Genomic DNA, 122,500 nt, shown 5'->3' with positions numbered 1-122,500 from the left:
AAAGGCTTCTAGAGCTATTTTTAACTCAAGTATTTGGACCCGTCAATTTAATTTGCCTTTGGCCTCTTAGTAATGCTTTATGCAACAACTTAATTCCATTCAGCTTGAAACGATAGTTAACTATCCTAAATTATTCTGCAGGACGTACAAAACAAGCCTGTATTCATCTTCTTCAAGAACTAAGCCTCGCTCTGGAGCATCTACTAAACAGGAAATTATCCCAACAATCCCTAATACATTGCAAGTACTTACTAATGAGGTTAAATCAACCAGTAATTTGATCTCCTTACATCACTTATTTAGAAAAGAAGCTAGTTGTTTACTAAACCCTAACATTTATTACACTACAATGATGCACAACACTCGGAGTGTTCCTCTCACTTGCAAGAGGCCGGGGTTCAATCCCAAGTTAATAGACAGTGTGATTAAGGAAAGTTCTCTTAAATCACAATGTGCCTATGCTGACTTTACTGTAAAATACATTTCTTTTTTGTGAAACGAGTTTGGTGAATCCCAGCAATTTTAAAGGCCATAGCAATCACACAATCTCGTCCCCAAAACTTCCTGAATACCACAATGTAGAAATTTCTTGAACGACTGCTTTCAAAGGCAAAAGATTTATAATATATATATATATAGTATATATACATACATACATACACACAGGAAAAATAATAGGCAGAAATTCGTACCGAGCGCTTTCGTCCTTTAATGAGACATTGTCGAGCACATTTGTCCCATTAAAGGATGAAAGCACTCGGTACAAATTTCTTCATATTATATATATATATATATATATATATATATATATATATATATATACACTAATAAATAATATATATATTTTAAATTATATAATTTATAATATATAATTATATATATATATATATATATATAGATAATATATTATACTATAAATCAAATACCTATTAAGTGACTGGCGGCATTCAACCGTAGGCCAGCATTGTTTGAACCATAATATAATTGTTATTTTTCACTGTAGTAAGAGCATATTTGAAATCCTTGTGAAAAGTTCTATTAGAATAATGCTTTCTTTTTTTCTACGAAATCATAAAGAAGTTAGCGTGGCTGGATATCCGGCCGGATATCCGTATCAAAATGATACCCGGTTAAAACCGTTCCCTATGAAATCTACATACATGGTCCGACTTTGGTTCGATTAAGTATAGTAGTTTTCCCGTCTATAACGACCACATATATACATACATACATACATAGTCCGACTGTTAGCTTTATTTATAAGTTTTATATATATATATATATATATATATATATATATATATATATCGACTACAATGTCCTTTAATATCTAATTCGCTCTACCTCGGAATTAATATATTTTTCATATATGCTTAACCGAAGGGGAATTTTTTTCCTCGATAATAGATTTGCCTGGACCAGGGCGCGAACCTATGGATCCTTCAAACCAGGAACGTCAGTGAAGCTTTTCCTACACCACCGCGAGAGGAAAAGCTTCACTGAGTTTCCTGGGTTTGAAAGGATCCATAGGTTCGCGCCCTGTCCAGGCAAATCTATTATCGAGAAAAAAAAAAAAAAAAAAAAAAAAAAAAAAAAAAAAAAAAAAATTCCCCCTTCGTTAAGCATATATGATATATATATATATATATATATATATATATATATATATATATATTATGAAATATAAAAACACCGTATCGTGCTTCTCAATAATCAATAGAACAAGAGTATTACTGTGGATCCTTCTACTGATTTATATATATATATATATATATATATATATATATATATATATATATATATATATATATATATATATGTATGTATAACTGAATCACGAAAGTTTGGAACGTGATAAATCCATAAATAAAGGTATAATTCACGAAGGAAAGATGAAGAACGGAGTTTCTGCAAGATCTTTCGACTCAACATCCTTTACTTAGCAGACAAGTGGCTTAAACCTTTATATACGAATATATATATATATATATATATATATATATATAATAATATATATATACATATATATTTATATATATATATATATATATGTATATATATATATATTACGCACACATGCCTAGTACATATAGTATATTACTATTTAGAAAGTACGATCTTATTATTATAGGAACAATGACAGCAGATTTTAGTTTAGAGATAGAATTGTGATTTTAATATTGAGCTCCGTGCTTCTATGTCAAAATACACAAGGGATAGAGAGAGAAGGCAGACGTTTGTCACGTTATTGAAAAGAAAGGCTACAGCCCGAAGCACTTTTTATCATGAGCAGCATCAGCAAAGTTTCATGGTACTAAGTTGATTACTCATTTCCCAATATACTTCTAAGAGTGAAAGCTCGACTTATGAAATTTTCAGAGAATAAAAATGTTTCAGGAAAGTTTTTGAAGAAAAAAAAATAGTGTGGTTATTAGCCTAAGCGTATTTTCATCTGTCTTTTTCTCACCTGCTCCTATAGAAAGTAAATGTTTATTTCATCACTCGATCCAGAACGAAGTTCAAGGGAAAACCTTATATGAAATAAATCAGAATGAAAGGATAATCAGTACAATGATTTGTAGTGCTTTATTTAGGTTCCCTGACAAATACCCAGCTTTGTTCCAATCTATGGAACTTGAGGTAGTTCAAGAAAGTTATGCTTGGCTACTTCCATACTGTTCTCATATCAAAACCCCACTAAAAATATTTTGTACTGTCATAAAACATCGTAATTCGATGTTTTACTTCTTACAGCATCTTGTGAAATGTGTAATTAGCTTTGCATCAAGAAAATAGCAATAACCCTATCATGGATGAACTTTCCTGGTGCTGCTCTCGATATATATATGTATCCATGCATAGCATAATACGCACATTATCACACACACACACACATCCTTGACCAGCACAAGCAAAAATGGGCTTATGCTGACCCCTGGTGTAATCCAACACTAACTTCAAAATTTTCTGTTTCCCCAACTGCTGTCATTACTTTTGTGCTCATTCTTTGATATATCATCTTGAGCAGCCTAACCAACTTTTCTGGGACTTTCATCTTCCTCAAACACCAAATCATCACTTCTCTTGGGATTCTATTGTATGCTTTCTCTAGGTCTATAAATGCACAACAGAGCTCCTGGTTTCACTTTAGCCTCTTTTCCTGTAGTTGTCTTACTATGAAGATGGCATCTAGCATCCACTGTACCTCTTCCTCTCATGAAACCATACTGCTATATATATATATATATATATATATATATATATATATATATATATATATATATATATAATATATATATATATATATGACTGGTAAAAATGTTCTGTAACAACAGAATTCCATCTAATAAAAGGAGCCCATAAAAACACCAAAATATAGAGAGAAAAGTACTATATTTCAGAGACTGCTGTCTCTCTCTTCAGGTAGATGAATGAGAAAAGTTTACAGAAAAGGTGGTATTTATACCAAGAGGTCCATCCACAGGCAAGCCAATTTAGGTCACCCCCCGCTGATAATCTTCCTTTAATCTTCTTAAGTGTTGGTTGAATGAAAACCTTGTCAATCGTATCTGAAATCCATGTTCCTTTTGAGATGTTCATTACCTGCCTCTCTTTTATTAAGGCCGATTCCATCATTTGACTCTTGTACCGGCAGTTGCTGCTATAAATTAAACGTGACAAATTCCAGTTTATTCTATGGTTATGTTCAACCATATAAATGAACATAACCATAGAATAAACTGGAATTTGTCACGTGTAATTTATAGAAGCAACTGCCGGTACAAGAGTCAAATGATGGAATCGGCCTTAAAAAAAGAGAGGCAGGTAATGAACATCTCAAAAGGAGCATGGATTTCAGATACAATCGACAAGGTTTTCATTCAACCAACGCTTAAGAAGATTAAAGGAAGATTATCAGCGGGGGTGACCTAAATTGGCTTGCCTGTGGATGGACCTCTTGGTATAAATACCACCTTTTCTGTAAACTTTTCTCAATCATCTACCTGAAGAGAGAGACAGCAGTCTCTGAAATACAGTACTTTTCTCTCTATATTTTGGTGTTTTTATGAGCTTCTTCATTTATATATATATATATAGATATATATTATATATATATATATATATATATATACATATATATATATACATATGTGTGTGTGTGTGTGTGTGTGCATCACTTCAGTCAGGTCTGGTAAAACCCCACTGACCCTAAGTTGGCCTAAGCACTGAAAAATGCACCCGATTGCTCTCATACCTAGAGAAGGGCATGGCCTTAGCTTAAACATAATTACAAAAGACTTGTTACTTGTTGACAACTTGCGATCTCCCTCCTTCAATTGGGAAAGCTTCATGTACACACACACACGCATATAATATATTATTATACAACATATATATTATATATTATACATATATATATATATATATATATATATATATATATATATATAATATGATAAAAGTATGTATGTATGTGTGCGTATGTGCCAGTATAACTCTGAAACGCATTCAGCAATTTCAACAAAGCTAGGTATAAATATGACTTGGTATCTAGAAATCAGTACTGTGGGTGTAAGACATCACTAGCACCAAATTGTGCCAAAAGGGGTGGGGTTGGGAAGGGCTTCCCTGAAATGGGGCTGGTTCTGCCCATAGACATAGTAACTTATATATATATATATATATATATATATATATATATATATATATATATCTATATATATATATATATATATATATATATTATATATATATATATATATATATATACATACTTTACTTTATCTTCCGCATAAGGCTGAACCAATCTTAAATGTATGTATATATATAATATATATATATATATATATATATATATATATATATATATATATATATATATATATATTCATTACAGATCTACATACGCGCCCGAACCCACTAAGAGCCCTAATATATGCAAAAGTACGATACATGAATATACGAACACCAATACATGTATATACGCACACAATATACTTAAAAGAATAAACAAATGATCATTGGTGTCAAGAGTGTCCCCATCTACCATACAGATCCGGTCCCTCGATGACGAAACGACGAAAGCACGCGAGGACGAGCATGCAAGAGCGGCTGGATATCGTCTGCCTTTGGCTGAACGGGACGCCGGTTCGAAAGATCACGGAGATGACGGGAGCGAGCGCCGGGACGGTATACAGATGGATACACCGCTGGATAGAAAGTGGAAGCATCCATAAAAGGTCCAGCAAGCTCTGCTTACATTCCCTCCACCTGGGAATTCTCCAGTACTCGGACTACCGTAGCCAGTGTCCCGTGCCGATCCACCAGTACCAACTGCACAACCCTGAATTAGGGCAATACAACCTGAATTCTTTACACTCTTACGGGGAGCTCCCCGGTTATGTTTCGTCCGTATGTCCTAATACCGTGTACAAAATGCAGTAGTCCAAATTAAATCGATTATGAAGCTAAGCCAAACCAGATTAATCCAAGAATCTTAATGAATAACTTTTCAAAAACAAAAATTTAACCTTATATCAAAGAGAGATCTTATAATTTAATGCAACTAGATTTATACTGACCGCTAAAAGATAAGCGAATCATCGTAGAATCTCAATATGGAGAATAAGAACTTGAATAACCTTAATGTGGTAGAGTTCACATCACACAACTATATAAATAAATATGAATATAAAAATTGAACAAGGCAACGTAAAGTGCCGACGTTAAAGTCGTGTCCAACACAGGTCACTCGAATTATTCCGCCCTCTGAATGTCCTTCGGCTCGAGTCCGCTTAAATAGCAGAAGAGCTTAAATAAAATACCAAGACTAAAAATGATGTTTCGTTCATGTTTCCTTTTGATTAATAAAATTGGCTGAAAGAGTTGATACAACACACTGGTATCACTTATTCCATGGTTATCGACGTCAAAAACACATTAAAGTTTGTATTGTTTTGACCCCTGAGTAGATTGAAGGTGATAACTCTATTAAGTTCTTTTGAAAAATTTTAGCGTGAAACTTCCGTAGTTTCAAGTTTTCATTACATGAAATAACGGCTGATGTCTATCAATTCAATCTTTCTCAAAATTTAGCATGAACCCCCTTTTTTCCCTTCTTTGAACTACTAAAAACAAAATTTGTCAGAAATGTCTTGTTTTTCTATTAATAATAATAATAATCTACAGCAAATCGTCAGGTTTTGTGGAAGACGTAAGTCGTTGTATTCACTGACCTTATTTTCAGTTAAGCATCATCCGTTATATTCAGAGGTAACGATGAATCTTGTTTGTAATGTTTGGAAGCATTATTTGCTGCACAAGTTCAACAGAATAAAATACCTTCATGTGGTAACTAGGAATAGAGAAAGATAAATGATGTGACGAAATACAAGTGACAACAACCGATGAAGACATTACTCAATAATCAGTTACAGGAAGATATAAACTGACTGCGAACATCGTTCTACCTCGGGTACCTAAGGAAATTATCATCAGCCATGGGGTTGACTGGCTGGTATGACAAACTGGCGTTGTATTGCAGTCCCATATTATAAACTCACATGCTAAAATGGAGAGCGCATCATAGCACAAGTGATTTTCCTCATCCTTTAACATCAAATCTGAAAATGGACATTTAGGAGCCATTGCTGACGATAAATGCCTTGGTATCTTCAATATCAATTATATCCATTTTTTTTCTTCTGTTCATCTATATCGCATGAGGAATTCATTCAGACTGTTATGAGGCACTTTATTATTATTACGCTTCGCGGATATTTAGCGACCATAGTCGTTTTACTTGCCTTTGACGATGTCATAAGAATAAAAACAGTTGCCATTACGTGCAGGCAATATATTCCTATTATAGGCAACGCATAATACGGATATCACAATAGAACTAAATAAGTGCTACCTTATAGTAGTGAAATCCTTGAATGACTACTGTGTGCTACACTGGGATGTTACAAAGGGCTATTGGAGTGATTCTAGATCTGTTTATAAATAACTGGAAGAAATTGTTTTCGTAAGAATAGGGGCTCCGTGTTTTCTTTTGTGGCACCCTTACAGTGGCGCCTTTGGGGAGTTTAGACAACAAACTAACATTAAAGAAAGCACTTAGAAAATCATAACCAAACTCTCTAATACTTTCAAAAATAATATCTGTATGGAACGCACGATGCACCACTGCGGTTTTCTTCTCCTTTATTATTATTATTATTATTATTACTAGCAAACATATGTATCCAGAAATTATGTATGACAAATTCGTAAAGTAACTAAGTCTACGGAAATAAACAGCCCCGCTTCACGGCAGAACCAGCTCCGTTTCAGGGAATCCCTTCTCATCGCCACCCTCTTCGGAAGGGTGGGAGGTAGGATGAAACCCCATTATAAACCATCTTAGGGGTCCCCACTATAACCTTGCCAAGTTTCATGCCCATCAGACCAGCCGTTTGGCCTTAATTTAATGACAGAATGACGGACAGACATAACACCCATTATAGTAAGATTATTATACTATGCATGAATCAACTTCACTCTTCTGGTAATGACAAAATAAGGTTTATAAACGTTTGAAACAAATCGGCGCATTTTATATTTTTCTGCAAAATAGTTTGCCTTTTATATAATTAATTGCTTTTCGTCATTAAATACTTGAAGTTAATCGAAGACTATTTAAGTTGTCAGTTTAGATCTCCGTTAGTCAGTTAATTCATCATTATAAATAAGTTACGTCAATGTAACGATGTTTCCAGAAGAATAATAAAATAACCCAAGTTCTAAAGGTATATTTACTATGCTAGGTAGGTCTAGTTAAAAGAACAGTTTTGGTCTAGTCACAAAAATATGAAAACGTCAGTCACAGATGCCCTACACAGGTCACGGTATAAGATGTTTGAGTTTCAGGAACGCGACGAAAAATAACTAAACAACTAAACGGGTGTTCAAATGGCACTACAATGGAGTGAGTGCCACAGCGAAATGGTGATATGCAAAGGAAAACTGGAAGAGAGTGTGACAGTATATTTATCGAGAGGCATCGATTTATAATGAATGGTTAGTAACGAAAAATACTATGGAGCAAATGAAGCGCAGGGTTCCATAGACTCGTTATTTTGTCCGGCATCTTCTGCGTTAGGAAAAACATAAGTATTTATATTGCAGTTACTGACAGATCCAAATATGACGCAAAACGGCCCATAACCAAACGGCTTACGACCAGTTCCGTAGGTTTTCAGGACAGACGGGCAAAAGAAAAAAGATTTAATCCATCTCTCAATTGCATCATGATTGGACGTTCATAAGAAATACTACCTTGCATAACATCCAAGATGGCCGTGTAATGGATAACACAATTCAGTAGTAAATATAAATTAATAGGAGAGGTCATCCTGACAAATAATGAGTTCATGAACCTTATGCTTCATTTACTCCATAGTAACGCTTATATCTCTTTCCTTATTGACCCATTCATTACAAATAGATGCGTCTGGATAGATTTTCTGTTTCCAGGTCAAGGATATTATACGAAATGTTGACTGTTTATTTATGATGAGGTAATCGAAGACACCTCAGTAACTCTTGATAATCTGATTTTATAACTGCAAAGGCCACTGACACTGTGCCTACAAGTACCCAAAACAAATAATCAGTGCACTGCTGCTAAAACCAAGCCATAAATGGAGTGTCTTCAGCCGTGTCAGGCATCCTACTGAAAACTCATTCTGCTGATGACGTCAACAAAGAATATGGAAGGTGGCTAAGTCTTGTTGTGATTACTTATTTTGCTTGTTTATTTGTTAGCAGGATTATGCAAAAAGTTATGCGTGGATAAAAAAAAAAAAAAAAAAAATAAAAAACACTGACCAAAAGGTGAGTCTCTTGCCAGAGCTGTGAGGGATTCTATGAGGGTCGACCTAAACCTACATTAAATCCAAATACATCCTAGTAAAAGCTACCCTTGGCTTTGGTATGCCGTCTCAAGCGCCTTTGTTGAAATCTTTATTTGTTAACAGGGATGTCCTAAATTGGTAGGAAAGGAGAAACTGTCCCAGGCAATGTTCGAGTTATTTTATATTTCATCGAGTATACTTAGAGCTGATAAAACAAAAGCAACAGCATCACTGTAAAAGCACTGCATAAATCGGCGATTTAATTTCTGCTTTACTGTTCTACTAACAAACTTTAGGCCTGGAAAACTGGCTTAACCTAAAGGTAATATGCATTAGCCATGGTGATGCCATTGCATACTTGCTGCATGCGGTATGCACACCTCAGAGCAACTTTCTTAATGTTGTACCTGAATCTCTCAGGTTGTTAATCATTACGAATGATTTGCAAAATCCTTGAAAACACTAAAAGGAATCATGTCAAAGGGCCCCACATATTTCTAAAGTCACAAAATTCATTCTGACCTCAAAATTCAATGATATCAAATTGTGGATGCTATGAAAACAAGGAGAACTATCTTACCTAAAATACCCAGTTTCTCTTTCCACATTAATACAAAGCCATTATTACCGATACTTCGTGGATATAATGCTTTTTATAATGTCATTATTCTTGTACATTTCCCCTTCGTTATTCTTTCATATGGCCATATATAAAGCAGTGTTACCCTCAAGAGTCCCGTAGTTACTCAAAGAAGAAAAGGAGAGGTAGCAAAAAGAAAATCTGGATCAGTCCGTCTATTGGAAGGAACAATAGCTAGCGAATTTGTACGATCCCTGACGTGGCAAAACTACAACATGATCAGAGGCTGCTGTTACTAATTGTTAAGATGATCTTAAAAACTAGAAGCTTCATGTCCTCCTACAAACTCATTTCAGAATGACTTTAGGCAAAGGTAAGAAGGTATAATATCCTCCAAATCGCCGGGAGACGAATTCCTAGACCGAATAAACCGAACAAACTGGCATGAAGAAATTGTGAGTGTTCAATGTACGCATCAGAAACGGAGTCTCACGTTATGGTCTTTCGCATTCACATGTTTCCTAATTATTAAATACTCATCAAAATATGACACTGTAACAGGAAGAAACGACAACACCATTATAACAGAAAAAAAAAACATATTTTCCACGTCACAGTTTACATAATATCCGGACATGCAAACTAAACCTTCACTACCCGAGTTTCTACCTCTTCCCTTTTTTTAAAAATAATAATTTATTTAAAAACATATGTAAACAGTATTTTATGTCTATTGCAATTTCATCACACTGTAACGCACATAAACCCTCGCAGACTGACGCGTTACAACTTTCTTCCAATTACAGTTTTTCAAAACTTTTGACAGACTACATCTTGTTATCAAATTCACTCTACTAAATCCAAATATGGTTAAAAAAAAATATGGTTCCACCAAAAGATATCACTCACAAATTAACAACCTTTTTCAGCCAAAGGTACGGGGGCTGGAAAACCATCATCTTATAAGAAGGAGAGTGTAGTAAAGTTAACCAAGCAAGTTTAGAATATTAGTACTTTAACTATATTTGAGATCTAAAGAAACATAAGAAATGGAGCAATAAATCTCCACCCACCCACCCTAGTTATCAGACCATCATCATTAATCCTTCGTAACCTCACTGAATATTGAAAGGCTGCGCATTTAATACTACTTCTTGTTTTACGGGAGCTGCCGTAGGGGCACAATTAACTGTGAGTTGAATATAAAAAAACAATTTATTCCTTCTTCACCTGTCAAGAATTTCAGAATACAGTTAAATACAGTAAAACAACTAGCTCTTTCGACAAGACCTCTGAATGAAATACCCAAAGATTGCCTTGCTTGAAATAAATTAGTAGACCCATTTATTTAGCCTACGAAGTGACCTCATAAGGTTCTGAAGGTATATCATCACCAAACTTTCTGTAGTTGATCGTATGTTTTCAATGAAATCAGGCTTTTAAACTGGGACCGGCCCTGTTTCCTATCCTTATTTTCAGTTATGATTCTGCTAGTGTAACAATGACTGCGGCAACAAGCACTGCAAGGACCTCAGTGATGCCCCACATCCTGATGACCTTGGTGATGACGATGATGATGACGCAGGTCGTGAAGACTCTCCATCAGCATAATCCACTTTCAAGTAAGCTACGAGCGCCATCAGTTTGTAACATTCAGTGATATTGCTCCTAATATGCTACTTAGTTTAAATTAATTAAGCCACCCCGTGCAACAATTTTGAGTGTATAATTTGCAGGTCTAACATGTTTACTTAGATTTATCCATGCTAAAAGCCGTGTTATTTAATGCAAAAATCTAAGACTTCACATTATTTAAAGATCTACGACTTCATATTTGTTCTTGGATAGACTACTTGTCGTTAACTCCCATCAAAAATATTATATTTTTGTTACATTTTGTTATTTTCAAACGATTCAAATATTATTCGCTACGCTGTAACTGACATCTGAGCGAACTTCTGAATCTTGCAATAAGTAGAAGAAAACATGGAGCTACTGCATATATGTCACAGAGAAATAAAACAACAGACATGGATAGACACGTTCATATAAAGCTGAATGCATTAATTGTACTTCAACTGCGCATTTTATAATTTCTTTACTGCCATTAAACACAAAATATCACCAAACAAACCTTATGTTTGAATTACCAGAACAACTTCTGTTTATAGATAAACAACGAAAATGTAACCTCAGAATATAAAAGAAGATTACTGACTAAAATAACCTTTAACATTTGCGAGAGAGGTGATAAACGCCGAGAGCCTGATTTCAGGTGTGCCTGACCTTCTCTGGAAAAGCCAGAGAGTGACGTCATCAGTGATCCGAGAGTCCTGGATGCCCGGATGTACCTTCCTCTTCATCACAGATGGAACGACGTCCTCGGCATCTCTTCACAAGGTGGAGTCAAGGACAGCCTTGAGAATGAGTGTGAAAAAATTGTTTATGGAAGTCAAGGGGTCAGCCAAGTTCACGATTATAGTGGTGTTCTCGCCAGCACACACACACTTATATATATAGATACTATATATATATATATATATATAGTATATATATATATATATATATATATATATATATATGTGTGTGTGTTGTGAAAAAATTGTTTATGGAAGTCGAGGGGTCAGCAAAAGTTCACGATTATATGGTGTTCTCGCCAGCACACACACTAATTATATATATTATATATATATATATATATATATGATATATATATATATATAATATATATATATATATATATATATATATCAAATATATTTGTATAGATTTGGTGTGTGTGTGTGTGAGAGAGAGTGTGTGTTACATCTTCCTCTCAGACGAGTTGGATTGCGAAAAAGCGACTGTTCCGGTATTCAGCAAGTATTTTGGTATGATGTTCCTAAGTCTTATTTTGCCCTTCTCCATCTTGTTTAACGCCCCCCACCGCCACAACGCACCCCCACCGCCCAGCATCCCTAATACGCACTACCAAGGATGTATCTAGAGCTCACTTCAACATATGAGAGACCAAATTTAACGGAACAAACGTAAATTGCTCAACAATGGCCGGGAATCTGCTGACAGTGGCCTTGTGGGTGAGAGGACGAGCACCTTGTGCGGGCGAGTAAGTGTGTTCTGCTTGTGTGTCAGAAGATGGAAAGAGAGAAAGAGGCAATCAACTTTTTGTACTTGATGCGATACGCACGAACAGAAACATTCCAGTATTTGCTTATCGATATGAAAATGCATCTTTAATTTCTTAAAAAAAAAAAATAAATAAATAAATAAAACTCAAATTACTTTTCAGGATGACTGCAACCATAGTTTCTCTAAAAAGGCCAATCATTAAAAGAAATTCACACTTTCTGCTTGCACATTTGTGAAAATAACTCTTTTACAGCTTCTTCAGAGCATCCGGCCGGAGACAAACGTTGGAATCTTTGAATTTACGAACCAAGGCCCGGATAATACAACTCTAACCCTCATGACATCACAGATACGTAAGGTAATAGCAAACAATATGATTTCCCATGAAGTCCTCCAGTCGTTTATTCATGATGTGGGACGATAAACAGAAGAGAGCGGGGATTCGGGTCTATAAGTAGAATCTAGGTACCCTAGTTCTAGATAGGAATAGAATATAGAGTTTAAGCCAAAGGCCAAGCACTGGGACCTTTAAGGTCATTCAGCACTGGAAAGGAAATTGAGAGTAGATAGGTTTGAAAGGTGTAACAAGAGGGAAACCTCACAGTTGCACTATACAAGAATCGTTAGGAGAGTACGGATAGCAAGATGGAAGAAATATGAACGGAGATAGAGTAAAAGGATTGAAAGGGGTCGCAGCTAGGGACCGAAGGGGCGCTGCAAAGAACCTCTAGTAATGCCTACAGTGCATCGCATGAGGTGCACTGACGGCACTACCCCCCTAGTAGTTCCAGATAGCGATGAGAGGGTGAGGGTTAGGGCGAGGGGTATGAGACAAAGATGAGGTCAGGTTACCCAAGAAGCCCTGGACACGTCCATAAAGACCTTAAACCACCAGCTGAAAAACTACAGTAAATGACAGGTCTCAGACGAAACCATAAACATGGGATTAACGTCACGGGAAAGATTGAAATCGCTGAATTATATTGGGAGACGGCAAGTTTAATTACTCAGGTCCATCTTTCTTACATTAAGAAGACTATACTGATACACATTCGTTATGATTATTTAGGTCAAAACAACTATGCTGGATAAACTTTATATAATGGTAATATATATATATATATATATATATATATATATATATATATATATATATATATATATATATATATATATATATATATAAACTCCGCTGGATAACGTTTTCAAAATGAAATAGCGCAGGCATCATTTTCCATGTATAGTAAATACGAGATGCCATCCTCGGAAACATTCCATTTCATCCATTCTATCAACTCACTGCCATATTGTCCACTGTCATCTAAGCCCCTCGAGGTATTTTCCCCTCTTGAACACTTTCATTTACTTTCACTGTTAATCTCAAACTTGCATTTAACTCTGTCTTTCTTGCATCAGTAAGGTCTGCTTCTCTCCTGCTTCTCAAATATTTATAACTCCGAAAGCAGACTCATTTCTTTCAATTGTTTCGCTGTTGATACATTTTCAAACTATTGGTGTGGGTGAATGTTAATTTCCAGATCGAAAAGTCATCGTGGTGTGTCATGCTGATCGTAGTTAGCGACGGCTTTAAGTACCTCAGTGATGTCCTTGACATTGCCATCAGTACAGAACTTCTAGTTTGGCCGACGAGGCTTCTGGTCGTCACCAGTTTACCAACTGAACGCCTTCGTCCCCTCCAGCAGCGGCTCTCTCCCATCAACGCTTTGGTCATCACTGCTGATGGGGATTCGTCACAGGCTAAAAGGTTGCGCGTCTTTTTCGAAAACACTGCTGACAATACAACTGAAATTGTCATTATTTACTCGACTTCTGCCAGAATCACATATAACTACTTTAATAATATGTAACTGCTATCTCTAATATCGAATTATACCCGAGATTTTTTTTTATTATTACTGAGTTTACATCTTTCTAATTAGAAATAAATACCCTGTCTTAATCTATTTATCTTTAAATATTACTAGTAGAGGTAACCGCATTTTAGTCATTTTTCAAACATGAAAATCTGACGTCAAAAGTATCAGCCAAAAGTAACTTTTACTCGTAGGTGTTTTTATATTTGATGCTCAATTACCTTCCCCCCAAAAATGTTCAGCAATAAGCATAAGTTTACAAATAACGAGTTAAACTAGTGAGTACATCTATTTAAGTATAAGCTATCATTTGATTACCAAATAATATCCCAGCAATTCCTAAAAGACAAGGCAAAAATTAATTCTTGGCACCAATTATCATTAGGAGAATGTTTACACTCACAAATCATTGCCATCCATACAGATCGTTCTGTGACAGTCATGAACTTCACCTGTAAACGTTCTGTCAATTACAGAGGCAACGTGTACATGTACGTGCCTTACAGCCACCGAAGTGTCCTCGTAGCATCATGGTCTCCAATATTTGGGCTTACTTATAACGAAAACCATCGACTGTTTTCAAACAAATTCCAAAGGTATTATGAATCCGACGGTTCTTATTGTTCCATAAGTCAAGTCAGTGTTGTTGTCAAAATATAATTTTATTCTTTTCAGGCTAATTCTTTTGGTTTTATTGAAGCTTCTTCGTGAATTTCAACAATTACTGGCACTAAGAAATGTGAATGTTGAATTTCTACGCAAGATTTTACTGTAACTGAACGCGAGGAATGGCTTATCTTGAGCAAAACTTCGACGTGTAATTCACAGTATTACTACGATGCTGAATTAACGAAAACCATTTAACCATAAAAGATAGTTTGACACTTCAGGCAATTTTCGGGGACCTTATTTGCACACATCGTCTTCACTATGGAATAAACACGTTAAATGTCAAATGATATTTACTGCTTGATTTTATATGTATTTATCCTAATTCTATGCATTTTAAAAAATTTCAGGTGTTCTAGTTTTCTTAGTTCTTGCTCGTTTAGGTAAAAATGTTGAAAAAAAATTAGAGAGTTAAAATATTGAGCAAAATTGTTTCAACGTCATCAACATAGAGATCTCTTGTCCATTTCATCATTGCAGCGGTGCAAGATTAATATTTTCACATCACTAAGGCAGCACAACGATTTTTCACTTCTGTCCATCACCATTCAGTAGCTTGAATTCTTAGGATTCAAAAACCTGTTCCCTTCTCTTCATTTTCTTCATCACATCACTAGAATTTAACATTAGCAGCCAACTGCTTAACAATGCACTAGGCTTGGTCGGGGAAACTATGAAATAAGGTATCCCAAGAATAACAAAAATAACCTGGAGACAGTCAAGATATTGAAATTATGTACTGAAAAACTGTTGTCATTCGAGTAAACTACAAACCATAGCTGTATCAAATGAGGGCAGACCGGAGGGCCTCCAAGAATAAAGTGGACGATGATAGGAAGTGTGAAAAACATTCTCCAATCATCTTTCCTTGGGTGGAAGCATAACACTTCTTGGCTAACTAAACACCAGCACTGGTTATTGTAGGTTTTTGGTTATTGTTCTAAACGTCTCTCATAATATCGAGGTAAAAATAACTCATAAACCACCAGCAAAATGTGTTTCACAGCATACACATACTTGCATGTATATACGTATTTGTGTATATTAGTTTATGCTTTGCAAAACAGCAAAGCAATGCAAAATACCGTTAATCCTTTCAACACCTCTTATCAAACGCAATCCAATCATTTGCAGGTTAGCCGACGGTGCGAATATGACGGTGGTAGGAAACAACTTCCCTCTGCATGTGATCATTTCACCAAAAGAGACGGAGAACGGGAAAGTGGAATTCTCGTTCCAGGGTCCTTTGATTAAAGTACTCGAAATGCTCTCCGCTCAAATGAACTTCACGTGAGTTGGCAAAGGGGAAGGAAAACATTGTCATTCTCCAACTGGACAACAGATGGCGATGAATTACATTTCGTGAAAGTTATTTATTCTTAGATCATAATGATGCGGCTCCTTTATATCTAGCAAAAGTCTTTATTTTCGACATATACCTAATGTAACCCTAATTCTTTGCAAAATTTCGTTACTGTAACCTGATTATGCTAATATGCCAATGTCTTGAGTAAATTCATGCCATGTAACCGGGGCATTTTTCATCTGCACAGGTACGATCTGACCCAACCCTTAGATGGAGGCTGGGGTGTCGTTTTCCCCAATGGATCTTGGAATGGCATGATAGGAATGATGATCAGAAAGGTGAGGTAACTCGGAAAAGAAAAACTGTGGTTCAGGGAAGTGTGGAAAAATAAGGCAAATGTAAATGATGAACAACAAATGACATTTCAGTCCATTCGTCATATTTTCTTTTCACACATCACTATCCAACACAATTCATGTCCCTCAGTACAACAAACCCTCCACACCTTTCATTTTGCCTCAACACACGATACAATCACAAGTAATATTACGAAGATACCAAATGACATACAAAACCATGCTTAGTAAGAATGATCCTCTTACTTTCCAACGACCTCGGTTTCCATAACGTGAAAAATCAATGAAAATAGAGATCGTACACAAAATTTATATAAGTATGTATGTATATATATATATATATATATATATATATATATATATATATATATTATATATATATCGAGCCATAAATGTCCTTTAATATCCAATTCGCTCTATCTCGGAATTAATAAATTTTCATATATGTTAACCGAAGGGGATTTTTTTAGCTGATAATTTCGTCTTCTCATGGGTTCGAACCAGTGCCCAGCGGGCAGAGGAGAAATCAAGCATTCAGTGGCCGAGTCAATATCTTCACTGAAATCCTGATTTCTCCTCTGTCCGCTGGGCGCTGGTTCGAACCCATGAGAGGAGGAAATTATCAACAACTAAAAAAATCCCCTTCGGTTAACATATATGAAAATATATTAATTCCGAGGTAGAGCGAATTGGATATTAAAGGACATTTGTAGCTCGATGTATGTATATGAATGACGGTGATGTGATAAAAATTCAATATATATATATATATATATATATATATATATATATATATATATATAAAATGCAGATTATAACCTCTTTAAAGGAAGTGGATTTCGCTCTGGGACCCTTTGGGGTGACCTACATCAGGTCAAAAGTCATCGACTACACGGACCCCCTGATCATGGACTACGGCAGGATCCTCGGCCGGAGAGGAGACACGGAGATCGACCCCTGGGGATTCTTGATGCCCTTGACGCCCTCTGTGTGGGCGGCGTTTTTGGCCTCGCTCGGCCTAGTACTCCTGCTCGCAGTGCTGGCATCCAGAATCGATTGGAACTCGAGAGAACTTTCACCCAAAATACCTGTCGCAACCTACTTACGAGTAATGTTTCAACAAGGTACTTTACTCTCTTTATGATTGTTCAGAATGACTAAAACGTTATTCCATTTTTATTCACCCAGCGTTTATTAAGTCAACAAATCTGAACCATGCGATCTGAGCACGAGGGAACGATAAGAATAAAGGGACATTTTTAGAATCATGAATCGCAAACCCGAAAGATTGCCAGAGGCTGTCCTTCCGAGCACAAGTGCACTTGTATTTGAAAGACTCAGACAAAGTAAGAGTCTAAACTTAGCGTTGCTATTATTATTATAAATAATTATTTCAGCGGATGAAACCTATTCACATGGAACAAGCACACAGGGGCCAATGACTTGTAATTCAAGCTTCCAAAGAATGTGGTTTCAACCTCCCACTGTCATTCACGACACTAACCACTATACCAAGGGACCAGCTAAAACATAACGTAGTTGCAAAATCATATACAGTAACCTTCAATCAGACCATAAAAACCACTAAATTGATTTCGCATGTGAAATATTATACCAGAATTCACGAATGAAGTCATCCAACGAAGACTTAGTAAAGGCTCAAGGAAAATTCTGATGTTTTCTGTTGACTTTACTTTACTACGTTTTCGTTGATTAAAATCTTGGCAATTAATGTGTCCCTTGAAAATGTTCTATGCCGCAGTGATGAAGTTTAAAATGTCAGATTAACGGGAAAGCTAATATAAATCATGACAGGCCATGCGGTGAGCCCATGATTTTAGATATATTCATTTCCATATTAATGTCATGAAGTCTCCTTCTCTCACCTTATTCATCCGCATTTTTCTAGGACATGAAAATTAAAATTCAAAATGTTCACAATAAATAACCAAGAAGGAACCAATTCGACCTAAGGCATACATTCTCCCAAATTCGAACTGGCACTTTTAAACTAAAAGACTGAGAAATGAGATAAATATTCTATCTCAACCCATCGACATTGTGCGCTTCGCATTTCAGATACCATAGTCCCCTACGACAGCGGCTGGGAGAAAATGATGCTCGGAGGATGGGTTCTCGCTATTCTGGTCGTCATCGAATGTTACAACTCCAACTTGACTTCTCTTCTGGCAGTGCGCTACATCGCAGAACCCTATCAGTCCATGAGAATTCTGCTGGATGATCCCAAGGCCAAGATGGTGTGGGTGGCCAACACTGCTTACGCCCAGCATCTGGCGGTAAGGGAATACAAGGGTGGAACTGGTGCGTTAACGGAGGATGTCATCTTTTTAAAAAATGATTCCCTTTCAAATTCATTTTTACGGTATACTCTATCTAATCATATATATATATATATATATATATATATATATATATATATATATATATATATATATATATACACACACACATATATAATCCCTTGTGTTAGGTTTCATTAAGCATCTCGTATCTAAACCATCCAGTCCTATTGAAGCCTAACACATTCGAATAAAAGTACAGTACTTCAGTATTGTTTAGGTTAACAGGAGCACAATGGATTTTAACGAGCAAGCCCAATGTGTTTTCTCCGTGGGATCAAAATCGGAATTCCAACTGGCGAGGTGAGGTTGTTATGCAATTCGTGTGTGTGCATATACTATATATATATATATATATATATATATATATATATATATATATATATATATATATATATATATATATATATATATATATATATAGTTTTATTGCACAATTTTTCACGGATACACCATTCATTGAATAGAATGGCTTTTTCACTGCTAACCAGCTTTTTTGAAATTGCTTCAAATTTTTAAATTATTTTCTTCACTTCATCGTTCAGGTTACTACTGGACACAAAATGGGATTCTTCCATTTACTCCAGTATTTTTACACGCGGCAGCTGTTTCGTCAACCTATACATATTGACCTTATCAAGCGTTCTGATACAAATATGAACCTGCATGCGTTTTGTGACGTCATGAGGACGGAAAGGTAGTACAGTTGCCAAAGACTAGTTTTAAGTATTTACAAAGGACTATAGTAAAAAATAAAATAAGACATAAATATGTTAACAACAGAAATTATATCATAAGTTGAAATTAAGTTACGTATTATATACACATTATACATAAATATACATTAATTACACATGTTTAATTTACTGAATTACACATATGTTTAATTTACTGAATGTCATTTACTTAATTTCAACTTATGATATAATTTCTGTTGATAACATATTTATTTACTTGTCTTATTTTATTTTTCACTATAGTCCTTAGTAAATACTTAAAACTAGGTCTTTGGCAACTGTCCTCATGACGTCACAAAACGCATGCAGGTTCATATTTGTATCAGTACGCTTGATAACGTCAATATGTATAGGTTGACGAAACAGCTGTCGCATGTAAAAATACTGGAGTAAATGGAAGAACCCCATTTTGTGTTCATTAGTAACCTGAACAACGAAGTGAAGAAAATAATTAGAATGTATGAAGCAATTTCAAAAAAGCTGGTTAACAGTTAAAAAGCCATTCTATTCAATGTATATATATATATTACCCAGGTTACCTGGGTAATCTTAAAAGGTAGCAATGAATCGGAGCAGCAGGTACTGGAATAACATCCATTTTCTCTCTCTCCAACACCAACACCGCCCCCCCCCTCTCTCTCTCTCTCTCTCTCTCTCTCTCTCTCTCTCTCTCTCCATCCCTCCCTCTCTCTGTCTCTCTCTCTCTCGAAAACACTTCCCCCCACCCGCCCTCTCCTTTACCTAAGGCAATTAAATCAGACTCGTGAACTACAAAAATACATTCATTTAAGAGCAAGGCACAAACTAAATAACTCCGGTTCTTTACAAAATGATTAAATGAAAGATTGAACTCAGATAACCCACTCCATATTTCTCTACAGTAACCAACATTATTTTACTTATAAAACTGGGCATAGTCATAGTACAGTCTAGTACACCACGAAACATTAGTTAAGTTCCCATATCAATTAACCCTCTTACGCCGAAGCCCTAAAAATCAAAACCTCTCCCGTATGCCGGGGCCGGTTTGGAGTGAGCGCGGAAGCGGAATAAATATTTTTTTCAAAAAATCACAGCGCGCTTAGTTTTGAAGATTAAGAGTTCATTTTTGGCTCATTTTTTTTGTCATTGCCTGAAGTTTAGTATGCAACCATCAGAAATGAAAAATAATATCATTATCATATGTAAATAATGTGATATATGGTAGAAAAAAAAAATTCATACATAATTGTATTCAAATCACACTGTGCAAAAAACAGTCAAAGCTAACGAGTTACTTTTTTTTCGTTGTATTGTACACTAAATTGCAATCATTTTGATATATAATACATTGTAAAACAATAAAAGCAACACCGGAAAAATATTATCACAATATGATGTACGAATTCGTAACGCACGGACATAAAAAAATTTTATTTTCAAAAATTCACCGTAAATCTGAATATTGTTCTAGAGACTTCAAATTTGTTTCAAAATGAAGACAAATTATTGAATATTACGATACTGTAAGATTTTTAGATTAGAATTGCAGATTTCGACCATTTCGGACGAGTTAAATTTGACCGAATGTCGAAACTTTTATATATATATTTTTTTATATGCACATATTTCGGAGATGGGAAAGCTACAACCTTCAATTATTTTTTTATTGTATTCTTCATGAATTTGCGCACATTTTGATATATGAAACTCTATAAAACGGCTAATATGAAAAGAAGCAAATATTAGGATAATGCGATGTACGCATTTCGGAGACTTGCGGCCGCGAATCGGTGCGCAGAGGGAAGTTAAATATATTTTTCAAAAATTTACCATAAATCACAATATTGTTCTAGAGACTTCAAATTTGTTTCAAAATAAAGATAAATGACTGAATATTACTAGGCCGTAAGATTTTTAGCTTACAATTGCGTTTTTCAACTATTTCGGTAGAGTCAAATTTGACTGAATGTGGTTTTTTTTCTATTTATCGTGATTTATATGCAAATATTTCGAAAAAAGAGGAAAGCTACAACCATCAATCATTTTTAGTTATATTCTACATGAAATTTCGCACATTTTCATATATAAAACTTTATGTAACAGCTAATTGTAAATGGTGCAAACATTTCGACAATCGCACAAAAAAAATTCTGATTTTTTCGGAAGAGTTACCGAGCGGACGTAAGGAAAATGTTTTTTTTTTCATAAATTCACCATAAATCGAAATATTGTGCTAGAGACTTCCAAGTCGTTGCAAAATGAAGGTAAATGATTGAATATTACTAGAATATAAGAGTTTTAGCTTACAATTGCGTTTCTCGACCATTTCGGTAGAGTCAAAGTTGACCGAAAGTTGAAATTTTTGCACTTAACGTTATTTATATGAAAATATTTCGAAACTGATAAAAGCTACAACCATGGGTTGTTTTTAGTTCTATTGTGCATGAAATTGCGCACATTTCCATATATAAAACTTTATGTAACGACAAATTTAAAATGGTGCAAACATTAGGACAATCGCACGAAAAAATTTATCGGAAGAGTTACCGCGCGAACGTAAGGAAAAAGTTTTTTCATAAATTTACCTTAAATCGAAATATTGTGCTAGAGACGTCCAATTTGTTGCAAAATGAAGGAAAATAATTGAATATTACTATAATATAAGAGTTTTAGCTTACAATTGCGTTTCTCGACCATTTCGATAGAGTCAAAGTTGACCGAAGGTTGAAATTTTTGCACTTATCGTTATTTATATGAAAATATTTCAAAACTGATAAAAGCTACAATCATGAGTATTTTTTTGTTGTATTTTACATGGAATTGCGCACATTTTCATATATAATACTTCATGTAAAGGATATTTTAAAATGGTGCAAAAATTATGTCAAAGTGACAAAATAATTTTTGAGATGTGTCACTAATACTTTTTAGTGCGATAAGAAAGAAATTCGCGCTTGCGTGCCTGCGTAGCGATTGTAAACAAAACAACGCCTTGATCCGAGAACTCCCAGCATCCCCCAAGGCGCGTGATTCAAAAGTTTTTGGCTGGTAGGCCTATAAGTATTTTTCTGCAAATTTTTAAAAAAACTTTTTTGAGTTGACATATGATATGTCCATTCGGCATACGGGAGACAATTTGACTCGACGTTTAATACATCCATTCGGCATAAGAGGGTTAAGTCACCATATTCAGTTCCCCTTTGTCTCAGAACACCTGTTAGAAGACAGGAGAACACATTGATAAACAAGATTATAAATTAAAATCAAAAGATCATATGAAATAGAACATCTTTGAAATGAATATTCAAAATACAATCAAGCCACACCTTTGGCTAAATAATAAGTATGCTTACCCATTCAACACAATTTATACACACATTTCACCAAAAATACTGTTGCACAGGCCATCTTGGCTCTGCTGAGTCTGTAGCGATCTCCCACCTTGGGTAACTTACACTTTCATTTTGTAGGGAAGAAGCTCGCATGCACGCACAAACTCACACACATTGTTCACGCCCAAGAAACCACCTCTAACCAGTTTCAGAAGGCACCTCTGCATCCGCCCGTGCATAGCGACAGGACGTGGCACTGATCTGCTTAGATAGCAACTTCGACATCACGTCAGTGTTTCCAAAGCTTGTCACTTCGGGCACTGTTTCCAAGGGAAGCTAAACTCATGATTCCCACATTCTAGAAATGTCACAGCACATCACCTTACAACGGTGTCTTAACTACTCCTTATTATATTCTCAAATAGTCTTATGTTTTATATATATATATATATATATATATATATATATATATATATTATCTGTTATAGTAAGATTGTGTTTGTTTGTTTGTTTGCATGGTGTTTTTACGTTGCATGGAACCAGTGGTTATTCAGCAATAAGACCAACGGCTTTACGTGACTTCGAGAGTGAACTTCTATCACCATAGTAAGATTGTAAGATTGTGAAACCAGGGATTTCACGAAATCCCTTAAGTCTCCAACTGGCGAGGTGAGGTTGTTATCCAATTGGTGTCTGTGTGCAATATATATATATATATATATATATATATATATATATATATATATATATATATATATATACACACACATATATATATATATATGTGTATATATATATATATATATATGTATATATATGTATATATATATATATATATATATATATATATATATATATATATATATATATATATATATATATATATTATAGCAAGATTGTGAAACCAGGGATTTCACAAAATCACTTAAGTCTACAACTGGCGAGGTGAGGTTGTTATCCAATTGGTGTTTGCATGCATTATACACACACACACACACACACACACACACACACACACACACACACATATATATATATATATATATATATATATATATATATATATATATATATATATATTGCTAAGAGCATCTATTTTGGACCCTTTTTTTTATTTTTTCTTCTTAACAAATTGCGAAAGCTGAAAGAATATTTTAAAGGAATAAAATACGGGAACGGGAAATGTCAAATCTAGTAAAAGCGGCCCCATCTTGTTTTGACCGTTTGGACCGCTGTAAGAGATTGTATTTTGAGTGAAACCCTTCTCCCTTGCCAATATGATATTAATGACACCCCACATCATCATGGTTGCCTGTCATCCCCTTGTCAAATATCAATGCTGGCTATATGCCAAATCCCTAGAAGGGTCACTTGCATTTAATAGAATAGAAGCCCCATTTTTTTTATTAAACTTCTTTGTACTTTGGTCGACAGTCTAATTTTACAAGAGGCCATTAGCGGCTAGTCACCCTCCAACTCATGAAAATTCACACATCTCGATGACCTGTCCCTTCTTGCCTTCTCCTTGACCTCTTTCCCTCGCTATTGTTATAGAAAACCTTTCCGCCTCTGTGACTCCGCTCACACATACTTGCATGACCGATGGTAGTTCTAAACTTCTTGACCCAAGATAGCCACCATTGTACCCAATTTTTGCATTTTCCACGCCTCTCTGCCAGTCCCATGACCTCTTCCACGTAATTAACAAGGATTGGCGGTGGAGATGAAAGCACCCGAGGAGAATCATGCCAGCCTTTCAACTGGTATCAAATTGGCCTGACCAGGCCCAACAAACTGCATTTTGCCCTAGTCAGTTCCAACGGTAGTATGCCATGCACAGTACCATACTGTGTAGAAGCAGTGTCACGCCCTATGACTCTGTTCATCACTATCTCCAACTTTCGTCTTACGCTGACCTGGCTAGCCTCTATCTGAACCTGCTATACCTGCAGCCCAGACTCAGCCCTGATGTCAGCTTTGAACGCTCTGCTGTGAGCCTACCTTAGAATTTCCTAAATGGCGCTGCTTGAAGAGACGCATCTCTCAGTCCTTTGGTGAAGCCTGCAAGCGACCCACACACATCCCTCTACCCATGGCCTGGCCTTGACTATGAACATCCCATTCCCTGTTTCAACTGTTTTCTCCTATTCCCATTCCTTAACATTCCCGTCTCCTTCAGTGACCTGTGTGAGCATAAAATAATTGTGAAATTGTTGTGAAACATGTGATATTCGTTAATCTACCAGCCCGCTAGACGCATTGCAACACTGTAATGCTGAATTTGATTTGATTTGATTTATATAGATTTTTGGCATTATACCAAGGACTCTTCAAGTAACTCAAATACTTTTGCATTTTTACTTATTTCAACTTGTCATTAGAGTTGTGTATCAGCTTTGACTGCTTTGCAGAACCGTGTAGCCTACCCCATTGTGTGCCTTCTCCAGTAATTCAACAGTGCCACTCAATGTACTCTGACAGTGCCAATCTTGGGTTGAAGCCTAGGATACCAGTGAGAGTGAATGCTCGCTTACAGTGCTCCACTGCATAGTGTTACTCAATGTTGTTAGTCTTAAGTTCTAGATCCTTAATCTGAGTGCTGTTGCTTACAATTTGGTGGCACATTTGTTGTTGCTATTGTACATGTTAGAGTCTGTTTTACAAGTGCCATGGGGCCGATTAGTGCTGCTGTATCATATCTTCAAATAAACCTTATAGAAATAATAATTAATTTATGGACAAAGTTATGTATACATTCAATCCTTGAAGTAAACTAGTGTTTTCTATAAAAGGTTTTTTATATTTTCTTTTCATAGCCCTGCGTATTTTACAAAGTCACGATTAACGTGTTAAGAATTAGAATACATAATTCTCAGATTACGTAAAACTCATATGAATTTGTGGTAAGGAAATTAGGGTAACGTTGTAGCGTATGAGAACTTGAGCCCAACTGTTATTGGCCAACAACATCAAGTAGAGGCCTCATTCATTCTCGTCTTTGCCCGTATAACTTCCTAGTTGTAAAGAGATGTGACCTTGACTGTTCACTTTAAATACCCAGAGTAAAGGTATTTGTCTTCCTGCTTGACTCTAGCTTGCAACTGACAATTAGCGAGGACACTCCTATTTGTTATGCTTTAGGAAATTCAATAAAACTACTTAAATTAGCAAAGCTAGCCTTACTTTTGAGAAAACAGTTTTATTTTATTTTAGTTTGTGTTTATATCCAGTAACCATATACAAACATTTGTTTTACCATAGCCTCTAGCACAAACCCATTTACCTGTCAGCCAAGACCTATTGATTCCCATTTTGGAATCCAATTCCTTAGCAACACCTTACAGAATCGTGAGAGATTTTCTCTGCCTTTTGAGTGTTTGGATAACACTGCTCGTTCCCATGCTGGAACAATCTGTATTTACACTCCATGTCGTACTACCTGTGTTACCTTATTATGCACTTTACAGTGCCACCTGAGAGGCTTAATGCTTATTGCCTGGTGAGAGTGCCAGTGCCTACACACAAGGGTCACTGCCGCTGACACTTCAAGCTCGTCGCTTGTCTTCTGTTGAGAACGCCAGTACCTACTATGCACTTTACAATGCATACACACAAGTGTCACTGCCGGTCTTGTCGCTTGTTTTCTGGTGAGAGTGCTAGTACCTACCATGAACTTCACAGTGCCTACACGTGAATGCCACTGCCGCTGACACACCTCAAGCTCTGTTGCTTGTTTTTTGGTGAGTTTGCCAGTATATACCATGCACTTCACAGTGCCTACATGTTAGTGTCACTACCGCTGACAACCTCAAGCCCTGTTGCTTGTTTTCTGGTGAGAGTGCCAGTTACACACCTATGTTGTCCCTGCACTATTTGAGTGTGTCACCTGTCCACACGCTTTGTGAAGTGCCACCTGGCGCTTGAGTGTCTGAGGACACTGTACGTTCTGCAGGAACCCTGAACATTGGATGGTATGTCACCTGCTCACACACTACTGAGAGTGCCTAGGTCTAGCAAGACCCCTAATCCACAAATGTCACCACTGCAGACACACCTACATACTCATCCGAGCCAACCGCGAAGTGAGACTGATCATCTGACTTTCACCTGTGACTTGCTGAGTGCCAGTGAGTGCCGCACATAGTCTCTGTACTCTAGGAATACCGCACTTTAGTGCCCCCCTCCATGTCTGTAATACAGCCCGTTCAGATGCTTCAGACCACAAGGATCACCATCGCTGACCACCCCACCTACAAGTGCCACCTTCATTGACACTCCACCCTAAGTGTCCCACCTTTGCTGATACTCCAACCTACGAGTGCCACCTTCGATGACACACCCGTGGTCTGCACTCCACTGAGTGCTACTTCAGCTCACCTATAAGGATCACCATCATGGACCCTCCAACCTCCAAGTGCCGCCATTGCTGACACTCCAACTTACTTCTGAGTGCCACCTTTATTTATGTATGTATGCATAAATATTGCTAAGAGCATCTATTTTGGACCCTCTTTTTATTTTTGCTTCTCCTTAACAAACTGCAAAAACTGAAAGAATATGTGACCCCATTTTGTTTTGACTGTTTGTACCAGTGAGAGATTGTATTTTAAATCAAGCCTCTTCTCCCTTGCAAATAGGATTTTAATGACACTCCACATCTGCATGGTAGCTTGCCATCCCCTTGTCAGATGTCCGTACTGGCTATATGCCAAATCCCTAGAATGGTCACTCTCGTTTAACAGAATAGAAGCCCCTTTTTTATTAAACTCCTTTGTACTTTGGTCCACAATCTAATTTTACAAGGGGCCATTAGTGGCTAGTCACCCTCCAACTCGTGAAAGTTCATGTCTCAATGACCTGTCCCTTCTTGTCTTCTACCTTATTGAAAACCCTTACGTCTGTGCGACTCTGACCAGACATACCTGCATGACCGATGGTTGTCCTAAACCTCTTGACCCATGATAGCCTCCATTGTATCCCATTTTCCGAAATTCTCCACTGGTGTCCAACGACCTCTTTCACTTAATTAACAATGATTGGCAGTGGAGATGAAAGCACCCAAGGAAAATCACGCCAGCCTGAACCAGATGTGACTGGCTCTCCTTTCAACTGGTATCTATATGGCCTGACCTGGATTACTACCCTGCACTTTGCCCTAGCCAGTTTACGCTGTAGTATGCACTGCAGAATGCCCTAACCTGACATGGTACCATACTGTCTGGAAACGACGTGAAGCCTTATGAGTTGGCCCACAGCTATCTCCAACTTTCGTCTTGATGCTAACCCGGCTAGCTTCTATCTGAACCTACTATACCTGCTTCCCAGACTCTGCCTCGATGTCTACCTTGAATGCTTCAGCATGAGCCCACCTTAGAAATTTCTATACGAAGCTGCTTGAAGAGAAGCATCTCTGTGTGTACTTTGATTAAGCCTCCAAGCTACCCAAATCCTTCTGCCTATGCCCTGGCTACAAATGTCCCATCCACAGACTAAGATAACTGAAATTGGAAATTGTTCTGTTGGCCCTTCACCTTCTATTCATAGCACTCATTCCCTGTTTCAACTGTTTTCTCCTACTCCCATTCCTTAACATTCCCGTCTCCATCAGAGACCTGTGTGAGCATAAAATAATTGGGAAATTGTTGTGAAACAAGTGATATTTGTTAACGCTACCAACCCGCTAAACGCATTGCAATAACATAATATAGAATTCGAGTATTCAAATAATTTTGCATTTTTACTTGTTTTATCTTGTCATTAAACTTGTGAATCAGCTTTGACTGCTCTGCAGATCTGTGTAGCCTGCCCCGCTGTGAGCCTTCTCCAGTAATTCAACAGTGCCACTCAACGTACTCTGCCAGTGACAATCTTGGGTTGATCCTCACTTTAAGTGCTCTTACTTGCAATTTGGTGGCACACCTGTTGTTGCTACAGTACATAGTAGAGTTAGTTTTACGAGTGCCAAGGAGCTGACTAGCGCTCCTGTATCATATCTGATAATCCTTATAGAGACAATAATATCATTTGTGGACAAAGTTACATTTACAGTCAATCCTTGAAGTAATCTAGTGTTTTCTATAAAAGGTTCTTTTGCATTTTCTGTTCATATAATTGCGCCCCCCCTTTAAGTCAGTTTCAGGGTGTTCGCACAAGGTGTAGATTTTGAGTAGAGACAAAATTTTGATTTCTCAGATTTTCTTTAAAACCTGACATGCAGACTATGACAATATATATGTTACAGTAAGATTGTGAAACCAAGGATTTCACGAAATCACAGTGAAACAGCAATTCATCTACACAGTTTTGCCATGTTTAGTACCAGCCCCTCAGGGATTAAATGTCTCTATGTGAATTGGTAATCCCTGGTTTCACAGTCTTACTGTAACTATATATACTAGTATATATATATATATATATATATATATATATATATATATATAATATATATATATATATATATGTGTGTGTGTGTGTGTGTGTGTGTGTGTGTGTGCGAATATATTATATACATACACTATATATAAGTATATCGTCATTTCCTCTCACAGAAGAAGATATCAAGACCACGTTCTTGCCCAAACTAACAACGAAGTCCCAATAGATATATTACAAGTCACCCGCCGACATATCACCTGTTCATTCCTTCCTCGTATGCACTTATTCTCAAACACCTCTTTTGCCCCATCCTAGCCATTTTCCTTATTTTCTTCTTTTCACCTGTCCTTTATGCTCTCCACGTTACCACACCACCTAAAAACACTGATCGGTCTTTTCATTTTTATTCACTTCATCACTTCAATCTCATTGATGTATACCTCTCTCTCTCCCTTCCTGTATATATATATATATATATATATATATATATATATATATATATATATATATATATATATATATATATAAATGTATGTGTGATGTTAATAGTCACCTTAGAAACGCATGTCAATAGTATGCCTAGATGAAATGAATAAAGAAGTGATATTCTGGTACCGGCCAAGATTAGAACTCCGGGTATTAGAACGAGGTAACGTTAACTGCTTGGCCAAGTAACTGGTAAAAAAGGACCAGTAGGTTCCATATATATATATATATATATATATATATATATATATATATATATATATATATATATAACTGATCCACGAAAATATGTAACGTGAGGAATGCATAAATGAGGGCGAATACCACGAAGGAAAGGTAAGACAATGGAGTGGTTGCCAGGCCTTTCGACTCATGGCTCTTTACTAGCTCGTGAAGGACCATATGTCGAAAGGGCTAGTATCTACTCCATTGTTTCATTTTTCCTTCGTTTTATCTTTATATATACTGGATGTTTTGTAAAATTCTATTTTTTAGCAATGAATAGAACTTCTAATTGATATTCGATTTTCTTTCACAGGATGTGGATTCGGGCATATTCTACGAGGCAAAACAGACTGCGAAGGTAGGGAGAATAAAGTACATAAAGGCTCCCGAATACATAACCGCTGTGGACGACCTGGTATCAAGAGGAGATTACGTTCTCATTAATCCTTTGATTATCATGAAGATATTCCTGACAGAAAGTTACATGGAAAAAGGTTGGTGGACATTCCCAGTCTCTGAAATATAGTCCCATAATTCTGCTTGCTCGGAATACATAAGGGTGATTTCTCTTGCTTCTGAAATAATTTTTTTTATTCTTCGTAACTAGAATCCGTCAAGTTCGGGATCATCCGCCTGGGAGGGAAAAGCTAACGTAGAAATCAACGACGATACAACAACAAAAAAAACAGGAAAAAATAACAGTTGGGCTTAAGGTTTACATAACTATTCATGCCTTACATTTATCACAGATTAAGAAAATCTTCACGCAAAATGCATTACTCCTACTGAGCAAACTAACGATTTCAACTTGAGGAAATTCAAAATAGAAATGTAACTGTCCGACTTGGGAAGTTTATTGTTTCTCAAAACCATTATTATGATTTTATTTTTTATTTCAAGGTATATAATTCCGGTCTCATAGCGCTGATGTTGTAATTTATCTTTTCAATTTTTCTGATATCAAACACACACACTCTCTTTTTCTCGCCCGGCCACCCAAAGTGGACTTTTGCATAAGGTTTACACCAACATATTCAGCACTGGAACTGAGTGAATGTGGGGCAGAGGATAAAAAATCTATGATATCTGTCTAGTTTAATGAGAATGAGCTAAATTCCTTACACTTGGTGAGGTAAACCGAGAGCGCGCGTGTTCCGGAATGGAAAAGACAATGCCTTGTTGATAGAGAGAGAAAACTACGATTGAGTGTGGCACCAGCAGAAGCGGTAGTAGTGAATGTACGTGGTACAAAAATTGAAAAGATTGAGAGTGAAGACAGTGCTTGTTAGAGTCTGAACCTATACACTGTTGACATGCATGGATTCCTAAAGTGCATTTGGAACAGATATTAAAGAGATAATGGTAAAGGAAAGAGTTTATTAGGTTATATATCAATACAGAGTCGATGGAAAAGAATAAGGGGTGAAGATGTAGCTAAATGTGTGAATTAAGTCAAGTGGATTTCAAAAAAAGGAAGTGAGAGTAGCATGTAAGAAGAAAAGGGGAGAAATATTTGCTAGGGTCAGAGAAACAGAGTTAGGAGGAGTACACGATGTCCTCGTGAAATTCCATACGGACAGCAGGGAGTTCTGTAGATAAAGGAGGTTAAGGAGAAGGATTAAAATCAGGTAGTGGTGTGCTGTTGAAATAAGAGGTTGAGTGAAGGAAGAAAACATCATTTGAAGAACAGAAGACATCTTGGACTTGTGCACAGGAAGATTGACAAGGCAGTCAAGAGAGAGAGAGAAGCAGTGCAAGCAATATGAATACGTGACAGAAGGTGAGTAAGAACTTAAGGGAGAATGAGAAGTTGCCATTTAGGGAGGCAAAAGGATATCAGAACGAAAAATGCGAATGGAGAAACTCTGTGCATGAAGAAAATGTATTCCTAGGTCCGTGGCGTATTCTGATTTGTTGGAAATAGAAGATACAAGAAAGACAGAGACGAATCATGTGGCATTGGGGGTGGTTTGTGTAAGCTTGAGAATGCTCGTGGAAGTTCTACTGAGGAGATCAGGAGAAGATTAAGAGGTCGCTTGATGAACAGACACATGAAGTTGTGCGATTGCAGGTGAGATATCATTTCTCCTGGTCCGGTTCGAGAATCGGGTATTGAACACTCATTTTTGGGCAGAATGACTTAACACTACACCATCTGGTTAGCACAGTAAATAATTTGTACGATAAATATTTATTTTGTTTTCCCGGACTGACACTTGACGACCTAGGAACGAATACATACAGGTGCGCCGGTTACTCTACGAAAGTATACCGCAATACATTGCTTCCAGATTAAAATTTTACGAAAACAGTACTAAAATAATCAGTTTTATCATCTGATTTTTGGAAGGGCATAACAATTTTTCTGTTTCGAAAATGATCTAATAGCATTGCCATGCGCAGAACTTAATGAAAAACAAAAAAGAATCTAGATCTTTTTGATAAAAATCATAACCGTAACAGAAAATAAGCCTCACGATCTAAAGTAAACCTAATCTAGTGAAATCGCAAATAACTAGAAACACCACTACCCACTGGAATGAAGATGTGTACAAATGTAGTGTATAAATTCACAAGCCCAGAGATGCGTAAAACTCGCAACAAAAGCTACATAAATTGCACACGTACCACCACTAAATCTGAACACAAGGTCTTCCACGATGAACGTGTAAATAAAAGAAATCAACTCATTACAGGAAACTGCAAGTTCTACGTGTCTAAGGAAACCTTTTTGCCTCAGACCTTCTGCATGGTGGTTCCTAAGAACAGTCCTCTTCGCTACCCAATCAATGAAGGGTGAGTAGAGGGCGAGATGTATCCAGAAAGTGCTATTATAATATATATATTATATTTATATATATATATATATATATTATATATAATATATATAAATATATATCTAATATATATATAGTTATATATATATATATATATATATTCACACATATCATACATACATGCATGCATATTATATAATTAATATATATAATATATATATATATATATATATATATATATATATATAGTATATATATATATATATATATAGAAGTAAATGGAGAAGGCGCATCAGGCAACCGACGCCTTAAAGTAAGGATAACGGTGGGAAAGAAAATTTATATGTATACAAACATATATATATATATATATATATATATATATATATATATATATAATATATGAGTGAGTAAAATAAAACAAACAGTACTCCATCACATATGGACATAAACGTACGTGCAAGGTACCATTATACTGAGATTTCAGGCTGTAACAGAAAAAGCCTACGGTTGCACGGGCACATTTCCAACCTCCTTCGCTTTCCTTCCCCAGGATAAGGGCGGTGGTGGAGGGAGGACTCTACGATTACTGGCTGGACAACGTCATTCCCAACGCCAAGTCGTGTAAGAACCCGCCGACGAAGATGACTGTCCAGGCGGTTCTCTCCTTCAGGAATCTGTGGGTCAGTCGAAACGGTATTCGTCGTCATTTGGTCACAATACTTTGCATATTCTTTCGTTGTTAAAACTTTCGATAAAATAATTTTACAATATCTTAAAATAGAACGGTTCAGACATTCGAGACTTTGTAAGTGAAAATATGACATCCTTCTTGAGTATTTATGTTTGTGTGTGTGTGTGTGTGTATATATATATATATATATATATATATATATATATATATATATATATATATATATATATATATATATATATATATATATATATATATATATATATATATATATAAAACACCACCACAAAACCACATAACACCGATTTCATTTTACCTCGGGAATAAATAACGTATATATATATATATATATATATATATATATATATATATATATATATATATATATATAGATATAGATATAGATATGTAGATATATATATATATATATATATATATATATATATATATATATAAAACACCACCACAAAACCCCATAACACCGATTTCATTTTACCTCGGGAATAAATAACGCCCAAAAAGGGATTGAAGTGTGATAGGTGCAACTGCTTTAGCAAATGCCTAGGAAAGATGCACTTATTTGCGATTTTTATGGGCGTAAGTCATTTCCAGGGTAAAGTGAAATAAATGCTAGGGTAATACTGTGCTTTAATATTTATGAATGAAAAACTCACAGCTGTATTATTTGACATACAATATAAATATCATATATATATATATATATATATATATATATATATATATATATATATATATATATATATATATATATATATATATATATATATAAGTATGAAGACAGGAGCAATTGCTGAAGAATAAACATATTGGAGTATAGAGACACTATCTGTCTTTTATCCATTTATTTAGAGCCGACGATTCGTATCAGCTTGATACATTTTCCAGGTTGAAATTGCGATTATACATCAATTGCGTGTAAGTAGTAAAAGATATACACATTATTACCAACACCTAAATTAAAAAACTATTTAATAAATTAAGAATGAAAACAGAATGAAAACATAAACAGAACAACAGTGAAAGGGCTAAGAGCCAGGACAGAGAGAAAAAAACATTAAATAAATAAATTAATAAACGAACAAGACACCTACCCACAGCGGAAGCGTAAGGAGAACTGACACGAAATATTGTTATGGAGGGGAGTGTAAACAAAGAAACAGGTAATTAGGCAATAAACAGTTGGCGGGAAGATGATTGGTGGTTAAGAGTAGGTACAGTTAGCTTAATCATGATTGATTCAAGGGCAGTTAGTTCGTCTACATGTCGGGTTCCAATACTAAAATGACTGGTATCTCTGTGTGTTTTGCGACTTTTACTGTGATTTCTTATGTTGGATTGCTCTGGATTTGATAGTCGACAGCTCATTCTGTAGCTAATTCCTTAATGAGAGGAAATCCAGACTTTTAGCAGCCTCCTGGTGTAACCGATGTACTAGGTGCCGAGATCACATCTGGGACAATGTATATATCTTTTACTACTTATACGCAATTGGTATTTAATCGCAATTTCAGCCCGGAAAATGTATCAAGCTGATACGAAACTTCGGCGGAAAATAAATGGATAAAAGACAGAACGTGTCTCCATACTCCAATATATAGTATATATATATATATATATATATATATATATATATATATATATATATATATATATATATATATATATATATATATATATATATATATACACACACAAACACACACACACACACACATATATATATATATATATATATATATATATATTATATATATATATACATACACGCATATGATTACCCTTAATTAAAATATTTCCAGGGAGTATTTGCTGTTCTTGTCACCGGGTACACCATCAGCTTCATAACGTTATGTGTGGAAATCATAGTGTCGAAAGCAAAGCAATTTGGAAATTTCCAGTGAAGACGAAGACATCCGAAGAGAGAGAGAGAGAGAGAGAGAGAGAGAGAGAGAGAGAGAGAGAGAGAGAGAGAGAGAGAGAGAGAGAGAGAGAGAGAGAGAGAATATTCGGCTATCAGATTTTTTTGTCTCGCTGTCACTGTTGCGGGGAAAATTATGACATAAATACGTATTATTTGTCATTTTTTGGAATGCTTATTAGTAAGAAAACCATTCACTATGGACCAAAGTGTTGAAAAATGTTTCCAGCCATCTGTAAGCGCAAAATTAAAATGCAAAAAACACTTGAGTTTTTCTCCGTATTCCTTTGATGTCATACTTTGTCAGCAAAAAAAAAAGAAAAAAAACAACAACAACTGTGCCTCAACTGCTACTTTTTCACAAGATTCTTCGCGGGGTTCGTTTAGTCAATAAAACTCGGTACATTAACTTCTCCTGTATGTCATGACTTGACCTGACAAAAGAATGTGATGACTTTGCTGAAATAAATAAATAGAATTTGATTGCTAACAAAGCTCTAGTTGCTTTAACTTCAGTTTTTTTGGAAATATAAATTGAATATGGCCTTTGATGGTGGTACTACTGCAACTACTTTACTACTAAAACTACTACACAACTATAATAATAATAATAATAATAATAATAATAATAATAATAATTAAAAATTCCTCATAGTAGCACGAGTCTTCAAATGGAGAAACAAATCCACAGTTATGTAAATGTACATATATTTAAGTTTAAAACAGAAAAGATAGCTTTCGGGAATCTGTACGGTTCCCGAAAGCTATCTTTTCTGTTTTAAACTTAAATATATGTACATTTACATAACTGTGGATTTGTTTCTCCAATAATAATAATAATAATAATAATAATAATAATAATGTTTAGAACAATTACAAACAAAAGCATTTCCATTCTACAGAAGCAAATTCTTGTATTCCGGGCTATACCATCGCACCGATTTCCGAGGTTTTACAATCATAAAATAAAAATGTTAAAATCCAGAACTAAATATAAAATACATTTTGGGAAGCACCGGGAGCAAGATGACTCATCATTAATATTAAACAAACCAATAAACTGCCTTGTCCGACAAAAAATCAGTTCTAAGAATCACGTTCATGGCATTGCAGAGTATCAATCACACGAGTACATTTTCCGGGTAAGAATGTCTCGCTAATCATTCACCCATCTAGGCACACCACAACGAAGCACTGAAAATGGACAAATAAACAATCCCAAAGATGACATCATTCTCTCTGTGACCGATGAGTTTTAAGGGCACCGTTTTCTAAGCGTTTACTGGACTGTGTTGCTTTCGGAAGCAGGAAAACAAAGGCTGGCTCCTCCCCTTCCAAATGAGTCACTCGCTCTCGGGTGATAATAAAGATTTGTCATTCTTCATGATGCGGACACATCCGTCTCCAGGGTATCTGCAAGAGGTCCGGGACATTTCTCTCGCTTCACTCCACTTCTCACAGACTGCGGTTTCTAAGTAAGGAAATTTCTTCCTCTTTGTGAACCAAAGATACAGTTGGCCATGGCACTGACCTCTTACTTCAGTATAATTCAAACTTATGTGATTTAGGCTAGGGTTTGTAAGCTGAATGAATTTTTGGTGAAAAGACAGACGGACAGACAGACACATACGGGAGAACACATGATCTACATTCAAATTCGCAGAGGAAAGTAATCAGTACGAATTTACTGGCATATATAAAAATCTCTTCTCAAAGGATGAATGTCATCTGAAATATATTTTAGCTTCAATCAGTTGGAATCACATTAGCGATCTCTGTCATCATAGTCATGGAAGTGAGATCAAGTGTAGACTGAAAATAAGCTTTGATGATAAACGGAAAGATTCTAAGCAGAACAACAATGATTATCATCAATTATTATTTTATCTCGTTCGATAAAACTATGTTGAAAATACAAAATAAGAAAAGTAAAATAAATAAATTATAAACCTGGAACTTTACTTTAATAATCATATTACCATACAAAACACCCATGCAAATCGGTTAACATTTCCCCTTCAAAACGTAGCTGCAAACAATCCTTCTTCAAAACCTAAAAACAAACTAACTTCCAAAAATTCTTAGCAAACACTATTTTTTTAAAACCTAGCAGCTGAATCATATCCCATATGAAAAGCTGGGAGCGCACATCGTTGCTTTAAAAGTTGGCAAATATCACTTCTCTAAAGATCAGCAGCAAACATCACGTTTCCTTTAAAACACTTTGGCGAGCATAATTTCTCATCTGAAATTTACTATCAACATTTCCTTGCCAATAAAACGTGGCAACTAACAAAACTTCTTTGAAACTTGGCAGAAAACTTCACTTTCGTAAAACCTTTTGGTAAATACAATTGCTCCTCTGACACTTAGGAGCGAATATCCCTTCATGAAACTTAGTTGCAAACAGCACTTTAAAAAACTTGGTAACGTCCTCACTTCCCTAAAACTGCTCAATATACATCACTTCCCTCTACTTCTTAGAAGCAACATCGTCTCCTTAAAACACAACTACAACTATTCCTTCAAAACGTGTAAGGAAAAATCAACGCTTACCTGAAATATAGAAGCAACTGTTGTAGACAACACAAACTCTGAAACTCAACTTGAACCTTTATTCCGTTTGACAGTAGTAGTAGTAGTAGTAGCAGTAGTAGGTTCATTCCTGATAGGAATTATTGCAGACTCTTAAATACATCATCAAATAATAATCCATAATATTCACTAAGTGACATAATATACCTCAATATATCTTGCAAAGTTAATCAAATACACCTTTATAAACTGACAATAATTTCATTACCACAATAAACCTCCTTAATTATATCACGTTTTTATCATATTTATAGATTAAACAAATGCCAAATGTCAAATAAACCAATTTACGTCTTTTAACATCTCCATGAATGATAAGACATATAGAGCAAATATATATAAAAGTGCGTCACAAAACTTAAATCTGTGTGCCCCAATTATATATCTTTTAAATCACGAAATATATGAAGCAACTGTACTCGTTGAACACCTTGCTTGAACTGCTAAAAAAAACTTCAGAACCTTAGGAAGTGAGGTAAAACCACGTGATGTGTGTACACCTCTCAATTCTTAAACTACCGCTTGAAAACTAACGACATGGTTTTACCAACTAGATGGGTTTGTGTTTCTGCATTAACAGCAACCATCTCTTTACTGAAAATTTATCAGATAACTTTATTTCTCATCAATTTTAGTCTACATTTTGACGCAGGCTCATTTGTCTAAAACTTAGCAGCAATCATTACGTTTCCTCTAAAGTCTATATAAGCTCCCCTATAAATCTTAATAGCAAACATCATTCCTTATATACTAAACCTGAGCAAAAAAAAGAAAAAAAAAATCACTTCTCTTCTACACCTTATTAGCTTCCTACATCATCTCTCCATTACAACCTATCGGCAAACGTGACTTCTTTCAAAATTATCAGCAACGTTCACTTTGGCATCAAAACTTTGTGGCAAGCATCGTTTCTCTTCTATGACTCTGCACTAAATAATCCACTAAGCATCATGTTTTTTGGATAAACTTTTACTCGTCACTTGCCAATTAAATTCTTTCCTTTTATAATACTCATGTAAAAATAACTGCAAACATATTGTTCGGCTTCACTTAGCTTGAGTGTACTTAAAAAAATAAAAATATCATTTTTCGAAATAATCATTTCGTAAAAATGTAAAAATATAATTTCATCTAATTGCACCTTGAAACGCTCATGTCTACAAGAAGCTCTAATGTAATCATTTCTATGATATTTCCGAACTGTTCATATAGCCATGTGGTTTCCACATAATCCGGACAAAGCCTTGTAAAAAATGGGCCAAATGAAACCAACTGAATCACTTCAAGAGACAGGCGAAGAATAAACCTCAGAACCAGTTTTTATAAAAAGATATAACTAACAAACAGCAACGAATTCTCATTGAATTCGTCGTTCTCATTGAATTCGTCGTTCATATATACATAAGTGTCCTCATCATAAACAAATTTGTTTCTGCATAAATCAACTGTTACCTATTTTAGGCATGTCAAAATATAAAATCTGGCAAGAGTAGCATAAAATAACCAGTTTGAAAATGAATAACGATTATTGCACGTGAAAATGAATAAATGTAGTATAACACTATTAGAAAACAACATTGCATTTCTATAATTGACCACTAAACAGCAGGCCATCTACACCACTGATTGCAATTTAAAGTTCACCTAAATTATATATATCGGAATTTGTTTATGAACGCAGTTTCACAAATTCGACTGATTTCAGCACCGTATCACCTTGGGGGGCAGACCCAAAGATGCTGGAGCGACCTAAACAAACGCGCACCAGCAGACTGCAGAGAATCGAAATCGTTTCTCTCTGGCTGGGAGGAGTAACAGTTCGAAAAACGGCCCAGTTGACTGGAACCTGTACTGGAACCGTCAACAGATGGATTCGCCGCTGGATCGAGGAACGGCAGATCCAGGAGAAAATGAATCGTCTGATTTGGTTACACGCCCAACATGAAAACTTCCAGGCGTGATTCATTATATCCGAGAAGCTTGGCAACACTACCAGTATCACCAACACCTCTTCTGACAATGACAGAAGTTATTGGTCTTCGCAATTACAGGATAAGGAGTGATTTATTGAACAAATAGCCAGTGAACTGTCCACATCCGATACAATTAATCGGTCATCCTCTCTCTCAATACCCGGAACACTAAACAATGATGGATTTACCATAAATTTGAATTTGAGAAAGATCGTTATCACTAACCCAAAAATGGAGTCAAAACAGATTCCTTAAAACAATTCAAGATTTGACGTATTGTGTACTGTCTAATGATTCAGTGTACGAGACTAATGAAAAATAAAAAAAATGTCTAAATTCTTAGTTTGAAAACAAATTCCTTTGATTATACAGATAGGTCATTGACTGGTTATCTTCCTTTACTCATTTTTATTGATAACAAGAAGCAAACATTTACATGTTATTACCTAAGAAAGTAAACTTCACCAGACTACAATGGCCATAAGATGAAAATATGAGAACAGTAAAAAACACGAAAAATAGCGAATTAAAAATCTAGAGTACAAGCAAGCTACAGAAAATAAGCGTTGAAAAACGATGGTCATCTTCAGATCTTTCACCATGATCTTGAAAATGACTGTTCAGAACGAGATTTCTCGTTGGGAACAAGACAGCATCAATTCCTCGGAGAAAAGTAAATGGATAAAAGTTCTCTTTCTGAGAGGGAGAACTACCTGGAAATCTCATTCAGTCAAAAAAAATCATGAATCACCAGACCTGGAGAAAACAATTTTTATTATCAAAGGGATCTGAGATAAGGCTCTGTATCAAAAGTAACTACATGACCTGGGCAATAAAAATAAGGAATGAAATAGAATACAATATAGAACTTAGGGCAAAGGCCTAGCGCTGGGACCTATGAGGTCATCCAGCGCTGAAACAGAATTGACAGTGAAAAAGGTTTGAAAGGTTTAACAGGAGGGAAACCTCGCAGTTGCACTATGAATCAATTGTTAGGAGGGGGTGGAAAGTGAGAAGGAAAAAAGAATATCAACGGAGGTACAGTAAAATGATTGAAAGGGGCTCTAGCTATGGGCCGAAGGGATGCTGCAAAGGACCTTAAGTAATGCTTACAGTGCACCGTATGAGGGGCATTGACAGGACTACCCACCCACAGTGTAGGAATGAAATTAAAATAATTTCTCATTGATTTTCTGGCTCCTTAGACTATGTCATATTACACTCTTTGAGTAATATTTGTAAAAATGAACAGAAACAAACTGCATTATACTTAAAACTATAACGAACGACAATTCTCTCATCAAATACCAACTCATGCGTATAAATGCCAAGAACGACAGAAGCGATCGTTTTTGCTTTCTGAAAAAGCTCAAGCATGACGTTTTGAAATCGAGGAAAGATGATGAAGATGCTCTTTCCATTAAGTGGGTGTCATATGATCAGGTTCATGCGTATTACAACGCATTTTCCAGAATATTGCAAAATGTGGAGCAGAAGTAGAAAAAAAAATTGCGGTCTATGAATTTTAAGCTTGAATTTAAAGAGATCGATGAGAGGCCTTTCAGAAAACTGACATTCAGAGGAATTCTCAAGACACTGGAAGTCCCTGACATATTCGTTTAATTACAGGAAAGGTGCGCCCACACTATTAAAACATTTCATAAACATACGTCAGCAATATCGCATATTTGTTTCAGAGGTTGAAAGTAAGTCAACGACCCTAAGTGTGGAAGGAACGTTTGGTAAATGTTGGACAATCTTATGAATCATTGCCAATAAGTAGCTGACTTGTATTCAACCTCTTTATGATGTGTATGGGATGAGAGGCCGACGTGTGTTTATATACGTTTTACTGCAAAGGGGATGTTCCCTCAAGTGCAGCGAGTCGAACTGACTACCAATATCGGTAAGCTGGGATCTTTCTTGAAAACACCGAGAAAATGAGCAAAGATGAATGACAGGGAAAATGTTTTTGCTACACGGTATGGAGAGGTACTCTTGACAGACGCGCGAAGTGAAGTTAGGCAACCGAAAGATCAAAGCTGTCTGACGTCAAAGCAACTAAAAGTTTCTGTTATACATAGAATGTTGGCAAATGCAATCTCGTACTGATCAACAAAACGCCTTTAAACGATGATCTTAAAAACCGACTAGGTAAGGAGGGAACAGTGTGGTATTCAGGAATGACGTTTGTACGACAAATACATCTTAGATTCTATGTGGTTTGACTTCAATGATCACTGACGAACGGACTGACTGATGGTATCAAGGCCGAAAGCTGCGCAATTTTACAAAGAGGAACATTCAACTCCGACGTAAAAAACTAATAAATGCAATAGAGAGAAAAGATAAGTATGATGATATGTGATAGTTTTTATTATAATTAAAAAGGTACGGAAAAACAGATATTTGGATATATAAGTTACAGTAATCTGTTCTGTTTAATGACTTCATTGGAAAACACAAGGAAACGAATCACAAGTATAGCATTACTTTTTTCAGTAAACGCCACTTTTAGAATTTATCCAAGATCTCATTATTATGTCATGGTAATGCATGCTCACTATTCATGTCTGTTCTTGCTTCTGCACCCACAGATATGCTTGTGTCAGATGAGATATTTATCGATTTTTCTTCTTTATTTGAATTTTCAACACATGACTGTTCATTGGTTTCATGCCAGGATCGCCAATCACACACCACTTCTCAGGGATACTGACAAGCGACGCTGTTTCAGAAACAGGAAGCAGCGAGCTTTCTGAGAGTAGGGCACCTCCCTCAGATTCTGTACCAGCGCCCAAGCTCACACATCCTAAACGGCTTGAGGTAGCAATCAAAATTAGACGGCGTGAAGCACAAATCTTAAATTTCTGATAAAATCCTTGATATATTTGCCAAGTGACCTTCATATTTCTTTAACAGAAAACGTGACAGAGGAAACTGCACCTGAACAGAAGGGAGAAGAATGCCGACGGTATCTGCGACCTCGTGGAAACTTTTTCTAATCGCCTCTTGTGCACTTAGTTTCAAAATTGACACACCAGGTAAGGAACTTTGCGTGGTTCCGCACCAACTGCCATTGTTGTGTACATTAACACAGATGCTTCTTCACGAGAGAAAATAAGTAGATCAACAAGCCCAGTTCTGTCGTGTGGTTAGGAAGCCTTCGTGAAGACAGATTACTCAAGGTCTCCGTAACGCCTGCATGTATTGCACGTACTTATGTATTATACAGCATACAAACTAAGTATATACAGAGTACAAACTTCAAGTGCTCGTAAATCTAGATGTTGAGTCAGCACGATACTCGTCATACGGTAAACCTTATTACACTATTGAACCTATAACTCCAATTGTGGTAACCTTTGTTTATACCGGGCCTGACAGCCAGCAGAAAAATAAAGAAAGAGAGATTTCATGTAAAGATGAGCGATGTGTAAGATATGATATTTTCAAATGTTACAGTTACAGAAATCTTGAACTGTTACAGGAAAAAGCGACAGTAGTCACGAGATCGAGGATGTGACTTCAGTGGTCCTTAAAGAATCTTGGCTTCCGGGAACTACCCTTGTCTACGTTACTGACGGCACGGTGCCCTCCGCCTCTCTCTCCAAAGTAAGGGAAACTCCCATAAACTCTCCCTGTGCCAGTTTGCTTCCAATTATGTGAAGCTGACATTATTCTGAAGAACATAATAAGACCAAACTGCCTGAACATTTTGTTGCTTCAGCAAACATATAAGTAGATATACACATGCATATAAAGTACAATACACATACATACATACACACATATACATATACACATATGTGATAAATGCTTACTCTTTCATCCTTCAGTTCATATGAACGTGGTAACATCTCTTTATCATTAATGATCTCCTAAGGTATACTTAGACAATGTTCTCCCTATACTTTAACGAGAGTCAAAATTACTCAGCATTAAAAATACAATTGGGAAAAGGAATTCTGACTTTGTAATTCACCTTAACATGACCAGCTAAGCATTCTCTTTTACAAAAACTCAATTTTTCAAAAGTCCAGTCTTCGTTATGAACTCGAAGCACATTATTTACAGATCACGGACAATGTAGGGCTAGATTTCGCCGTCGGAATTTTTGAAATACTGCCGAGTAATGACGGTGGCTGGAGCAGTGTTGAGTCGTCGAATTTCCGGGATCGCATCCAGCAGGTAACCTTCCTTTCTCAATTTCTCTCTCTGTAGTATGCAGGGATATCTAGCCTCTTCAAAGAGAATCTACAGAGATACTCTCACCTTTTCGTCAGCTGGTCGTGATGGCTCTCAGCCCTTAAAAATGTCCTTAAAGAAAGGCTGGTAAAGTTTCACGTAGTCGGTGTATAAATTTTGTATCCCAGAATATCATCACTCGTTCGAATGTTCTATGCTTTGAATAAACTTCCTATACAAAGTTCATTCATTTCACGAGTCAAAAATTTAGCTTTTACCCCATCCAATGAATTTAGAGCTGATGAACTTGTTGCGCTTTGAGAAAGCTAACTCTTACTTGTTTTAGAACTATTCAGTTATAAACACTCGTCCTTTGTTTTTGTTTTCAAAACCTTGAATTTGCGATTTTACTCCAGATTCAAAAGACATCAAGATACACGACGACGGTCCTGTTCAGCGACAGCTTCATCTTCTTGAAGGAAATCATAATAAAAGCGGCCGATGACGACCTTCTCGTGTGGCCAGCTCGACTTCTGGTCATCACTAGGTCGCCCCAGATGCGTCTCCATTCGTTGAGGAAGCCACTTTCAGCCCTCAATGCCATGGTCATTATACATGACAAAATCAGAAAAACAAAAAGGTCATTACTCTACTCAGACACTATTACAGCACTCCTTAATATAATGACAATTTCAGTCATTAAAATTACTGACTGAAGATTACCATATTCATTTAATAAGTCTCTCTATATAATATATATATATATATATATATATATATATATATATATATATATATATATATAAAATTATTTCTATAGTAGAAATAAGTTTTTCCCTCCTGAAATACCTAAATGTACAAAAAATAAAAAATTCTCCTAATTACGAAAATTCCTAGTTTTTTTGCTAGGCTATGCTTCACAACTATAAGCTGGATGTTAATAATTCAACTTTGGTTTGTTTTCTTTTCTAGGAGTGATGTCTTTATATACTTGCCATACAGTCATCGAATGATTCAAGTTGCTTCTTGGACTCCTGACACTGGGATCTCCTACGTTCGACAAATACCGATTCTTTCCTGATAAATTCCGCAGGTGAGGAAGAGTGACTAATTTATTGTGAAGAGTCAGTTGCGTCACATAAGTAAACAGCAAAGCATCTCAGTAGAACACGATAAAAGAAGTTGAAAATGCCATTATGTTTTAAAGATAATTTAATTATATACTTAACGACAAAGCCGAAAATATATTATATGGTAATACTGACATGAACAGCTGTAGTCGAGTACTGATATCCTTGGAGGGAGAATTTACAGTGAATACTTGTCCATTTAGAAGAGAACATTTTCGTTTGCACAATTTTGGTTACAAAGACACAAAAGTGCAATGCTGAAATTCCTATTTGTAGTGGAAAGATAGCCGGTTGTTATTTGATATAGAAGAGGCCCTAGCTGCGTTTTTAGCTGGCCAAATATTGAATCTGTTGGGTGGGCAGAGTCCATCCTACAACATATAAGGTGGATGGAAGTGGTGATCGTCTTTTACATAAGCAGGCTTGAGACAATCAATCAAAACTGATCTCTGCAGCTGTTTGTGTGGAAGCAGTATACTCTGGTGTTACATTCCTGGACAATGCAGGAATCTGGATGCATAAAAGGAGTTCTGTGGGTGTTACCCTCCACACATATGTATAAGCTTTTTAGGTTGTCTCTTTGACACCAGGCTACAGTGGTAGTGCTTCTCAAAGGACTGTCAGAGGTTGTCACGTTGGTTTTTGTCAGCAGGGCAATGGAGAGTGGGAAAGAACTTGATAAGGGCAAAGGTACCCATATACCATCTCAACAGCTGGGACAAGGAGTCCTTCCCCGGGCGAAGTTAGTACATATGAGAGAACCTAAGGTAGTTTAGTCTTTCAGCCAAGTCCTCTAAGGCGCGGTTGGCGTGCTTGGCCACCTTGATGGTATTGGGTCGTGTGAGGTTGTGCGTTCACATGTTCCCAGGGTCATCCAAGATTTTTTGATGGAGAGAGAGAGAGAGAGAGAGAGAGAGAGAGAGAGAGAGAGAGAGAGAGAGAGAGAGAGAGAGAGAGCCACCTTGATCTTGACATTTTACATTAACATCTTCCTTGCTGATAGATTCTGTCAAGTTTGTTTTGATGACTGACCTTTCGTAAGCATCTGGGCACTCTCCTCTTGCAGTTAGGCACCTCCCATTACTTAAGGGTTCTGTCTGAACGGAGTATTGGTCCAGTTGTCTTATATTTGTACTACTGTATCAAGGATGGAATCTTCTTCCGGGGTTCTTCAGTACAGGGATACAGTAAGTTAAGGCGTTACAGAGCCTATAATAACCTCAAACCAATCTCCAATAGCTCAGGAGTTATTTGGTTTTGATCTATATGGCATTATAACTGGAAATGAATAACATGACCTTTCTGTTCTCTTTGAGGGCTCTTTCTATACTAATATACAATTCCGAATATGGTGTAACCACCATATCCTTAATCATGAAAGTTGTGGTTCCCTAATGTTCACCAGTGAACATCATAATTGAAAGGTTCAAATTATCTCTTCATCTAGATTACTTCCTTGCAGCTGCAATCAATGGTGGATTCTAAAAACTTGTCTGTATCTATTTATGCCGTGAGTTTTTCAACAGACTGACAGATGGCACTAACTTGCAAGTTACTGGGCTGGATTTCCCGCCACACGTCAAGGTCCGGAACGTGGCTTCTGGTGAACGAGGGGAGTTTAGTTACAGTGGGCCAGTGATAGTGCTTTTGGACATGCTTGCAGGTGATATGAACTTTACGTAAGTTACAGTGATTCTGTAATCCTTCTCTTTTGAATGAACTAGTCTAATATGAACAATACACAAATAGCAATGGCCACAGTGAATTCACTAAGCCTATCACTGACAGTGTCAGAATATGATATTTTACTAATATTGTTTGGAGAAATAAAAATACTTAAAATCCACCTATAGTTTATTCAGTGATGCCTTGTGATATCAAATTCATCTCAAAGTATTGCAGACACAAGTTCTGACATCTCAGAATATTAGAAGAGTTTAGGGAACCCTCATGGGATGGATGATTCCAGTAGAAGCAAAGGACAACTTCATAAAGAGGGCAAAGTATAGGCTTTAAAAATATGCTCACCTTCCATTTAAGAACAGAGAAAATATCTAAAATCATACACTTCCATTGAAAATATTTAGGCTTCAAGCCATCACAAATAACTGCAACAATTAATGAAACAATGTTAGGTATTTTCATACAGAATAATTTAAAAAAGAATGAAAATCAAAGGAAAAACTTTAATTTCCAAATAAGTACTCGACTCAAGTACATTTAGGATATGCTAATTGGCCAGATACTCCAGAGATGTAGCTCATGACAGGAAATGTCCATGGCTACAAGAAAACATTCTAGCAGTAGATATCAAAGTAAGATACCAAAGTAACACAATGCCAGAATAGAAGTCTCTAATCCTGACAGAAATTAAGAAAAACGTAACATAAACTGCACCACTGCCCATGTATGATTGCATTCTCAAGAACAGTGAAAATAAATCGTGCTCTTAACGCAGGTACAGCATAGTTCAACCACCAGATATGTCGACGGGCATCCGCTTCCCAAATGGCACTTGGAATGGCATGGTGGCAATGTTACAAAGGAAGGTAAGTATACTGCTCATCATAACACTCAGTTTCTTTACAAGGAAACAGCCAAAAGATGTCAATTCAACAACTACTTCAAATACACATATCTGTCCTATACCGATAAATGGAAAGCAATAATTACACGTACAAAGTTGGAATACCACTAGGTTCTTCTACCTTGTAAATGATAATATGAAATAGGATTATGCCTAGCTCTGCACTTTTTTTGTGGTAAACTGTAACATCTTAGAAATATTTCCACATTAACAATGAAAACAACGATCTAACCAGAGTGAAATGTCTAAATTTTTCCGTAAATAACCAGGACTTACTTGGTCTGTTCTGCTGGCCTAAACATGGAAGCATGAAAATCACTGTGAAGATTTTTTGGATCACCCCTTGTTTTGAGAAATGGCTCAAAGTAGTGTGTATGTGTCGACATAGTGTTGAAAATTTTATATATATATATATATATATATATATATATACGTATATATATATATATATATATATGTATGTATACATATATATATATATATATATATATATATATATATGTATATAATATTATACATATATATTATTATACAATATATATATATATATATTATAATATAGATATATAGATATGTATATATATATATACAGATATATTATCTATATATATATATACTATAAATATATAATATATATAATTATATATTTACCTACATACATACCAACACGCTTACTCAATGTTGAATCGTGGATGAACTCTCTTTACTAAAAGCTTCCATAAACCCAGTCACTTGATGCGTCCATACAGAAGACTCCCCAGCAGTGTGTTGAATCAGGACACCGCACCATTCACCTCCATCTGAAACACACTTTCTAGATGTTGAGGCCCTTTGTTTACAAATTCCCTTGAATACACCTATCTATCCCTTCCTATGTCTTCCTCTTCTTCCTCCCAGCACTTCTGTATACTCACTCCACCATTTACCGCACTCGAATGCTATTTACAGCCTTTTACTTTGCTTTCTAACTTCTTAGATATCTATTTCATAACAGACATTTGATCTGTATACACACACACGTACACTATATATATATATATATATATATATATATATATATATATATATATATATATATATATATGGCTTATCAAACTTTCTGTCATCTGCCTTACCTTCTCAATCAAATCTCCAAGTCTTCACACCAAATACTTTGGAACCTTTCCTTTATACAGAATTAGGCTACCTTGAACATTTTATTTAACCAGTTAACATTTTCACCACTGTACCCTAGGATCATAAGTGCAAATCCATCAACTCATTGTGTCTTTCAATCTTCAGTCTTGTAACCATCAATCGTACATCCTCAACAGTACCTTTCATAAGCATTCTCAAACTTAGTTTTACCCTCTCCACTAAGTGTCAATTGGGCTCGAATCTCTTTAACATCCACTTCCAACAAACTCCCAAAATACTCAACACCACAGGACTGCATTTTCTTGACACAGCACTTATTCTGAGATTCTTCATAATACAACTTATTCTTCCTTAAGTCCTTGCTTACTTTCTCACCAATTTTTAAATTACTGCCCTTCACTTTCTTTCTCGAATTCTTTTTGTTCAATGTCAATCCATATTTCCTTCTGCATGCAGCCTTCCCTTCAATATAAATATACAACAGATTACACACTAAACTGGCTAATTACTTAAGTTGAATTTAGAAACCAACCATTCCATATTCTACGGATCCAAAACTAGTGGTTAAACAGTGGCCCGTGACCTAGGGCAACCATAAGTCTCAACATCCAATGCAAAAGTTCACATAAGATCAGAATGAAGAATTTTAAAATCCAAACCTCTACTCTGGAATGATACACAAAGCAAGGAGATATGATTAGCTTAATATTTTTTTTAATGTTTATGGTATAATTTCTATGACTTCATATTTTTGAATGGCATGAAGAATAATTTGTGTACTGAAAATCTTTGTCTATTAGGAATTTGTAATTTTGTTTTCAGTTTCAACTCATTTTTTTCTTTCATACGGGCACTCTTAATATGTGACGCTTGTCTTATGCTCTGTTATATATATAATAATAATATTCCGCAATTAGGAGGTGGACTTTGGTCTGGGTCTCTTCGGATTCACTTATCTTCGGGCTCAAATCATCGACTTCACCAATCCTCTTGTAGTAGATTACGGCGCCATTCTCGGCCGGAGAGGGGGCACCTCAGTTGACCCATGGGGCTTTGCCTTGCCTTTCACCTTTTCAGTCTGGGTTGGTTTCTTCGCAACATTCATATTCATTCTTACCCTCGTTTCGATTATATCAAGCCTTCGTTGGGAATCCGGCTCACCTTCTCCCAAGATCTCTCCTGCAATGTATATTCGCAATTTATTGCAGCAAGGTAATTGGTTGTCATTGCCCTGTGACAGTGTTTACAATGCTTACAAGAAGCCTTTCTTCTTGACTGAACATCATAAAATAATACAATTTTCCGACAAACCAATTCATTTTTTCTTAAAATGAAAAAAATAATTTCTGATCACATTCCAACTCCATAAAGGACAAAAGGAAATACTACGTAAAAGTACTTCAGTTTACAATTTTAAAAGTCCCATAGTAAAACTCCCCATCAAAATTTTCCCTCCTTAATCATTTTGTTTGTTTCTGCAGACGTCAATGTGACACCAAACTGCAACTGGGAGAAACTGATGGTCGGGGTCTGGTTGCTGTTTCTTTTAGTGTTCATCGAGTGTTACAGTACCAACTTGGTGTCTCTGCTGGCGGTCCGTTATATCTCCGAGCCTTTCCAGTCGCTGCGGGACATGCTCCATGACCACACAGTCACCTCAATATGGATCGCCAATTCAGCTTACATGCAGCATTTGTCGGTAAGTGGAAATGATTTTCAAGTCAACTTTATTACTAGCGATCAACACTACCATCCCTAGCATTGGCAATAATAACGGCAGCAATAGCAGGAGAGTAAAGTATTAGTCTCGATTTTTCATGATTAAAAAAAAAAATTATGTTAAAAGTATTTCGACAGAAATGGCGGGGGTTTGGGCGGGCAGGACGTGCATGTAATTCAGTTCTACGGGTAAAGGAACCAAGAGAAGTAGGTTTATTACGGGCTGTTGAAAAGCAAGAGCCCGTGCCAGCACAAGGCTGGCTTAATCTTATTACTAGAAGTAGGTATTGCAAAGATTACTTTTGGTAGGTAGTAACTAGATATTTACCCATCAAATGCAATCGCTCTTTATCCTAATTTCGGCTGTATTTCACGAATTCCTCAAGATATACGAATATTCCTGATATAAACGATCCCTGACCATGGGACGGTAAGCATTTTTCTGAGTGTCGCCCGGCCAATAAATTCTTAATAAAATAAACTATCGTACATGCTGTACATTCATATTCACCATTGAACATATTTATCATCCCCTTTCACTAACCTCACTCATTCACTGCAGCCATAGCCTTTTGGTTCTCAATTAGTCCCTTGTTCAGCTGCACCAGATTTCTGCAAAAACTCTTTGCACTTGAAAGATCTTTGTCGTAATTGTCTCGCAGCTTCAAATGATTTTACTATAGTATGAACACTGAAAACTATATTACAAATTACATATTTTATTTTATATACGTTAAGATTGCCATATGCACAAACCCACACATATATATGTGTATATAAACCCACAAATTTAATTCAATATCCAGTTTACTATATACACATTGGGAGTAACTTGAACCCAAGGGGAATGTCAACAATGTTTGCTTCATTACCACCGGGATTCGAACTATTAGCTATTTGGGAAACAATGAAAGTATAGTGATTACGACCATGGTTCAATGACCATGGGCCTTTCGGTTGAAATTATTGCCAGGATATAATGAATTGTATATTAAACAGTGTAATGTGTTTGAATATAAAAATATATGTATGTATTTTCAGCCTAAATTTCTAAACAATTTCTAGACAACTTGATCCGATAGGCAGGGAACATTATGCTTTGTTAGTTTTAGCCTCATAGAAAAATGCAGTCAACCGAATCGGATCACCAATAGGGCAGTAAATAGTACATTGCTGTTGTGCGAGAGAATAAGTAGCAGTATTTTTAAGTGGTTCAGAGTGAGGCCTATCCAAAAAGTAAAACAAAATGTTTTACTCTTTCTTCAAAAGAGCATAATGGACAGTGTCAGCCAATCTGCAGGGTAAATTAATTTTTTGGAATTTTTGGGGCCCTAGCCGTTTCATTCTTATCCGCATATAGTTGGGGCAATTGCCTTTTTAAGCGCAGTGCACCTCTTTTCTGAAACAGCATTATTTCCTTCATCTCCAAAGTTGAATTTTTCCTTGCTAGGTTTTTCTATTCACCTCTTATTCTTTTGATAGTTATATCAATTGGGCCATGTCATCATCTGAAGAGTTCACATGGAGTTGTGCTTGTAACAGCATTTGAGCAATTGCCAGGCCTCATGGGCTGGTCCTCCACCATCGAATACGTTGAAATTGCTCAACAATACACTACCAACATTCAGGATATGTCCTTGTCAATATAATTTGCTGAGTTTCAGCTTGAATAAGTTAATAATTTGATTTGGAAGAAGTGTTTTAAGTATAACTCACTTTACCATTCGGTGAAACCCTAAGAGCCAAAAGCACTCTTCTGCACCAATAGCAAGAGGCCATCAAAGTGCAGAAGGTATGCCCAAGTGCTCTTGCTTAACAGCTAGAAGTAAACTGTTTTTTTTAGGCTAGAATATGAACTTTACTGAAAAGATCATGTGGAATTTCATTTGGTTCAAAGAAGTAAACATTTTTTTTAAGCTAGAATAAGAACATTACTGAAAATTTTATGCGAAATTTCATTTGGTCCAACCCATTTTAAAAACAAGTCTTTCCTTTTCCTAAATTAGCCAAAAATGATTCCAGAGAATCATTGCAAGTTTTCAATGCTTCACACATGCTAGGTCTGTGCTAGTCTAGCAAAGTATATAATTATAGCAGGCACTGTGTGGCAAACCTATTTTCTATTAATACATTAAAGACTGTATTTAAAATGTTTCAGATGATTAGTACAGAGTTATCAGCACTGTGAAGTGGTAGAATACATATAGATCTTTAAGAGTTCCTGAAGAATGGTTTGAAGAATTATGCCATTTACTCATGTCTGCACTACAGCAGCTCTGGAACACTGTGACTTTTTCGTGTTCTGTAGGGGTTAGGAGATTTCTCTGTTGGTATAAGCACCAGATTTGTGATTGCTATCATGAAATGTCAGGCACAGAATTGAAAATTGAAATATGTGTATAACAGGGTAGTATGTGTTTTGTAAGTGATTTGTTCCTTGATGGCCACCACTACTGTCAGCAATTTAGTGAAAAGACAAACCCAGGACAATAAAAGAACTTTAGTTTGACAACTACATAAACCCCTATCATATATATTTGCCAAATTCATTACTGTTTGAGGTTTCTCAGTTTTTGAGTTAGAATTGAATTTTGCTGTAAAGTCATTCCTTTTCTGTTCTGTTCACGATAGAGTTTATTTTATCCTAAACTCCCCTCTCCTCTGTGAAACTAGAAAAAATGTTTGAGTTCCCCCCTGGTTTCTGTTTGTGGAATTTTATCTTTATGCTCTCAGAAAAAATGACTGAGCCCTGCTTATCAGTGTTGATTTTCCTGTTTTCAGTGTAGCAACACATATTTCGATCAGAATTTTGGAACCTACCCTACTTAGGTTTCTGTTTTTGTCAACTTCCATTCACTACCTTTTTGAAGGAGTTGCCAATCTGATCCCTTTACTCTTTTCATTTTGGTAAAAAAAAAAAAAAAAAAAAAAAAAAAAAAAAAAACTTTCCTTGCATTGAGGAGTAAGTTTTTATGATCTTACCATTACTCCAGAATTCCTGCAGGCGAGGTAAGCTGAAATCTGAGACCTATCAGTAATGCATATGTTTGGCGATGGTAGCCACTAATTGAGACTTTTGGTTTTGATGGCAACACTCATTCATTCACTGTCGGTGGCTTTAATAACATAATTCTATCAGGACTTAGCTGTCTGCTTCTGAAAACCCTGATAAGTATCGGTATATACAAATATCCAATTACCTACAATTCGTGCAACAGACCCTAAAAGCAAGCTCCACCGGCGCCTCTAGAGTTCATCAGGCGCCAATGTGAGTGATTACAGGAAAGTACGTCCTGTTTATAGATAACCACAACAAATGCTAGGAAGGCAAGACTTTAGAAGTTGGTATCTCTGTTATGATCACTGCATTTCAACAGAAAAGGAACCTATTTTGGCACTAAGGCCCATTGGCTCACCCAAGAATGCCCTACCTAAACCAAGAAACACTCCAAGCTGAGTTTGCCTGGTAAAATGTTGAAGCAATTGGACATAATTCACCTAATCTACGTGAACTGTGAGCACCCCTTTTAGAAGCCATTTGTTGAATAATATCACAATCTGCAACTCCAATGGGAACCAAACTCTTGTTACCCAAGTGAAATGATTTTAGATGGCTCAAATGCAACAATCATTTACATAGTCCTGAACCATGGCATGCTGTGCGATATAACCAAAATTAAAAGAAAACAATGTTTCATACTTTGTGGTCTCATTCTTTATGTTAAATATCATTGCTGGACAGCGAGGAAAATTATATTTGTCTCAATCGGATCGCAAACCATTTATGCCCCAACGAGACTCCCTTCTTTGTCTAAAGAGAATGATGCCCTTTCACTGTGAAAGCGTGGCATGCATGGGCAATATTACTATGGAAGATAAAGGAACTGGATGGGTGTATGTATGCCTCTCTAAGTGCACATCATCATGGGCTTTCCAAAAAGCCCAGTCAAGGCAACCTGTTTCTCCAAGAAATGTTGACAGGAATCTTGTGTAGAAAATCATACCTACTTGAGCTCCTGAAGACAGGTTTTATGAAATTTTAATTGGTCTCATAAAAAAAGGCTTTCCAAGAACCATCTACAAGTAGGTCATCACTACTTTGGGCTTCAAACACTTGTAAATGAAAGTGAAAAGAATAAAGAAACCCCTGGTTTTATGTCGACAGCAATTATTTGGAGAACACAAACTTCGAAAACAAACCGGAATTTGGGCATTCTGGTCACTTTCTTCTTTCCTCAAAAACACATACTAGGCCATTGAAGTCGTCTCATCAGAACGCCCTGTAAAGGAATACAATCTAGTTTTTTTGGATACAGAAAACTCCTGACACTATCAGTATTTCCTCAATTACCGACACACTCAACCAGACTTGGGTGGTGTGACTGACTCTTTGGACATCTGCACAGTTATGGCTCATTCCATAGGTCCCTCAGCATTACTTCTATGGAATGCACAGTAACCACAAGTGACATCTCACTCAAAGTAATGGAGCAATAATGAGCCCTTTACCAAATGGAACCCAGACAGTTGCTGAGGTAACCCATTTTACTAAAGAGCCGTAATGGTCACGTGATTTTAACATCAAAACTGACTCCAGATTTCCGATTTTTTACTGCAGTACATGGGATCCCCTTTCCTCCACTGATGCACTAACTTGCCTTTTTCCTTTTCTATTTATTTCTTCATTGTTTTTCCCATATTGTTTGTAACAAAGTCTAAGGGATTTGCAACCCACGTTTCATTTGTTGATACGTACACACGAGTAATAATCATTAAGTGTGGTTAAGCTGTTTAAAAGCTATAATTTTACTTGATCACAGCAGCCTTTGGAAAGGATTTGATTTCTGTATCACGTTTATGCTTTTTGTATTAAGATTTTGATCTGAAATGGTATATTGTATAAATCTACTTGTGATAAAGGTATTTTGCACTGAAGGAAAACCATAAGATCATGTTCTCAAGAATAGGATACAGATAAAAAAACTATATGATTTCAATTACAAGAAGTGTCTAATACGAGAATGGAAGGTACGATAATCTAAATTTAAGTAAGCACAGTAGTGTCTCAAATAAGGTGATAATTCAGCAGTAACATTCTGAGCCCCTGTATAAATTGACCTTTCAGTAAAAGGTCCCCACCCTTAAAGAATGGCTCAATTAATAACTTTGCAGATCTACAAACACCTCAAGTAATAAATATATTATTTAAAAAAACCTAAAGAAATAAATACATTAGTTTTAGACATTTTTTATCAAGAACTAATGCACTACTCATGAAAAAAACTACCACATCATCTATTATATGTGAGTCGCGCAGCAACAAGAAAAGTAAACTGTATAAGGAAGTGACTCAAGTGAAAACGATGTATATTTCACATGAGATCATCATTTTATTTTTACTGTAGTTTTAATGAAATTTAAGGGCTAGGGCTCTTCACCTCACTTCCTCAGTTTGTAAATCTGAGTTACTGCCAGCGCATTTGATAATACTAAAAATAAGCAGATGCTAAATTTCTGTCTCAAAAAATATTGACTTAATACTGAAGTTGTCTCAGTCATGCCTAGAGGTGGAAGATTAAGGCTACGAGGAAAATAAAGTTACGAACCACACTGATCTACGGTAACTGATGTCTGTAAAGTTGTGCTGCCATGTTATTTGGCTTTAAATCTATATTTACGAACATTTTTTTCTCTGTACGAAATAAAGTATAATGGTAATAAGCTTCACGTTCAGACTTGATATTGTCCCGCCCAAGGTCAGCCTCCATCACCACCGGCCCTTATTTAAGTAGGGGATGAAGGTACTCTGGTCTCAGGCTCGAGATTGTACGAAACATCCTTTCGGTTAGGAATTAACATTTCGACCTTATCATATTCATACTGTTTTCGAAGTTATGGTTACGACAGTGTTCATTATAAATTTCAACATTTCTCCTTAGGCTGTGGAATCTGGCATATTCCGCGAAATAGCAGACATAAGAGACGAGGCGCATGAAACTCGTACACCCTTTGATCTATGTATCAACTGTGAATGACTTAGTGTCTAAGGGTACCTACATCATGATCAACCCCACCATATTGATGAAGATGTTCCTGACCGAAGATTATATGGACAAAGGTGAGTTACTGGCATTCACGGTTACCTTAGATTTGTTATAAAACGCTAAGAGATTTTGAAGGACATTAGGATAGTTAGAACTTTCTGAATGGTATGAGCACAGTGTGAATAGTTCTATGACATTACCTTCCCCACTGTCACTCATTCTATAATTTAATGTCTTCAGGGAGCTGCAAATTCTACCTTTCAAAGGAGAGATTTTTGCCGCTGACTTTCTGCATGGCAGTTCCGAAGCACAGCCCCCTTCGTGGGCCAATCAATGAAGGGTAAGCACACTTCTGTTACATTACGAAAACTGCAGGAAATTTCAAGTCCTGGTCTAAAAGAATCTCGGAATTGTGCATGCAACATGGGTAAGATTGTGAAAAATTAATAGATTGAAAACTAATTCACCCAAAAGTTTATATATATATATATTTATATATATATATATATATATATATATATATATATATATATATATATATGTGTGTGTGTGTGTGTGTGTATGTGCGTGTGTGTGCGCGTGTGAGCGTGTGTGTGTAAGTATACATAAATACAGACACATTTATATATATATTATATATATATATATATATATATATGTATATATATATATATATATATATATATATATATATATATATTTATATACATATATATATATATATTTTTTATCAGAAATTTATTTTATTTTTTTAAAATCAAATTTATATGTATCTCTTAAAATAAAAATATATTATTAAACAAGACTTTAAATAAAGTTAAAAGATCACACTAAGTATTCGGCGTCGGTGACCCTGGTAGTTGTGACGCCAGAAAACCCACAATCAATCAATCAATATATATATATATATATATATATATATATATATATATATATATATATATATATAAGCCTACCTGCACGAATAAAACAAGACTTGTAAATGAGACTCCGACCTCAGTCACAAATAAGATCCCCAAGGGATTCCTCCTTTTCTTGTCAAGTGTAAATATATTTTCATCCGTCTGTGTGTTCGTTTGCCCTGTCACCAAGTGACAAATAATGTCAGTTTCTACCAGTGTGTATCCGTCGTCTAAACGATGTCTTAAAAAATCAGGACGCAACCAGTCACGATGAATACTTTTGTTTCATTTATGCAATTTAATATTAAACAACAAACACACATATATGTATATATACACACGTTACCGGCAATGTGTGAAAAGCAGGTATTATATAAAATGCCAAGACAATATATGCAATACCTGAAGTTTTCAGGCAAGGCATGAAATATCTGTGCTGTTACATAACTTTTTCTAGGCATTATAAAGAATGACAAGTACTATTCTGGCAGTGTAAAATGGGAAATGTTTTTCAAATAAAATGTCTGAAAATGAAACAGTTTAAAATTAACATGTTCCATAAAGAAATAGGAAAGTACAATAATGTGTTTCAAAATAAACAGAAGAAAAAAACGAAATGAAGTACAGGATTTTCTTACTGGGAGAACAAGAGAATCATAACTGTCGTGACTTACTTGTTGCAACAAGCGATGGTTGAATGGCATTCTCAGATCAGAGAGATATTTCATGGCCAGGAGCATCTTCAACTCTGAGTAAGCTCTTTGGACAAACAGAATTGTGACTTTGCATAGAGTAGCCTTAAAATTCCTTGTATTGTTCAAAGTCAGTAAAAGCCATCTTGTGTCACATTTATAACAACTACCATCACAAGTCACCGTATCCCTTGTCGTCGCCGTCTGGGATTGGAACTACTCGCACAGTCTCCCCCAAAACATGCAAGTTCATTTTAATCTTAATTCTTATTTTCTTATTTATTTTTTTTACCTGTACTTCAAGATTCGATTTCAATTGTCTCCTACCTTCGACCGCATTCTCAATTAATGTTGAAGCAAATGTTGCACAAAATGTTAACCCCATAACCTTCCACTTCCCACTAACGAGAGTACCACTATATTGTATACTACGCCGGTTTGCCTTTTGGCATTGTATAGAATGCCTAGGAAATGTATGAAGTATCAAGTATTTCATGCTTTGATGAACGATTTTCGGCATTGTACAAATATATATATATATATATATATACATATATATATATATATATATATATATATATATATATATAGATATATATATATATATATATATATATATATATGTATATAAATGTAGAGAGAGAGAGAGAGAGAGAGAGAGAGAGAGAGAGAGAGAGAGAGAGAGAGAGAGAGAAATGTATTGTCATTCTTTCCCTCTGTGTTGAGAACACTGATTTACTGGATTTCAGAATAAGAGCCGTGGTTGAAGGAGGAATTTACAACTACTTACTGGACAACGCTTTCACAAACGCTAAATCCTGTAAAAATCCCCCGACTAAAATTACCGTACAGGAGCCGCTGGCACTGGCGACCATATGGGTGAGTTGCCTAAAATGTAATCCTACTTCGTTCCCTAAGGAATTACTTTAATTTTGACCGAGGAAATTTAATAACCTTATGGATTATGCTTGAATTTCTTGAATGAGTAAACTTACGAATAAAAAACAAAAGTATGTATATTGTGAGCATAGTAAGATACGATCCTTTAAAAGATTGGTAGTCATTACAATTTCTATAAGAAGCTTCAATATCCAGCCAACAGATAGCGAGGAGTTTTTCTCTTCTTTTCTAAAGTGATAATAATCGTTACTTCCACGGACGTGAGGGAACCTTGCAACCAGGCTCGACCGTTTCTGAAGGCACGGGATCCTTGAAATGATTAAATAAAGAATTTTGATCTCTAAATGTTTAGTAATCAGAGCCAGTTTTTCCTTCTGATTCTATTTTCACCTCTACACCCTCAATAAGTTTTTGAAAAACCCACTCTCTTCTATCGCCCAACTTCACTCACAGCTATGCTCAGAGAAATATGAGGTTGTCAAAAACGAGTTTGATAATGTATAAAACTACTTTCGCTGATAATGTATAAAACTACTTTCGCTGCCATTTTCTACCAATGTATATGGCTACGTAATCTTGAATGACTCCCAATAATTATATTAATCGCCAAAGTTTTAAGGAAATATGACTTCTACTGTCTAAGAATCCCTGAGGCTTCTTTGCTAGCACGACCTGATTTCTACTTCCAGGGAATGTTTGCGGTTCTTGCAGCAGGTTACGTGCTTAGTTTTCTTGTCTTCTTCACTGAATTCATCACAGCAAGGTACGATCTCCTGGCCAAAATTGTTCTTCGAGAATGAAAGAAAAGCTACAACATACGATACAGGCCTAAGAATTTCTTTTCTTTTTTTACTCATCATTACACATCTTACCACATCTAGAGGTTGGAGGAAGTATGTCATTTTGAAATGAGAAACGTGATGAAACTCGATCACTCAGACGCGCCTGGACTTGAAGGCCCATAAACTCCAGGTGAATTACGACTCGTAAGGGACTTACTTAGTACAACCAAAGTCCCGCACAGACAGCCCAAAAGACTTATTTGCAACCTCAAAAAACACAGCTGCACCAACGAACACTCAGCGACCAAACACCGCTATAAGAACATAAAAAAATCTTAAAAAGAAGCCTGTCTCTGAACGCTTAGTGCTTCTAAATTCTTATATATAAAGTTTTCTTTGTAAGTGAATTATGCGATCTTTTGTGGTTTAATACTCTACTTGTCCGAAATGTAAAATAGGGAAATAGGCGGGAGCCACCAAAAGATTAGTCAATGTCAGGAGAGGTTCTCATCTAGGAGTCAGTCACCGTATGGGGTGTACTTTAAAACCAAAAACTTTTCTAGTAAACGAGATCATTATAATAAATGCATAATTTCATTTTCATATAAAGATTTTCATATCGTCCCCCAATGACTTCTCTCTCCGGTTTGGAATCATAAACAATTACACAGCTTGTGCCCTCAGTAATCAGCCAAACTTCTTCCACAGTTTTGTATACAGCATAGTCGACGTCCTCCCTTCCAAAAGGGAAGAATGCCACTCAGTTCTCTGGTCCAAAGGAGTTTAGGTACTGGTCAAAGATTTCTATTCATTTTTTTAATTGGTTTTCATTTCATTTTTAAATATTTTAAATTTTATAAAAGCTACTTTTACTGACTCTGTTAATAAATTGTAAATTTGCATAGCTTTACAACCATAAATATGGGACCTACGTCTCGAAAATTTAGCCAATAAATTTGAAATATTACGCTGGCTGTTATTCGTTCCATTCCTCCAAACTCTCGGCTTTTCATATCCATTAACCTTCATGAATATATATATACATACATGCATACATATATGTTATGTATTATATATGTATATATCATATATATATATATATATATATGTATAATATATACTATATATATTATATTATATATGTATGTATGTGTATGTATATATATATATATATATATATATATATATATATATATATATATATATATATATATAAATATATATATTCATCATATATATAAATATATATACACATATATATGTATAAAAAATCACAGTAGATGCACGTGACTTCATAAAAATTACCCTATGATGAAAGGTTTTTAGATATTCCTAGAATTTTAAAGCTTTTTAACATAAATGTTGTTTTCAGTAATATTAATGTCAAGAGTTTAGTAATCAAAAATTCTCCTAAAGATCTTCCAGGCTGCATATATGAAATTCCTTGCAAAAAGTGTGATAAAGTCTATTACGGAGAGACCGGTAAATCTCTTTCACAACGTCTCAAACAGCATCAATATTCTGTGAGAACTGGGCAAATATCGAATTCATTATTCGTACATATAAGAGATTTAGACCATCCTATTAACTGGAGTCAAGCAAGTTCATTGAATCTTGTTTCATTAAGACAAATAATAGAAATGTTCTAATTTAAGTTTTGGTTTATTTAAACTTGATGCTTTCATAATGAAAAAAGTTGTAGATAAATATAAGCAACAAAATTAACATATTCAGTTTTTACATGTTTTGGACTGTAAAGAAACTTTGTAATTTCGGTTAGGGTCAAATCTGTTTAGGTTTGTGACTGTGTGATATCCGATAATCCTGGATTATCTCTTTTAATTTTTACCCTTTTGACAATTAACCATCTGGTATTCTTGATCTTGTTTTGTACCTGAGACCTTTCTCTCCAATTGTACTTCATTAGTTCCTTGACAATGTCTGAGTAAAGACGAAAGCGCTTGGATTTCTGACTATTATTTCCTGTGGATTCGCTTATATATGTGTATATATATATATATAAATATATATATATATATATATATAATACATATATATATATATATATATATATTTATATATATGTATATATTTATATATATATATATATATATATATATATATATATATATATATATATATATATATATATATATATGTGTGTGTGTGTGTGTGTGTGTGTGTGTGTGTGTGTTTGTGTGCGTTACGCCTTTTCTAAAAATTAGTCTCTTATTTTCCTAACCTTGAGAGTAAAGATAATGTAACGGTAGAGTTGGGCCAGCATGACCTCTCTCCCACTCGATGAAGCATCCCGTCTCTCTCTCTCTCTCTCTCTCTCTCTCTCTCTCTCTCTCACACACACACACACACACACACAATTTATGACTCACTAAAGTCGCTAAGTTAGAGTCAGAAAGATAAAAAATAGACTTTATTCTTATAGAAACATTAAAGACACTGATAAACTAAATAATTCGAAATCTGAAACTCTACCTTCTATACGAAACATGAGCAAAACCCGAATGATAAACCAACACAGAAAATGGTAAATCAAAATAATGGGAAAAACAAAATAAAGCTGATGATTGGACAAAACCATCCCAAATCCCTTTCTACAGTGACTAGCTCATCTTTAAACACCAGGCAAAAATACACAATTGATCATAAGAATTCTCCAAAGCCAAAAAATACCCAATTAATAGTCACAGTCACTTGGACCAGCACCACTCCATTCTCCATCGTTAGGGACTTCCAGATCCATCTGAGAAAGAAGGAATCCCACATGAAAATACAGACAAAAATCAAAATAAAAATCAATCTCCTGGCAAAAAATTCCCATATTAAAGAGGAAAATACAAATTGCTAAATCAACTGTTCATAACACCGCTTATATTTCAATACATATAATAGCAGCTCGGCCAACCCCCTGGACGTCCTCGTCCAGACACAGTTTATACAAAATCAAAACTCACATAGGGGGAGCTCAAAAACTATATTAATATGAAAACTGCTCGTCCTTGGCACCACGGGACCATCATTTTAAATAAAAAAAAAAACAATAGCCACAATCATGGCTGTAACTTATAATGAAAAGTTCGTTAAAGAGCGCATCTCTTCACATCTTGAAGCTGCTGATCCCGTAAATTCCTGTGTGGTCCGGAACTGCACAAACCTGTAGATTATTCACGGACTCCATGAAGATCCTCGATGATGAGCTGAACTCTTCTTTGCGCGTAACAACAACAGGCGACCCCATGTCCATTATAAACCTCGAGAGTCGTAATTCTCTCCAAAAATGCGAAGGCGTGAAGGCTACTGAGGACGATCCCATGTAGATAGTAGGAAGTGGTACTTTAGGCGGTTCGTCTGTCATGTCATAGGTCAATTAAAAAGGAATTAACCCTAAACTATGTTCTCCACAAACTATGATCTGTCACTCCAAAATATATCTGTCAAGGACTAATAAATAATTGCCCCAAAAATCCAGTAACTACCGACTTAACCTTGTCCCACTAACACCACTAACACAAAAATTATAAATTGCCAAAAACTCGAATATATATCATATAACCACCAAACAGACTCTCCCCAAAAATCAAAGGAGTAAACTCACCAAAACACAAAAAAGAAAATAAAACCAGCCCAAAATATAACTGTGAGGTGTTATCTCATAAAACAACAAAATCATCATTAATATTTAAAATCACAATGCATACCACAAAAAAATCAACTATCTCCTGTAACACATACCAACCTCCCCAACAAAAAAAAAATAAAAATGACACCAAACTCTTAAAAAAAAAAAAAAAGCTCTCCTCAAACTCTGTACCCCTTTCAAGCACAAATCACCCAAAAAGCGCGAAATCTACAAAAGTATGAGGAAAGAAAAACTCCAAAAACCAAGCTGAGAAACCTAACAATAAACTCCTTCATAGTTAATTAAAAAAAAAAAGACCTAGTACGCCAAATCATCGCGTGTGCGTAGAGAGAGAGAGAGAGAGAGAGAGAGAGAGAGAGAGAGAGAGAGAGAGAGAGAGAGAGAGAGAGAGAGAGAGAGAGAGAGCCATAAAAACTCAACGTACTGCTGCCCTCACATCTTACAACGCACCATCTCTCATATTTATGAAATTACCTAAAAAAAAAAAAAAAAAAAAAAAAAAAAAACACGAACCGGGGAAAAGCGAGATAACAAGACCAGCCCCCAATCACCTATAAAATGTTCTCTTGATCTCCGATATCTGCGTTAAAACCGCAAACTCAGTAAGAACCCTAAACATATTCCCTTATTTCACTGAGTTGCCTCAAAACGGCTTCAAACTAAGACCCCAAATTATAACTCAATTAATACCTAACATTACCCATTAGGAACACGTTATCCCCCAACTGCAACTTCATGTTGCCTGATTTCACCTTACATGACTCAACCACTTCTCGTGTCTTCGACTCAAAATTAATATTGAGAAATATAAGTCACTCTAGCCATGGAAACTAACTAACTAACTAACAAATCAAACGCACCTCGCACTAAAAACAACCAAACAACGCCTCAACCGGCGACATGCCAATGGTACTACTAGCCACCATATTCATGCAATGACAAACAGAATAATGATAATAATAAAAAAAATGTAAGAGCTTCGAGCACTAATAGATACTCTCTGTATTGCCATAATTTCTGCCAGACACTCTAACATATTGACAAAGGACACCTCTGGGCTGTCAAAGCGGCAAAAGCACTCGTTTGTTTGTTTGTTTGTTTGTTTGTACGGTGTTTTTACGTTGCATGGAACCAGTGTTTATTCAGCAACAGGTCCAACGGCTTTACGTGACTTCTGAACCACGTCGAGAGTGAACTTCTTTCACCAGAAATACACATCTCTCACTCCTCAATGGAATGGCCAAGAATAAAAGTACCCGTAGGAAAAAAAAATAGGAACCACTTCTGCCGTCTCATTCTCTAATGCGAAAAAAACCCACAACCATTGCAAATATCTATACCCATACCCCTACTCAAAAAAAAAAAAAAAAAAAAAAAAAACTCTCCAGAAGATTCATGTGCAGCCTCTAAAAAGAAAAATCTATTAATGATAGAAAAAAGGATCTCCATTTACAAGGACTAACGCTCGCTGGCTAATAAGCAGTACAAAGAAAACATCCTCTAACAAATTCCCCCATTAAGGAAAGCATATTCCCTCAGAAAACTATGCAACAATGCCCTCTTAGGGCAATGTGGCTATTACAATTACATATGTATCTGGTTAAAATGATTCTACATAAATATTTCAGCCTAAAAATCAATAAAGACGATTACCCACTTGGCTCTGATGGTGAGGATGAGGGTATTCGAGCTCTACCACATATCTTTGAAAACGACAGATATATGTATGTACGAGAGGAAATAGACTTTTATCCTTCTGGTGGTCAGGTCGGCATCGTGACCTCGTCGCGATTATGCTATTGCGGGTTCGTTTCCCGCTACCGGACATCATAATTTCTTCATATTTCTTTGAACTTTGATCTTAAGACTGTGGTGATTAACGTATCCAAACAACCGACAAGAATAGAGAAGGTAAGAGAGCATTGCGGCTATAACATACATGCATACACACACATATACACACACACACACACACAACACACACCACACACATATAATATATATATATATATATATATATATATATTATATATATATATATATATATATATACAAATTCCTCCGGTAGTAGTAGGCTATATTAAAAGATACTACTGTATGGTAAATGTATAATTTCTCTTAAATCAAAATGTTAACATACATTTTCATATCTATTACACTGTTGATAGCTCAAATAATAATCGTCAATCTTTAAAATCCTTTAAGGAAAAATTGAACTCATTCCTAAATTGCCTGAAGGAATCCTTTTCGTTATTATTTCCAGACACAGGACGAAAGCGCCAATAAGGTAGCCACTGACAAGGACGGCAAACATCCCCTGCAAAAATAGAATAAAACGTGGAATAATGCCTTTATGAAACCGGTTATTCTCCCAAACTATAACATAACATATACATGTAAGTTCTATTTTTGATAGTTAACTGAGAAATCCACGATGAATAAAACTGAATAAGCCACATTAAAGGTAAAGTAATGCACAGAATGGAGACCAAGAAACCTACCCAGAGATTGGCCAGGGCTAAGGGCTCTTGGACAGTAATTTTCCTGGGAGGGTTCTTGCAAGACTTCGCATTGGCAAACGCATTGTCCAACCAGTAATTGTAAAATCCGCCTTCTATTACAGCTCTAATTCTGGAACAGACCATGAATTAAGAGGAAATTATCATAACATTTATTCCATAAAAAATTCATCCAGTATAATAGATGAAGTAGCTTGCTTGCCGACAAGTACATGGGTATTGATTTCCGTGCAAATTAATGAAACGGCGCCCAGTGTCAAATATTCCTGGCATCGTTTAAAACCAGAGCTGAGGTGAGAACACAACTTGCTATAATGTGAAGAAGCTACTAAACGCGTCTGAGACATCAAGCAGACACCATAAGCAAAGAAAAACGCATAATCTTGGGCAATATTATTGGCTAATGTTAACACCTTCATTAATGAGGGAGTGCTTTTAACAGTTATATATCACTAAAAGGGTTACTTCATGTCTTATCGAAGGTAAAGACAGAAAATTACACTACATTCCGAGAATATGTACGCAGATACTAATTCAAACTTCATAAATTAATAACATTGTACTTAGGGTGGAAACAAAAAGCCAGTTTAAGTACAATACAGTATAGTAGTATGTCTACCAATGGAGGCAATGGAGGAAAGACGTAGACCAGTGTGTACTCTGGAGACTGGAAAAAAGAGTCTCGTGAAGTCTATGTGCTCTGGACATCTGCATGACTGGGTGAGAAAGTGCAAACCAATGATGTGGACGGATCTGCTTTGAGTGGCAATGGTAACAATAAGGCCCCTGAACCAACAGAGCACTTTCGTGCAGTGAATCAAGCACCGAGATGGGATATCTCTTATGCGGGATTTCTAATACTTATCCCTGTATTGTGCGTTCACTATCTAGGAATCTGTTTTCTTTACTTAAATATGAACCATAGGATGTAAACGAACTCTTCATTTAAAACCTCTCGCTTAACAACATAAAACCCTTGAACTATAATATAATAAGATTAAAGGCTTCATCTCTCAATCCAAAAATATTCAATGAGGAATGTCTTGGCATCTTTAAATATTCTGTGAATATCCAAGATATTTTAGCATCTTTAAAATGTCTTTCAATCGTCAGATAATATTTAACGCAGGTCAACTCCGCAGTGAAATATTTCTAGAAACCGAGGAAGATAACTTACACTTCATTGATAGGGCCCAGAAGAGGGCTGTACTTCTGAACCACCATACAGAAAGTGAGAGGAAGAAACCCTTCCTTGGACAGGTAAAATTTGCAGCTTCCTTCAAAGAAAGAAAAAAGGGAAAAAACACACATTGGAATATATTATTCATGAAGAGAGTCTTACTTGGTATATACCATTATTCTTCGTGAGATTCAACAGACCGTTTACTAACACACTTCATGTGTGGATCAAATCATCTACTTAAAAGTAACACTGATTAGTAATGTAAAAAAAATCATTATTTTTATCAATAACAAGTTAATAGGGAAAAACAAAACTTGAAACCTTGTCACTCTAATGATGTTTCATTTAACTACGTTATTTTTTACTTTGCACATTTCTTTTAACGAAACTTTTCTTTATCATCTTGCGCCTGTCCTTCCGTTCCTAAACATCCTCATACAGCTGGATAACAATTGTATCTAGTATTTACTGAAGTTTTGTTTATACTGCTTTGTTCATTATTTGTTATGGGATCATGCAACCAAGTCCATCTAGCGGTAAACGAAGACTGAGTGAATACTGGAAATTCGCAAACTGGCGTTACAACACCCAAGGTTATCAATGCATGGAAAGACAAAATAGCAGTTATACTCAAGGAGAGGGGATGGAAGAATTACTCTTTCCTATATGGGGACAGTTATACGCTGTCATCCTTTGAAAAAAAGAGGAAAATACAAAAGAAAGCACAGTTGTACCTTAATTCTTAAACAGTTCCAGTAAGAAAAAGAAAACCCTTCGTGCATATATTTTGAATGTATACGTGTGTATATTTGAAATGGCCACAGTAATCTTTCAAAATGGTGGGCTTAGAAGTAACTCAATCGTGCACGGGTTCGAATTCCATTACAGAAAGAAAGGACTCCTTCATTTACTTCTCATCTGGATTCAAGGCTTATAATGAAAAGCATTCAGAAAAAGTTGGAGGAAACCGAACAGTCATTACGGCTATTACAAATGTATATTTGTCACTGGGAAGTAACCAGTAGATCATTCTCTCTCTCTTATATATATATATATATATATATATATATATATATATATATATATATATATATATATATATATATATATATATATATATAAAACACGCGCGTGCGGTCGTTTTTCGCTAAAATGAACAACACACCTTTATCCATATAGTCCTCAGTGAGAAACATCCTCATAATGGTGTCGGGGTTCATCATGACATAGTCTCCCCGAGAAACGTAGGTTGTCACGGTTTCTTCGTACTCGGCCGGAGTGATCAGTTTCATTCGGCCTCTCTTCCCGACCTGAACCAGCTCGTAGAATATGCCAGATTCGACGCCCTGTTAATTAAAAGTGCCGGACGCTTCTTAAAACGAAATCTTCCAGAAAATGGAGATCTTTAGTTGCAAATCTCTGACGACCGACGAATACGTTGAAAGAACTTGTGAATCTCATAACTAAAAGCGGTTTTTTGTGTCAGATGGAAGAACAAATTTCCTCCATGTCTTGAAGCAATATTTTTTCCCCAAGGAAGAGCTAATAAATATATTGATGGACGGTTATAACACTTGTATTTTGTAATTTTTAGGGAAATACATGATAAACATGCATACTACTATTACAAATTGTCAAACGCTATATAAACATTAACGCATATATCATTATAGCATTTTGACCATTGCGTGAAATATTGAAGGAATTATTCGAAATCTTCAATTAGTAGTTTTAACTAAAATGATTTCACGCGTATGTTTTGACAGTAGCCCATAGATTTACTCCCCTATACCCTTGCTGTATCTTAATGATTTTTCTTGGACTGACTTGTAAAGTCCGCATAAATCCCAAGTTATAAATCCTGGTGCAAAAAACCAAGACAAATATCTTGCTCACAATAATACACGAAAAAGAATCCAAAATAAGAGATGAGCAGTATTATCACTAAAAGATTAATATCACATGACAGTAGTATTCTCTCTTCCTACTAGTCTACCAGCACTGATGGCGGGGGGTGGGGGGGGGGGGGGGGTGGAGTGACTAGTAGAAGAACAAAGGTTAATGCTCTCGATATGGTAAGTTACTAAACCTAGCCAAAAGAGGCCAACGCACGAAGTCTTACAGCCAAGTACTGTTGATGAGCAGTGTTTGCGAACCAAATCATGGTAACCTTGGGATCATCCAGCATAGCCCTCACGGTCTGGTAAGGCTCGGAGATATACCGAACCGCCAGGAGAGATATCAAATTGGTGCTGTAGCATTCGGTCAGGACGAAGATCGCCAGTATCCACACGGCCAGGATCATCCTCTCCCAACTGCTGTCGGCGGAGACCTCGACATCTGCAATAACAGATTTAAAGCAACGAGGCGCTTAGGTAGAAGCATCTTTTTTTGAATATCTTGACAATAAATAGTTTTTCTATAGAAGACAGAATGCCTTGGAATAGCTACAGTACTCAACTTAAAATGATTATGATTAATAAGGCCTTGTGTGACAGTAATAGCAGGCGGTTACATCCCCTTCAACTCTGACAAATTTTCTTGGCCCCGCATAATATTAAATAGGGTAGATAAATCTATTTTCAAGTTTTTGTTATTTCGAATTCTATGTAAACCAGGATGAGTTTCTTTCCTCAAAATTGTACAAAAGAAAAAATAATATGCCAACAAATAACATTTTAGGAATAGAAAGGGAAAACTTTTAAGGTCAAAAGATCACGAATCCAGATACCACGCTTTTCATGAACACCCATTGAGGAAAAAGAAAATATACAGGCCGATTCACGCCTTCTCAGGTCTTTTCGAACTAGGTACACTAACACTAATCAATTTGATTCTTTCCAAATTAACACAGTTATCAAACTTAAAGTAATTCTTATTTTAATATATATATATATATATATATATATATATATATAATATATATGAGCATCTCATTAACTGAAGCTAGTTCATCAAAAGCATATTGCTAGTAAAGACTCAAATCACGCACACTAACACAAACATATACACACATACACACACGCATACAAAAATATTCTCTGAAAGATCAAAAACTCAAATATGGGATTAAATCTGAATCCATAAATCTCACATGACAGGAAATAGGACCGACTGGAGGAGGTTCACGAACCCTGCTGGAGGAAAGTGCGTAAATACACAGACGACGAAATCCTGGGAGACTGGAATTCTGGATTCCAGTGGATTTTCGCCAAGACCTTGGCAAGCAGCAAGACGATGATTAACGTCGCAAAAGTCGAGGCCCAAACCGAGTACGTCAAGGGCAAGGCGAAACTCCAGGGATCCACTGCGGTGTTTCCCCTCCTGCCGAGGATACGGCCGTAGTCGACCACCAAAGGGCTTGTGAAGTCGACCACCTGCGCCCGCAGGTAGGTTATGCCGAACGGACCCAGACCGAAGTCCACTTCCTAATGCAGGCAATGACAATATTTCAGGCGTTTCAAAATGACTCAACAAACGAAACCAAAACTTAAAGAGAACTGTCAGTGGTCCGGATAGTGTGCCATGTCATACTTTTGTTATAAATTCTGTGCGATATAAATGATTCCATCAGTAGCCTACCTTCCTGTGTAACATGCCAATCATTCCATTCCACGTCCCATTAGGGAAAAGAAACCCCCAAGAGCCGTCAGGAGGCTGTACTAAGTCGTAACTAGAGGAAAAAAGGACGGAATATATTTAAAGGGCTTCAACTCTACGTCTTTATTGTCAGCTATTTTAATACGTACTGTGCATCTTCCGCAGAAAAATGTAATTTTAGTAGTATATAAGCCGTGGTAATTTCCAAGAATTACAAAACAAACATATGCCCTTCCCGATGATAATGTGGATATACAGAAATTGCCTCAGTTAGCTAAATATTTTGATAAAAGCATTCAAACTGATATGTTTAGCCGCAAAACCTGAACTACTTCTGCTTGCTACATTTCGACAACTCACGTGAAATTGATGTTGCGTGCAAGCATCTCCAGCACCAGCAAGAGGGGTCCAGTAAAAGCGAATCTGCTCTCCCGAGAATCGTTGCTTCTTGTTTTCCGAACGACAACGTGAGGGGGAAAGTTCTGACCAATGACGCCTAAATGAGCTCCGTCAGTCAACCTGTTGGGCGGCATGATCCCTTCAGATTAAGCTTCCTGTTCAGAGTTCCACTTCATTTATTTCATTCATTGATTCACAGCCGTCGTTGGGGGAGACAAATTCCAACTACCAACGGCGGCATATGCAATTATAGTATATACCCAAGTTCGCAATTTTAAGGGTCTAGTTTCGGTTGCAAGTAAAACAAGTGAAAAATGCCCCGACGTTTCTCCGGTGCAATCGAGTTTTTTGTACAGCGTATAATCACGGCCACCGAAAATAGATATGTCTTTTCGGTGGTCTCAGTCTAATGCTGCATGAGCCGTGACCCATGAAACTTTCAGCTACGGCCCAGTGGTGGCCTTTCCTATAGCGCTGCCAGACGCACGATCATGACAAACTTTAACCTTGATTAAAAGAAAGTAAGAAAGAAAAAACTACTAAGGCTAGAAGGCTACAAAATGGTACGTTTTGTGACAGGAGGGTGGATGATCAACATACCAATTTGCAGCCGTCTAGCTTAAAAAGTTTTTAAGATTTGAGGGCGGACAGGCAAATCCATCTCAATGGTTTTATCTTAAAGAAAACTAATATAAAATACGGTAAATCCTAATAACATGTGATTATGGCATTCCCTTTACTTGAAAGCGTCACTGGATAAAAAAAAACTTTTACAGCTTATTTTAGATAAACTAACTTGTAAGTAAGTTCGTGCAGACCTGAATATTCTTTAGAAACTACGTATAAACACTTTTGCGGAAATATGTTATACTGAATGACTCTAAGAGATACCTGCTATGGTTCAAGGCGTAAATTTATGAAGTAACAGATGATATAGCATATGTGGAGATGCAAAGGATGCGGATAAGCCGTAATTATGTAGCAAAGCATAATGACACGGGTAAATTGCCAAAAACAGTAACTGAGTCATAAAGCCTTACTTTTCATGCCGTTTTGATTAGTTTTAACAAATCTACAAGTTTTTTTTTTCTAAGTCTTACCTCCGAAATTTGTCAGGGAACAGGTGGGTGTTCGCACGATAAGAAAGTCCTGCGACTAAGGTCCAAGATGCTACGAGGACGACTCGATGACTATAAGGCAAGTACATGTAGATACCCCATCTGTGATATTATACGCATCAATATTAGTAAGGGAAAGCATTCCATGGCTGAGAGCCAAATATATCTCAAATGACTCGTTGAGCTTCTAGAGGCATATAAGTTAAAATTTCGATGCGAGAGACACCACTTCAAACTCATGAACAGAATCAGGCAACTTCACCGAGAGGAAAGATGTACCTTCCTGCCTTCGAAGTCTCCCGGGTGACGACCATCGCATTGATGCCGGAGAGGGCTTTCCCAAGTGACTGCAGACGCTGAAGCGACAGACGGGTGACGACGATGAGTCTTGTTGGCCAGATGAGAGCATCATTATCAGTGGCTTCTTTGACGAACTGGCTCAAGAAGTCGCCGTTGCTGGAAACTAACAGTAGGACCATATACCTCGATGACTTGCGAATCTGACAAGATTTTGACGGAGACTTGCAAATCTGGAGAGATCTTATTCAGTGATTTATAAACATCTAGAATTGCAACAGCTGTCGCTGTCGTAGCTTGTAAACTTCATATGGTGGCTCAATAGTGATCTTGAAGAATACTCATGTCTCAATGTATCACTTACATTAACGAAAAGCATTTGTGAAATATTATTCATGTGACTTACAGCAATGCACCAAAGTATAATTAAAAGAGATCCTTAATAAGATCTTCACTTATGCAACTAATTAAAGAGCTTAAATATTCCCTTTTGCAGTGCCTCTTCTCTAATATTCACTTAACCACTTATAATATACACACTCATAATATACATGGAATATATGTATACACACACTATATATATATATGTGTATATATATATATATATATATATATATATATATATATATATATATATATATATAATATATATCAGCAATAAGTCACCAAACAGCACGTGACAAATATGTACGTAAATAGCCACATGAAAGGTGAAAAATCAAAGGGCACTACGGATATGCAGTCCGGAATTCCTAGACTCCGAGAATTGTAAAATTTATGACGTAGGAAATAGGTTAAAATACCCAAAGTTTTTAATTGACAAATCTTTGCAGAAAGCTAGAAATATTTTTTATTCCACTAACAATAGGGAGCCTTTTGTGAGAGAAAATATCTTAACACTGCCATATAATGTAAACCTTTCTTTTATTCAGAAATTACTGAAAACTTTCAAGATATATGTGGTATACAAAAATTCAGGAACACTTCTAAATATCATTGTGCGTAATTCCCCAAAACAAACTAGTGGCTGTATTTACACGATTCCTTGTGCTGGCTGTAATTACAAATACCTTGGTCAAACTGGTAAAGAACTAGATTACCGTCTAAAACAACACCGTTACGCAGTTAGAACAGGTCAATCGACAAGTGCTTTATTTGTACACATGAATGATTTTAACCATAGTATAGACTGGAAAAATGCATCTGAGGTAATATTTTGTAACCATATTGTAAAAAGAAACATAATTGAATCTGCATTTATTAAGCATTTTAACGATCTACTTATGAATCTGAGTTCAGGTCTTTTTAAATTAGATAGTTACCTTGTTTATAAAATTGTAGGGAAATACAATGTCACCTTTTAGCAACAGCCTGTTATACTAACTGCAGTTTCAGTTCTTAAGCACTTTTAAAGTATTCTTACTTGTTTGGTAGTGACAATTTGTGATGATAATTTGCTTGTTAATGGCTTTGATCTTTGTTCTGTGAAATTTTCTTGTTTATGTTTCTATTTATTTATTTTACTTTGTACCCCGAAGAAGTGTACGCAATACACGAAAGCGCTTGGTACCTGGTCTTTGATTTTTTACCTTTCATGTGGCTATTTACGTGTGTGTGTGTGTATTATAATATATATATAATATATATATATTATATATATATATATATATATATATATATATAGATATATAATTTAATATATAGATATATATATATATATATATATTGATATATATATTTAATATTTATTATATATATATATATATATATATATATATAATATATTAGCAAAATAAGGACTACCTCCTGAATGGAATACCGGCCCTTTAACGAAAAGAACTGAATTCGCATTCCCTGAAAAACTCTGTAGAATATTGTTTCTTTCATAGGGCCATTAAGGTCACGGGAACTACTGACTAATGGAATCCGAACCAAATCCATCTAAAACATTCCAAAGGAATATCTTGGCTGTCTGTGACTCTATTTGCACCTGGGCTGCTTAGAGAATCTGTCCCTGGAGAGAAATCATTTCGTTACAAATTTCAAACACCTTACTTCTAGTACTTATTTTTAAATTTGTTCGTAAAGTGATTTTCTACTTAAAGTTCAGACTATACCTCGAGCTATGTGAAGAGATGACGGGTTCTAAATTTACGTACGCACATAGATATATATATATGAAACTTCCCATCAAATTTCCTTCGTAGACTTCCGTACGTTTTAACCATTAGTTCTCCATTTGATGTCTAACTTAAGTGCTTTTAAATCTCACTCAATGTATGACATTGCTAACTAAATTTAAATCACTTCCATCAACTGCCTCCTATTTCACCCAGAAGTTACATGAACTCTAAATTTCCTACAAAACTCTCTGCGATCACATTTAAAATTCTTGCATTCATTTTCGTTTTTAAGTTTGTTTTCATCTACTCCAATAACCAATGCTATGGCCACTGTGATCTTGTTTCACTTATCAAATGCCTCCGATTTTTTAACTGAATAGACCAGGTCCTCTTATTCTAAATTGAATAAAGCTTCCATAAATTACAGCTTTACCACCTACACTGTTCTCCCTTATAAACGAAAATATTCAACCTCCTTCCACTTTGCCTTGATATTTTCATCACTTGATGGTTCCACAAATCTTCACAAAATATCATTTGGCTCTTATAGCATGACCAACACCAAATACTTTCCCAAACTGTTCATCAACTCATTCAGAGGCTTCGTTAATCAATCTCAAGTCAAGCACACTAAGAACTTTTCAATCGTGCTGCAGCCTCTCCCAATCACAAATGAATCCTAATGGTCACTCCTGGTTGAAATAAAAGCTAAAGAATCAATTGTATCTTTCCTGACGTCATTCACTTCGGTCTTTCAAGTGAATCAGCTGCGCGTTTGTAAGTTCCATAGTGAAAGCAATTTCAGACAAAACTTGAACCTCAACAAATAACCTTCTAAAGAACCACGTTAACGTTATGAAATGGATGTTTACCTGCTTTACGCTACCAACCACGGCAGAAGGTGACCAGTGAGTCAAGTTACTCTTTTGTTCATTCGATAGAACTTCAAACATTCCAACTTGATAATCAAACTCGACTTCTTTTATGGCCTGTGAAGGAAACGTCATTAATTGAGGATGTACGTAAATCTTACAACATAAAAAAGGTGAAATAACTTCCTCTACATTTTCTATTGAAAGGAAAAAGTCACAGCGAATTATTGTCCATCAATTGATGTACTGCTTTTGACCATGTCGATGACTCCAATACTTTTGAGAAAATCACGGTATATTTTGAAGAGGAACGGAAAAACTGACATAATACTGAAAAAGGACTCCTGAATAAAACATAAATGCATATACACGTGTACATTTGTGTAGCTCTGCGTGTGAAATACTCATGCGTATAAACACCAGCAACGGAATGGAGATATAATCGATCGAAACAATCGAATGATGTCGGTTGCATTAAGTGAAAGAACGAACAAGAAGATCGAAGGCCTCTTACTCTCCCGAGGGACTGGTGGGGGACGGTGCCATCTGTGACGTAGACGACGGTCGATCCTGGAAGCCAAGACTCCCGCATCACAGATGACGTCACGCTGAATAGGACGTCGTCATTTTCTTAAAAAAAAAAAAACTAGTCTTAAAACCACACAAACATTAGATTTGTATTAGGTTTAAACCAAACATACGACAGATTTGTCTTACGATTCGATTTAAGGCCCCAGAAATCAGATTCTTCTTAGATTTAAAACTCGAACTCAACAAATTTGTTTAATCATAATATTATCAACTTGCTTTAGATTTTCAGATGATTAAACACTGACTTACAACTCAAAAGGCCAAATATATAAAAATACTAAAACATCCATCAAAAACTTGCATAACTAGTCTGAATTACACGTACATGTCCTAAATCCTCAATTCAAATCAATTAAAAATATCCTACATCCCCTAAAAACCCCAATCGAGACTTTCTCTTTTACAATGAAATCTCATGCCTCAACACAACGTATTCCGTATGTTATGTTATGGAAAAGAAAGCAATATCCTGCCGATATCAGAGAAAGGGAGAGGTAAATTCCCTATCTTGTATCTATCCACAGGACGAATGATGCTTTAGGTGAAAAACTGAAGACGTTAAGGTAAAATGAAGTGTCAATTCATCGTTATCCGACTACTGTATTTCACGGCTAACTTAATCTTACGGATTACGCGTAATTATGGATTTAGCGAGAACTAACGTTTCGCAAAAAAGCATTCCTCCCTCTGAAACAAAAGACAAATAAGAAATGCAAACACAAATCTCGATCAACCTTAAACCCGACACGAATCAACAAAATCTTACCTGTTAACTCATTTCGGAAGCAACGAACACCTGGCAGCATCAGGAACACTAAAGTCCATAGGCGCATTCTAACATCCAGTCTCTTTCCTTCTACTGCTTGATGGGAAGAATAAGAAAAGTGGGATTATGCTGCACACTTCGCTTATTGGAATTTAACAACAACGTATGGACGCTCAGTGCAACGTTGCACAACTGTTATTCAGCCCCAGACGTAAAACCGCCTATGCATTAGCCTCTTGTTGTCATAGAGTTCAGAATCGGAAAATGAATACAAACAGGCTAATGTTCACGGAATTTCTTGCCACCTTAATCTCAAACACTATCAATAAATCTGAACAAGCGCAGACAAGGAAATATTTCAGAATACATAACATATTTAAAAATTTCATGTATGACACTAATAATGAAGACTATAACGTCAAAGTGCCAAAAAAATCATCCTAGCCTGATAGACAAAAAGAAGAGGATGACGCTATGATCCTGAACCAATCCTTTTCAACACACACAGAAGGTTGTACTCATCATTTCACACAAAAAGTACTTCGAGATGGGTAATTCAAAATCCAAAATTTTGAGACAGGCATATAACGTGGAAGAAATCCAATTTATTTCAGACTTATATGAATACTTGGGTGCCGTTACATTCAAATGTAATGGTAGATTTAGACACCAAGGCCCGACCTTATGCACGTAACGTTCCGTTACGAAGCTTGTACCAAGGTACTACTGTACCTTCGTTCCGCTTACTTATACGGAGGAAAGTGCTATTATGAAAGAGGCTGTCCCGGGATGAGCAACAACTTAGTCTAACGTGAAGTTCATTAATAGTAGAATATTGTTGTTCACTCACATTGTTTCGCAATGTGTTTAATATATAAAAATGACTCATAAAAATATCAACATTATTATCATTATTATTGAAGATGAACAATCAGTCTTACAAATCAATACTAAATGGCCATTAATTTACATAGGAAGCTTGCAAACAGAGAAAGAATAGTGTATGCAGACAGGGAGATAGACAGAAAGCGCAGTTCTGTGTATGGACCACACTGTATGGTCGTCAGCCAAATTGGACGTTGTGGCCGACTGGTCCAGCGCTTAGCTCACAATTGCTGGAAATGTGGATCGCTCCTGTTCTACTGGGCTGTAGGTGCCAGAGTCAGGAGGGGCCAAGAAAGAAGGCCGCGAGCTAGCAACCACAACCCTATGGAAACAAGCATATGGTGCCAATACACACACATATATATAATAGCAAAATAAGGACGACCTGAATGGAATAACGATCCTTTACCGAGAACTGAATTCGTCTACCCTGAAAAATTCTATGGAGTATCGTTTCTTTCTTAGGGCCATTGAGTCACGGGAACTACTGACTAATGAAATCCGAACCAAACCCATCTAAAGCATTCTAAAGGAATATCTTGGCTGTCTGTGACTCTATTTGCATCTGGGCTGCTTAGAGAATCTGTCTCTGGAGAGAAATAATTTCGTTACAAGTTCAAACACCTTAATTCTACTTATTTTTAAATTTGTTCGTAAAGTGAGACTGAAAGATGTGATTTTCTACTTTCAGTTCAGACTCTACCTCGAGCTGTATAAGAGATGACAGGTTCTATCTCCAACTGTCTGAATGGAAGAGACGTTTGGGTTTGAATATTTCGAATTTTACTTGGAGTTCCCTTACTTCACGGATCACTAAACTTGTGAGGAATCCCGACTGAAATATCATCATAACTTGCTTTTTAGTGGTAGCAGCATGTCGAATTTATTTGTGGTGAATCATCACCTTTCCTTAGCAAAGATGCTGAATGACCATAGCATTCGTTGGAGAGACGGAAAAGTTCATAAGGATAAAGATACTTAAAATTTGAATATTTTTTATTATTACGCATCCCAGATATTATGAGCGTGTCTGAATCCATTTAATAACATTTTAAGTACAACGCTAGAAAGTCTGACAGTAACTCTTTTACATTATAGTTCACATTTCTTATGATGTCAGTTCTGATATGGATAGTGTTTAGCCAACGAAAACTCGAATGGCGCCCTGACACTCGGATAAAAACTTGACAAGAAACTCGGATGCAACTGATGCTCACGGTAGCTTTGCAGGGACGGCACATATTCAGTCTCACATAAAAAAGGAAGCGGCTGGGGTTCCGACGATGGTAAAACAGGATCGTAGCATCTGAAGCGCGGAGAATAGTGACCAAATCCATGGCCGGTCCTTTGGTTTAAGTTGCCGTATTCAACCCAGCGGTGGACCCATCGGCAGACGGTGCCTGTGCTAGTCCCTGTGACCTCGGCTATCTTCCTAATGGTCGCTCCATTTAACCAGAGCAAGACTATTTCCGTCCTTTCCTCGATGCTCGTCCTCGAATGCTTCCGTCTCCTCGGCATCTTTATAACCTGCATGATGAGGCAATAGTTCAGCAAGAATGATATAATTACAATGTTTAGGTAAATTATCACAATGAAATTGCCCTCTTCAAGGAAAAACGATTGGAGCTCCTCCATTATGATTGTAAGTTTGCTGTCTAAAAATTAAATACGAAAGAATAAAACACTTGGGTATTTCTGTGTAATCAGTTAAGTCTCCATTCGCACTGAACAAAGCTTAGTAAATTATTTTTTTCATAGTTTTTTTTAAAGCTATGAGTATTTTATCCTTTGAAATGCCATAATTTTTCGCATACTAGATAACTTGTAGTTGTAATGCCAGAATACCTATATCCATCAAACAATCAATCAATTCTCGTGGTAGCTGATTCAGCAGTGTTCTAATGTCATTTAGAAACATCAGATTTAAAATCCAGTCTCAGCTGATTTCTTTCTTGCAGAGTCTCGAGAAGAATGAATTCAGAATGCCTGAAAACACGAATCATTTGGTTTTTACTACATTGACAATATGGTTAGATGCTTTTAAAGCCTGAGCAGTTTGTTTGTAAAAGGACATTTGTGGATATTCTACGAAATGGAGGTTCCCAAGGTTTTGAGACAATGAATACCTCTACACGTTTTTGATGCAGGTGACGATAATTTATCATAAGGAAACATTCGTTTTCCATCAAGTAATTCAAGAGGTAGCTGATTAACACATTTCGACAGAACAAAATGCGTACTTATGAAATCGATCAGTTTCTGCCTTCAGTGATTATATAGGTTCGCCGGACTCCATCACTAGAATACATAGACATTTGAATTTTATAGCATCCATTCATGATATGCTAAAATATCCTACGGCAGTTTTACAGCCAAGAACCAGAATGCTGTGGCTTAGGTGGTTTGATGTCCCACATCGAAAGAATGACACTGACCCGGAGGCAAGCAACATACACTAACTCCACAGGCTCTAGAGCTGAAGAGAACAATGTTCCAAGCACTTATGGATCATGGTAAAACACAAAAATTGCTGACATAGTCCGAGTTAATGCCTAATATTGCTAATAATAATTTTGTCATAGATGATACAAGTTTTCTGATGTCTTAACAGGGAGGCAATAACTTAAAAAATAGTACATCATAATAACCCGATGGCAGTAAGTGTGCAATGCTTTAGAAACAAGACCTTGCTTCTGTCCGGAAGATAGGCAACGAAACGCCCGTTACGTCTACACCTTTAGAAAACCTTTATGAAGTCTCTCTATCCCTTGACTCCTGAGGACGAGATTTAATTCACCGAATCACTGGCTTTGTATCATGATCAGTTATTGCTGCAGTGAGGAGTCTGCGGTGGGAGGTTGAAACCAACATTCTCTCGAAGCTTGAATTTCAAGTTAATGGTTTCTGTGTGCTTGTTCTATGTGAATAGGTTTCATTTTAATAATAATAATAATAATAATAACAACAACAACAACAATAACAACAACTCCCTCAACAAACTCTACGTAAACATCGCGCCGTGTTTAACTTCCACTGTGTTTACAGTATATTATAAATAAAGTGATAGACTTCAGAACTCCCGCCTTTCCTCTTATCCCAATGGTGAACATCGGTCAGTTTTAAGTACATATTAACCTTGAACAGACTAGCAAGAAGAATTGAAAAGACTTTATATAACATCCGTTCAACTAATGGTGCCATTCTTTTCAACAGAGTGGAATGGGATGGAATAGAATAGAATTTAGGCCAAAGGCGAAACACTGGGACTATGAAATGAAGAGCAGGTAGGATTGAAAGGAGCAACAGGAGGAAAACCTGAAAACCTCGCAGATGCACTTTGAAACAATTGTTAGGAGAGGTGGAAGGCATGATGGAAGAAAGATAATACGAATGGAGGTACTGTAAAAGGAATGAAGGGCTGCAGCTAGGGGCCGAAGGGACGCTGCAAAGAACCTTTAGTAACGCCTACATTGCACCCCGTTAGGTGAACTGACGGCATTACCACCCCTACGGGATCTTTTCAATAGAACCTGTCTAAAAGAGGGGGTATTCCCTTCACATTATTATTATTATTATTATTATTATTATTATTATTATTATTATTATTATTATATAATATGACAAGTTGTAACCTTGGGCTGGAAAAGCAGAACGCCGTAAGCCCAAGGTTTCGAACACACAGAGTAACCCAGTATAGAAAAAGCAACTGGGAAGTGTAAAATAAATTATGAGAATAACGAAGAAAAACAAGATAAACAACAACAAATAAGATAAAAAATATAGTACAACAAATAAGATAAACAACAAAATAAATAATGTTCGATATTCTACTTACTCTGTTAAAGAATCAAAGTCAATGAAAAGATCTGGGAATCTCATGTCACACACCGGCTAAGAATCATACTTTGAGTTTTGCTAGTGTTCCACTTCATCCTCGTAATATGAACCATAGGCCAATATTACCTAAACGTGTTTGGTGATTCGGCCTCCAAAGGTCTATAGTTAGGAGTTGGGATCGATTCAATGAGGAAAGCATAATCTTCATAAGCAATAAGCTTGTTCTCAAAGCCAAACTACACTCCGTACGCAGACATCACCAAAATAATAGGCCAAGAACACCACTCTGGGACACATACACCTGAGATTACATTCCTACAGTCACTCAGAAATATTTTTTCCAATTTGGGAAGGTTAGTAATCTACCGCTGTGCAATACATGTACCTATTTTCAATCAATCGTTTTCTCATTTCTTTAAATAGTACAGCACTGCATTAAGTGAGATTCTCAGTTTCCCAATAATGCTCTGCTGTATCTAAAATGCGATTAAGTTTTTTCTCGAATAACTACACCTTGGAGAGGGAGAGAGAGAGAGAGAAAAAACTGCCGTCGGTTTTTTTTTTCAACAAGTCGAGTTTACTCGTGGATTCGAACTACATTCATTTAAAAAAATTGCTTATTCGAATATTTTGTATTTCGATCAATTGTAAATTCGAACAATTACACAATTGAACTATTGATTTCGAATATTTGGGTTTCGAAAAAAAAAACAAAAAAAACTTTTCGAACAATTGCCTTTCGAATAATGGTTTTTCTAAAATCTGTCCGCACACGGGACATGGTACCTGGACTGCCTAGAGAAGGGATTTTTCTACAACTGAACTTATAATTAACTGGGAATCTCGATCCTATCAAATCTTACGCAGAGTTTATTTCGGAACTGATAATAAACTCAGCTAATAGTGAAGAAAATACCCTTTCCCTCAGGAAGACTTTTGACACGTTATCAGTTACGCTAACATTACCTAAATGCTTGCTTGCCCTTCCTTTTCATAAAACTTTCACCGGGAAGGAACGATTATAGGCAATCGTGCATAATAGAAAATAGCTACAAATCAGGGGATATCACATTATGGGCTGTAAATAAAAACAGGAGGCCTAAGTACCTCAATGCACACCCAAGTTACCTTGTTGCATTTGCAAGCATATGATTACGATTTTTCTCATCTATTCCCGGGTAAAACTTAGGACCTTTAACATTGGTACTGGCACGACGGCTGGAACAAAACTGAATCTGCACAAGAAAGTGATTCCATATTAATGTGACAAACTCATACGACGCTTATGGTCTTTGGAAGAATTTTCGTACATTGCACCTAAGTAATAATTTGGACCCTTATTGAGGCCCCAAACTGACCCCGAAACATGGTTTGACACATTTGTTTCAGGAAGTCTTCATGTATGTTTGCTATTTGTGGTCCAAAAGAAAAAAGTCTTCACCTTACTGAGGCCCAATTTGGACAAATGATAGTCCCTTTCCCGAAACTTGTGTTAAGTCCTGATTGAAACTGATCCAGTGATTCTGTGATATGTTTACGTTAGGTTGGGCCCACACTACAGCAAAACATGTTATATACACTCTTCAGCAGCTTATCGCTATTCGTCATATATATAGATATATATATATTTATATATATATATATATATATATATATATATATATATATATAGATAACAGGTTGAAAGAAGTCAATAATCGTAGGTGAGGACGAACCATTGGCAAGTGAAGAGTAATCGTTGGAAGCACCTGAGAGAAGTGCCAATAAGTCTTTGACTCGTGGTCTACCTGTTTCTGGTTCGGGTACAGTAAGTTACCGAAGTGTGTTTATGGCATTTTATGGTAGTGCGGACACGTCCTATACGTACATAAATACATAAGCACATGCGACGAGAGCGCTCGAAAAGAAAGGCTTACCTGCTTACAGTTCAGGTGGACTAAAAAGTAATGGCCAAATCATTTCGGTCAAGTTCCTTTTACATAGTTTATCTTGGCGATAACGTATTAAAAATACTAAACATATTTAAGACAGTAAGGATTATAATGCTTCTTTTACGATAACTTCAACAACCATGAACTGGAGTGAGATGGGTTCCATTAGTGTTACTTCCAACATCAGTATTTTCGCCATAGGATACGGTCAGTGTCTGGTCTATTATTTTAACATGTATATTATTTTAATATACATGTTATTACATGTCTATTAAATTCATGTAATAACATGAATTTAATATACACATCTGGAATATTCTATTAGCCACATACAATGGCATATACTTGAACTTTGAAAAATATATTATATTTATATCATAAACACGATTATTTTTACATGTCTTTTGTAAGTCATCTTGAAGGGAAAATGTTGATTTTTTTTCTTACCCATGAATTTCACAAAACCTTTAGCATTTTGTGAAGAACAATTGCATTAAAACAATAGCCAGTCTTCTAGTACAAAACGATACCATGAAAACCATACAAATGCAATCAATACCCATTGAAAGTTCATATATTTTGAAAAAATGTTTAAAATTTGTTCATTTGATGTAGGTTTGACTTAAATGTTCAAACTATAAAATGAACATAAATCATTTTACAATAAACTCTATAGTACGATGCAAAAGATACACTAAACGAATCTAGCAGATGAACAACAGAATGTTGATTCTAAAAGGTAATCTTTTACAAATTACAAAAAATGTGAAAGCACCCCTTACCCAGAAAAAGTTGGCTAAGCAGAGAGGAACAGTTCTTCTGAATAGCTCCTGACGCCAGTGCGAATAACCCCCCTCACAGCCGAGGTCTATATTCGCTTCGTGAGGACGAAACCAAATGGGAGGAGTTTACTTGGCTAAGTGTTTCCAGGTCCAATGGGACCTCCAGGAGACTATTCATTAAGATGTGGCCTTTCGAGCCATTTGACACTACGGAAACGATTATGACTCCAGACTCTAGAGTCACAGCGATTGGTCAGAATAGGTGCGCAAGGCGTACTTGGTAAAACGAACAGACGTCTTACATTATGTACAGGTAAGAATTTAACGGTGTACTTTTCTCTGATTAAAAGCAACGGTCTCTTCTTCCTCTTTGTTAACCTCATCTTTTCACGACCACACCAAACTAACGATAACAGCTATCCTTAGGTACCAATCTTAAGGAACTACCAAGAATTTCGTATTTCAGCGAATTCCATCTACGTTTGATGGTTACATCTTACAAGTGTCACTCTTTTTGGCATCTACTAGAATATTTGAAAGAAATACTCTTAAAAAATAAAACATCTAAAGTCTTACATAAACATCTAATTCATACATAAACACACATGTATATATGTATATATTATATAGTATTATATATATATATATATATATAGATATATATATATATATATATATATATATATATAATATATATATATATATATATCAGATATATATATATATATTATATATTATTCATAGATGAAACCAATTCACATGGAACAAGCCCACAGGGGCCTTTGACTTGAAATTCAAGCTTCCAAAGAATAGGGTGCTCATGAAGAAGAAATTAGAGAAAGTGAAATAGAGACAGAAGAGATCCCAGTTATTAAGAGAGAAAAAATAAATGAATAAATAGATAAACATATGAAAATGTATTAAAATGCAAGAAGTATTAGTATTAGTAATGCATTGCATTTTCGCTTGAACTTCTCAAGTTCTCATTACACGACATCCTCTGGGAGGTTGTTCCACAGTCCAACGGAGTGAGAAATAAATAATCTCTAGAACTGAGAGGTTTGCTCTTAGCAGATAAAGGGGATCAGGAATCATTTGTGAATATGAAAGGTCTCTGTTGAAATACAACTTATGAAAAAGTGACAAAAAAGAGACCATCCGTCGTTAGCCCAAGTCATAACTGCAACTATTAGGAAACAGAAATCTACCACCGCGAACCACTCTGTCTAAATGAGAAAAATCTCTTTCTAGTAAAGGAAGTACAATTTACCTAAAACAGGCTGCAATGATTTTATCACTGTTATAAATATATGAGGCCTTACGAACAATACCTAACTTTCGTGCGGCATTTGCTGAAACATTCATTAGATGTTTCTCAATAGCTAGGAGGAGTTAAGAGTTACAACTAGAATAGTTAAAGCTACATCCACCTGAAAGGGAGAATGCGGTGGGAAATCTTTACAAGATCTGATAATCAATATTGTTTTCGTTTAACTGGAACTCAGCCTTATACCTTACCGACTGCACCATTCCCTGATCCGATCCATATCCCGATTGGGGGTGAGGGCAGTTTCATTTCTCATAAGTGGAGACAATCTTGTTTCCCAAGCCAAAACTCATATCACTAGATACTCTACAAAATGGCAGTGGACCAAGAACACTACCCTCAGACAAAATAGCACCCACTCCAAGATTCTCAAGTTTTATAAATAAGTATCTTGTGATTTAGTCAATCAAAAGCAGCACTAAAATCTATTTGAATTACTCTGCACTCAAAACCTTTATCAAGGTTCCTGTAAGCATATTGACTATCAGCTAACAACCCTTTAGATTCCACATACTTATATGGTGGTTTTAAAATCATTTTGTCCAGCACCTTTGGAGAGAGAGCACAGGGAGAATAGAGATTGGCCTGTTGTTACTGCAGTCTGCAAATATGCTATTCTGTGTAACAGGCACTGTATTACTAAGCTCGCGCTCATGCAAAGATACCACGTCGACATAAAAATCTATAGAATCTAGTATTCTTCATTTGAAAATAAATAAATAAATAAAGGTAAGAAACCATCAGGATCTCCTTCATCTCAGTTATCAAGATCATCTAGAATTTTCTTAACATCCCTGGAGAGAAATGCAAATGTTGTAAGAATAGTTCCAGGATAACAAGTATCAGGGAGAGGAACATCCTCAACTGCTTGCTTAGCTTCAACAGCTCGAAGCAGTTCAGCCTTTCCCCACGGCCAGTAACCAATCTACCATCATTTGCTAGTAGTGGTGGAATGGAAGATGAGCCTGACCCAAAGATAGAGGTGAGGCTGAGTAATTCTTTCAAGTTTCCTCTTCAAGGAATTATTGTAATTTCTCTCGGCTGTGTGGGAAGTTGAGTTCGCTGCACGGTGAGACTCAACAAAAATAGTATCATTGTTATTCGAACGATTTTGTCTCCATGCGTTAAATTTGGTCTTTTTTTCATGGTAAGGTCGTCTAGATGTATCATAAAACCATGGCTGGTCATTTGTCCTAAATTTGATGACCTTTCTAAGGAAATACTAAAATAGCCATCCGCATTTTACACATACAAACATATATAAATATAAACGACTTTTCAAACTCACAATAATCAAATATTAAGCCGCAAACATCACTTAAAAGAAAATCCCCTATATCTTAACAATAACTGACATCCAAATGGAATCATAACAAATATACATATCTACCCGACCTTTAGTTTAGGCACAGTGAAAGACAATCGACTTAACCAAAATAATTTTTTTTTTCCAGGCTATATCGATATGCTGTTAGAAAGAATACAAGGGTGAAAGACAGCTAAAAGAGAGGGTAAGAAAAATCAGTAATTACATGAAAGATCACGCAGTTTGGGGGCCTTCCTTAACCATCACTTTTGAAAAGTTCACTCTGTGTGATGTATCGATGTTTTCCTTTATTCCTACCACATGACTTCATGGCCCTACTTACCTTCCTTCTTCCTCATTTCCCCCTTTCTCTCCTCACTCGGTCATGTTTTATTTACTCTTAGGTGCCTATATCAACCAGTGACCTTCAGTCTTCCACCATACATGTTTAAATTCATTTCTCCGTCGTTTCCACTTGGACTACCATGCTAATGTTCACACATCTGAATTTCTTTCAATTTGAAAAGGTCCGATGCTAATAACACACTAGAAGCATCTCTTCGTTATCCTAGTCAACAAGAACCACCATATACATATCGTTAACGTTACTGTCGTCTTGATTTCGTCCCTGTCCGCTGGACGGTGGTTCGATCCCATGAGGGGACGAAATTATTATTTACTAAAAATATTTCCCCTTCGGTTTACATATATGAAAATATATCAATTCCGAGGTAGAGCGAATTAGATATTAAGGGACATTTGTAGCTCGAATAATTTATATGAATCACGGTGATGTGATAATTATTCATACATACATATATTAATATTATTATATAATATATATATATATATATGTATATATAGATATATATATATATATATATATATATATATATATATATATATATATAAGAGCAAAGTTACGCACCGAAGTTAAAGTGAAATTCTGGTTGTAACTATGTTCGATTAATCATCACGTTTTTACCTTTTTCGTGATTTAAACTCATATGATATAATATATATATATATATATATATATATATATATATATATATATATATATGATATATAAGTATGTATGTGTGTGTGTGTATGTGTCCGTGTGAGTGATTTGTGAATGCATGATACCCAATACTATTTTGATACGGCTATGCATTCAAGACTAAATATTATCGTCGATCTCCTGAGGGTAATAATAAAATTGCATGAAATATAGTTTTGCATTTATTGCTGGCATACAAAATTCTTCGAATGCCAAATTCGTCTCCAGTTCACGGAACATCACCACCAGCGTCCAGAACAACAACGAGAATATCTTGCCGACAAGAGCTCGAGACCCAAGGCAAGTAAACCGACGCCGTAACCGACCGCAAGAAGAGCAAACATTCCCTGGAAGTAAATTCATCTGAATCCCGTTCAAATATCACTCCTTTTTTCAATAACATTTGAAAATATGATTTAAGCAATGAAATGTCTATGAACATATTTCCCACCCTAGATGTTTCAAGCTACGAAAATTTTCTTCGTAAATATTTATTTATCACAAGATTATTCAGTAAATATTTCTGAATTACAAATGTTCCCTCTACATAACAACTGTAAATATAATTTTGAACACATGTATTAATAAACATAATTTCTACCTGTCAATAATTTAGCTTACAAAAATTCCTTAATAAATATTTATGAATGAAAAGTTTCTTCTTTCAATAGTTCTGTATCACAAACTACCCCCTGAATAGTTAACAGTTAAAAACATTATAATAACTATTACTAGTGGATTTGCCCCTTTTTTTGTCTCTGCATCAATGAAACCATCTATCTTAAGCCTAGACATACCGCTCTGACAATTGCAAATAGCAATTTGCTTCGAGATGCAGCCCAAAAAGATTAGATCACTGTCTATCACCATAACCATGTTACCTCATGGAAAGGTCAACACGTCTGAACTCACCCAGACATTGGCCAGGGACAAGGGCTCTTTAACGGTGATCTTGGAAGGGGGATTCCTGCAAGACTTGGCGTTTGCGAAAGCATTATCCAGCCAATAGTTGTACACACCGCCTTCAACCACGGCTCTTATCCTAAAACACCCAAGCAATGAACTGATGGCAAGTGAGTGAAAATGGCAAAGTATGATTCACAGACTTTAAGAAAGCATCTGAGTCAAATATATCGTAATTAAGTGTCAGCGAATTTATATATTCAATTATATATAACCTTATGAAAAATTAGATGTATTATTCATGCATTCTTCGATTCCTAAACTTTCGCAGGAGGTAAACTCACCCTTCGTTGATAGGTCCCAGGAGAGGGCTGTGCTTAGGGACCACCATACAGAACGTCAGTGGCAAAAAGCTCTCCTTAGATACATAGAACTTGCAGTTTCCTTTCCAAATGATATAAGATAACCTCTTTAGAAATGGACACAAAGTATATTGGTAATTTTGCAAACTTCCAAAATCTCGTACAAAAGTATGACAAAATTGATTCATTCACTTTATACAGTTTATTATCAAATAAAAGATAAGCTAGATACTCAAGAGCTTTTTCTAGCAGTGCAACAATGGAATAATTAGCTTTTTCAACTAATTCTAGGCGCGGAATTATAAAGTTCGAGCTTTTCTACAACGATATTAACTATTCTTCGAATCTCCTATTCTAAATGCAAAGTGAGTACTCTTGCTACCGAAAGGTTTTTGCGAATCGACGTTATATCCAAAATGAGCATAATGTAGTTTGGTTATTTTCATAGATGTAGCTAAGAAAAAGTGACCACATATGAAAATGCAACAAGTATCTACATGAATACCATTTTGTAGATTTCTTATCAGACATCTTTAAAGGTTAATCAAGTCGGCAACAAGGCTACACTCGACATAAGGCAGTGCTGCCGTTAATTTTGATTTACGACGATTCCAACATCTAGCGGCAACTGCACTTCAGTTAAATAACGTCACCACACCCAGACCAGTCTTGACTGGCAGGATTTTCCCGACAAGTCTAGCAAAGAGCGGCAGTTTGTGAGAAAAACAGACTAGCACTTCGATCCTGACAATGCGGTTTGATAATTGAATCGCTATGTGAGCACATTGTCACAATCGTGATTTTGTTAAGCCGTCTTTGCTGCTGGATTCTTACGGTTCGAATGATAATATCTAAAAATATATTTCTGGTTTAGCGCTGCCAGGGAGGAATACAGCTATAATTTCATCTTGCTTCTTTAGCCACATATTCATAATATATAATATACAATTGTACACACACACACACACACACACACACACACACACACACACACACACACACACACACATATATATATATATATATATATATATATATATATATATATATATATATATATATATAATAAAGAAGGAAGTACTATAGTAGATTCACATCAAGTGTGCATCTGATGTCTAGGCCAGTTCCTTACGACGCTCCTGATTGCCTGTTGATAAACCAATCACAGGGCTGGGAACTCTCAGTCTCTCTCGAGAGTTTACATAGGCAGGATGTATGTTCCATCTCTCCTGAGGGATACGGCTATCAAAATTATCCTTTAGGAGAGGTGGACAAACATCCTGCCTCTGTGAACTCTCTCGAGAGACTGAAGGTTTCCAGCCTCGTGATTGGCTTATCAACAGCCAATCAGGAGCGTGGTAAGGGACTGGCCTAGACATCAAATGCAAGCTTCATGTTCGCATTTTCGACGCTAAAATATCATTTACGAACATTAATAACTAATTCATAGTTATAAGCAAAAATGGCAACAGCTCTTTATGTAGTAAAATAATCTAATGATCGCAAATGACATTTTAGCCTTGAAAATGCGACTTGGAATTCGTCGCGAAACGTGTTCATCGTTAATAAAATGTTAACGAATGAGGATGCCTTTCCTACTAGTACTTCCTTCACGATTTTATTTTATATATATATATATATATATATATATATATATATATATATATATATATATATATATATATATATATATATATATATATATATATATATATATATATATATATATATATATATTGTGTGTGTGTGTGTGTGTATAAAACGAACAGTACACTGAAGACGCGCACCTCTGTCCATATAATCCTCCGTAAGGAACATCTTCATGATGAGGAAAGGGTTGATCATAACATGGTCGCCCCTGGAGACCAGGTCGTTCACTGTGGTCTCGTACACTGAAGGAGTGATCTGCTTCATCCTCCCCTTCTTGCCCGTCTGCACCACTTCGTAGAATATCCCCGAATCTACACCCTACGAGGAAGGAAAATCTCGCCCGTGAAGAACTCTAACTACGGTTGAGAATGTGAATTAAGAAATGGTCACTCGGCCTAATAGAATAGTTCCTTGAGATGGATCTTTGAGCGATACTAACTCTACTGAACTTTTGCAGTCTGTCATTTGGGGGTGACACCAATGTTGATCTCAGATGAGTAAACAAATACCTTCTTTGGAATTTGTTCTACTTACAAGTTTGAAAATTATGACTGAAATATAACTGCTATTATTTTTGTTCTTACATCTACTTTTTTTTGGAGAGAGAGAGAGAGAGAGAGAGAGAGAGAGAGAGAGAGAGAGAGAGAGAGAGAGAGAGAGAGAGAGAGACTTAATTCGCAACCATGTGCGTACACATGGAAGCTTTACGTTTCTATTTGATTAGATGGGTATATTCAATGTCAGTTCTTCAGGTCTTAAATGAAAATTTAAATAAAAAAAAAATATCCCTGCTTTTTTCAGGTGTCAGTAGTAAATGAAAAACAATAAACTTCATCCATGCACACATATCTAAATTTACGTATTTTACAAAGCGATATTACTCCGCATACCAAACGCGCAACCACTCTGTTGTTCATCTGTTTGTTTTATGTAATTTATGCTATATACAATTTAGTGGGATATTTTACTACAGTTGATATTTTACTACTAGTTGATATTTTACTACAACTCATTTAGTAGTTCCAGCAAAATGAATGCCATGAACGACAAAGCTGTTCTTTGTTAACCTGAAACAACTTTTACCTTTACCAACATACTCTTGAAATACCCACACCGGGTACCACCTGCAGTCTAATGTCAATATTCCAGTTCCTGGTCATCCATTCAATCAAGAAGTCATACTGTCACCTAGACAAAGGTAATCTTCGCAGCCCCATTTTTCTTGTGACCCTCCCGGCAAGTGATACGGCCAGCAGTTTCCTCCATCCGATGCTTTATAAATGTTATTCACTTCCAAACTGAAGTGGCCTACATTACCGAACATCACAATTTTCCTAGTTTCTGTCGCTATCACGTCACTACATTATAAATAATCTGTATGAAATACTCAAACACAGCCAGTAACGTTCTATTACCATATAAATTAACTGGAATGAATTACGGGGGCACTGTCAAACCTCAACGTACATTGTCAATCCGTAATGCATAAGATTATAATTCCGCAACTCCATTCATTGTAAAATAATGCCACCACCTTCCACACAATTATGAAAAGCCAAGTGTTCATTCGATTAAATGTGTTAAAGTCAGTCTGGTCAGTAATAAAAAAAAACAATAGTAATAATGATTGAAAAAGCAAGCATTGTAAATGGAGTGAAATGAAAGTCTTGTTACCGACAAATACTGCATGTATGCAGTGTTTGCGAACCAGATCGACGTCACTTTGGGATCATCCAACATGTCTCTAACGGACTGATAAGGTTCGGTGATGTGACGCACAGCCAACAGAGACATCAAGTTGGAGCTGTAGCACTGCATCACAATGAAGACAAACATCAGCCAGGCAGCAAGCATCACTCTTTGTCCGTTACTGCTCGATGACTGCTTTAAATCTGTGGAGCCGAATATAAAACTTCAAGTAGATTGTGATAATGAGCATTTCTCTGCTCTGGGTTTACTTTTCATTTCTAGTTCTCCCACTCCACGACCTTCATTTTTTCTTCAATATTTCTACACAAAACTTTGCCTCTTGATCCATCATTTGTGATTTCAAGTAGCTATATTACTTTCACGATAATAAAAAAAAGATGAAGATTCTAATGAGAATATAATACTTAACTTGATCTCGCCGGTTTAATCGACCAGACCGGTTTCAGGATAACCTTAGAAAATCATTAACTCACCTTGCAAAAATATTGCATTGATATATGCAGAGGAGTCCGAGTCCAAATCATACTTGGCCATCCAGGCAGTGCAGGCCAGAACAAGCAGAAACGACGCATAAACCCCAGCCCACACAGGGTATGTCAGGGGCATCGCAAAGCTCCATGGATCGACTGCTGTGTCCCCTCTCCTGCCGAGGATGCGGCCGTAGTCGACGACCAAAGGGCTCGTGAAATCAATGACCTGCGCTCGAAGGTAGGTTATTCCAAAAGGGCCAAGTCCGAAGTCAACATCCTTCGTTAGAAAATACGCAACGAATTACCAAAAAAGAAGACCCGATAACACTATCTAGAATCCAATAAATCTATTTATTCCCTAATGACTTATAATCTATTCTCCAGAGTTAACCAAGTTTGCATACACCAAATAGAAGCGTTAATAACTGTTACAAAATGAAAATGAAACGAAATTTCTGACCGATGTAACTGACTGAATTCACTCTGGGGAATGTACAGGTCAGTTTCCTTATTATTTCAGTTGAGGAATTTGTTAAAGAAGAATACGTCAACTGCATTTCGACGAAAGAAAAACGATTGATTTTGCATTATAACTTGGCGTCATAATACCAAGGACGTTACGTCAGAAAATACATTTATTGAAATATCTGTAATTTAAAAACCTTGATCGGAAAGATATGGCCAATACACAGCGACTGACACAATCCATATCCATAAAATTCACCGCTAACATTTCACCTCTAACAATTCAACGCCAAACATATTCACCGTCAAACAGATCACCGTCAACCAATTCATCACTAACATTCTTTTCATTATTTATTCAAGCAAATCATTTGACAGTTTTCTACTTGGATTTTAGTGTTAAATAATTCCCACCGGACAACTAATGCTGAGGCCCAAGAATATTGGCAACTGAGATTCTCTAGAAACAACCCCTCAGCTTATTCAGACAAAGGAAGTTTCACCATGATATCAGTAAAAATGTTTAATCAACTCATCTTTGGAAATGGATCTCCAGTTTATTTAGAAAGAGAGTAATGAAAAACTGTATGCTGATAATTATATGCATTAAAAGAAAAACAAAATGAAGAAAAATAAAGTGCAGTGAAGTCAACCCCGAATGACTATACTGTTGTGACAAAATCGTAGACTTGATTAATCTTAGTCAAGTTGCAGATACTGCCAATGTTGACTTAAGGTGGCCTCACACTAGGCCTTTTTTTCTCCAGCAGCCAGCCGTTGCTGCCGAAAATGGAAAACCGGGAGCTTTTAGCTCGAGATTTCGGCTTCCTGTCTGGACGGGAAACAGCGAGCACGAACTGCGAGCAAACGCGTATTGTAAACAAACAAGATGGCTGCTGCTGATAGGACATACTCTCAGACCTTTGGCTTCGCTTCTCTTGAGCCACTCTCGAACCCACAAACGTTTTTTGTTACTCTTGCATTCACGTAAGATTCTGAGAAAACACATCACAGCAGCATATCTTGCAACAGTCCGACAATTTCTGGGCGCCATGATGATATCAGCTGATCAGTTTTGTTACTTTTTCCTACTGCTCCTCGAAACCACGAAGTCCTAGTGTGACGATACAACACTGTTGCTCGCGAGCATCGGCTGGATGCTGGCCAAACCCACGAGCAAGAAATGACTAGTGTGATACCAGCTTTAGTGGGTGGCTCTAAGCTTCTCAAGGACAGATGACCGTATGCCACCCAACATTCGGAAATTTGTTAGCTTCTACATTAAAAAATAACAAATATTAAATGAAGGTGGAATTGAGCTGTCTATGACTGGTCAAAACCCTGCTACAAAAAAAAAAAAAAAAAAAAAAAAATCCGAGACGTGTTCAGAACTATGATCCAAGCTATATATTATGGACTATTTGCCCCGAGTGGCTCAAAACCTCTCTTACCTGTTATTTTGTGTGTACATATATTTTTTAAGATGTGTATCTAAAATTTTAGCAAATTCTTATCATCCAGAAATACACTTTAATTTTACTGTTACTAATCAGTATAATTGTATCTTTTATAAAATGAATGAAATCTACCTTGAATTTACTCTTTACAGGTTTGCTTCAGTATCTTTAACAATATATCAAAAATGAGTGCAAACACAAACACACTTCTTACTCTCCTCTTTTTGGCGATGAATTGTGTGACAGTGAATATGTTCGACGGAGAATGGTTGACGGTGAATTGTTGCAATGAATTGTTGGTGGTGAACTTGATGTAATCCCCGCACAATTACTACATAGGCATGAAAATTGACCTCACCATGATTCTAAAAATCGTTATGTGACACACAATGAATACAGTGGCAGCGATGTGTCCCATTTACCTTCCGAAGCAACATCCCCACCATTCCGTTCCAGGTGCCGTTGGGGAAGAGGAATCCCCAGGAACCGTCCAGCGGCTGAAGTAAGTTGTACCTGCATTGGGAATGGGAATCTGTTCACGTCGCCTGACTAGAATTCATTTCGCAGATCAATATTGCTCTTAAAATAATAATATATCTGTTTGATTCCAAATCCTTTTAAAGTGACTAGTTCTTCACCTAAATTGAAGAATATGAAATCTGTATTCAATTTATCATTAGCATGTTTCTTTTTCCAACAAACCTAAATAACTGCTAAATATGGAAGTAACATTAGTAATGAAAAGTGAGTAATAAGAGAGTAACACAATACTAACGGCGAAATAAAGGCAGCAATGAATTTAAACTTTGTCTTCTGTAATTAGTGGTTTCATAGATTATCAAAATGAATACAACGCAGCTGGTTCTCTACACAGCGTCTATAGGAATATCTAAACATGACTTAGTATACAGGTCTCTTTTAATAAGTGCCTGTAAACTGGACTACTGTTACCCAAAATCAAAACCCTCCTCTTCAACTGACTTCATTTTCATTAGTGCTGTAAACCCTGAATTAGAATAACGAACAATAAGGCATCATTTAGACAAACTTTATTTATCCTCTGCGTTGTAACTGTATATGAAAAGAAATTTGTATTTGGATGGTAAATGAGCGTAAACATACTGTAGTATTCTGAACGAAAAAGGATGAATCTATAATGCAGGCACATACTCTTACATTTACATACAGATTTTTTCCGTATTAATCCATTTCCCTAACAGCATGTGACTCCATAGAGCGCTTCATCCATACTTCACTGTGGAGAAACATTCAATAACATTATATGCTGCATACACAACTAAAGTACGCTTATGAACAGTGCAAAAAAATTTTGCATGCACGGACACACACATCACCATCATTTACCAATTTCTTTCATGCATTTTCTCGACTTTTGAATATGAAGATCCTATTGTTTCAGTAATTCTTCCCTTCCATCTGCCCAGGACTTTCTAGTTTGTTCTCTTTTCCTCCCAACATTTCCACATCATACACCCTCTTCGCTCATTTATTCTCCCCCTTTCTTTCTACATGATCAACCCAAAATAAACACTCTTCTCCATGTTTTGTTTAAGATAACCATTTCGACGACTTCTGTCTTCTAATTACTCACTCTTCGAATCATTTTTACTTCACATATATTGCACAAATAATTCATCACACAGGCTTCAAACTTTTTCTAGCATTCGACATCCACAATTCTCTTCCATAGAGGAGAGTTGACTCACAATCCCTTCACTCGTTCCAACTTTGACTTTCACACTGATCTGCAAATCTTCCAGATCTACTGAACATACCCCGTTACAATCCTTGCCACCCTTATTAAGTTAATCACCTATTTTCTCGTCCTACCATTACATTTCTCTCTCTCTCTCTCTCTCTCTCTCTCTCTCTCTCTCTTTTAAAATAATGAATCATCACCTTTCATTCACTGCGCCATTTTTATCGTTTGTTTTACCCCTTACTAATGTCCATATTTACTCAATTCTATTCCTCTTATTAACACTTTCCAACTATTGCCCTAATTCATATAGCTTCTTTTCACTATCCACAGCAAATGCCACACAACTTACAGACATTAGCCTTTTCAAACTCCATTTATGTCCACTTTTCAAATCCTACAAATTTCACACCAACATCTAATGTCCTTCCTCCGACTTCTTGTTGAATTCCATCCATAAAGATATTAATTATCCTAGGAGAAAAATCACACTTTAATCACAGCTCCGCGTTCGCACTATACCATTCACTCTTATATCTACGTACATGCTCTAAAGCACACGCAATTTTCATCATAAAAGCCTTTAAGTTCTCTCAAACGTCGTGTTCTACACTATCAATCATCAATGCCCTCCAACTGTCACGCTACCAATTCTATCATATACATACACACACACACACACACACACACACACACATATATATATATATATATATATATATATATATAATATATATATATATATATATAAAGTGTGTGTATAAGTTAATTTAAAAACAACATACTACAGCCTTACGTGAAGTTGATGTTTAAAGCAAGCATCTCCAGAAGCTTTAACAAAGGCCCAGAAAAAACGACTTGTTTTTTTCCTGCTGACCTGAAGATGCCAACTCACGTACAACGACGTGTGGCGGGAAGTTTTGGCCAACTACTTTCAAAGCTGCACCGTCCACCAATCTGTTTGATTCATAATGACGATATGTCTACGTTAAAATCACGTCTTTATAAACATACAATGCACAGGATAATAAACAGTCATATATATATAATATATATATATATATATATATATATATATATTATATATATGTGTGTGTAGATATGTATATATATATATATATATAGATACTCTATCTATATATATATATATATATATATATATATATAATATAGTATATATATATATATATATGTATGTATATATATATATATAATATATATATATATATTATATATATAGTATATATCTATATAATATATATATATATATATATATATATATAATGTATATATATATATATAAGAGATCCTCACGTGAAAATGAAAGGAGGAGGTACCAAGACTTTCAACTTTATTCCAAAGTCATCTTCTACAATTTCTACAAGAAAAAATGAATTATATAAATATTCCTGTTTCCCACAATGTTTTTATTAAGTTGATAAAGTTGTGCATAGTTGATAAGACGTTTACGTTTAATGGTTGTTTTTATAGACAGGTCTTTGGTTTGGCAATGGGAAGCTGTTTATCTGCAACTCTCTCAAATATCTATATGGAGTTTTACGAAATCAGATACCTACCAAATATCATTACGTATACTTTGACATGGTACAGATACGTTGACGACATAATATGCCTGTGGCCACGGGATCGTGACCCCTTGGAGTTTTTAGAACTTTTGAATGGCCTGGTTCCATCCATAAAATTCAAATTGGAAATAGAACAGGATAAAACCCTACCATTTCTTGACACAGTCGTTATGAGAACCGACAACGGTTTTAAATTCAAAGTTTACCGTAAACCAACAGCAGTGAATGCTTTCATTCATAATTTTTCCAGCCATCACCCCAAGATAAAACGAACAGTTCTTCTCAGGGATGTTTTTACGGGCATACAGAATTTGTGATCCTGAATTCTTAGAAGAAGAAATTAAGAAAATCTATGAAATTGCGAGAGAATTATGTTACCCAAGGTATTTAATTGATAGTTGCCTCCAAAGTGCCAAAAAATCATTTTATTGTCACGAAAGATCAAGCAATTTTGAAATTGAAAATATTTTAGTTTTGCCATATTACTGTGAATTTTTATCAATTGTACGTAACCTGAAATGTCAGAATATAAATGTTGTTTTTAGTAATAATTCATCTGTCAAAAATGCATTGTTTTGTAATAAATCAGTGATGACAACAGGAGGCGTGTACAAAATTAACTGCTCTGTTTGTAATTTTCCTTATATTGGACAATCTGGTAAGGAACTAAGTAAGAGAGTTACACAGCATAAATATAATGTACGGGTTGTGAACGGTTCAAGTGCCATTTTTTGTCACGTGAGGGATTTTGAACACCCTATAGACTGGAATTCAGCTACAGTCGTTTTTAGAAGCTCATCAATGCATGACAGATTGTTAGTTGAAGGTTGCCTCATTTGTTCTTTTAATAACATGAATATGAGCGATGGTCTTTTTAAGATGGACGAATTGTTAAAAAGTTTTATTCTTGATGATTTAAAAGTTAAACAATGTTGTTAGATATTTTACAAACAGATAGTTTTGTACTGTGATTTTAGTAACTACATATTTCCACTAAGTATGTCTTTTGTTTTGAACAATGTTTATTTGCATACTTAAGTAGGTTGCTGACTTGTTTGATTATTTGTGGCCTCATGTTGCTTTCTTGTATAAGTTGTTCTCTTAAAATTGTTCAGTACCCTGAAGATGACTTTGGAATAAAAGTTGAAAGTCTTGGTACCTCCTTCTTTCATTTTCGTGTGAGGATCTCTTATATACTTCCCCCGCGGGACCATTGTGGAATGCAAGATATATATATATATATATATATATATATATATATTATATATATATATATATATATATATATATATATATATGGCATTAAGCTACAAATGTCCTTTAATATCTAATTCGCTCTACCTCGGAATTAATATATTTTCATATACGAGTATGTTAACCAATGGGGAATTTTTTAGTTGATGATAATTTCGTCCACTTGTGGATTCGAACCAGCGCACAAGAGGAGAAATCAGGACTTCAGTGACGTCTAAACCTACCAGGCCAACAATTGAATTACGGTGATGTGATAATTCATATATATATATATATATATATATATATATATATATATATATATATATATATATATATATATCATATCCAATATGGAGAATAAAGTCCCATGAACAAAGAACTTTATAAAAATTACTTAAATGAACAGGCGCATGGCCCTTCTTACTTGCGGAATTTATCAGGAAATCGCTGTAAGTTTGCGAAGTACACTAGTCCAGACGCTGGTGTCCAAGAGGCAACTTGAACCATGCGATAGCTGTACGGTAAGTAGATGAAGACACCGCACCTGAGACAGGCAAACAGCCAACATTAATTCTTCTAATCTACGCTGTTGTAGGAACATCCCGTTTACCCATAGTAGAGGTAGTAGCAAAGATGTGTATTCTAAATACACACCGAGATCTGTATTGACATTTTACACAAACTAAAATCCAGTAATGAAAAAACGCGACAAGATAGTGTCCAAATATACACAACCTTTTCGTATGCGACCTCCTCTCCTCGAAGATGACCATAGCATTGATGACCGAAAGAGATTTCTGTAGGGGATGAAGAAGGGCCTGAGACAAACGGGTAACGACCAAGAGCTTCGTGGGCCAGATCAGGAGGTCGTTTCTGAGGGCTTCTGCGGTGAAATCAATTAAGAAATCTTGTTTGTCGCTCAGCAAAACGAATGTCATGTCACCAGAAGTTTTCCGAACCTAGTCAGAATATTCGTTGATTAAAAGTTTGCTAGATTATAATACAGATATATGTCATTTCACTGTTAATGTCAAAGGTCGCTTGGCAGCAAAATTCCACTTAAGGGATATTTTCATGAGGAAAAAAGTGAGAGAAGTCTAAACAACATTAATAGCATCTAAGAACTAAACAACCCTGATCAAATTAGCAGGAGCAATTTAACGCTTTACAGAAACATTGGGGCTTAACTGAAAATGACAAAACATAAAATCCAGAACGTTGCCAGGACCATTTCCATTTGTTTCCAAGGGAAACAAAGGAAGCCTTCCCAGTGTGTAATATCATAATACCTAAAAGGAATGAAGATTCTGATGTTTTTTAGCACGAGAGGCCAGCACTCAAAATACAACAGAGAAAGGCAGATATTGAAATGCAGCTATGGAAGATGGGTTTGAAGAGTGTGGTAAATCATAATGAATTATCTTAATAAAAAGGAGAAACCGCCAATTCGAGCAATTTTTCCCGGAAGATAAAGTTACTGAGGTGCAGCTGATATATGTTATCATCTAGACATGGACAACAGTGGAACAATATATCTATAACTTGTGGTATGAACGTAACCTCTGTAGTAAACAGCGCCTATCGAAAACTAGGTACATTTCTGGTAGCATTAAGCGGCATAAGTCTTCTAGTTCTGCCATCAATTAAGCTTTAATTTAATTTAGGGTAATGCCAACTGCTGCCTAAAGTTAAGCTTCAAGTTCAACTAAGCATTAATTTTGATAAAATACATAAAAATATCAAAGAGCGTTACCAATACCCTATCCTCTTGTGCACTGGCTGCAGGGAATAAAATCGGATAATCAAGAGTACATTGACTACAGTTAGCCTCACACGATACGGCCAACATAACCAACTAATTAGCATTAGACATTACGAGAAGGTGGGTTGGAAAATAAAATAAATGCCTGTTGAAGGAGAAACTTTCACTCTTCTTTAAAAACCTGAAGTGGAATGGCCAGAGAGGGATAATACCTGTTTCATAAGGTCATGCAGACTTCTTGAAAGCGGATTATTGGTTGAATTTTCGCCTTCCCATGGTATTTCAAAGACTGCAAAGATGGCGTTCACTTCCAAAGACCCTGTCATCTGCAGATGGTGTTAAAACAGCTTTACCAATAAACAGTCCTTCCAAAATCAAGAGCATATGAGAGGAGACAGCAGACTTGTTATTGGTTACAACTGCAAACAACAAGAATCACGAGCTTCTCCCTTATGAATTTCTAATGGGGCAGTTAATATTTAATAGTGTGATTATTTAGAAAGACAACTGAAGGGAAACATCACAAATCTGAGAAACTCCAGGGTGATGCTAGTATCAAATTGCGGAGTTAAACAAAATCCTAAAATATTCAAGTGAATAAATAAAAAATATACTAACAATTAAATGTGGGGACTAAGAAGCACCTATCTTTCTAGCAGTATTCAGAATTGGCCTTTTCACAGACATGCCCACCAAGAACTTCTAACCTGGTAGAGAGAAGAAGAGGACGTCGCGCCATCGGTGACGTAGACGACAGAACATCCTGGGCATGAGGAATCTCGAAGGACATGAGATGCAGCAACTTGCGAATCAGAAAGAACATCAATTTCTCCTGAAGACAACATTATCAGACTTTATTCTCTCGCAGTTTTTTAGTCTAATAGTGTATTATATTCAACCTTTTGCATGCGAAGTCTCGTCATACAGATTTATCCATACCGTGCAGACTTTCCGCTACTTGATATATTGATTTTGTACTTGGGAACACTGATTGACATGCATCAACAAAGTTGATCATAATGAATGTACATCAGTTTCATGGGGCTAGAACCCTCATTCCTAAACAAATCTTTTGGACCTGCCCCTCCGAGGTAAAATATGTCAAGTGGAATACTCACATGCATACACATATTTTACAGCTACGGGATGATGGGGACAGTTACTCCTTGAAAGCTTCAAATTTTTATTACTAAATTATATATATATATATATATATATATATATATATATATATATATATATATGTGTGTGTGTGTGTGTGTGTGTATGCATGTTGTGATTTAACTCTAACGAAAAAACGGGGTTAACCTAAATGAATTTGAAGGCACTGTACATGGCATGAATGAATTTCTTAAAAAACTATTTACCTCTCAGACCGCAGCTACTCGAAACCACCGTTAGGAGTGTCCAGACCTTAACATAGGTTCCCATCAGTCTTGACCAACTAGTAGTTTCTTCATTTAAACTGGAAAAAGTTTGATCATATACATTTGATTACATATTATTGATTATATAAAATTATGTATAAATATTAACATACATACGTATAACGTAATTCATTGTCATTTACTTGAGGAGAAGAGAGAGAGAGAGAGAGAGAGAGAGAGAGAGACGAGTAGAGAGAGAGAGAGAGAGAGAGAGAAGAGAGAGAGAGAAGTATTACGTCGACGTCGCAGTATCAACTTCATCTTAGAGAATGACATTCCACATCTTTCATCATCATTATTACAGTAGCCATGCCCTTTGTTTTTTCCCTTACTCGAGGAGTAAGCCTAAAAACAACTTTCTTGGGTTAAAGATACAGGAATTTGAGGATAGCCATTTATGATTTATTTATCAAAATAAAAGTGTAAAAAATAATTAATGTGCATGTTAAGCAGTACACAAAAGTTATTTCTAATAAAATATAGCGTATTTATTTTAACTTTAGTTGGCAAAACAATGCTCCATTTGGTGGAGATTGTAGCACGCGGCCCGACTAAGCTGGAGGTCGGATCACGCCTTGTTTCAAAAACTCAACTCATTACATGCGCCAAAGTCTCTTTTTTTCAGCTTAGATCCCTTTTCTAAAATCTGCCGTTTACTATTTCCTTCAGTATTTTTCATCGGGTAACTGCACGCCCAAACAGGTCCTCCAAGTCGTCCGCAAATGCAGTTAGCCAATTCGGTAATCCGGTTTAAAAATCAAATACATAAACGCAAAATCTTGATTAGTAAATTTCCAATTTTTTCTCAACTTCGGCAAAAATCCTGTTTCTTTCAAAAAGCTCATTCATGACCACACTTACAATTTGACAGACAGTTTACTTCCCATCAACGCCGACAAGCATATTTCCCGTGGCTTCAGTAACCCGCTTTCATGCCCACTCAAAAGCCATTTTCTTATCCATGGCCAGACGCATTCCACACCATGGTTTGGCACTCTTTTATATTTACAGTCAATTAGATTTTGTTCAAATGAATTTCATTGCATCATGCTGCTTATTAATAAAATCCATACTTTTTTTACCATTATATTTAAAAACGTTTAGAAATTCAACATTAAGTTACCGTTTTAAAATTCTAATTCTTATGGATGAGCTACCGATATATGTGTGTTCTCTCCATCTATGGTTCATTTCAAGCGATATCATATTCAAGAATGAATGCAGATTTCAGCATCCGTATGACTAAAAGAATCATAAAGACAATGAACGAGGTTAACCATTAAGAAAATGTCCCCTGACTACTCACGAGTTTATTTAGTCTTTAAACGAGACAGTATTAGACACCAACTAATAAAATACCAAACAATGTAACGTTCAATTCTGAGGAAATAAGAAATTCTTTAGTGAAAAGTTACGTTAAAAGACCAGCCCCATTAGAATTGGGATGAATACAGAGTGAATAAACACGACTTGAATAACTGAAGGTATAACTCTTCGAAGGGATAAAATCAATTAAATGTATAATAAAAAACAGTTTCCAAATCGATTAACATTTTATTAAATACTAAATGCTGTCTGTTTAAGATTAGTTTACGAGCTGAAACAAGATCTAAACACTTATTTCAGAACAGATATTTATAAAATAAAAAAACTCATAAAAAGTTTTCATTACAAAGAAGTTGGACATCAAAACCAGACTATTCTATCGTCCCGTTTATCTAACTCATCTTTTTCTCTAAAGTTAATCATCTATGTACATTTACAATTTATGAATAGAACACTTCGCGGGAAACTGATATGCAAGAACAATTCGCATAGAACAATAAAATGGCAACGTAAAAAAAAAAATATTCTTTTTTACTGCTAATGATACAATTTTCTGGAACCTTTTCATATCCCACTGCTAATATTCTTTGACCCATGTTCGCCATATACACGTGGATAATATTCCCGACAGATCTGCTGAGGAAGAGGGGTCTGATCAAAGACCTGGGGCATCGCCAAGGGAAACTGAAAACTATGCGACGGGTCACCCAAATAATCGGTTGTGTGAACAGCTGTGGTTAGCGAAGGGGACTGGAAGCAGATCGCCTGGTTTGTTTTCTGTTCTAAATGACCACAGTCGACCCAGCGATGAACCCATCTGTACACTGTTCCGGTGCTCGTCCCCGTAAGCTGCGCGATCTTGCGAATGGTGGTGCCCCCCAGCCAAAGCCACACCATTTCGACCCTCTCTTGTAGGGTGGTCCGGACGTGTTTTCGGCGTTCAGACATTCCCGGACCTGCGTGGTACAAAATACCACAGTCAATTATCATCTCTTAACTTGAAGTGTGAAATTTCAACTGTTTATTAGCAGTGCACTGAGTGTAATTTTGCCACCGATCGAAACAACAATCGTTGGAAATGCGCAACTGTATATCCCGTCACCTGAATCTATTTTGTGCGTAGGTGATCTGACTTGACCGAATATCCTACAAAGCAATGAATGAATATCGAAAACCGTACAGGGAGAAAAAAAAAACGTTGACGATCATTAGTACTTACGTTAATCTAAATAAAATATAAAAATTTAGAAACTTAATTTTTTCGTCGAATCTTTTAGGCTACAATCACTAGTATCTTATTCATAGCATCATTTCCTGAAATATAGCATATCTGCTGACGGTAATACCGAAAGACAGCCAATTAAGTTTGTCAAATAAATAACAAAAATAGCGTCGTCATGATTTAATCTATCTCTTTAAAACTCTGGCCTAGTTTTCCCTTTCGATCGTCGGTAATGCAGGCAAATATGGTCCCTCCTGTCCTAAATATGCGTAAATGACATTTTCCATGATACGCACGCACACACACACACACACACATATATATAAATATGTGTGTGTGTGTGTGTGTCTAAGCATACATATAATGACTCCTATTACAAAATATTTTTACTGGCAAAATTTTCATGATTCCAGTTCACACACCAGTTGGACGTTGTAGGCTACTACGAAGTGCAATTCAACAAACTGCAAGGAACACTGGCCCACCTTTCTTGGAATTTTTGTTCCACTTTGAAGCCTATTCAGAATCGCTCAATTCTGAATTCCTTCTTGAAGAATTCAGCCACTAAAATTCAGCGCTAGAAGTTAGAGATCAAATGTGAGGTCAAATTGGCTTCAGTCGTAAAAGAGGAAAATAAATTTCAGAAACTGAAGATGATTTCAGTTCTTCATGAAACTGCCCTTACACCCATATGAAGTGTATCCGAGTCGTTCTTATTACTGCCACTGCGGAGGAAAGCTTGTTATTGAAGTTTCAGATGTTCTTGATTAAACTGCGCATTGAAAAACACCATTAATTACTGGCATAGGCCATTTTGCAAAAATATAATCACATGATATTTATACCGACAGAGGTAATACTGTGTATTAGGCTTAGCTTATTAGAAAGGGAGGCCATCCCAAGATGACGTCCGTGATGACGAGGGATAAGACATCAAGAAAAAATAAAAAAAGATCTGTGAACCAAAAGAGACCAAAAGGATAGTGCTAAAACTTCATTACAATCAATGTCTCTCTACACATGAGACTGTACCTCAGAACGAGGACGGACGATGTAAGGTACTTGACACCAAAAACCCAAGACACAGACTGACCCCAGGTCTTTACAGGCTGTAACGAAAAATTGAGGAGACTGGTAGTCTGAAGTGTGATAATAAAAAATCAAAATGACAAAGATAATATCAGTGGGAAAGACATACTGCAAAATGACACCTGTATTCTCACGTCAGTCAGAGAATGGTATATTTTTCTAAAGTTGGACTGCCTCTCCCGCGACTGAATGTAAGAAGAAAGAAAGAAAGACAGTCGGATTTTAAAGCAACACAAACCCCTCCCATGGGAATTTAAATATCCTCGCCGGTACCAAGCCTCGGGGGAGGGGGGGGGGGGGGGGGGAGGGAAGACTATTCACTGGGTAAGCTCTAGTTATTGGAAACTTAGAAAGTATGATGTAAGCGGCAAAGGGAACCAATGTATGGTTGACTTCACGTTCAGTGATGGAGTTCATTTTCCCGCTTTGTCACATCACCGCAACTGACATGACGAGTCCAATGTTGTGCCAATAGGGAAAATCAATACATTTATTGCAAAGCCTTTCTGCAAGATGCTCAATGGAGTCAGATAACCTGAGCGTCTGACAGCGCTTACTTCTAAAACCTTAGAAATACGAAAGAATTAAGAAACTAATTAAGAAACGATGGCTTCAGGTCTAATGCGCTATCATCTCATGTACATTAAATAGTGGTGAGAATCTTCTATAAATGGATATCCAAATATGAGAAGAAATCACAAGCGCAAAGTATCGGACCACCCGAAAATTTTGTAGTACACGAACAAGAGGAAGGATGGTATGAAAGGGAATTATTGTTGTTAATGAATATATATGCTAAAACATCTATTTGAGAGGGAGAGAATAATCAAGTAATGTTCAGCGTTCACCAACAGCCTCCAAAGTTTCGTCGCTCACAGCCTAATTCATGACATTCCAACTAGTGTACCTGTACCGTCAAAATGACAGTCTATGGTGTGGTGTACTAAACAAGACCTGTCACACACACACACACACATATATATATATATATATATATATATATATATATATATATATATGTGTGTGTGTGTGTGTGTGTGTGTGTGTGTGTGTGTGTATTACTGGAAATTTATTCATTCTAGTTTTGCAAGGTAAAAATTAATATCTATTGCACTACTTTAATTGTTGCAATTACATTTTTAAGATGGAAGTTTCTATTTCTGCTTATTTACTAACTCAAATAGTCACTTTGACCGCTTAGTTTTGTCATTTCATTTTATTGAACTTAGTGCGATAGATAAGACATATATATAACACGAAGCAAGAAAACAAACTTTATACAGACCTATCGACGAGAAATATCGGAACGCTCAAACACTCACTCCATATATAAAAATTCTTTCATATAAACAGATATTACAAGACAGTGTGTATTTTATGCCTCACAGGAGTATACGAACATAGCAACGAAAAATTAAGTAATCTTGAAAAGAGCAAAATCTTAAAGAATGGTGAATGATTCACATCAGGCCAAATAACAGGTATGAATTTCGTCCTCAGGCGCGATTACTTTAATGAATTTTATACTATCGTATTCTGCTCCGCCAAGAGCAAGAGGCAATTAACACAAAATAGCGAAAATTGAAAACAAAAAAGTACTTTATCTCGCTTAAAAGGCAAAACAGACTCCCCATAAAAAAATATTTTTTTGACGCAAAATAAAAACTTTAAATAGTTAAAAACGATTAAAAAAACTGGATGGACACCAACATCATGAAAAGATGTAAGATCGCCTCAGAAAGAAACTTCCTGCAGTTCAATTTAATGTGTACTTTTGGAAGAGGTGCTCTCCATTTGCGACATCTTGCTTATTTGTCGCAATTTTCTTAACGATTATCGACAATTAGTATTTAGCTATCATTTCTCCAAAATACATCAACTTGAATACCCACTACACTGTACTGTCTCCATATACATATATACATACATACATACATAGGATAATATCTCTCTCTCTCTCTCTCTCCAGACGACCGTCGATATTGTCTAGATTTCCTTGTAGGCCAATAAGAATATTCTAAACAAAAATAACATCATCATTATAAATTTCTTATAAAACTGAAAAACTGCAAGAAAATACCTGAACTTTTTGAGACTTTATGTGTTTTAATGTGCACCACAGCATTACTAACGGAAGGTCTATCTTAAATGAAATTTTTGTACATAAATTTGTACAATGCAAAATCACGCATATTAAGTAGATATAACAGATATCTCATTGCTAGTGGAAAGCGAATTTAATAAAAACAGTCATCAGGTATCGCCAGATCAGGTTACTAACTATCAAAACAACAGCAGAACAGCTATAGTTTGCTAACTGCGCCTTGCAAGCTAAGAAACAAAAGAGACTCTTACTTTCAACAGCCTGATCAAGAGACGCTCCGGCACACGGGAGGAGATCCCAAACCTCTGAGGGACAGAATGTCTTGATCAAGGCCGAAGGAGGCGCCTTTATCACCTGGAGGCGATTCAGCAACGGGGGAGGAGCCAGCCTTTGCCTTCCCGCTTCCGAAAGCAACACACGCCAATAAGAGCTCATTAGACTTTGCCCTTCAATATCACTGGTCAATAAGGAAATGGTTTTGTCTATGGAAACACCGATTGGCTTCCTTGCCGCGCAAACATCGCTTAGAGAGGCAGTTCTTTGTTTTCCCGAATCATTGTAGGTTAAAACAATATCATGTATAAAACAATAATTTCTTTTATACTTTAGATTCCTCCTTTGAGTGCTTTCGATGTAGAGCCCAAAAACGAAAATATAAACGAATAAAGTAATTAACCTTAAACAAAATATTCGCATACAGTAATGAACACAATTCGTGTTTGTCACCACAACAATCTGAGCATAAGTTTTATTTCTTGTATAGTATATAACTTGGTTCCTGACGAATAGCCATTTGAAAAATTAAATTATAAATAATCCGATACCGAATATGTTTTGTATGATTGGCGTATGTTTTATATCGTTGCGAATAATCATATGCAACTGAAACAATGCCGATCATTTCCCACACTGCTTGTAATGAGAAATTAACTTTTTAAAATTTCCGAAGTAAACATACGTAACCCAAACAGAGAACCTATAATATATTTTTTATCATTTCCCATTTTTAATGGCTCATATAAAAATCTATGATTACAGTCAATCATAAAGTCGCCTAAAATTTTGGTGATATTTATTGATTTATTTATTTATTTGAAAGTTGTAATTGTTTCAGGAAAGTGCTAATTCCCTTATACAGTCAGTTCACATAGCGTTGTAGGATTTGCTATTGACAAGATCCGTCATGACCAGCAGTTACTACAATAAACAGACAAGTAAATTATATCTTTCTCAAATTATAAGTTTCTTATGAGACAATTCTCAAAAATAAAAATGGAAGTTACATGAAACCTAAGTTTTTTAAAAATAAAGTTCCAGAGTTAGGTAGCAGAAAAATTTAGTCGCCAAGGAAGGAAAACTTGGAATACTGATTGGGATATTGATGATCTTGCGGGTGTTACGTCTTAGGCTGAGTAGAGGGAAGGATAAATTCCTTCAGACCAACGGAATAGCAGCCAAAATGGTAAGTCACTGAGATTGAATGACTCCACGCTATCTAAAACGCTCACACTGAAAATCAGCAAATTGTAAAAATAGAGAAAAATCCTGAAGTCACCTTGAGGGATAAATACTCTGCATCTGTCTGTTTGGTATTTAACTAATAGTCCACAATGCTCCATCTAGAGCGCCATTAGTTTGTAGAGTGAACATCTTTTTATACAACATATCAACTTTATTTTATACGAATCGATTTTTATCACACAGACATACACAGAAGATCGTTGCAAAAAGAGCAGATGCTGACCCCGAGATCTAGGAACACAATGGAAGGTAAACTTTTACATTTTAAAAAAGCGCAGTATCTTTTGAGAATGAAAGGTCTAACCAAGGACAAGGGAGTACCATACAGTTAACAAGCTCCGGAAAACAATAGCTAAGTAGTACAACCAAGGACAAGGGATTACCACAATTAACAAGCTCCGGAAAACAATACCTTAAGTAGTATCTACGGAAACAGAAAAAGGGAAGCTTTCTGTAAAGTTAAGTCCGCAGGGTGTAAAATTTTAGCACTCACGTGACGGAAAATACATGTTACATCTCTCGAGACGATGGTTTGGTTTGGAGGCTGATTTTCCACCAAACAGAAATAATAATCTGTAAAAGCCTGTGCGTGGAGGGCCTGACGCTCTCAGAAAAGTAACTGAAATAACTTAAAAAAAAAAAAGCCACAGTACTGGAAAGAACAGAGATTCAGTTTCCTAAACTCTTAGATAGTTGGAGCGTGAGCATATTACACAGAGATAAAAAGGAATTAGTACTGAAAGCAATATAGAGTAAAAAATTCTCTATCATTTAGAAATATTCCGAAGGCCCAGAAGGGTATATATGTACGTATATGTATATGTATATATATATATATATATATATATATATATATATATATATATATATATATATATATATATATATATATTTCGAGTTACTACATTCATATGCATATGATTAGGCGAAACAAGGTTTGAAGGAAGTCACTGATGAAGGCAAGGAAAATTATACAGGTGACAAAAGATTCCTGAGGAACACCATCATCGTGGAGGGAAAGTACGAAATATAATAGTAGAAATAGAGTAGTCAAACAAGGAACTTCAAGTGAACTTCCAGCTTTATCTGACCAGCAAATCTCTAGGTACCATTCCACAAAGTACTAAACTATGATCATGTTATTATTATTATTATCATAATGCATATACTTATATAAGCTACAAATGCCCTTTACTATCTAATTCACTCTACCTCGGAAATAATATATTTTTATATATGTTAACCAAAGTGGAATTTTTTAGTTGATAAGAAATTCGTCGGCTCATGGGCTCGAACCACAGAACCAAGAATTTAGGGCGTACAGTAAAGCTCTTTACCCACAAGGCTATCATGAGGGGAAGTGATTTTCCCGTAAAACCGGTATAAGATTGGTCACAGTCCAGGCGTGGGATTTCGTAAACGCCTGTCCTTAGAGGGAGTCTTTTGTTGGACGTTAATCAGGGATTTGGCTAAGGCGTTTGGGTAAGTAAATGCAATAGGGTTAGATTTTCCGAGAGTCTGGGTCACCGTCTTAATCCTCTCTAGGTGCGGAATTTTTATTTTATTGTTGGGTGTCTCACAGGTCTTGTCTTGAGGGGCTTGCTAGAAAATTACGTTTACTTTGTGAATTGTTTTCTCAATTATATGGTTAAGATACCTTGAAGACGAAAGCTGCTTACGAACTAGTTCAAATTCTTTTTCCAGGAAATCTGGGGAACAAACTCGTAAGGCTTTTAAGAAGAGGTTGCTGGCTACGCATATCTTGATAGAAATGTCGTGATAGCTACAGCAGTGAATGTATCACAGTGAGAACGTTTGTCTTCTGTATATGGTAAATTTGTATTCTGTTGTGTCTCTAATCACTAAAACATCAAGAAAAGGAATTCTGTAGTCTGTTTCCCATTCAACTTTAAGTTTGATGTTGGGCACTAATGCATTTAATTTTGAAAGCAATATATTGAAATTGCCCCATCTATTATCCCAAAATGTTAGAATGGGAAACAGACAACAAAATTCCTTTTCTTGATGCTTTAATAATTAAAGACACAACAGAATACAAATTTACCATATACAGAAAACAAATGTTCTCACTTTCATACAATCACTACTTTAGCTATCACGAAATTCCTATCGAGATAGGCGCAGCCAGCAACCTATACTTAAGAGCCTTACGAATTTGTTCCCCAGATTTCCTGGAAAAAGAATTTGAATTCATTCGTAAGCAGCTTTCGTTTTTAAGATATCCTGACCATATAACTGAGAAAGCAATTCACAGAGCAAACGTAATTTTCTACCGACCCCCTCAAGACAAGACCAGAGAGACACCCAACAATAAAATAAAAATTCCACACCTGGAGAGGATTAAGATGGTGACCCAGACTCTCAGAAAATCTAACCCTTTTGTATTTACTTACCCAAACACCTTAGCCAAATCCCTGATTAACATCCAACAAAGGACCCAAGGACACAGGCGTTTATGAAATCCCATGCCTGGACTGTGATCAATCTTACATTGGTTTTACAGGAAAATCACTTCGCCAGAGACTAATAAATATGAACGGTCAGTTAGGTACGGACAACAGAACTCAGTTTTTTTCAACCATATAAATTAACATAACCACAGAATAAACTGGAATTTGTCGCATATATTTTATAGCAGCAACTGTCGATAAATAAGTCAGATGATAGAATCGGCCTTGATTGAACAGAGACAGGTAATGAACATCTGAAAGGGAGCATGGTATTCAGATGTCATTGAAAAAGTGTTCATTCACCCAACGCTTAAGAGGATTAAAGAAGGATTATCAGTGGGAGTTACCTAAATTGGCTTAACTGTGGATGGATCTCTTGGTATAACTAGCACCTGTTCTGAAACTTTTCTCATTCATCTACCTGAAGAGAGAGACAGCAGTGTCTGAAATATAGTATTTTATCTCTATATTTTGGTGTTTTTATGGGCTTTTTTTATCAGATGGAATTCTGTTGTAACAGAACATTTTTACCAGTTATATATATTATATATATATATATATATATATATATATATATATATATATATATATATATATATATATATATATATATATATATTTCATGTCAATTGAACGAAAGCAAAGATGATCTCACAAACACAAAACCTAATCACATACTACACTGAAACGCTTGAGATAAAGAAGACATCAAATGGCTCACTAGCCAATGAGGACAGAGTACAATCGGGACTAATACACTCAAGAAGAAAGATATGACTAACACAGCGGCAACTGCTGAGACTTTGCAGTTTTCTGGCTTTTCACATCCCGTCCTCATGCATCGGAATAAGGAGAATTCGTACTAGAATTTGACCTCAATTCATGTGGCATCATAACTGATAAGTCCATCTCTTGCCTCTTTTACTCTGGGGAAACCAGTATGTCTCGGACTGCTCTTTTTCATAACCCTTCCTACTATCTACTTCATGACTTTGTGCAACGATTCAGAACACCTCATATTCTTCTACTTCCCGTCAATCTTCCCTCTGTTAAAAGGCAATGATATCACTCCCTTATGGTGAAAATCCATTTCTTTGTAAGGTATAATTGTTGATGAATACTGAGAAACCTAATGTACAAAGGATGCTGAGAATTTTTTTTCTTTCTTTCTTTTTTTTAACTTATATCTGATTTAAGCTTTGGGTCTCCGTATTCTTTTCTTACATCTTCCCCTTTATCCAGAAACTAATCCCTACCAGCTTGACCACTAACGACAAGAGGAATCCTGCAGGAATCTGACTACTTCCAATCCATATTCTACTATCTACAAAATTATACTAAATAATTAACTGCAGCATATTTCATCTAAAATTCTTGCCATAAACAATACATCAAAACTAAGGACAGAAGTATTAGAGATACATCGCCCAGAGGTTCGTTAACTGATAAGTGTCTGAGGGTAATCCAGCGAAATCGGGCCATTTCAGTTTATTACCCGGTTCTCTCAAGAAATCTAAAATCACCTAATCCACTTCTTTCAATCTAAAATTAAACAGTAAGACCAGAGAAATGGAGTAACCATACGAAAAGAGTCTTATCATTATAGAAATGTATAACTGGTGCTTACTGAAAGTATCTGTTTTTTATTTTCACCAAACCCTTGTTAAAAGAAAAATGAAAGACCACGGAATGTCCGGCAAATGTTTCACTCTCATGACTTGTAAAAATGGCTATAAGAATAATTCAACGAGTCTTCATCAGACACTTACGCCTCTCTTCGTCGCCGAAAGCGATCGATTTGGGATTGACTAAACCGAATTCTTTTCTGGGAATCTGTCATACATCTCGTCATTCAAAAATATGTATAGTGGCTCAACATATTTGTAGGTTTTACGTTTATACCTTCTTCAATTTTCCTTGTTGATTAATGTAAATAAAAATTCTTGGTAAGACTGGAACCAAACTTAATTTACACGAAAGAGAGAGAGAGAGAGAGAGAGAGAGAGAGAGAGAGAGAGAGAGAGAGAGAGCCAATCTATCGACCTCATGAAACTTGAAACCGTCACAAAACTATCAAACCATTAAACACTCAAACACGAGCAGAACTTGCCAATATTCAGTCAATCGAAGAAAATGATGATTACAAATGGGACTGACAATAAACTTCAATGTAATGGCGTTGTGTTGATTGCTTACATTACTCTGGGATTCTCAATAAACAAATAAATAAAAGACGTTGCTTCCAAACACAGACGGGACTTAATGTTAGTGCTAATGGCCGAAGTCAATACAAATATCCAGATGAAAGCGAGGGTTGGAACTACCAGATGGAAGCACTTACCGATGTCATTTCATTAAAAGCCTTGGCTGCCATAAAATTACTTATGAAATGTCCTCCTCCACACCCACAGATATATCTATCCATAACTCTAATCCCAATAATCAGTTTGTTGCTGCAATCTTACTCTCTGGCCGTGTTTAAATTCATTCTTTGCAGACCCAGAAAAAACTGTTGATAGATCAGGAGAAAAATACAAACACTTCCGCTACCTCTCTTCTGAGATATTACCAACTAATTACTTCGACTGTGTCAACGAATCAGCCAGCTTTTTTTATCTCCAACCCCATGCAACCCCCCCCCCCCCACCAAAAGCCGTATAAATCCTTAAATACATTTAAGCTTACTTTGTTTTCTTTAAACTTCCACTATAAACGTTTATTGATTCTACGCACATCCGTTCGTTCGCAAGACATAAAAAAGACAATATAAAATAGGAAACCAGAATCGCTGACATATTATTTCGTGGAAAATAAGGGTTTACTTTACCAATACCTCATCGGCACTATCTTTTGAACACTATGGCTTTCCCTTCTCCCTCCACAACTTCTAAATTATTCACCCTTTTCACCATCCTCCATTCTTTCCAAATTGCCTAACCACCAGAAAATATTCGATCTATATCTATAAACCGCTGACCTTTCTATCACTTGTAGGTATCTGCTGCCCATTGCTCACTCAGTCAATGCCTTTTATACCACATACTACGGAAGTAGTAAGTTCAAAATCCTCATTCTTTATATCATTCACATTCAACATCTACACTTCTCTTACATAAAATATATCTTAATTTTCATATTTGTGTACAGCGATGACAAATATAATCTTGGGTGTAGTGAAATGAAACAGAACTTCCTAAAATTTTTCATTTCAGAAACTTCAAGTCTCATTTTTCGAACAACAATTACGATTTCTCAAGAGATGTCCCTCGGCGGAGGATTGGGTCATTCATTCTCAACTGCATTCTCATCCCTCAATACCGGAGACTTTTCACCATCTTTTAAGACATCCTGAAAATTGATTGACCACATTTCTCTCCTGCAGCAATCTTGTAAATGTCAAGATTAGTTCTAATTAGTCATGAAGAAACCAATTGTTTAAACTGTTAATGCTGCCGTTCAAAAACTGAATGTGTCAGTTAGACGCGTAACCCTTTAGTTGCTTGGAATACTTCTGTCATATGTTTCATCAATGAACCAATCTCACACCTCTCTTCTACAGGTAGTACCATCCCGGTCACTCAATGGGAGATTTCTCACCTTTCAGGTGACCTCTTGATAACCGTAGGTCTACCTTTCCCTAAATTTACTCTATGGAAATCAATAATCCTCAGTTTACGAGGATTTATAAAATACGCTTTTCTCCATCTGCCTCAAAACTTTGGATGTCTGCTTCGGTTTTTCTAACACAAACCTTTCTTCACTCAACTGGCAGTGAGTCTACTGCCTTCTTCTTTCCTCTTCACCCCCATATTTGACTTGGGATTCGGCGAGTCAAGGGGACTAGGGTACCCATCCCATCAGCCTTTACCCTTTACAAATGAAGTCCGGGGAACGTCTCTATGTAACCTAAGGTTCATATAACGTATTCACAAGATGTTGACGAGTTTCACTGGCTGGTGGTAGTGAGATCAGAATTTCTCAATAACTGAATGAATTTTAAGCCTGAGATTAAAAATTATAGTAGGAGGCCGCTTATGTAATATGCGCATACATTTTCTAAAATTCCAAACAAGGGTAAATTTTCCCATGAGGATTTTCCACTTCATTCTTAAGCAAATATTTCATAATCATCTTCACATCACTTTCACCGCTGCTACTCTGAGAGTCCTTCCATCTTGAGCATCTTGATGCAGTGAACAGCTTTTAATCTTTCGAATATATGCTCTGAATACAGCTTCCAGCTAACGAATACTTTCCAAAACTGCTCCGCATCCAACAAACACAATTTTTTAGAATCAATGGCATAAACAAAGACCATTTTTTACTATACATTCTGAATACCTTGATGCCTTGGACCAGAATGAGCAACTACCGATTGGGACAAATGTTCTTCAAGAATTCTCTTTCAAGCATATCACATTGGTAGTCAAGCTGACAAAAGTCTATAAAAAAAAAAGGATCCTGTGTATGTTTGGACTCCCAATATACAGCATGAACGCAGTTCCACGTTTTTGTTTTTGTTTTTTCGCTATCCAAGATAGTTTGATTGTAAGTTATCAAGCCAAAACACCCAACAGTGTCCCTGACCCTGTCACCAAGAGTTTCCCTGATTTGTGTATCCATAAGTATCAAGTTTTTATTCATACAGCTCTGAAAATGGGAGATCTAATCATAATCAATACGCATGAATTTCATTGCAAGTATTTGTTAGTCTTTTTTAGCAATGAAATCCAGAAAAAATGTCTCCAGTAACATAAAAAAATAATGCTTTCGTTAGTGCAAAAATGATCCAATACCTTCTGTAGATTTTAAGGGAAATAATTGGCAACAACAAATTTATTTCCTCGATAGCGATACAAAACAATGTTAAGCTAAACGCACAAAAATGGAGCTTCAAGTATATTTGATAGCGCTCAATTTTCTTTCAAGCACATTCAGTACCCAGCTTCACTTCCTTGAAGCTGTATATTGGACTTCATGCCCCTTGAAGTACCGATTTGATATTTGAGAGCTTCAGTTCATCAATCCCTCTCCGACTAAATCTATGGCAATTCGCTTGGCCAATGGCACAGCTCTTGCATAATTTTTTATCCTCTTCTTCTTCACTTCAAGCTGGCTTCTCTCTCTCTCTTCTATAGGTACTGGTATAGGCAGTGTTTCGTTTACCTTACTGGGAGAATTCCACCTCCACTCTGGCCCCTCTGTAACACCCGTCAGATCACCTCTTCTCACATTAACCTGGGGGAAATCGAACATCCTCTGATTAAATCTCTTCAGTGACTGACTCTTTTCCTTCCACGGCAAAACTTTTCCAATTCTCTTCCTTTCATCTATACCTTCAAAAGGCACATATAAACACAGTCATACTATGCATACTAAACATGCAACTATACACGACATACAGAAAATAATATAATAAACATAATATACATCAGTGAAGGATATGTCTCTTAAAATATTGCATAATTAGCCTTCGTGTTCAAACTTTTCTGCAATTTCACACACGGTAATTACATTGCTTGGCCGTCGAGAGAGAGAGAAACAAAAACACACACATACACACAAGAACTCTAATTCAAGAGGGAGACTTATGAGTGGTTTCAATTTTTCTCTGTTTACCACCCAACCAATCAGACGACATCGTGAAGACCAAATTAGTGCGAGGGCGAATCTCCTAAAAGGTCGCAGCAAGAAGAGTTCACTTCCCACTGCTAAGTGGTCCATTCCTCTTGAGGAAAGAGGCGGAAAACGAAATCCTCCTCCCTCCTCTTCTCCCCACCGTCACTGACTCGATCATCAGCTTTTATAGAATGTTATTCTGTCTGTTTTGTCAGCCACTTGATTCATTCTCCAGCTTGCCTGAGGTGCATTACTACGTTCACTCTCCGAGATAGCCTGAAGTGCCACTTCATTTTTCACAACAGTCAGTGGCACTGCCTCTTCATTTCAAAGGTAATGGTGATGAGCAATTTAGCTTGTTTCAGAATAATCCTATATATAAAAGCACAGGAGCCCCTTCAGGTTCATATTCTCTTCTTTTCTTTCGATGCATTTATTTCATGAACTACTGATACGTCATTCTTTGTGTATGTGTGTGTGTGTGTAATTTTGGCTTCTTTTACGTTTCAACAAACTACTCAAGCGAGAAGACGAACTGTAAATTTCTTTAGTCGCATGATTTTATCCATCTGATGTCACAATTTTCTTCATTGACAGCTAAAAAACGTCAGGGAGATTTCTTTTTATTCTTTCAAGGGGTGGGTCCTAATTTACAAAAAGACCATTTCAGTCCTACTTTTTTTTCTGTCCAACCCTAACTAAACAACTAAATTATTCTTGGAATATTATTTTACTCGGACACAAACCTTTCAGTCCCTTGAATAATTCTTACTGCAATTGATGTGTTACAACAATAGGAACATAACATTAAACATGTGTTATTTTGTTTTTTATGAAGTTTCCCGTTCCCACAAACAAAAGTTAAAAACACGAGAGAAACGCGAAATCTGAATTTCGTGAGTATATGGTTTACTTAAGGTAGATCAATAATATCTAAAATAGCTGATTAATTTCTCGATAAGTAAACTGTTTACAGTATCATGGCTCCATTTTTTCAATGCAAAAATGGAGCATCTATTACTGAAATAACACAAAACAAAAAACTAATGCGACACTCGTTTCTACTGACAACAACATTCAAAGTATCTTGGATATCACACCTTACTTCTCAAAGGGATTTACTTGGTCCACGCCATTTCTTTGGTACTGATTCCAATGTACTGCAATAAAATTTTATCATATATCTGTATACTGGTTAATTATGTTGTATCCCAGTGAGCATTAGTAGTTAAATGACCACTTAGCAATGGGAAGTGAACTCTTCATGCTGTGACCTTACAAAAAAGTCCAAAATTTATCAATAAGAAACACCACTTTTATAATTCAAGAAATGAATAATTTTAGCAGCTATAATGCAGCATCTTGAAAACATTTACAAAGTCACTTCAATACTGATAAAATTACTCTAAAAAAAGCTCTCTTCCTGGATTAAATCAAAGAAATGCATAGAAGAGAAAATCTTTCCGCTGGAAAAGTTGCAAAGGCTTAAAAATGACTGAACCCAGGTTTAGGAAATCTTCCCAATGTGTTATTTCAAAAGGCTGCCTACCATATTCTGAAGACACCTTGAATTTAAAATAATGACATCTGAAACTGTACAATGATTAACGCAAAGTACATGCTTCCCTGAAGCAGCGCTTTACCAAATACTATGCTCCCAAACCAGTCATGTATCAACCTTAGCCTCTGTAGTCAATAAGGGATACCAACTTCTATTATAGACTCTGCAGTCAATCAGGGATACCAATTCAATTATAGCCTTTGTAGTCAATAAGGGATACCAACTTCAATATAGACTCTGCAGTCATTGAGGGATACCAACTTCAATATAGACTGCCGTCAATAAGGAATACCAACTTCTATAATAGCCTCTGCAGTAAATAAGGGATACCCACTTCTACAATAGCCTCTGCAGCCAATAAAGGATACCAACTTCTTTAATAGCCTCTGCAAACAATAAGGGATACCTACTTCAATCTTAGCCTCTACAGTCAATATGAGATACCAACTTCAATTACAAGTAATTTTAAAACAAACTAGAAATAATGAACACAGAAATCAAGCACTAGAATTTTTTTTTTCTGAAAATCTATTAAGAATGTTAACTTATCAGCATGTTTGCTCGTAACATTCCTTAAAACCTTGTATTTCGATTCAAGGTGTTTTACCCCATTTTTGTGTTTAATGCTAACATAGTGCTTCTATAAGGACAGCAGGAATAAGTTTTCCATTTCCTTAAAGACGTTTGAGACAACTCGTTGTAAGTCCTTATAAAAGATTTTATTTATTAATCTGAATGATAACTGGTTTTTTATTTTTATTTTTTTTGGGGGGGGAGGAGTGAGTGGTAAGTGAAACTCAAGAATCATTAAAATTTCTCAAGTTACATTGTCAGCGATTTTATAAGTTTAATAACTTTCAATATTTTTACTCGATTATTATCGATACATTGCAAGTTGTTTATGTTGTTTTTCATCGAAAGCTCTTTCATTCCTAGCAAATGACCTTTCCCGAACTCTGAGAGTCAAAATGTTTTTTAAAAGTTTTTCATAATATTTATCTGAAGTGTCTAAGAAACGTTAACACTGGATGAAAACGACTCGTTTTTTGTGTTAATAACAGTCGTTCATAGTGTAAATGAAGACTACGTCCATTAACGGTCTATAAGACGTTTATTCATGTAACTTTGGCTAATTATGGGGTAACAATACATAACCGATTGACAGGTGCATCCGATCTCTTGAAACATGTCATAGATTTAAAATATACATCATTTATCTGTTCGCAATTTATGCAAAGATAGGTTTGTAAACACTAACATTTCACAGTAAAACTTGTTATGGCAGGATACTACTAGTTTTTATAAGGATATGTGACGAAAATAACGCAGTGAAGCTTAAAGAGAGACAATGGTTTAACCAACGCCCTTGGTTTTAATCACAAAGACGAAGGGAAGACGAGTTTTATTCAGAAATTCTTAATAGACAGTGCACACATAATTTAATCGCAACTTAAAATGCACACTTCATAATAGATTCTATTGGCGTTGCGTATTTTCATGGGGAATAAGACTTGATGAAATATTCCCAGATATCGTAACACATATTGCAATTAAGAAGACTAACACCTAACAAGCGCATTTTAAAAGTACATTAATGTATATATGTCTACATGCCATACAGGTAATAAATCACCATGCTGAGACGCCCTAATCACGCAAGAACGGACATGCGACAAAGAGTTCGGATAATCCAGTTATGGCTTAGCGGTCACACTGCCCAAAGCATATCGAAACTAGTCGGAATAAGCGCTGGCACCGTATACCGATGGATTCACCGCTGGGTCGAGAGCGGACACCTGAGACAGAGGTCGACCAGACACATCTGCGCCACCCCTCCCTCTTCCCCAGACGCCTTTCTCAGCCCTTGATGGGGCACTTGTCTTTTCCCAGCCACAATCACTGGAGTTACATCAAATGCCTGAAAACAACATCTATTTCCCATAAGGCACAGAACTCTTCTCACATCTGAAGAGTACGAGAAAAGGCGTGGATATTGCAGCAATCGAAGTACTTACAGTAAAAGAAGCGCATCGAAAGAAAGCTAAATCTTTGATTTACTATATTACAACATTCTCTACTGCAATGCTAATTATGATGATACATTATCTAGTAGTCTTACAATAAATTCTAAACAATTCTAAAATAAGTTTTAATCGTTATAATAATCCCACATACTTCAAACAGTTTGCTTTGCCTAATTAACCCCAACTCTCTCAAACAAACAATTTCCAACTTA

The 122,500-nt window shown here is 36.1% G+C and overlaps 4 protein-coding genes and 1 long non-coding RNA gene across 7 annotated transcripts; 3 read left to right on the top strand and 2 right to left on the bottom strand.

The window, feature by feature from the left end:
* The first annotated feature begins 10,971 nt into the window (after positions 1-10,971).
* On the top strand, positions 10,972-35,969 carry LOC135213017 (glutamate receptor ionotropic, delta-2-like). Of its 2 annotated transcripts, XM_064246827.1 has the most exons (13): positions 10,972-11,099; positions 11,753-11,877; positions 12,860-12,964; positions 14,145-14,371; positions 14,957-15,076; positions 16,284-16,439; positions 16,703-16,793; positions 17,641-17,935; positions 18,891-19,108; positions 30,622-30,802; positions 33,005-33,104; positions 33,639-33,768; positions 35,600-35,969. In XM_064246827.1, the coding sequence occupies exons 1-13, from the start codon at positions 10,979-10,981 to the stop codon at positions 35,699-35,701; spliced, it is 1,971 nt and encodes a 656-aa protein (XP_064102897.1). In that variant the 5' UTR covers positions 10,972-10,978; the 3' UTR covers positions 35,702-35,969. The 2 variants fall into 2 exon arrangements, with proteins under 2 accessions (XP_064102897.1, XP_064102906.1); XM_064246836.1 differs by lacking the exons at positions 10,972-11,099; positions 11,753-11,877 and adding an exon at positions 12,449-12,583.
* A 1,015-nt stretch (positions 35,970-36,984) lies between these two features.
* LOC135213015 (uncharacterized) lies at positions 36,985-40,622 on the top strand. The gene is made up of 2 exons (XR_010314058.1): positions 36,985-37,193; positions 40,019-40,622. It is a non-coding gene; the product is annotated as an uncharacterized LOC135213015 (long non-coding RNA).
* Positions 40,623-40,862: 240 nt separating this feature from the next.
* On the top strand, positions 40,863-57,082 carry LOC135211957 (uncharacterized). Its single transcript, XM_064245214.1, has 11 exons — positions 40,863-40,959; positions 42,970-43,134; positions 43,777-43,901; positions 44,364-44,477; positions 44,891-45,079; positions 46,195-46,346; positions 47,131-47,283; positions 48,063-48,153; positions 50,246-50,540; positions 50,810-51,027; positions 56,987-57,082. Exons 1-11 carry the CDS (start codon positions 40,863-40,865, stop codon positions 57,080-57,082), a joined length of 1,695 nt encoding a protein of 564 aa, XP_064101284.1.
* Positions 57,083-63,062: 5,980 nt separating this feature from the next.
* On the bottom strand, positions 63,063-79,896 carry LOC135211950 (glutamate receptor ionotropic, kainate 2-like). The gene is made up of 15 exons (XM_064245206.1): positions 79,632-79,896; positions 77,494-77,589; positions 76,651-76,766; positions 73,124-73,344; positions 72,827-72,946; positions 71,688-71,846; positions 71,310-71,400; positions 70,861-71,155; positions 69,850-70,067; positions 68,893-69,073; positions 67,722-67,821; positions 66,527-66,656; positions 66,291-66,342; positions 63,540-63,733; positions 63,063-63,128 (listed from the first exon to the last, which is right to left on the bottom strand). The coding sequence occupies exons 1-15, from the start codon at positions 79,894-79,896 to the stop codon at positions 63,063-63,065; spliced, it is 2,304 nt and encodes a 767-aa protein (XP_064101276.1).
* Positions 79,897-88,784: 8,888 nt separating this feature from the next.
* LOC135213011 (probable glutamate receptor) lies at positions 88,785-98,273 on the bottom strand. 2 transcript variants are annotated; one of them, XM_064246805.1, is made up of 8 exons: positions 98,137-98,273; positions 96,043-96,133; positions 93,702-93,975; positions 93,193-93,410; positions 91,656-91,836; positions 89,851-89,950; positions 89,516-89,645; positions 88,785-88,950 (listed from the first exon to the last, which is right to left on the bottom strand). In XM_064246805.1, exons 1-8 carry the CDS (start codon positions 98,160-98,162, stop codon positions 88,843-88,845), a joined length of 1,128 nt encoding a protein of 375 aa, XP_064102875.1. In that variant the 5' UTR covers positions 98,163-98,273; the 3' UTR covers positions 88,785-88,842. The 2 variants fall into 2 exon arrangements, with proteins under 2 accessions (XP_064102875.1, XP_064102864.1); XM_064246794.1 differs by lacking the exons at positions 96,043-96,133; positions 98,137-98,273 and adding an exon at positions 95,077-95,351.
* Positions 98,274-122,500: the final 24,227 nt, after the last annotated feature.

This window comes from Macrobrachium nipponense, chromosome 19, assembly GCF_015104395.2.
Source record: "Macrobrachium nipponense isolate FS-2020 chromosome 19, ASM1510439v2, whole genome shotgun sequence".
Taxonomy (NCBI): domain Eukaryota; kingdom Metazoa; phylum Arthropoda; class Malacostraca; order Decapoda; family Palaemonidae; genus Macrobrachium; species Macrobrachium nipponense.
This window is presented reverse-complemented; position numbering and strand designations above follow the sequence as displayed.

Excerpts from the sequence above, each read along its gene's own strand:
- LOC135213017 (XM_064246827.1), top strand. The coding sequence starts at position 10,979 with ATGACTGCGGCAACAAGCACTGCAAGGACCTCAGTGATGCCCCACATC. Across the intron at positions 11,100-11,752 it reads TCAGCATAATCCACTTTCAA|GTGTGCCTGACCTTCTCTGG; the intron begins GTAAGCTACGAG and ends GCCTGATTTCAG. Across the intron at positions 30,803-33,004 it reads AGAAAGTTACATGGAAAAAG|GAAACTGCAAGTTCTACGTG; the intron begins GTTGGTGGACAT and ends AACTCATTACAG.
- LOC135211957 (XM_064245214.1), top strand. The coding sequence starts at position 40,863 with ATGGTCATCTTCAGATCTTTCACCATGATCTTGAAAATGACTGTTCAG. Across the intron at positions 46,347-47,130 it reads GGAGTCCTTCCCCGGGCGAA|ACTGACAGATGGCACTAACT; the intron begins GTTAGTACATAT and ends GTTTTTCAACAG. Across the intron at positions 50,541-50,809 it reads TCGCAATTTATTGCAGCAAG|ACGTCAATGTGACACCAAAC; the intron begins GTAATTGGTTGT and ends TTGTTTCTGCAG.
- LOC135211950 (XM_064245206.1), bottom strand. The coding sequence starts at position 79,896 with ATGCCGAGGAGACGGAAGCATTCGAGGACGAGCATCGAGGAAAGGACG. Across the intron at positions 71,847-72,826 it reads TTCCCTGACAAATTTCGGAG|GTTGACTGACGGAGCTCATT; the intron begins GTAAGACTTAGA and ends GCCGCCCAACAG. Across the intron at positions 70,068-70,860 it reads ACGCACTTTCCTCCAGCAGG|ATGTCGAGGTCTCCGCCGAC; the intron begins GTTCGTGAACCT and ends CTGTTATTGCAG.
- LOC135213011 (XM_064246794.1), bottom strand. The coding sequence starts at position 95,217 with ATGGCGCCCAGAAATTGTCGGACTGTTGCAAGATATGCTGCTGTGATG. Across the intron at positions 89,951-91,655 it reads GGAGGATTATATGGACAGAG|GAAACTGCAAGTTCTATGTA; the intron begins GTGCGCGTCTTC and ends TCATTTGGAAAG. Across the intron at positions 88,951-89,515 it reads TGTCCCTGGCCAATGTCTGG|GGAATGTTTGCTCTTCTTGC; the intron begins GTGAGTTCAGAC and ends ATTTACTTCCAG.